The 144,179-nt window shown below is 35.5% G+C and overlaps 22 non-coding genes across 22 annotated transcripts; all 22 read left to right on the forward strand.

Moving 5' to 3' along the window:
* Positions 1–2,613: 2,613 nt before the first annotated feature.
* TRNAF-GAA (transfer RNA phenylalanine (anticodon GAA)) lies at positions 2,614–2,686 on the forward strand. The gene has a single exon. It is a non-coding gene; the product is annotated as a tRNA-Phe (tRNA).
* A 2,915-nt stretch (positions 2,687–5,601) lies between these two features.
* TRNAF-GAA (transfer RNA phenylalanine (anticodon GAA)) lies at positions 5,602–5,674 on the forward strand. The gene has a single exon. It is a non-coding gene; the product is annotated as a tRNA-Phe (tRNA).
* Positions 5,675–15,952: 10,278 nt separating this feature from the next.
* On the forward strand, positions 15,953–16,025 carry TRNAF-GAA (transfer RNA phenylalanine (anticodon GAA)). The gene has a single exon. It is a non-coding gene; the product is annotated as a tRNA-Phe (tRNA).
* A 7,823-nt stretch (positions 16,026–23,848) lies between these two features.
* TRNAF-GAA (transfer RNA phenylalanine (anticodon GAA)) lies at positions 23,849–23,921 on the forward strand. Its single transcript has one exon. It is a non-coding gene; the product is annotated as a tRNA-Phe (tRNA).
* Positions 23,922–24,916: 995 nt separating this feature from the next.
* TRNAL-CAG (transfer RNA leucine (anticodon CAG)) lies at positions 24,917–24,999 on the forward strand. Its single transcript has one exon. It is a non-coding gene; the product is annotated as a tRNA-Leu (tRNA).
* Positions 25,000–29,984: 4,985 nt separating this feature from the next.
* Positions 29,985–30,057, forward strand: TRNAF-GAA (transfer RNA phenylalanine (anticodon GAA)). The gene has a single exon. It is a non-coding gene; the product is annotated as a tRNA-Phe (tRNA).
* Positions 30,058–31,052: 995 nt separating this feature from the next.
* TRNAL-CAG (transfer RNA leucine (anticodon CAG)) lies at positions 31,053–31,135 on the forward strand. Its single transcript has one exon. It is a non-coding gene; the product is annotated as a tRNA-Leu (tRNA).
* A 27,132-nt stretch (positions 31,136–58,267) lies between these two features.
* Positions 58,268–58,350, forward strand: TRNAL-CAG (transfer RNA leucine (anticodon CAG)). The gene has a single exon. It is a non-coding gene; the product is annotated as a tRNA-Leu (tRNA).
* A 16,069-nt stretch (positions 58,351–74,419) lies between these two features.
* On the forward strand, positions 74,420–74,502 carry TRNAL-AAG (transfer RNA leucine (anticodon AAG)). Its single transcript has one exon. It is a non-coding gene; the product is annotated as a tRNA-Leu (tRNA).
* A 3,951-nt stretch (positions 74,503–78,453) lies between these two features.
* TRNAL-AAG (transfer RNA leucine (anticodon AAG)) lies at positions 78,454–78,536 on the forward strand. The gene has a single exon. It is a non-coding gene; the product is annotated as a tRNA-Leu (tRNA).
* A 1,922-nt stretch (positions 78,537–80,458) lies between these two features.
* Positions 80,459–80,541, forward strand: TRNAL-AAG (transfer RNA leucine (anticodon AAG)). The gene has a single exon. It is a non-coding gene; the product is annotated as a tRNA-Leu (tRNA).
* A 7,694-nt stretch (positions 80,542–88,235) lies between these two features.
* On the forward strand, positions 88,236–88,318 carry TRNAL-AAG (transfer RNA leucine (anticodon AAG)). The gene has a single exon. It is a non-coding gene; the product is annotated as a tRNA-Leu (tRNA).
* A 3,951-nt stretch (positions 88,319–92,269) lies between these two features.
* TRNAL-AAG (transfer RNA leucine (anticodon AAG)) lies at positions 92,270–92,352 on the forward strand. The gene has a single exon. It is a non-coding gene; the product is annotated as a tRNA-Leu (tRNA).
* A 19,020-nt stretch (positions 92,353–111,372) lies between these two features.
* On the forward strand, positions 111,373–111,455 carry TRNAL-CAG (transfer RNA leucine (anticodon CAG)). Its single transcript has one exon. It is a non-coding gene; the product is annotated as a tRNA-Leu (tRNA).
* An 867-nt stretch (positions 111,456–112,322) lies between these two features.
* TRNAF-GAA (transfer RNA phenylalanine (anticodon GAA)) lies at positions 112,323–112,395 on the forward strand. The gene has a single exon. It is a non-coding gene; the product is annotated as a tRNA-Phe (tRNA).
* Positions 112,396–113,390: 995 nt separating this feature from the next.
* TRNAL-CAG (transfer RNA leucine (anticodon CAG)) lies at positions 113,391–113,473 on the forward strand. Its single transcript has one exon. It is a non-coding gene; the product is annotated as a tRNA-Leu (tRNA).
* An 867-nt stretch (positions 113,474–114,340) lies between these two features.
* TRNAF-GAA (transfer RNA phenylalanine (anticodon GAA)) lies at positions 114,341–114,413 on the forward strand. Its single transcript has one exon. It is a non-coding gene; the product is annotated as a tRNA-Phe (tRNA).
* Positions 114,414–117,426: 3,013 nt separating this feature from the next.
* On the forward strand, positions 117,427–117,509 carry TRNAL-CAG (transfer RNA leucine (anticodon CAG)). Its single transcript has one exon. It is a non-coding gene; the product is annotated as a tRNA-Leu (tRNA).
* Positions 117,510–120,493: 2,984 nt separating this feature from the next.
* Positions 120,494–120,566, forward strand: TRNAF-GAA (transfer RNA phenylalanine (anticodon GAA)). The gene has a single exon. It is a non-coding gene; the product is annotated as a tRNA-Phe (tRNA).
* A 995-nt stretch (positions 120,567–121,561) lies between these two features.
* TRNAL-CAG (transfer RNA leucine (anticodon CAG)) lies at positions 121,562–121,644 on the forward strand. Its single transcript has one exon. It is a non-coding gene; the product is annotated as a tRNA-Leu (tRNA).
* Positions 121,645–122,510: 866 nt separating this feature from the next.
* Positions 122,511–122,583, forward strand: TRNAF-GAA (transfer RNA phenylalanine (anticodon GAA)). Its single transcript has one exon. It is a non-coding gene; the product is annotated as a tRNA-Phe (tRNA).
* Positions 122,584–129,949: 7,366 nt separating this feature from the next.
* Positions 129,950–130,022, forward strand: TRNAF-GAA (transfer RNA phenylalanine (anticodon GAA)). Its single transcript has one exon. It is a non-coding gene; the product is annotated as a tRNA-Phe (tRNA).
* Positions 130,023–144,179: the final 14,157 nt, after the last annotated feature.

A 144,179-nucleotide genomic window follows, 5' to 3' on the forward strand; every position in this document is an offset into this window, starting at 1 on the left:
AGGGAATCAACCTTCTACAGTGCTGTCATGAAATATATCTAGAAACGGATTTGCTGGTAAGTCTACTTTCATAGTTTTCACCTCATACATCAATAGACCATAACGATACTTAATAAACAAAAACTTAACAAGTAGGTAATCATAGTTTAAAAAATGTGAAATGCCCATGTCATTCTGACATGTTTCAGCACATTTTGGGACAAATGGTCTCACGTTTAACATTAACAATCAATAAAATATTTTCTCTAAATTTTTGTCTCTTTTTTGCTCCAATTGTTTGCATCTCATAAAAAATAAAACTTGATGTAACATTATGCATGCAAATTGTGTTTTATGTGCGACCATGACCTATTCTAGAAGCACAGGGTCAGAATTATACTGGTGCATGGAGACAAACTGAAAATGTAAAAATTCAATGGCAAAATTGCTGTCTTTTTCTACTCATTCACAAATAGTTAATGAATGTTATTAAATATGTACAGCAAAATGGAAGGCGTTTCAAATAGAAATCATGCTTCAAAAAACAGTCAAATGAAAAATTATAATATATCCCTCCAGGTGTGACACTTGACATTTGCAGAGTGTCAAACCCCCCAGAAAATGTATAGATATGGCTGAAATAGCTCGGTTGGGAGAGCGTTAGACTGAAGATCTAAAGGTCCCTGGTCCAATCCTGGGTTTCGGCAAAATGCTTTTTCTTCACCGTTTACATTTTAAGGAGATATTAAACAAAGCACATGGACTGATCATGATCAAAAGGCCTAAAAATCTTAACTATCTACAGAAAACAAAATGTTAAAAATTTGAGAAATGGTAACTTTTTCCTTTTGAACACATGAATGTTTTTTAGTAATTTTTCCTCTATTTTGTTTTATTTCAGATTGACTTAGCTGTAAGAGGATTAAAAGGTAACCTGATAGCTGAAACAGACAGCACTTATCAGACACTAGCTGAATGATTATAGTCAGCTTGTTTGACTTTGAAACACTGAGGCATTACTGAGACAAATGTCCTTAAAAAATATGCTGTGGACAAAGTCAAAAAGGCAAAAAACACAAGCTCCACACAGGTCCGTCATCTTTAATTTGAAATATAGGAGGTTTCTACTTTAATGGTGAGACAAAGCATCTACATATTTGACATTGCTCCAGTGAGTAGAGCCCACTTAAAAATGTATGGGTTGCTTGTCTCTGCAAGCAAAAGCTGGGCACTAAACTGGCATACTTGCAATGCTGGATGGTTCAGAGTGAAAACACCTATAGGCTGACAATAGTAATTGCAGGTGTTGATTAACTCATTGTGCAAAATAATTTCTAAAATGTGGTCACTTTGGGAGGTTTTCTGCTGTTTTGGTACACTGCAAATTTCATCTGCAAGGTATTCCTGCAAAATCTGCATTGCAAAACCCAAATAGGGCTCTTCCTTTCAAAGCCCTGCTGTGTGGCCAAACAGTAGTTTCTGAAGAAATGTGGCGCATCACCGCATTTGTGAGAAATCTAACATTTCTAATATCCAAACAAAATAAATGGAGGTTTAAAAATTAATGCAGACGAAAAGTACGCATATAAAAAATGTTATTTATTGACTTTTTTGGGGTGGTGTGACAAGTTTTTAATCACAAGAAATGGTAACATTTCTGCTGACTAGCATGGAAGGAGTTAAGTTCCAATTGCATATCGAAGTCAGGATGGCCGAGCGGTCTAAGGCGCTGCGTTCAGGTCGCAAACTCCCACTTCTGACATCAACATTTAATTTCAAGAAACTTTATCTTCATTTATTGATTAGATGAGGTCAAACAAAACTTAGTAATGTGGTTTTGAAAAATTTCCTGAGAGTCTTTGGAGTGAATCTGAATTTGTCCTCTCAAAAAAGAACTCTAGGAACATCAAACAGATTTTTTGTGCATATGTCTGTTGTTCTTTTGGCACTAGAAGAATCATTTGGACAGTCAATGAGGAGGGACTATTTCACCTCTTTGTGTTCTCTGTCCCTATTAGGGTAGGGAATCAACCTTCTACAGTGCTGTCATGAAATATATCTAGAAACGGATTTGCTGGTAAGTCTACTTTCATAGTTTTCACCTCATACATCAATAGACCATAACGATACTTAATAAACAAAAACTAAACAAGTAGTTAATCATAGTTTAAAAAATGTGAAATGCCCATGTCATTCTGACATGTTTCAGCACATTTTGGGACAAATGGTCTCACTTTTAACATTAACAATCAATAAAATATTTTCTCTAAATTTTTGTCTCTATTTTGCTCCAATTGTTTGCATCTCATAAAAAATAAATCTTGATGTAACATTATGCATGCAAATTGTGTTTTATGTGCGACCATGACCTATTCTAGAAGCACAGGGTCAGAATTATACTGGTGCATGGAGACAAACTGAAAATGTAAAACTTCAATGGCAAAATTGCTGTCTTTTTCTACTCATTCACAAATAGTTAATGAATGTTATTAAATATGTACAGCAAAATGGAAGGCGTTTCAAATAGAAATCATGCTTCAAAAAACAGTCAAATGAAAAATTATAATATATCCCTCCAGGTGTGACACTTGACATTTGCAGAGTGTCAAACCCCCCAGAAAATGTATCGATATGGCCGAAATAGCTCAGTTGGGAGAGCGTTAGACTGAAGATCTAAAGGTCCCTGGTCCAATCCCGGGTTTCGGCAAAATGCTTTTTCTTCACCGTTTACAAGTGGTTCAAATCCCACCTCTGACATCAACTTTTAATTTCAAGAAACTTTTTTCTTCATTTATTGATTAGATGAGGTCAAACAAAACTTAGTAATGTGGTTTTGAAAAATTTCCTGAGAGTCTTTGGAGTGAATCTGAATTTGTCCTCTCAAAAAAGAACTCTAGGAACATCAAACAGATTTTTTGTGCATATGTCTGTTGTTCTTTTGGCACTAGAAAAATCCTTTGGACAGTCAATGAGGAGGGACTATTTCACCTCTTTGTGTTCTCTGTCCCTATTAGGGTAGGGAATCAACCTTCTACAGTGCTGTCATGAAATATATCTAGAAACGGATTTGCTGGTAAGTCTACTTTCATAGTTTTCACCTCATACATCAATAGACCATAACGATACTTAATAAACAAAAACTTAACAAGTAGGTAATCATAGTTTAAAAAATGTGAAATGCCCATGTCATTCTGACATGTTTCAGCACATTTTGGGACAAATGGTCTCACTTTTAACATTAACAATCAATAAAATATTTTCTCTAAATTTTTGTCTCTATTTTGCTCCAATTGTTTGCATCTCATAAAAAATAAAACTTGATGTAACATTATGCATGCAAATTGTGTTTTATGTGCGACCATGACCTATTCTAGAAGCACAGGGTCAGAATTATACTGGTGCATGGAGACAAACTGAAAATGTAAAACTTCAATGGCAAAATTGCTGTCTTTTTCTACTCATTCACAAATAGTTAATGAATGTTATTAAATATGTACAGCAAAATGGAAGGCGTTTCAAATAGAAATCATGCTTCAAAAAACAGTCAAATGAAAAATTATAATATATCCCTCCAGGTGTCACACTTGACATTTGCAGAGTGTCAAACCCCCCAGAAATTGTATAGATATGGCCGAAATAGCTCAGATAGGAGAGCGTTAGACTGAAGATCTAAAGGTCCCTGGTCCAATCCCGGGTTTCGGCAAAATGCTTTTTCTTCACCGTTTACAAGTGGTTCAAATCCCACCTCTGACATCAACTTTTAATTTCAAGAAACTTTTTTCTTCATTTATTGATTAGATGAGGTCAAACAAAACTTAGTAATGTGGTTTTGAAAAATTTCCTGAGAGTCTTTGGAGTGAATCTGAATTTGTCCTCTCAAAAAAGAACTATAGGAACATCAAACAGATTTTTTGTGCATATGTCTGTTGTTCTTTTGGCACTAGAAAAATCCTTTGGACAGTCAATGAGGAGGGACTATTTCACCTCTTTGTGTTCTCTGTCCCTATTAGGGTAGGGAATCAACCTTCTACAGTGCTGTCATGAAATATATCTAGAAACGGATTTGCTGTTAAGTCTACTTTCATAGTTTTCACCTCATACATCAATAGACCATAACGATACTTAATAAACAAAAACGTAACAAGTAGGTAATCATAGTTTAAAAAATGTGAAATGCCCATGTCATTCTGACATGTTTCAGCACATTTTGGGACAAATGGTCTCACTTTTAACATTAAAAATCAATAAAATATTTTCTCTAAATTTTTGTCTCTTTTTTGCTCCAATTGTTTGCATCTCATAAAAAATAAAACTTGATGTAACATTATGCATGCAAATTGTGTTTTATGTGCGACCATGACCTATTCTAGAAGCACAGGGTCAGAATTATACTGGTGCATGGAGACAAACTGAAAATGTAAAAATTCAATGGCAAAATTGCTGTCTTTTTCTACTCATTCACAAATAGTTAATGAATGTTATTAAATATGTACAGCAAAATGGAAGGTGTTTCAAATAGAAATCATGCTTCAAAAAACAGTCAAATGAAAAATTATAATATATCCCTCCAGGTGTGACACTTGACATTTGCAGAGTGTCAAACCCCCCAGAAAATGTATAGATATGGCCGAAATAGCTCAGTTGGGAGAGCGTTAGACAGAAGATCTAAAGGTCCCTGGTCCAATCCCGGGTTTCGGCAAAATGCTTTTTCTTCACCGTTTACAAGTGGTTCAAATCCCACCTCTGACATCAACTTTTAATTTCAAGAAACTTTTTTCTTCATTTATTGATTAGATGAGGTCAAACAAAACTTAGTAATGTGGTTTTGAAAAATTTCCTGAGAGTCTTTGGAGTGAATGTGAATTTGTCCTCTCAAAAAAGAACTCTAGGAACATCAAACAGATTTTTTGTGCATATGTCTGTTGTTCTTTTGGCAATAGAAAAAGCCTTTGGACAGTCAATAAGGAGGGACTATTTCACCTCTTTGTGTTCTCTGTCCCTATTAGGGTAGGGAATCAACCTTCTACAGTGCTGTCATGAAATATATCTAGAAACGGATTTGCTGGTAAGTCTACTTTCATAGTTTTCACCTCATACATCAATAGACCATAACGATACTTAATAAACAAAAACGTAACAAGTAGCTAATCATAGTTTAAAAAATGTGAAATGCCCATGTCATTCTGACATGTTTCAGCACATTTTGGGACAAATGGTCTCACTTTTAACATTAACAATCAATAAAATATTTTCTCTAAATTTTTGTCTCTTTTTTGCTCCAATTGTTTGCATCTCATAAAAAATAAAACTTGATGTAACATTATGCATGCAAATTGTGTTTTATGTGCGACCATGAAATATTCTAGAAGCACGGGGTCAGAATTATACTGGTGCATAGAGACAAACTGAAAATGTAAAAATTCAATGGCAAAATTGCTGTCTTTTTCTACTCATTCACAAATAGTTAATGAATGTTATTAAATATGTGCAGCAAAATGGAAGGCGTTTCAAATAGAAATCATGCTTCAAAAAACAGTCAAATGAAAAATTATAATATATCCCTCCAGGTGTGACACTTGACATTTGCAGAGTGTCAAACCCACCAGAAAATGTATAGATATGGCCGAAATAGCTCAGTTGGGAGAGCGTTAGACTGAAGATCTAAAGGTCCCTGGTCCAATCCCGGGTTTCGGCAAAATGCTTTTTCTTCACCGTTTACATTTTAAGGAGATATTAAACAAAGCACATGGACTGATCATGATCAAAAGGCCTAAAAATCTTAACTATCTACAGAAAACAAAATGTTAAAAATTTGAGAAACGGTAACTTTTTCCTTTTGAACACATGAATGTTTTTTAGTAATTTTTCCTCTATTTTGTTTTATTTCAGATTGACTTAGCTGTAAGAGGATTAAAAGGTAACCTGATAGCTGAAACAGTCAGCACTTATCAGACACTAGCTGAATGATTATAGTCAGCTTGTTTGACTTTGAAACACTGAGGCATTACTGAGACAAATGTCCTTAAAAAATATGCTGTGGACAAAGTCAAAAAGGCAAAAAACACAAGCTCCACAAAGGTCCGTCATCTTTAATTTGAAATATAGGAGGTTTCTACTTTAATGGTGAGACAAAGCATCTACATATTTGACATTGCTCCAGTGAGTAGAGCCCACTTAAAAATGTATGGGTTGCTTGTCTCTGCAAGCAAAAGCTGGGCACTAAACTGGCATACTTGCAATGCTGGATGGTTCAGAGTGAAAACACCTATAGGCTGACAATAGTAATTGCAGGTGTTGATTAACTCATTGTGCAAAATAATTTCTAAAATGTGGTCACTTTGGGAGGTTTTCTGCTGTTTTGGTACTCTGCAAATTTCATCTGCAAGGTATTCCTGCAAAATCTGCATTGCAAAACCCAAATAGGGCTCTTCCTTTCAAAGCCCTGCTGTGTGGCCAAACAGTAGTTTCTGAAGAAATGTGGCGCATCACCGCATTTGTGAGAACTAACATTTCTAATATCCAAACAAAATAAATGGAGGTTTAAAAATTAATGCAGACGAAAAGTACGCATATAAAAAATGTTATTTATTGACTTTTTTGGGGTGGTGTGACAAGTTTTTAATCACAAGAAATGGTAACATTTCTGCTGACTAGCATGGAAGGAGTTAAGTTCCAATTGCATATCGAAGTCAGGATGGCCGAGCGGTCTAAGGCGCTGCGTTCAGGTCGCAGACTCCCACTTCTGACATCAACATTTAATTTCAAGAAACTTTATCTTCATTTATTGATTAGATGAGGTCAAACAAAACTTAGTAATGTGGTTTTGAAAAATTTCCTGAGAGTCTTTGGAGTGAATCTGAATTTGTCCTCTCAAAAAAGAACTCTAGGAACATCAAACAGATTTTTTGTGCATATGTCTGTTGTTCTTTTGGCAATAGAAAAATCCTTTGGACAGTCAATGAGGAGGGACTATTTCACCTCTTTGTGTTCTCTGTCCCTATTAGGGTAGGGAATCAACCTTCTACAGTGCTGTCATGAAATATATCTAGAAACGGATTTGCTGGTAAGTCTACTTTCATAGTTTTCACCTCATACATCAATAGACCATAACGATACTTAATAAACAAAAACTTAACAAGTAGTTAATCATAGTTTAAAAAATGTGAAATGCCCATGTCATTCTGACATGTTTCAGCACATTTTGGGACAAATGGTCTCACTTTTAACATTAACAATCAATAAAATATTTTCTCTAAATTTTTGTCTCTATTTTGCTCCAATTGTTTGCATCTCATAAAAAATAAATCTTGATGTAACATTATGCATGCAAATTGTGTTTTATGTGCGACCATGACCTATTCTAGAAGCACAGGGTCAGAATTATACTGGTGCATGGAGACAAACTGAAAATGTAAAACTTCAATGGCAAAATTGCTGTCTTTTTCTACTCATTCACAAATAGTTAATGAATGTTATTAAATATGTACAGCAAAATGGAAGGCGTTTCAAATAGAAATCATGCTTCAAAAAACAGTCAAATTAAAAATTATAATATATCCCTCCAGGTGTGACACTTGATATTTGCAGAGTGTCAAACCCCCCCAGAAAATGCATAGATATGGCCAAAATAGCTCAGTTGGGAGAGCGTTAGACTGAAGATCTAAAGGTTCCTGGTCCAATCCCAGGTTTCAGCAAAATGCTTTTTCTTCACCGTTTCCATTTTAAGGAGATATTAAACAAAGCACATGGACTCATTATTTACAGCTAATGTAAAAGGCCTAAAAATCTTAACTATCTACAGAAAACAAAATGTTAAAAATTTGAGAAACGGTAACTTTTTCCTTTTGAACACATGAATGTTTTTTAGTAATTTTTCCTCTATTTTGTTTTATTTCAGATTGACTTAGCTGTAAGAGGATTAAAAGGTAACCTGATAGCTGAAACAGTCAGCACTTATCAGACACTAGCTGAATGATTATAGTCAGCTTGTTTGACTTTGAAACACTGAGGCATTACTGAGACAAATGTCCTTAAAAAATATGCTGTGGACAAAGTCAAAAAGGCAAAAAACACAAGCTCCACAAAGGTCCGTCATCTTTAATTTGAAATATAGGAGGTTTCTACTTTAATGGTGAGACAAAGCATCTACATATTTGACATTGCTCCAGTGAGTAGAGCCCACTTAAAAATGTATGGGTTGCTTGTCTCTGCAAGCAAAAGCTGGGCACTAAACTGGCATACTTGCAATGCTGGATGGTTCAGAGTGAAAACACCTATAGGCTGACAATAGTAATTGCAGGTGTTGATTAACTCATTGTGCAAAATAATTTCTAAAATGTGGTCACTTTGGGAGGTTTTCTGCTGTTTTGGTACTCTGCAAATTTCATCTGCAAGGTATTCCTGCAAAATCTGCATTGCAAAACCCAAATAGGGCTCTTCCTTTCAAAGCCCTGCTGTGTGGCCAAACAGTAGTTTCTGAAGAAATGTGGCGCATCACCGCATTTGTGAGAACTAACATTTCTAATATCCAAACAAAATAAATGGAGGTTTAAAAATTAATGCAGACGAAAAGTACGCATATAAAAAATGTTATTTATTGACTTTTTTGGGGTGGTGTGACAAGTTTTTAATCACAAGAAATGGTAACATTTCTGCTGACTAGCATGGAAGGAGTTAAGTTCCAATTGCATATCGAAGTCAGGATGGCCGAGCGGTCTAAGGCGCTGCGTTCAGGTCGCAGACTCCCACTTCTGACATCAACATTTAATTTCAAGAAACTTTATCTTCATTTATTGATTAGATGAGGTCAAACAAAACTTAGTAATGTGGTTTTGAAAAATTTCCTGAGAGTCTTTGGAATGAATCTGAATTTGTCCTCTCAAAAAAGAACTCTAGGAACATCAAACAGATTTTTTGTGCATATGTCTGTTGTTCTTTTGGCAATAGAAAAATCCTTTGGACAGTCAATGAGGAGGGACTATTTCACCTCTTTGTGTTCTCTGTCCCTATTAGGGTAGGGAATCAACCTTCTACAGTGCTGTCATGAAATATATCTAGAAACGGATTTGCTGGTAAGTCTACTTTCATAGTTTTCACCTCATACATCAATAGACCATAACGATACTTAATAAACAAAAACTTAACAAGTAGTTAATCATAGTTTAAAAAATGTGAAATGCCCATGTCATTCTGACATGTTTCAGCACATTTTGGGACAAATGGTCTCACTTTTAACATTAACAATCAATAAAATATTTTCTCTAAATTTTTGTCTCTATTTTGCTCCAATTGTTTGCATCTCATAAAAAATAAATCTTGATGTAACATTATGCATGCAAATTGTGTTTTATGTGCGACCATGACCTATTCTAGAAGCACAGGGTCAGAATTATACTGGTGCATGGAGACAAACTGAAAATGTAAAACTTCAATGGCAAAATTGCTGTCTTTTTCTACTCATTCACAAATAGTTAATGAATGTTATTAAATATGTACAGCAAAATGGAAGGCGTTTCAAATAGAAATCATGCTTCAAAAAACAGTCAAATTAAAAATTATAATATATCCCTCCAGGTGTGACACTTGACATTTGCAGAGTGTCAAACCCCCCCAGAAAATGCATAGATATGGCCAAAGTAGCTCAGTTGGGAGAGCGTTAGACTGAAGATCTAAAGGTTCCTGGTCCAATCCCAGGTTTCAGCAAAATGCTTTTTCTTCACCGTTTCCATTTTAAGGAGATATTAAACAAAGCACATGGACTCATTATTTACAGCTAATGTAAAAGGCCTAAAAATCTTAACTATCTACAGAAAACAAAATGTTAAAAATTTGAGAAACGGTAACTTTTTCCTTTTGAACACATGAATGTTTTTTAGTAATTTTTCCTCTATTTTGTTTTATTTCAGATTGACTTAGCTGTAAGAGGATTAAAAGGTAACCTGATAGCTGAAACAGACAGCACTTATCAGACACTAGCTGAATGATTATAGTCAGCTTGTTTGACTTTGAAACACTGAGGCGTTACTGAGACAAATGTCCTTAAAAAATATGCTGTGGACAAAGTCAAAAAGGCAAAAAACACAAGCTCCACACAGGTCCGTCATCTTTAATTTGAAATATAGGAGGTTTCTACTTTAATGGTGAGACAAAGCATCTACATATTTGACATTGCTCCAGTGAGTAGAGCCCACTTAAAAATGTATGGGTTGCTTGTCTCTGCAAGCAAAAGCTGGGCACTAAACTGGCATACTTGCAATGCTGGATGGTTCAGAGTGAAAACACCTATAGGCTGACAATAGTAATTGCAGGTGTTGATTAACTCATTGTGCAAAATAATTTCTAAAATGTGGTCACTTTGGGAGGTTTTCTGCTGTTTTGGTACTCTGCAAATTTCATCTGCAAGGTATTCCTGCAAAATCTGCATTGCAAAACCCAAATAGGGCTCTTCCTTTCAAAGCCCTGCTGTGTGGCCAAACAGTAGTTTCTGAAGAAATGTGGTGCATCACCGCATTTGTGAGAAATCTAACATTTCTAATATCCAAACAAAATAAATGGAGGTTTAAAAATTAATGCAGACGAAAAGTACGCATATAAAAAATGTTATTTATTGACTTTTTTGGGGTGGTGTGACAAGTTTTTAATCACAAGGAATGGTAACATTTCTGCTGACTAGCATGGAAGGAGTTAAGTTCCAATTGCATGTCGAAGTCAGGATGGCGGAGCAGTCTAAGGCGCTGCGTACAGGTCGCAGTCTCCCCTGGAGACGTGGGTTCAAATCCCACTTCTGACATCAATATTTAATTTCAAGAAACTTTATCTTCATTTATTGATTAGATGAGGTCAAACAAAACTTAGAATAAATAGAAATCATGCTTCAAAAAACAGTCAAATTAAAAATTATAATATATCCCTCCAGGTGTGACACTTGACATTTGCAGAGTGTCAAACCCCCCAGAAAATGTATAGATATGGCCGAAATAGCTCAGTTGGGAGAGTGTTAGACTGAAGATCTAAAGGTCCCGGGTTTCGGCAAAATGCTTATTCTTCACCGTTTACAAGTGGTTCAAATCCCACCTCTGACATCAACTTTTAATTTCAAGAAACTTTTTTCTTCATTTATTGATTAGATGAGGTCAAACAAAACTTAGTAATGTGGTTTTGAAAAATTTCCTGAGAGTCTTTGGAGTGAATCTGAATTTGTCCTCTCAAAAAAGAACTCTAGGAACATCAAACAGATTTTTTGTGCATATGTCTGTTGTTCTTTTGGCACTAGAAAAATCCTTTGGACAGTCAATGAGGAGGGACTATTTCACCTCTTTGTGTTCTCTGTCCCTATTAGGGTAGGGAATCAACCTTCTACAGTGCTGTCATGAAATATATCTAGAAACGGATTTGCTGGTAAGTCTACTTTCATAGTTTTCACCTCATACATCAATAGACCATAACGATACTTAATAAACAAAAACTTAACAAGTAGGTAATCATAGTTTAAAAAATGTGAAATGCCCATGTCCTTCTGACATGTTTCAGCACATTTTGGGACAAATGGTCTCACTTTTAACAATCAATAAAATATTTTCTCTAAATTTTTGTCTCTTTTTTGCTCCAATTGTTTGCATCTCATAAAAAATAAAACTTGATGTAACATTATGCATGCAAATTGTGTTTTATGTGCGACCATGACCTATTCTAGAAGCACAGGGTCAGAATTATACTGGTGCATGGAGACAAACTGAAAATGTAAAAATTCAATGGCAAAATTGCTGTCTTTTTCTACTCATTCACAAATAGTTAATGAATGTTATTAAATATGTACAGCAAAATGGAAGGCGTTTCAAATAGAAATCATGCTTCAAAAAACAGTCAAATGAAAAATTATAATATATCCCTCCAGGTGTGACACTTGACATTTGCAGAGTGTCAAACCCCCCAGAAAATGTATAGATATGGCCGAAATAGCTCAGTTGGGAGAGAGTTAGACTGAAGATCTAAAGGTCCCGGGTTTCGGCAAAATGCTTTTTCTTCACCGTTTACATTTTAAGGAGATATTAAACAAAGCACATGGACTGATCATGATCAAAAGGCCTAAAAATCTTAACTATCTACAGAAAACAAAATGTTAAAAATTTGAGAAACGGTAACTTTTTCCTTTTGAACACATGAATGTTTTTTAGTAATTTTTCCTCTATTTTGTTTTATTTCAGATTGACTTAGCTGTAAGAGGATTAAAAGGTAACCTGATAGCTGAAACAGACAGCACTTATCAGACACTAGCTGAATGATTATAGTCAGCTTGTTTGACTTTGAAACACTGAGGCATTACTGAGACAAATGTCCTTAAAAAATATGCTGTGGACAAAGTCAAAAAGGCAAAAAACACAAGCTCCACAAAGGTCCGTCATCTTTAATTTGAAATATAGGAGGTTTCTACTTTAATGGTGAGACAAAGCATCTACATATTTGACATTGCTCCAGTGAGTAGAGCCCACTTAAAAATGTATGGGTTGCTTGACTCTGCAAGCAAAAGCTGGGCACTAAACTGGCATACTTGCAATGCTGGATGGTTCAGAGTGAAAACACCTATAGGCTGACAATAGTAATTGCAGGTGTTGATTAACTCATTGTGCAAAATAATTTCTAAAATGTGGTCACTTTGGGAGGTTTTCTGCTGTTTTGGTACTCTGCAAATTTCATCTGCAAGGTATTCCTGCAAAATCTGCATTGCAAAACCCAAATAGGGCTCTTCCTTTCAAAGCCCTGCTGTGTGGCCAAACAGTAGTTTCTGAAGAAATGTGGCGCATCACCGCATTTGTGAGAAATCTAACATTTCTAATATCCAAACAAAATAAATGGAGGTTTAAAAATTAATGCAGACGAAAAGTACGCATATAAAAAATGTTATTTATTGACTTTTTTGGGGTGGTGTGACAAGTTTTTAATCACAAGAAATGGTAACATTTCTGCTGACTAGCATGGAAGGAGTTAAGTTCCAATTGCATATCGAAGTCAGGATGGCCGAGCGGTCTAAGGCGCTGCGTTCAGGTCGCAGACTCCCACTTCTCCCACTTCTGACATCAACATTTAATTTCAAGAAACTTTATCTTCATTTATTGATTAGATGAGGTCAAACAAAACTTAGTAATGTGGTTTTGAAAAATTTCCTGAGAGTCTTTGGAGTGAATCTGAATTTGTCCTCTCAAAAAAGAACTCTAGGAACATCAAACAGATTTTTTGTGCATATGTCTGTTGTTCTTTTGGCACTAGAAAAATCCTTTGGACAGTCAATGAGGAGGGACTATTTCACCCCTTTGTGTTCTCTGTCCCTATTAGGGTAGGGAATCAACCTTCTACAGTGCTGTCATGAAATATATCTAGAAACGGATTTGCTGGTAAGTCTACTTTCATAGTTTTCACCTCATACATCAATAGACCATAACGATACTTAATAAACAAAAACTTAACAAGTAGTTAATCATAGTTTAAAAAATGTGAAATGCCCATGTCATTCTGACATGTTTCAGCACATTTTGGGACAAATGGTCTCACTTTTAACATTAACAATCAATAAAATATTTTCTCTAAATTTTTGTCTCTATTTTGCTCCAATTGTTTGCATCTCATAAAAAATAAATCTTGATGTAACATTATGCATGCAAATTGTGTTTTATGTGCGACCATGACCTATTCTAGAAGCACAGGGTCAGAATTATACTGGTGCATGGAGACAAACTGAAAATGTAAAACTTCAATGGCAAAATTGCTGTCTTTTTCTACTCATTCACAAATAGTTAATGAATGTTATTAAATATGTACAGCAAAATGGAAGGCGTTTCAAATAGAAATCATGCTTCAAAAAACAGTCAAATTAAAAATTATAATATATCCCTCCAGGTGTGACACTTGACATTTGCAGAGTGTCAAACCCCCCAGAAAATGCATAGATATGGCCAAAATAGCTCAGTTGGGAAAGCGTTAGACTGAAGATCTAAAGGTTCCTGGTCCAATCCCAGGTTTCAGCAAAATGCTTTTTCTTCACCGTTTCCATTTTAAGGAGATATTAAACAAAGCACATGGACTCATTATTTACAGCTAATGTAAAAGGCCTAAAAATCTTAACTATCTACAGAAAACAAAATGTTAAAAATTTGAGAAACGGTAACTTTTTCCTTTTGAACACATGAATGTTTTTTAGTAATTTTTCCTCTATTTTGTTTTATTTCAGATTGACTTAGCTGTAAGAGAATTAAAAGGTAACCTGATAGCTGAAACAGACAGCACTTATCAGACACTAGCTGAATGATTATAGTCAGCTTGTTTGACTTTGAAACACTGAGGCGTTACTGAGACAAATGTCCTTAAAAAATATGCTGTGGACAAAGTCAAAAAGGCAAAAAACACAAGCTCCACACAGGTCCGTCATCTTTAATTTGAAATATAGGAGGTTTCTACTTTAATGGTGAGACAAAGCATCTACATATTTGACATTGCTCCAGTGAGTAGAGCCCACTTAAAAATGTATGGGTTGCTTGTCTCTGCAAGCAAAAGCTGGGCACTAAACTGGCATACTTGCAATGCTGGATGGTTCAGAGTGAAAACACCTATAGGCTGACAATAGTAATTGCAGGTGTTGATTAACTCATTGTGCAAAATAATTTCTAAAATGTGGTCACTTTGGGAGGTTTTCTGCTGTTTTGGTACTCTGCAAATTTCATCTGCAAGGTATTCCTGCAAAATCTGCATTGCAAAACCCAAATAGGGCTCTTCCTTTCAAAGCCCTGCTGTGTGGCCAAACAGTAGTTTCTGAAGAAATGTGGTGCATCACCGCATTTGTGAGAAATCTAACATTTCTAATATCCAAACAAAATAAATGGAGGTTTAAAAATTAATGCAGACGAAAAGTACGCATATAAAAAATGTTATTTATTGACTTTTTTGGGGTGGTGTGACAAGTTTTTAATCACAAGGAATGGTAACATTTCTGCTGACTAGCATGGAAGGAGTTAAGTTCCAATTGCATGTCGAAGTCAGGATGGCGGAGCAGTCTAAGGCGCTGCGTACAGGTCGCAGTCTCCCCTGGAGACGTGGGTTCAAATCCCACTTCTGACATCAATATTTAATTTCAAGAAACTTTATCTTCATTTATTGATTAGATGAGGTCAAACAAAACTTAGTAATGTGGTTTTGAAAAATTTCCTGAGAGTCTTTGGAGTGAATCTGAATTTGTCCTCTCAAAAAAGAACTCTAGGAACATCAAACAGATTTTTTGTGCATATGTCTGTTGTTCTTTTGGCACTAGAAAAATCCTTTGGACAGTCAATGAGGACTATTTCACCTCTTTGTGTTCTCTGTCCCTATTAGGGTAGGGAATCAACCTTCTACAGTGCTGTCATGAAATATATCTAGAAACGGATTTGCTGGTAAGTATACTTTCATAGTTTTCACCTCATACATCAATAGACCATAACGATACTTAATAAACAAAAACTTAACAAGTAGGTAATCATAGTTTAAAAAATGTGAAATGCCCATGTCATTCTGACATGTTTCAGCACATTTTGGGACAAATGGTCTCACTTTTAACATTAACAATCAATAAAATATTTTCTCTAAATTTTTGTCTCTATTTTGCTCCAATTGTTTGCATCTCATAAAAAATAAAACTTGATGTAACATTATGCATGCAAATTGTGTTTTATGTGCGACCATGACCTATTCTAGAAGCACAGGGTCAGAATTATACTGGTGCATGGAGACAAACTGAAAATGTAAAACTTCAATGGCAAAATTGCTGTCTTTTTCTACTCATTCACAAATAGTTAATGAATGTTATTAAATATGTACAGCAAAATGGAAGGCGTTTCAAATAGAAATCATGCTTCAAAAAACAGTCAAATGAAAAATTATAATATATCCCTCCAGGTGTGACACTTGACATTTGCAGAGTGTCAAACCCCCCAGAAAATGTATAGATATGGCCGAAATAGCTCAGTTGGGAGAGCGTTAGACTGAAGATCTAAAGGTCCCTAGTCCAATCCTGGGTTTCGGCAAAATGCTTATTCTTCACCGTTTACAAGTGGTTCAAATCCCACCTCTGACATCAACTTTTAATCTCAAGAAACTTTTTTCTTCATTTATTGATTAGATGAGGTCAAACAAAACTTAGTAATGTGGTTTTGAAAAATTTCCTGAGAGTCTTTGGAGTGAATCTGAATTTGTCCTCTCAAAAAAGAACTCTAGGAACATCAAACAGATTTTTTGTGCATATGTCTGTTGTTCTTTTGGCACTAGAAAAATCCTTTGGACAGTCAATGAGGTGGGACTATTTCACCTCTTTGTGTTCTCTGTCCCTATTAGGGTAGGGAATCAACCTTCTACAGTGCTGTCATGAAATATATCTAGAAACGGATTTGCTGGTAAGTCTACTTTCATAGTTTTCACCTCATACATCAATAGACCATAACGATACTTGATAAACAAAAACTTAACAAGTAGGTAATCATAGTTTAAAAAATGTGAAATGCCCATGTCCTTCTGACATGTTTCAGCACATTTTGGGACAAATGGTCTCACTTTTAACAATCAATAAAATATTTTCTCTAAATTTTTGTCTCTTTTTTGCTCCAATTGTTTGCATCTCATAAAAAATAAAACTTGATGTAACATTATGCATGCAAATTGTGTTTTATGTGCGACCATGACCTATTCTAGAAGCACAGGGTCAGAATTATACTGGTGCATGGAGACAAACAGAAAATGTAAAAATTCAATGGCAAAATTGCTGTCTTTTTCTACTCATTCACAAATAGTTAATGAATGTTATTAAATATGTACAGCAAAATGGAAGGCGTTTCAAATAGAAATCATGCTTCAAAAAACAGTCAAATGAAAAATTATAATATATCCCTCCAGGTGTGACACTTGACATTTGCAGAGTGTCAAACCCCCCAGAAAATTTATAGATATGGCCGAAATAGCTCAGTTGGGAGAGCGTTAGACTGAACATCTAAAGGTCCCGGGTTTCGGCAAAATGCTTTTTCTTCACCGTTTACATTTTAAGGAGATATTAAACAAAGCACATGGACTGATCATGATCAAAAGGCCTAAAAATCTTAACTATCTACAGAAAACAAAATGTTAAAAATTTGAGAAACGGTAACTTTTTCCTTTTGAACACATGAATGTTTTTTAGTAATTTTTCCTCTATTTAGCTGAAACAGACAGCACTTATCAGACACTAGCTGAATGATTATTGTCAGCTTGTTTGACTTTGAAACACTGAGGCATTACTGAGACAAATGTCCTTAAAAAATATGCTGTGGACAAAGTCAAAAAGGCAAAAAACACAAGCTCCACACAGGTCCGTCATCTTTAATTTGAAATATAGGAGGTTTCTACTTTAATGGTGAGACAAAGCATCTACATATTTGACATTGCTCCAGTGAGTAGAGCCCACTTAAAAATGTATGGGTTGCTTGTCTCTGCAAGCAAAAGCTGGGCACTAAACTGGCATACTTGCAATGCTGGATGGTTCAGAGTGAAAACACCTATAGGCTGACAATAGTAATTGCAGGTGTTGATTAACTCATTGTGCAAAATAATTTCTAAAATGTGGTCACTTTGGGAGGTTTTCTGCTGTTTTGGTACTCTGCAAATTTCATCTGCAAGGTATTCCTGCAAAATCTGCATTGCAAAACCCAAATAGGGCTCTTCCTTTCAAAGCCCTGCTGTGTGGCCAAACAGTAGTTTCTGAAGAAATGTGGTGCATCACCGCATTTGTGAGAAATCTAACATTTCTAATATCCAAACAAAATAAATGGAGGTTTAAAAATTAATGCAGACGAAAAGTACGCATATAAAAAATGTTATTTATTGACTTTTTTGGGGTGGTGTGACAAGTTTTTAATCACAAGGAATGGTAACATTTCTGCTGACTAGCATGGAAGGAGTTAAGTTCCAATTGCATATCAAAGTCAGGATGGCTGAGCGGTCTAAGGTGCTGCGTTCAGGTCGCAGGCTTCCCTGGAGGCGTGGGTTCAAATCCCACTTCTGACATCAACATTTAATTTCAAGAAACTTTATCTTCATTTATTGATTAGATGAGGTCAAACAAAACTTAGTAATGTGGTTTTGAAAAATTTCCTGAGAGTCTTTGGAGTGAATCTGAATTTGTCCTCTCAAAAAAGAACTCTAGGAACATCAAACAGGTTTTTTTGTGCATATGTCTGTTGTTCTTTTGGCACTAGAAAAATCCTTTGGACAGTCAATGAGGAGGGACTATTTCACCTCTTTGTGTTCTCTGTCCCTATTAGGGTAGGGAATCAACCTTCTAAAGTGCTGTCATGAAATATATCTAGAAACGGATTTGCTGGTAAGTCTACTTTCATAGTTTTCACCTCATACATCAATAGACCATAACGATACTTAATTAACAAAAACTTAACAAGTAGGTAATCATAGTTTAAAAAATGTGAAATGCCCATGTCCTTCTGACATGTTTCAGCACATTTTGGGACAAATGGTCTCACTTTTAACAATCAATAAAATATTTTCTCTAAATTTTTGTCTCTTTTTTGCTCCAATTGTTTGCATCTCATAAAAAATAAAACTTGATGTAACATTATGCATGCAAATTGTGTTTTATGTGTGACCATGACCTATTCTAGAAGCACAGGGTCAGAATTATACTGGTGCATGGAGACAAACTGAAAATGTAAAAATTCAATGGCAAAATTGCTGTCTTTTTCTACTCATTCACAAATAGTTAATGAATGTTATTAAATATGTACAGCAAAATGGAAGGCGTTTCAAATAGAAATCATGCTTCAAAAAACAGTCAAATGAAAAATTATAATATATCCCTCCAGGTGTGACACTTGACATTTGCAGAGTGTCAAACCCCCCAGAAAATGTATAGATATGGCCGAAATAGCTCAGTTGGGAGAGCGTTAGACTGAAGATCTAAAGGTCCCGGGTTTCGGCAAAATGCTTTTTCTTCACCGTTTACATTTTAAGGAGATATTAAACAAAGCACATGGACTGATCATGATCAAAAGGCCTAAAAATCTTAACTATCTACAGAAAACAAAATGTTAAAAATTTGAGAAACGGTAACTTTTTCCTTTTGAACACATGAATGTTTTTAGTAATTTTTCCTCTATTTTGTTTTATTTCAGATTGACTTAGCTGTAAGAGGATTAAAAGGTAACCTGATAGCTGAAACAGACAGCACTTATCAGACACTAGCTGAATGATTATAGTCAGCTTGTTTGACTTTGAAACACTGAGGCATTACTGAGACAAATGTCCTTAAAAAATATGCTGTGGACAAAGTCAAAAAGGCAAAAAACACAAGCTCCACACAGGTCCGTCATCTTTAATTTGAAATATAGGAGGTTTCTACTTTAATGGTGAGACAAAGCATCTACATATTTGACATTGCTCCAGTGAGTAGAGCCCACTTAAAAATGTATGGGTTGCTTGTCTCTGCAAGCAAAAGCTGGGCACTAAACTGGCATACTTGCAATGCTGGATGGTTCAGAGTGAAAACACCTATAGGCTGACAATAGTAATTGCAGGTGTTGATTAACTCATTGTGCAAAATAATTTCTAAAATGTGGTCACTTTGGGAGGTTTTCTGCTGTTTTGGTACTCTGCAAATTTCATCTGCAAGGTATTCCTGCAAAATCTGCATTGCAAAACCCAAATAGGGCTCTTCCTTTCAAAGCCCTGCTGTGTGGCCAAACAGTAGTTTCTGAAGAAATGTGGTGCATCACCGCATTTGTGAGAAATCTAACATTTCTAATATCCAAACAAAATAAATGGAGGTTTAAAAATTAATGCAGACGAAAAGTACGCATATAAAAAATGTTATTTATTGACTTTTTTGGGGTGGTGTGACAAGTTTTTAATCACAAGGAATGGTAACATTTCTGCTGACTAGCATGGAAGGAGTTAAGTTCCAATTGCATGTCGAAGTCAGGATGGCGGAGCAGTCTAAGGCGCTGCGTACAGGTCGCAGTCTCCCCTGGAGACGTGGGTTCAAATCCCACTTCTGACATCAATATTTAATTTCAAGAAACTTTATCTTCATTTATTGATTAGATGAGGTCAAACAAAACTTAGTAATGTGGTTTTGAAAAATTTCCTGAGAGTCTTTGGAGTGAATCTGAATTTGTCCTCTCAAAAAACAACTCTAGGAACATCAAACAGATTTTTTGTGCATATGTCTGTTGTTCTTTTGGCACTAGAAAAATCCTTTGGACAGTCAATGAGGACTATTTCACCTCTTTGTGTTCTCTGTCCCTATTAGGGTAGGGAATCAACCTTCTACAGTGCTGTCATGAAATATATCTAGAAACGGATTTGCTGGTAAGTATACTTTCATAGTTTTCACCTCATACATCAATAGACCATAACGATACTTAATAAACAAAAACTTAACAAGTAGGTAATCATAGTTTAAAAAATGTGAAATGCCCATGTCATTCTGACATGTTTCAGCACATTTTGGGACAAATGGTCTCACTTTTAACATTAACAATCAATAAAATATTTTCTCTAAATTTTTGTCTCTATTTTGCTCCAATTGTTTGCATCTCATAAAAAATAAAACTTGATGTAACATTATGCATGCAAATTGTGTTTTATGTGCGACCATGACCTATTCTAGAAGCACAGGGTCAGAATTATACTGGTGCATGGAGACAAACTGAAAATGTAAAACTTCAATGGCAAAATTGCTGTCTTTTTCTACTCATTCACAAATAGTTAATGAATGTTATTAAATATGTACAGCAAAATGGAAGGCGTTTCAAATAGAAATCATGCTTCAAAAAACAGTCAAATGAAAAATTATAATATATCCCTCCAGGTGTGACACTTGACATTTGCAGAGTGTCAAACCCCCCAGAAAATGTATAGATATGGCCGAAATAGCTCAGTTGGGAGAGCGTTAGACTGAAGATCTAAAGGTCCCTAGTCCAATCCCGGGTTTCGGCAAAATGCTTATTCTTCACCGTTTACAAGTGGTTCAAATCCCACCTCTGACATCAACTTTTAATCTCAAGAAACTTTTTTCTTCATTTATTGATTAGATGAGGTCAAACAAAACTTAGTAATGTGGTTTTGAAAAATTTCCTGAGAGTCTTTGGAGTGAATCTGAATTTGTCATCTCAAAAAAGAACTCTAGGAACATCAAACAGATTTTTTGTGCATATGTCTGTTGTTCTTTTGGCACTAGAAAAATCCTTTGGACAGTCAATGAGGTGGGACTATTTCACCTCTTTGTGTTCTCTGTCCCTATTAGGGTAGGGAATCAACCTTCTACAGTGCTGTCATGAAATATATCTAGAAACGGATTTGCTGGTAAGTCTACTTTCATAGTTTTCACCTCATACATCAATAGACCATAACGATACTTGATAAACAAAAACTTAACAAGTATGTAATCATAGTTTAAAAAATGTGAAATGCCCATGTCCTTCTGACATGTTTCAGCACATTTTGGGACAAATGGTCTCACTTTTAACAATCAATAAAATATTTTCTCTAAATTTTTGTCTCTTTTTTGCTCCAATTGTTTGCATCTCATAAAAAATAAAACTTGATGTAACATTATGCATGCAAATTGTGTTTTATGTGCGACCATGACCTATTCTAGAAGCACAGGGTCAGAATTATACTGGTGCATGGAGACAAACTGAAAATGTAAAAATTCAATGGCAAAATTGCTGTCTTTTTCTACTCATTCACAAATAGTTAATGAATGTTATTAAATATGTACAGCAAAATGGAAGGCGTTTCAAATAGAAATCATGCTTCAAAAAACAGTCAAATGAAAAATTATAATATATCCCTCCAGGTGTGACACTTGACATTTGCAGAGTGTCAAACCCCCCAGAAAATTTATAGATATGGCCGAAATAGCTCAGTTGGGAGAGCGTTAGACTGAACATCTAAAGGTCCCGGGTTTCGGCAAAATGCTTTTTCTTCACCGTTTACATTTTAAGGAGATATTAAACAAAGCACATGGACTGATCATGATCAAAAGGCCTAAAAATCTTAACTATCTACAGAAAACAAAATGTTAAAAATTTGAGAAACGGTAACTTTTTCCTTTTGAACACATGAATGTTTTTTAGTAATTTTTCCTCTATTTAGCTGAAACAGACAGCACTTATCAGACACTAGCTGAATGATTATTGTCAGCTTGTTTGACTTTGAAACACTGAGGCATTACTGAGACAAATGTCCTTAAAAAATATGCTGTGGACAAAGTCAAAAAGGCAAAAAACACAAGCTCCACACAGGTCCGTCATCTTTAATTTGAAATATAGGAGGTTTCTACTTTAATGGTGAGACAAAGCATCTACATATTTGACATTGCTCCAGTGAGTAGAGCCCACTTAAAAATGTATGGGTTGCTTGTCTCTGCAAGCAAAAGCTGGGCACTAAACTGGCATACTTGCAATGCTGGATGGTTCAGAGTGAAAACACCTATAGGCTGACAATAGTAATTGCAGGTGTTGATTAACTCATTGTGCAAAATAATTTCTAAAATGTGGTCACTTTGGGAGGTTTTCTGCTGTTTTGGTACTCTGCAAATTTCATCTGCAAGGTATTCCTGCAAAATCTGCATTGCAAAACCCAAATAGGGCTCTTCCTTTCAAAGCCCTGCTGTGTGGCCAAACAGTAGTTTCTGAAGTAATGTGGTGCATCACCGCATTTGTGAGAAATCTAACATTTCTAATATCCAAACAAAATAAATGGAGGTTTAAAAATTAATGCAGACGAAAAGTACGCATATAAAAAATGTTAATTATTGACTTTTTTGGGGTGGTGTGACAAGTTTTTAATCACAAGGGATGGTAACATTTCTGCTGACTAGCATGGAAGGAGTTAAGTTCCAATTGCATATCAAAGTCAGGATGGCTGAGCGGTCTAAGGTGCTGCGTTCAGGTCGCAGGCTTCCCTGGAGGCGTGGGTTCAAATCCCACTTCTGACATCAACATTTAATTTCAAGAAACTTTATCTTCATTTATTGATTAGATGAGGTCAAACAAAACTTAGTAATGTGGTTTTGAAAAATTTCCTGAGAGTCTTTGGAGTGAATCTGAATTTGTCCTCTCAAAAAAGAACTCTAGGAACATCAAACAGGATTTTTTGTGCATATGTCTGTTGTTCTTTTGGCACTAGAAAAATCCTTTGGACAGTCAATGAGGAGGGACTATTTCACCTCTTTGTGTTCTCTGTCCCTATTAGGGTAGGGAATCAACCTTCTACAGTGCTGTCATGAAATATATCTAGAAACGGATTTGCTGGTAAGTCTACTTTCATAGTTTTCACCTCATACATCAATAGACCATAACGATACTTAATTAACAAAAACTTAACAAGTAGGTAATCATAGTTTAAAAAATGTGAAATGCCCATGTCCTTCTGACATGTTTCAGCACATTTTGGGACAAATGGTCTCACTTTTAACAATCAATAAAATATTTTCTCTAAATTTTTGTCTCTTTTTTGCTCCAATTGTTTGCATCTCATAAAAAATAAAACTTGATGTAACATTATGCATGCAAATTGTGTTTTATGTGCGACCATGACCTATTCTAGAAGCACAGGGTCAGAATTATACTGGTGCATGGAGACAAACTGAAAATGTAAAAATTCAATGGCAAAATTGCTGTCTTTTTCTACTCATTCACAAATAGTTAATGAATGTTATTAAATATGTACAGCAAAATGGAAGGCGTTTCAAATAGAAATCATGCTTCAAAAAACAGTCAAATGAAAAATTATAATATATCCCTCCAGGTGTGACACTTGACATTTGCAGAGTGTCAAACCCCCCAGAAAATGTATAGATATGGCCGAAATAGCTCAGTTGGGAGAGCGTTAGACTGAAGATCTAAAGGTCCCTGGTCCAATCCCGGGTTTCGGCAAAATGCTTTTTCTTCACCGTTTACATTTTAAGGAGATATTAAACAAAGCACATGGACTGATCATGATCAAAAGGCCTAAAAATCTTAACTATCTACAGAAAACAAAATGTTAAAAATTTGAGAAACGGTAACTTTTTCCTTTTGAACACATGAATGTTTTTTAGTAATTTTTCCTCTATTTTGTTTTATTTCAGATTGACTTAGCTGTAAGAGGATTAAAAGGTAACCTGATAGCTGAAACAGACAGCACTTATCAGACACTAACTGAATGATTATAGTCAGCTTGTTTGACTTTGAAACACTGAGGCATTACTGAGACAAATGTCCTTAAAAAATATGCTGTGGACAAAGTCAAAAAGGCAAAAAACACAAGCTCCACACAGGTCCGTCATCTTTAATTTGAAATATAGGAGGTTTCTACTTTAATGGTGAGACAAAGCATCTACATATTTGACATTGCTCCAGTGAGTAGAGCCCACTTAAAAATGTATGGGTTGCTTGTCTCTGCAAGCAAAAGCTGGGCACTAAACTGGCATACTTGCAATGCTGGATGGTTCAGAGTGAAAACACCTATAGGCTGACAATAGTAATTGCAGGTGTTGATTAACTCATTGTGCAAAATAATTTCTAAAATGTGGTCACTTTGGGAGGTTTTCTGCTGTTTTGGTACTCTGCAAATTTCATCTGCAAGGTATTCCTGCAAAATATGCATTGCAAAACCCAAATAGGGCTCTTCCTTTCAAAGCCCTGCTGTGTGGCCAAACAGTAGTTTCTGAAGAAATGTGGTGCATCACCGCATTTGTGAGAAATCTAACATTTCTAATATCCAAACAAAATAAATGGAGGTTTAAAAATTAATGCAGACGAAAAGTACGCATATAAAAAATGTTATTTATTGACTTTTTTGGGGTGGTGTGACAAGTTTTTAATCACAAGGGATGGTAACATTTCTGCTGACTAGCATGGAAGGAGTTAAGTTCCAATTGCATATCGAAGTCAGGATGGCCGAGCGGTCTAAGGCGCTGCGTTCAGGTTGCAGTCTTCCCTGGAGGCGTGGGTTCAAATCCCACTTCTGACATCAACATTTATTTTCAAGAAACTTTATCTTCATTTATTGATTAGATGAGGTCAAACAAAACTTAGTAATGTGGTTTTGAAAAATTTCCTGAGAGTCTTTGGAGTGAATCTGAATTTGTCCTCTCAAAAAAGAACTCTAGGAACATCAAACAGGTTTTTTTGTGCATATGTCTGTTGTTCTTTTGGCACTAGAAAAATCCTTTGGACAGTCAATGAGGAGGGACTATTTCACCTCTTTGTGTTCTCTGTCCCTATTAGGGTAGGGAATCAACCTTCTACAGTGCTGTCATGAAATATATCTAGAAACGGATTTGCTGGTAAGTCTACTTTCATAGTTTTCACCTCATACATCAATAGACCATAACGATACTTAATTAACAAAAACTTAACAAGTAGGTAATCATAGTTTAAAAAATGTGAAATGCCCGTGTCCTTCTGACATGTTTCAGCACATTTTGGGACAAATGGTCTCACTTTTAACAATCAATAAAATATTTTCTCTAAATTTTTGTCTCTTTTTTGCTCCAATTGTTTGCATCTCATAAAAAATAAAACTTGATGTAACATTATGCATGCAAATTGTGTTTTATGTGCGACCATGACCTATTCTAGAAGCACAGGGTCAGAATTATACTGGTGCATGGAGACAAACTGAAAATGTAAAAATTCAATGGCAAAATTGCTGTCTTTTTCTACTCATTCACAAATAGTTAATGAATGTTATTAAATATGTACAGCAAAATGGAAGGCGTTTCAAATAGAAATCATGCTTCAAAAAACAGTCAAATGAAAAATTATAATATATCCCTCCAGGTGTGACACTTGACATTTGCAGAGTGTCAAACCCCCCAGAAAATGTATAGATATGGCCGAAATAGCTCAGTTGGGAGAGCGTTAGACTGAATATCTAAAGGTCCCTGGTCCAATCCCGGGTTTCGGCAAAATGCTTTTTCTTCACCGTTTACATTTTAAGGAGATATTAAACAAAGCACATGGACTGATCATGATCAAAAGGCCTAAAAATCTTAACTATCTACAGAAAACAAAATGTTAAAAATTTGAGAAACGGTAACTTTTTCCTTTTGAACACATGAATGTTTTTTAGTAATTTTTCCTCTATTTTGTTTTATTTCAGATTGACTTAGCTGTAAGAGGATTAAAAGGTAACCTGATAGCTGAAACAGACAGCACTTATCAGACACTAGCTGAATGATTATAGTCAGCTTGTTTGACTTTGAAACACTGAGGCATTACTGAGACAAATGTCCTTAAAAAATATGCTGTGGACAAAGTCAAAAAGGCAAAAAACACAAGCTCCACACAGGTCCGTCATCTTTAATTTGAAATATAGGAGGTTTCTACTTTAATGGTGAGACAAAGCATCTACATATTTGACATTGCTCCAGTGAGTAGAGCCCACTTAAAAATGTATGGGTTGCTTGTCTCTGCAAGCAAAAGCTGGGCACTAAACTGGCATACTTGCAATGCTGGATGGTTCAGAGTGAAAACACCTATAGGCTGACAATAGTAATTGCAGGTGTTGATTAACTCATTGTGCAAAATAATTTCTAAAATGTGGTCACTTTGGGAGGTTTTCTGCTGTTTTGGTACTCTGCAAAGTATTCCTGCAAAATCTGCATTGCAAAACCCAAATAGGGCTCTTCCTTTCAAAGCCCTGCTGTGTGGCCAAACAGTAGTTTCTGAAGAAATGTGGTGCATCACCGCATTTGTGAGAAATCTAACATTTCTAATATCCAAACAAAATAAATGGAGGTTTAAAAATTTATGCAGACGAAAAGTACGCATATAAAAATGTTATTTATTGACTTTTTTGGGGTGGTGTGACAAGTTTTTAATCACAAGGAATGGTAACATTTCTGCTGACTAGCATGGAAGGAGTTAAGTTCCAATTGCATATCGAAGTCAGGATGGCCAAGTGGTCTAAGGCGCTGCGTTCAGGTGGCAGTCTCTGTTAAAAATTTGAGAAACGGTAACTTTTTCCTTTTGAGCACATGAATGTTTTTTAGTAATTTTTCCTCTATTTTGTCGCAGTCGCAGGTCGCAGTCTCCCCTGGAGGCGTGGGTTCAAATCCAACTTCTGACATCAACATTTAATTTCAAGAAACTTTATCTTCATTTATTGATTAGATGAGGTCAAACAAAACTTAGTAATGTGGTTTTGAAAAATTTCCTGAGAGTCTTTGGAGTGAATCTGAATTTGTCCTCTCAAAAAAGAACTCTAGGAACATCAAACAGATTTTTTGTGCATATGTCTGTTGTTCTTTTGGCACTAGAAAAATCCTTTGGACAGTCAATGAGGAGGGACTATTTCACCTCTTTGTGTTCTCTGTCCCTATTAGGGTAGGGAATCAACCTTCTACAGTGCTGTCATGAAATATATCTAGAAACGGATTTGCTGGTAAGTCTACTTTCATAGTTTTCACCTCATACATCAATAGACCATAACGATACTTAATTAACAAAAACTTAACAAGTAGGTAATCATAGTTTAAAAAATGTGAAATGCCCATGTCCTTCTGACATGTTTCAGCACATTTTGGGACAAATGGTCTCACTTTTAACAATCAATAAAATATTTTCTCTAAATTTTTGTCTCTTTTTTGCTCCAATTGTTTGCATCTCATAAAAAATAAAACTTGATGTAACATTATGCATGCAAATTGTGTTTTATGTGCGACCATGACCTATTCTAGAAGCACAGGGTCAGAATTATACTGGTGCATGGAGACAAACTGAAAATGTAAAAATTCAATGGCAAAATTGCTGTCTTTTTCTACTCATTCACAAATAGTTAATGAATGTTATTAAATATGTACAGCAAAATGGAAGGCGTTTCAAATAGAAATCATGCTTCAAAAAACAGTCAAATGAAAAATTATAATATATCCCTCCAGGTGTGACACTTGACATTTGCAGAGTGTCAAACCCCCCAGAAAATGTATAGATATGGCCGAAATATCTCAGTTGGGAGAGCGTTAGACTGAAGATCTAAAGGTCCCTGGTCCAATCCCGGGTTTCAGCAAATTGCTTTTTCTTCACCGTTTACATTTTAAGGAGATATTAAACAAAGCACATGGACTGATCATGATCTAAAGGCCTAAAAATCTTAACTATCTACAGAAAACAAAATGTTAAAAATTTGAGAAACGGTAACTTTTTCCTTTTGAACACATGAATGTTTTTTAGTAATTTTTCCTCTATTTTGTTTTATTTCAGATTGACTTAGCTGTAAGAGGATTAAAAGGTAACCTGATAGCTGAAACAGACAGCACTTATCAGACACTAGCTGAATGATTATAGTCAGCTTGTTTGACTTTGAAACACAGGCATTACTGAGACAAATGTCCTTAAAAAATATGCTGTGGACAAAATCAAAAAGGCAAAAAACACAAGCTCCACACAGGTCCGTCATCTTTAATTTGAAATATAGGAGGTTTCTACTTTAATGGTGAGACAAAGCATCTACATATTTGACATTGCTCCAGTGAGTAGAGCCCACTTAAAAATGTATGGGTTGCTTGTCTCTGCAAGCAAAAGCTGGGCACTAAACTGGCATACTTGCAATGCTGGATGGTTCAGAGTGAAAACACCTATAGGCTGACAATAGTAATTGCAGGTGTTGATTAACTCATTGTGCAAAATAATTTCTAAAATGTGGTCACTTTGGGAGGTTTTCTGCTGTTTTGGTACTCTGCAAATTTCATCTGCAAGGTATTCCTGCAAAATCTGCATTGCAAAACCCAAATAGGGCTCTTCCTTTCAAAGCCCTGCTGTGTGGCCAAACAGTAGTTTCTGAAGAAATGTGGTGCATCACCGCATTTGTGAGAAATCTAACATTTCTAATATCCAAACAAAATAAATGGAGGTTTAAAAATTAATGCAGACGAAAAGTACGCATATAAAAAATGTTATTTATTGACTTTTTTGGGGTGGTGTGACAAGTTTTTAATCACAAGGGATGGTAACATTTCTGCTGACTAGCATGGAAGGAGTTAAGTTCCAATTGCATATTGAAGTCAGGATGGCCGAGCGGTCTAAGGCTCTGAGTTCAGGTCGCAGTCTTCCCTGGAGGCGTGGGTTCAAATCCGAATTCTGACATCAACATTTATTTTCAAGAAACTTTATCTTCATTTATTGATTAGATGAGGTCAAACAAAACTTAGTAATGTGGTTTTGAAAAATTTCCTGAGAGTCTTTGGAGTGAATCTGAATTTGTCCTCTCAAAAAAGAACTCTAGGAACATCAAACAGGATTTTTTGTGCATATGTCTGTTGTTCTTTTGGCACTAGAAAAATCCTTTGGACAGTCAATGAGGAGGGACTATTTCACCTCTTTGTGTTCTCTGTCCCTATTAGGGTAGGGAATCAACCTTCTACAGTGCTGTCATGAAATATATCTAGAAACGGATTTGCTGGTAAGTCTACTTTCATAGTTTTCACCTCATACATCAATAGACCATAACGATACTTAATTAACAAAAACTTAACAAGTAGGTAATCATAGTTTAAAAAATGTGAAATGCCCATGTCCTTCTGACATGTTTCAGCACATTTTGGGACAAATGGTCTCACTTTTAACAATCAATAAAATATTTTCTCTAAATTTTTGTCTCTTTTTTGCTCCAATTGTTTGCATCTCATAAAAAATAAAACTTGATGTAACATTATGCATGCAAATTGTGTTTTATGTGCGACCATGACCTATTCTAGAAGCACAGGGTCAGAATTATACTGGTGCATGGAGACAAACTGAAAATGTAAAAATTCAATGGCAAAATTGCTGTCTTTTTCTACTCATTCACAAATAGTTAATGAATGTTATTAAATATGTACAGCAAAATGGAAGGCGTTTCAAATAGAAATCATGCTTCAAAAAACAGTCAAATGAAAAATTATAATATATCCCTCCAGGTGTGACACTTGACATTTGCAGAGTGTCAAACCCCCCAGAAAATGTATAGATATGGCCGAAATAGCTCAGTTGGGAGAGCGTTAGACTGAAGATCTAAAGGTCCCTGGTCCAATCCCGGGTTTCGGCAAAATGCTTTTTCTTCACCGTTTACATTTTAAGGAGATATTAAACAAAGCACATGGACTGATCATGATCAAAAGGCCTAAAAATCTTAACTATCTACAGAAAACAAAATGTTAAAAATTTGAGAAACGGTAACTTTTTCCTTTTGAACACATGAATGTTTTTTAGTAATTTTTCCTCTATTTTGTTTTATTTCAGATTGACTTAGCTGTAAGAGGATTAAAAGGTAACCTGATAGCTGAAACAGACAGCACTTATCAGACACTAACTGAATGATTATAGTCAGCTTGTTTGACTTTGAAACACTGAGGCATTACTGAGACAAATGTCCTTAAAAAATATGCTGTGGACAAAGTCAAAAAGGCAAAAAACACAAGCTCCACACAGGTCCGTCATCTTTAATTTGAAATATAGGAGGTTTCTACTTTAATGGTGAGACAAAGCATCTACATATTTGACATTGCTCCAGTGAGTAGAGCCCACTTAAAAATGTATGGGTTGCTTGTCTCTGCAAGCAAAAGCTGGGCACTAAACTGGCATACTTGCAATGCTGGATGGTTCAGAGTGAAAACACCTATAGGCTGACAATAGTAATTGCAGGTGTTGATTAACTCATTGTGCAAAATAATTTCTAAAATGTGGTCACTTTGGGAGGTTTTCTGCTGTTTTGGTACTCTGCAAATTTCATCTGCAAGGTATTCCTGCAAAATAAGCATTGCAAAACCCAAATAGGGCTCTTCCTTTCAAAGCCCTGCTGTGTGGCCAAACAGTAGTTTCTGAAGAAATGTGGTGCATCACCGCATTTGTGAGAAATCTAACATTTCTAATATCCAAACAAAATAAATGGAGGTTTAAAAATTAATGCAGACGAAAAGTACGCATATAAAAAATGTTATTTATTGACTTTTTTGGGGTGGTGTGACAAGTTTTTAATCACAAGGGATGGTAACATTTCTGCTGACTAGCATGGAAGGAGTTAAGTTCCAATTGCATATCGAAGTCAGGATGGCCGAGCGGTCTAAGGCGCTGCGTTCAGGTCGCAGTCTTCCCTGGAGGCGTGGGTTCAAATCCCACTTCTGACATCAACATTTATTTTCAAGAAACTTTATCTTCATTTATTGATTAGATGAGGTCAAACAAAACTTAGTAATGTGGTTTTGAAAAATTTCCTGAGAGTCTTTGGAGTGAATCTGAATTTGTCCTCTCAAAAAAGAACTCTAGGAACATCAAACAGGTTTTTTTGTGCATATGTCTGTTGTTCTTTTGGCACTAGAAAAATCCTTTGGACAGTCAATGAGGAGGGACTATTTCACCTCTTTGTGTTCTCTGTCCCTATTAGGGTAGGGAATCAACCTTCTACAGTGCTGTCATGAAATATATCTAGAAACGGATTTGCTGGTAAGTCTACTTTCATAGTTTTCACCTCATACATCAATAGACCATAACGATACTTAATTAACAAAAACTTAACAAGTAGGTAATCATAGTTTAAAAAATGTGAAATGCCCATGTCCTTCTGACATGTTTCAGCACATTTTGGGACAAATGGTCTCACTTTTAACAATCAATAAAATATTTTCTCTAAATTTTTGTCTCTTTTTTGCTCCAATTGTTTGCATCTCATAAAAAATAAAACTTGATGTAACATTATGCATGCAAATTGTGTTTTATGTGCGACCATGACCTATTCTAGAAGCACAGGGTCAGAATTATACTGGTGCATGGAGACAAACTGAAAATGTAAAAATTCAATGGCAAAATTGCTGTCTTTTTCTACTCATTCACAAATAGTTAATGAATGTTATTAAATATGTACAGCAAAATGGAAGGCGTTTCAAATAGAAATCATGCTTCAAAAAACAGTCAAATGAAAAATTATAATATATCCCTCCAGGTGTGACACTTGACATTTGCAGAGTGTCAAACCCCCCAGAAAATGTATAGATATGGCCGAAATAGCTCAGTTGGGAGAGCGTTAGACTGAATATCTAAAGGTCCCTGGTCCAATCCCGGGTTTCGGCAAAATGCTTTTTCTTCACCGTTTACATTTTAAGGAGATATTAAACAAAGCACATGGACTGATCATGATCAAAAGGCCTAAAAATCTTAACTATCTACAGAAAACAAAATGTTAAAAATTTGAGAAACGGTAACTTTTTCCTTTTGAACACATGAATGTTTTTTAGTAATTTTTCCTCTATTTTGTTTTATTTCAGATTGACTTAGCTGTAAGAGGATTAAAAGGTAACCTGATAGCTGAAACAGACAGCACTTATCAGACACTAGCTGAATGATTATAGTCAGCTTGTTTGACTTTGAAACACTGAGGCATTACTGAGACAAATGTCCTTAAAAAATATGCTGTGGACAAAGTCAAAAAGGCAAAAAACACAAGCTCCACACAGGTCCGTCATCTTTAATTTGAAATATAGGAGGTTTCTACTTTAATGGTGAGACAAAGCATCTACATATTTGACATTGCTCCAGTGAGTAGAGCCCACTTAAAAATGTATGGGTTGCTTGTCTCTGCAAGCAAAAGCTGGGCACTAAACTGGCATACTTGCAATGCTGGATGGTTCAGAGTGAAAACACCTATAGGCTGACAATAGTAATTGCAGGTGTTGATTAACTCATTGTGCAAAATAATTTCTAAAATGTGGTCACTTTGGGAGGTTTTCTGCTGTTTTGGTACTCTGCAAAGTATTCCTGCAAAATCTGCATTGCAAAACCCAAATAGGGCTCTTCCTTTCAAAGCCCTGCTGTGTGGCCAAACAGTAGTTTCTGAAGAAATGTGGTGCATCACCGCATTTGTGAGAAATCTAACATTTCTAATATCCAAACAAAATAAATGGAGGTTTAAAAATTTATGCAGACGAAAAGTACGCATATAAAAATGTTATTTATTGACTTTTTTGGGGTGGTGTGACAAGTTTTTAATCACAAGGAATGGTAACATTTCTGCTGACTAGCATGGAAGGAGTTAAGTTCCAATTGCATATCGAAGTCAGGATGGCCAAGTGGTCTAAGGCGCTGCGTTCAGGTGGCAGTCTCTGTTAAAAATTTGAGAAACGGTAACTTTTTCCTTTTGAGCACATGAATGTTTTTTAGTAATTTTTCCTCTATTTTGTCGCAGTCGCAGGTCGCAGTCTCCCCTGGAGGCGTGGGTTCAAATCCAACTTCTGACATCAACATTTAATTTCAAGAAACTTTATCTTCATTTATTGATTAGATGAGGTCAAACAAAACTTAGTAATGTGGTTTTGAAAAATTTCCTGAGAGTCTTTGGAGTGAATCTGAATTTGTCCTCTCAAAAAAGAACTCTAGGAACATCAAACAGATTTTTTGTGCATATGTCTGTTGTTCTTTTGGCACTAGAAAAATCCTTTGGACAGTCAATGAGGAGGGACTATTTCACCTCTTTGTGTTCTCTGTCCCTATTAGGGTAGGGAATCAACCTTCTACAGTGCTGTCATGAAATATATCTAGAAACGGATTTGCTGGTAAGTCTACTTTCATAGTTTTCACCTCATACATCAATAGACCATAACGATACTTAATAAACAAAAACTTAACAAGTAGGTAATCATAGTTTAAAAAATGTGAAATGCCCATGTCCTTCTGACATGTTTCAGCACATTTTGGGACAAATGGTCTCACTTTTAACAATCAATAAAATATTTTCTCTAAATTTTTGTCTCTTTTTTGCTCCAATTGTTTTCATCTCATAAAAAATAAAACTTGATGTAACATTATGCATGCAAATTGTGTTTTATGTGCGACCATGACCTATTCTAGAAGCACAGGGTCAGAATTATACTGGTGCATGGAGACAAACTGAAAATGTAAAAATTCAATGGCAAAATTGCTGTCTTTTTCTACTCATTCACAAATAGTTAATGAATGTTATTAAATATGTACAGCAAAATGGAAGGCGTTTCAAATAGAAATCATGCTTCAAAAAACAGTCAAATGAAAAATTATAATATATCCCTCCAGGTGTGACACTTGACATTTGCAGAGTGTCAAACCCCCCAGAAAATGTATAGATATGGCCGAAATATCTCAGTTGGGAGAGCGTTAGACTGAAGATCTAAAGGTCCCTGGTCCAATCCCGGGTTTCAGCAAATTGCTTTTTCTTCACCGTTTACATTTTAAGGAGATATTAAACAAAGCACATGGACTGATCATGATCAAAAGGCCTAAAAATCTTAACTATCTACAGAAAACAAAATGTTAAAAATTTGAGAAACGGTAACTTTTTCCTTTTGAACACATGAATGTTTTTTAGTAATTTTTCCTCTATTTTGTTTTATTTCAGATTGACTTAGCTGTAAGAGGATTAAAAGGTAACCTGATTGCTGAAACAGACAGCACTTATCAGACACTAGCTGAATGATTATAGTCAGCTTGTTTGACTTTGAAACACTGAGGCATTACTGAGACAAATGTCCTTAAAAAATATGCTGTGGACAAAGTCAAAAAGGCAAAAAACACAAGCTCCACACAGGTCCATCATCTTTAATTTGAAATATAGGAGGTTTCTACTTTAATGGTGAGACAAAGCATCTACATATTTGACATTGCTCCAGTGAGTAGAGCCCACTTAAAAATGTATGGGTTGCTTGTCTCTGCAAGCAAAAGCTGGGCACTAAACTGGCATACTTGCAATGCTGGATGGTTCAGAGTGAAAACACCTATAGGCTGACAATAGTAATTGCAGGTGTTGATTAACTCATTGTGCAAAATAATTTCTAAAATGTGGTCACTTTGGGAGGTTTTCTGCTGTTTTGGTACTCTGCAAATTTCAAATGCAAGGTATTCCTGCAAAATCTGCATTGCAAAACCCAAATAGGGCTCTTCCTTTCAAAGCCCTGCTGTGTGGCCAAACAGTAGTTTCTGAAGAAATGTGGTGCATCACCGCATTTGTGAGAAATCTAACATTTCTAATATCCAAACAAAATAAATGGAGGTTTAAAAATTAATGCAGACGAAAAGTACGCATATAAAAAATGTTATTTATTGACTTTTTTTGGGGTGGTGTGACAAGTTTTTAATCACAAAGAATGGTAACATTTCTGCTGACTAGCATGGAAGGAGTTAAGTTCCAATTGCATATCAAAGTTGGGATGGCCGAGCGGCCTAAGGTGCTGCGTTCAGGTTGCAGTCTTCCCTGGAGACGTGGGTTCAAATCCCACTTCTGACATCAACATTTAATTTCAAGAAACTTTATCTTCATTTATTGATTAGATGAGGTCAAACAAAACTTAGTAATGTGGTTTTGAAAAATTTCCTGAGAGTCTTTGGAGTGAATCTGAATTTGTCCTCTCAAAAAAGAACTCTAGGAACATCAAACAGATTTTTTGTGCATATGTCTGTTGTTCTTTTGGCACTAGAAAAATCCTTTGGACAGTCAATGAGGAGGGACTATTTCACCTCTTTGTGTTCTCTATCCCTATTAGGGTAGGGAATCAACCTTCTACAGTGCTGTCATGAAATATATCTAGAAACGGATTTGCTGGTAAGTCTACTTTCATAGTTTTCACCTCATACATCAATAGACCATAACGATACTTAATAAACAAAAACTTAACAAGTAGGTAATCATAGTTTAAAAAATGTGAAATGCCCATGTCCTTCTGACATGTTTCAGCACATTTTGGGACAAATGGTCTCACTTTTAACAATCAATAAAATATTTTCTCTAAATTTTTGTCTCTTTTTTGCTCCAATTGTTTGCATCTCATAAAAAATAAAACTTGATGTAACATTATGCATGCAAATTGTGTTTTATGTGCGACCATGACCTATTCTAGAAGCACAGGGTCAGAATTATACTGGTGCATGGAGACAAACTGAAAATGTAAAAATTCAATGGCAAAATTGCTGTCTTTTTCTACTCATTCACAAATAGTTAATGAATGTTATTAAATATGTACAGCAAAATGGAAGGCGTTTCAAATAGAAATCATGCTTCAAAAAACAGTCAAATGAAAAATTATAATATATCCCTCCAGGTGTGACACTTGACATTTGCAGAGTGTCAAACCCCCCATAAAATGTTGGGAGAGCGTTAGACTGAAGATCTAAAGGTCCCTGGTCCAATCCCGGGTTTCGGCAAAATGCTTTTTCTTCACCGTTTACATTTTAAGGAGATATTAAACAAAGCACATGGATTGATCATGATCAAAAGGCCTAAAAATCTTAACTATCTACAGAAAACAAAATGTTAAAAATTTGAGAAACGGTAACTTTTTCCTTTTGAACACATGAATGTTTTTTAGTAATTTTTCTTCTATTTTGTCGCAGTCGCAGGTCGCAGTCTCCCCTGGAGGGTGGGTTCAAATCCCACTTTTGACATCAACATTTAATTTCAAGAAACTTTATCTTCATTGATTAGATGAGGTCAAACAAAACTTAGTAATGTGGTTTTGAAAAATTTCCTGAGAGTCTTTGGAGTGAATCTGAATTTGTCCTCTCAAAAAAGAACTCTAGGAACATCAAACAGATTTTTTGTGCATATGTCTGTTGTTCTTTTGGCACTAGAAAAATCCTTTGGACAGTCAATGAGGAGGGACTATTTCACCTCTTTGTGTTCTCTGTCCCTATTAGGGTAGGGAATCAACCTTCTACAGTGCTGTCATGAAATATATCTAGAAACGGATTTGCTGGTAAGTCTACTTTCATAGTTTTCACCTCATACATCAATAGACCATAACGATACTTAATAAACAAAAACTTAACAAGTAGGTAATCATAGTTTAAAAAATGTGAAATGCCCATGTCATTCTGACATGTTTCAGCACATTTTGGGACAAATGGTCTCACTTTTAACAATCAATAAAATATTTTCTCTAAATTTTTGTCTCTTTTTTGCTCCAATTGTTTGCATCTCATAAAAAATAAAACTTGATGTAACATTATGCATGCAAATTGTGTTTTATGTGCGACCATGACCTATTCTAGAAGCACAGGGTCAGAATTATACTGGTGCATGGAGACAAACTGAAAATGTAAAAATTCAATGGCAAAATTGCTGTCTTTTTCTACTCATTCACAAATAGTTAATGAATGTTATTAAATATGTACAGCAAAATGGAAGGCGTTTCAAATAGAAATCATGCTTCAAAAAACAGTCAAATGAAAAATTATAATATATCCCTCCAGGTGTGACACTTGACATTTGCAGAGTGTCAAACCCCCCATAAAATGTTGGGAGAGCGTTAGACTGAAGATCTAAAGGTCCCTGGTCCAATCCCGGGTTTCGGCAAAATGCTTTTTCTTCACCGTTTACATTTTAAGGAGATATTAAACAAAGCACATGGATTGATCATGATCAAAAGGCCTAAAAATCTTAACTATCTACAGAAAACAAAATGTTAAAAATTTGAGAAACGGTAACTTTTTCCTTTTGAACACATGAATGTTTTTTAGTAATTTTTCTTCTATTTTGTCGCAGTCGCAGGTCGCAGTCTCCCCTGGAGGGTGGGTTCAAATCCCACTTTTGACATCAACATTTAATTTCAAGAAACTTTATCTTCATTGATTAGATGAGGTCAAACAAAACTTAGTAATGTGGTTTTGAAAAATTTCCTGAGAGTCTTTGGAGTGAATCTGAATTTGTCCTCTCAAAAAAGAACTCTAGGAACATCAAACAGATTTTTTGTGCATATGTCTGTTGTTCTTTTGGCACTAGAAAAATCCTTTGGACAGTCAATGAGGAGGGACTATTTCACCTCTTTGTGTTCTCTGTCCCTATTAGGGTAGGGAATCAACCTTCTACAGTGCTGTCATGAAATATATCTAGAAACGGATTTGCTGGTAAGTCTACTTTCATAGTTTTCACCTCATACATCAATAGACCATAACGATACTTAATAAACAAAAACTTAACAAGTAGGTAATCATAGTTTAAAAAATGTGAAATGCCCATGTCATTCTGACATGTTTCAGCACATTTTGGGACAAATGGTCTCACTTTTAACAATCAATAAAATATTTTCTCTAAATTTTTGTCTCTTTTTTGCTCCAATTGTTTGCATCTCATAAAAAATAAAACTTGATGTAACATTATGCATGCAAATTGTGTTTTATGTGCGACCATGACCTATTCTAGAAGCACAGGGTCAGAATTATACTGGTGCATGGAGACAAACTGAAAATGTAAAAATTCAATGGCAAAATTGCTGTCTTTTTCTACTCATTCACAAATAGTTAATGAATGTTATTAAATATGTACAGCAAAATGGAAGGCGTTTCAAATAGAAATCATGCTTCAAAAAACAGTCAAATGAAAAATTATAATATATCCCTCCAGGTGTGACACTTGACATTTGCAGAGTGTCAAACCCCCCAGAAAATGTTGGGAGAGCGTTAGACTGAAGATCTAAAGGTCCCTGGTCCAATCCCGGGTTTCGGCAAAATGCTTTTTCTTCACCGTTTACATTTTAAGGAGATATTAAACAAAGCACATGGATTGATCATGATCAAAAGGCCTAAAAATCTTAACTATCTACAGAAAACAAAATGTTAAAAATTTGAGAAACGGTAACTTTTTCCTTTTGAACACATGAATGTTTTTTAGTAATTTTTCCTCTATTTTGTCGCAGTCGCAGGTCGCAGTCTCCCCTGGAGGCGTGGGTTCAAATCCCACTTCTGACATCAACATTTAATTTCAAGAAACTTTATCTTCATTTATTGATTAGATGAGGTCAAACAAAACTTAGTAATGTGGTTTTGAAAAATTTCCTGAGAGTCTTTGGAGTGAATCTGAATTTGTCCTCTCAAAAAAGAACTCTAGGAACATCAAACAGATTTTTTGTGCATATGTCTGTTGTTCTTTTGGCACTAGAAAAATCCTTTGGACAGTCAATGAGGAGGGACTATTTCACCTCTTTGTGTTCTCTGTCCCTATTAGGGTAGGTAATCAACCTTCTACAGTGCTGTCATGAAATATATCTAGAAACGGATTTGCTGGTAAGTCTACTTTCATAGTTTTCACCTCATACATCAATAGACCATAACGATACTTAATAAACAAAAACTTAACAAGTAGGTAATCATAGTTTAAAAAATGTGAAATGCCCATGTCCTTCTGACATGTTTCAGCACATTTTGGGACAAATGGTCTCACTTTTAACAATCAATAAAATATTTTCTCTAAATTTTTGTCTCTTTTTTGCTCCAATTGTTTGCATCTCATAAAAAATAAAACTTGATGTAACATTATGCATGCAAATTGTGTTTTATGTGCGACCATGACCTATTCTAGAAGCACAGGGTCAGAATTATACTGGTGCATGGAGACAAACTGAAAATGTAAAAATTCAATGGCAAAATTGCTGTCTTTTTCTACTCATTCACAAATAGTTAATGAATGTTATTAAATATGTACAGCAAAATGGAAGGCGTTTCAAATAGAAATCATGCTTCAAAAAACAGTCAAATGAAAAATTATAATATATCCCTCCAGGTGTGACACTTGACATTTGCAGAGTGTCAAACCCCCCAGAAAATGTATAGATATGGCCGAAATAGCTCAGTTGGGAGAGCGTTAGACTGAAGATCTAAAGGTCCCGGGTTTCGGCAAAATGCTTTTTCTTCACCGTTTACATTTTAAGGAGATATTAAACAAAGCACATGGGCTGATCATGATCAAAAGGCCTAAAAATCTTAACTATCTACAGAAAACAAAATGTTAAAAATTTGAGAAACGGTAACTTTTTCCTTTTGAACACATGAATGTTTTTTAGTAATTTTTCCTCTATTTTGTTTTATTTCAGATTGACTTAGCTGTAAGAGGATTAAAAGGTAACCTGATAGCTGAAACAGACAGCACTTATCAGACACTAGCTGAATGATTATAGTCAGCTTGTTTGACTTTGAAACACTGAGGCATTACTGAGACAAATGTCCTTAAAAAATATGCTGTGGACAAAGTCAAAAAGGCAAAAAACACAAGCTCCACACAGGTCCGTCATCTTTAATTTGAAATATAGGAGGTTTCTACTTTAATGGTGAGACAAAGCATCTACATATTTGACATTGCTCCAGTGAGTAGAGCCCACTTAAAAATGTATGGGTTGCTTGTCTCTGCAAGCAAAAGCTGGGCACTAAACTGGCACACTTGCAATGCTGGATGGTTCAGAGTGAAAACACCTATAGGCTGACAATAGTAATTGCAGGTGTTGATTAACTCATTGTGCAAAATAATTTCTAAAATGTGGTCACTTTGGGAGGTTTTCTGCTGTTTTGGTACTCTGCAAATTTCATCTGCAAGGTATTCCTGCAAAATCTGCATTGCAAAACCCAAATAGGGCTCTTCCTTTCAAAGCCCTGCTGTGTGGCCAAACAGTAGTTTCTGAAGAAATGTGGTGCATCACCGCATTTGTGAGAAATCTAACATTTCTAATATCCAAACAAAATAAATTGAGGTTTAAAAATTAATGCAGACGAAAAGTACGCATATAAAAAATGTTATTTATTGACTTTTTTGGGGTGGTGTGACAAGTTTTTAATCACAAGGAATGGTAACATTTCTGCTGACTAGCATGGAAGGAGTTAAGTTCCAATTGCATATCGAAGTCAGGATGGCCGAGCGGTCTAAGGCGCTGTGTTCAGGTCGCAGTCTCCCCTGGAGGTGTGGGTGCAAATCCCACTTCTGACATCAACATTTATTTTCAAGAAACTTTATCTTCATTTATTGATTAGATGAGGTCAAACAAAACTTAGTAATGTGGTTTTGAAAAATTTCCTGAGAGTCTTTGGAGTGAATCTGAATTTGTCCTCTCAAAAAAGAACTCTAGGAACATCAAACAGATTTTTTGTGCATATGTCTGTTGTTCTTTTGGCACTAGAAAAATCCTTTGGACAGTCAATGAGGAGGGACTATTTCACCTCTTTGTGTTCTCTGTCCCTATTAGGGTAGGGAATCAACCTTCTACAGTGCTGTCATGAAATATATCTAGAAACGGATTTGCTGGTAAGTCTACTTTCATAGTTTTCACCTCATACATCAATAGACCATAACGATACTTAATAAACAAAAACTTAACAAGTAGGTAATCATAGTTTAAAAAATGTGAAATGCCCATGTCCTTCTGACGTGTTTCAGCACATTTTGGGACAAATGGTCTCACTTTTAACAATCAATAAAATATTTTCTCTAATTTTTTGTCTCTTTTTTGCTCCAATTGTTTGCATCTCATAAAAAATAAAACTTGATGTAACATTATGCATGCAAATTGTGTTTTATGTGCGACCATGACCTATTCTAGAAGCACAGGGTCAGAATTATACTGGTGCATGGAGACAAACTGAAAATGTAAAAATTCAATGGCAAAATTGCTGTCTTTTTCTACTCATTCACAAATAGTTAATGAATGTTATTAAATATGTACAGCAAAATGGAAGGCGTTTCAAATAGAAATCATGCTTCAAAAAACAGTCAAATGAAAAATTATAATATATCCCTCCAGGTGTGACACTTGACATTTGCAGAGTGTCAAACCCCCCAGAAAAAGTATAGATATGGCCGAAATAGCTCAGTTGGGAGAGCGTTAGACTGAAGATCTAATGGTCCCGGGTTTCGGCAAAATGCTTTTTCTTCACCGTTTACATTTTAAGGAGATATTAAACAAAGCACATTGGCTGATCATGATCAAAAGGCCTAAAAATCTTAACTATCTACAGAAAACAAAATGTTAAAAATTTGAGAAACGGTAACTTTTTCCTTTTGAACACATGAATGTTTTTTAGTAATTTTTCCTCTATTTTGTTTTATTTCAGATTGACTTAGCTGTAAGAGGATTAAAAGGTAACCTGATAGCTGAAACAGACAGCACTTATCAGACACTAGCTGAATGATTATAGTCAGCTTGTTTGACTTTGAAACACTGAGGCATTACTGAGACAAATGTCCTTAAAAAATATGCTGTGGACAAAGTCAAAAAGGCAAAAAACACAAGCTCCACACAGGTCCGTCATCTTTAATTTGAAATATAGGAGGTTTCTACTTTAATGGTGAGACAAAGCATCTACATATTTGACATTGCTCCAGTGAGTAGAGCCCACTTAAAAATGTATGGGTTGCTTGTCTCTGCAAGCAAAAGCTGGGCACTAAACTGGCATACTTGCAATGCTGGATGGTTCAGAGTGAAAACACCTATAGGCTGACAATAGTAATTGCAGGTGTTGATTAACTCATTGTGCAAAATAATTTCTAAAATGTGGTCACTTTGGGAGGTTTTCTGCTGTTTTGGTACTATGCAAATTTCATCTGCAAGGTATTCCTGCAAAATCCTGCATAAAATGTTGGGAGAGCGTTAGACTGAAGATCTAAAGGTCCCTGGTCCAATCCCGGGTTTCGGCAAAATGCTTTTTCTTCACCGTTTACATTTTAAGGAGATATTAAACAAAGCACATGGATTGATCATGATCAAAAGGCCTAAAAATCTTAACTATCTACAGAAAACAAAATGTTAAAAATTTGAGAAACGGTAACTTTTTCCTTTTGAACACATGAATGTTTTTTAGTAATTTTTCCTCTATTTTGTCGCAGTCGCAGGTCGCAGTCTCCCCTGGAGGCGTGGGTTCAAATCCCACTTCTGACATCAACATTTAATTTCAAGAAACTTTATCTTCATTTATTGATTAGATGAGGTCAAACAAAACTTAGTAATGTGGTTTTGAAAAATTTCCTGAGAGTCTTTGGAGTGAATCTGAATTTGTCCTCTCAAAAAAGAACTCTAGGAACATCAAATAGATTTTTTGTGCATATGTCTGTTGTTCTTTTGGCACTAGAAAAATCCTTTGGACAGTCAATGAGGAGGGACTATTTCACCTCTTTGTGTTCTCTGTCCCTATTAGGGTAGGGAATCAACCTTCTACAGTGCTGTCATGAAATATATCTAGAAACGGATTTGCTGGTAAGTCTACTTTCATAGTTTTCACCTCATACATCAATAGACCATAACGATACTTAATAAACAAAAACTTAACAAGTAGGTAATCATAGTTTAAAAAATGTGAAATGCCCATGTCATTCTGACATGTTTCAGCACATTTTGGGACAAATGGTCTCACTTTTAACAATCAATAAAATATTTTCTCTAAATTTTTGTCTCTTTTTTGCTCCAATTGTTTGCATCTCATAAAAAATAAAACTTGATGTAACATTATGCATGCAAATTGTGTTTTATGTGCGACCATGACCTATTCTAGAAGCACAGGGTCAGAATTATACTGGTGCATGGAGACAAACTGAAAATGTAAAAATTCAATGGCAAAATTGCTGTCTTTTTCTACTCATTCACAAATAGTTAATGAATGTTATTAAATATGTACAGCAAAATGGAAGGCGTTTCAAATAGAAATCATGCTTCAAAAAACAGTCAAATGAAAAATTATAATATATCCCTCCAGGTGTGACACTTGACATTTGCAGAGTGTCAAACCCCCCAGAAAATGTTGGGAGAGCGTTAGACTGAAGATCTAAAGGTCCCGGGTTTCGGCAAAATGCTTTTTCTTCACCGTTTACATTTTAAGGAGATATTAAACAAAGCATATGGATTGATCATGATCAAAAGGCCTAAAAATCTTAACTATCTACAGAAAACAAAATGTTAAAAATTTGAGAAACGGTAACTTTTTCCTTTTGAACACATGAATGTTTTTTAGTAATTTTTCCTCTATTTTGTCGCAGTCGCAGGTCGCAGTCTCCCCTGGAGGCGTGGGTTCAAATCCCACTTCTGACATCAACATTTAATTTCAAGAAACTTTATCTTCATTTATTGATTAGATGAGGTCAAACAAAACTTAGTAATGTGGGTTTGAAAAATTTCCTGAGAGTCTTTGGAGTGAATCTGAATTTGTCCTCTCAAAAAAGAACTCTAGGAACATCAAACAGATTTTTTGTGCATATGTCTGTTGTTCTTTTGGCACTAGAAAAATCCTTTGGACAGTCAATGAGTAGGGACTATTTCACCTCTTTGTGTTCTCTGTCCCTATTAGGGTAGGGAATCAACCTTCTACAGTGCTGTCATGAAATATATCTAGAAACGGATTTGCTGGTAAGTCTACTTTCATAGTTTTCACCTCATACATCAATAGACCATAACGATACTTAATAAACAAAAACTTAACAAGTAGGTAATCATAGTTTAAAAAATGTGAAATGCCCATGTCATTCTGACATGTATCAGCACATTTTGGGACAAATGGTCTCACTTTTAACAATCAATAAAATATTTTCTCTAAATTTTTGTCTCTTTTTTGCTCCAATTGTTTGCATCTCATAAAAAATAAAACTTGATGTAACATTATGCATGCAAATTGTGTTTTATGTGCGACCATGACCTATTCTAGAAGCACAGGGTCAGAATTATACTGGTGCATGGAGACAAACTGAAAATGTAAAAATTCAATGGCAAAATTGCTGTCTTTTTCTACTCATTCACAAATAGTTAATGAATGTTATTAAATATGTACAGCAAAATGGAAGGTGTTTCAAATAGAAATCATGCTTCAAAAAACAGTCAAATGAAAAATTATAATATATCCCTCCAGGTGTGACACTTGACATTTGCAGAGTGTCAAACCCCCCAGAAAATGTATAGATATGGCCGGAATAGCTCAGTTGGGAGAGCGTTAGACTGAAGATCTAAAGGTCCCTTGTCCAATCCCGGGTTTCGGCAAAATGCTTTTTCTTCACCGTTTACATTTTAAGGAGATATTAAACAAAGCACATGGACTGATCATGATCAAAAGGCGTAAAAATTTTAACTATCTACAGAAAACAAAATGTTAAAAATTTGAGAAACGGTAACTTTTTCCTTTTGAACACATGAATGTTTTTTTAGTAATTTTTCCTCTATTTTGTTTTATTTCAGATTGACTTAGCTGTAAGAGGATTAAAAGGTAACCTGATAGCTGAAACAGACAGCACTTATCAGACACTAGCTGAATGATTATAGTCAGCTTGTTTGACTTTGAAACACTGAGGCATTACTGAGACAAATGTCCTTAAAAGATATGCTGTGGACAAAGTCAAAAAGGCAAAAAACACAAGCTCCACACAGGTCCGTCATCTTTAATTTGAAATATAGGAGGTTTCTACTTTAATGGTGAGACAAAGCATCTACATATTTGACATTGCTCCAGTGAGTAGAGCCCACTTAAAAATGTATGGGTTGCTTGTCTCTGCAAGCAAAAGCTGGGCACTAAACTGGCATACTTGCAATGCTGGATGGTTCAGAGTGAAAACACCTATAGGCTGACAATAGTAATTGCAGGTGTTGATTAACTCATTGTGCAAAATAATTTCTAAAATGTGGTCACTTTGGGAGGTTTTCTGCTGTTTTGGTACTCTGCAAATTTCATCTGCAAGGTATTCCTGCAAAATCTGCATTGCAAAACCCAAATAGGGCTCTTCCTTTCAAAGCCCTGCTGTGTGGCCAAACAGTAGTTTCTGAAGAAATGTGGTGCATCAACGCATTTGTGAGAAATCTAACATTTCTAATATCCAAACAAAATAAATGGAGGTTTAAAAATTAATGCAGACGAAAAGTACGCATATAAAAAATGTTATTTATTGACTTTTTTGGGGTGGTGTGACAAGTTTTTAATCACAAGGAATGGTAACATTTCTGCTGACTAGCATGGAAGGAGTTAAGTTCCAATTGCATATTGAAGTCAGGATGGCCGAGCGGTCTAAGGCGCTGCGTTCAGGTGGCAGTCTCTGTTAAAAATTTGAGAAACGGTAACTTTTTCCTTTTGAACACATGAATGTTTTTTAGTAATTTTTCCTCTATTTTGTCGCAGTCGCAGGTCGCAGTCTCCCCTGGAGGCGTGGGTTCAAATCCCACTTCTGACATCAACATTTAATTTCAAGAAACTTTATCTTCATTTATTGATTAGATGAGGTCAAACAAAACTTAGTAATGTGGGTTTGAAAAATTTCCTGAGAGTCTTTGGAGTGAATCTGAATTTGTCCTCTCAAAAAAGAACTCTAGGAACATCAAACAGATTTTTTGTGCATATGTCTGTTGTTCTTTTGGCACTAGAAAAATCCTTTGGACAGTCAATGAGGAGGGACTATTTCACCTCTTTGTGTTCTCTGTCCCTATTAGGGTAGGGAATCAACCTTCTACAGTGCTGTCATGAAATATATCTAGAAACGGATTTGCTGGTAAGTCTACTTTCATAGTTTTCACCTCATACATCAATAGACCATAACGATACTTAATAAACAAAAACTTAACAAGTAGGTAATCATAGTTTAAAAAATGTGAAATGCCCATGTCATTCTGACATGTATCAGCACATTTTGGGACAAATGGTCTCACTTTTAACAATCAATAAAATATTTTCTCTAAATTTTTGTCTCTTTTTTGCTCCAATTGTTTGCATCTCATAAAAAATAAAACTTGATGTAACATTATGCATGCAAATTGTGTTTTATGTGCGACCATGACCTATTCTAGAAGCACAGGGTCAGAATTATACTGGTGCATGGAGACAAACTGAAAATGTAAAAATTCAATGGCAAAATTGCTGTCTTTTTCTACTCATTCACAAATAGTTAATGAATGTTATTAAATATGTACAGCAAAATGGAAGGCGTTTCAAATAGAAATCATGCTTCAAAAAACAGTCAAATGAAAAATTATAATATATCCCTCCAGGTGTGACACTTGACATTTGCAGAGTGTCAAACCCCCATAAAATGTTGGGAGAGCGTTAGACTGAAGATCTAAAGGTCCCTGGTCCAATCCCGGGTTTCGGCAAATTCTTTTTCTTCACCGTTTACATTTTAAGGAGATATTAAACAAAGCACATGGATTGATCATGATCAAAAGGCCTAAAAATCTTAACTATCTACAGAAAACAAAATGTTAAAAATTTGAGAAACGGTAACTTTTTCCTTTTGAACACATGAATGTTTTTTAGTAATTTTTCCTCTATTTTGTCGCAGTCGCAGGTCGCAGTCTCCCCTGGAGGCGTGGGTTCAAATCCCACTTCTGACATCAACATTTAATTTCAAGAAACTTTATCTTCATTTATTGATTAGATGAGGTCAAACAAAACTTAGTAATGTGGTTTTGAAAAATTTCCTGAGAGTCTTTGGAGTGAATCTGAATTTGTCCTCTCAAAAAAGAACTCTAGGAACATCAAATAGATTTTTTGTGCATATGTCTGTTGTTCTTTTGGCACTAGAAAAATCCTTTGGACAGTCAATGAGGAGGGACTATTTCACCTCTTTGTGTTCTCTGTCCCTATTAGGGTAGGGAATCAACCTTCTACAGTGCTGTCATGAAATATATCTAGAAACGGATTTGCTGGTAAGTCTACTTTCATAGTTTTCACCTCATACATCAATAGACCATAACGATACTTAATAAACAAAAACTTAACAAGTAGGTAATCATAGTTTAAAAAATGTGAAATGCCCATGTCATTCTGACATGTTTCAGCACATTTTGGGACAAATGGTCTCACTTTTAACAATCAATAAAATATTTTCTCTAAATTTTTGTCTCTTTTTTGCTCCAATTGTTTGCATCTCATAAAAAATAAAACTTGATGTAACATTATGCATGCAAATTGTGTTTTATGTGCGACCATGACCTATTCTAGAAGCACAGGGTCAGAATTATACTGGTGCATGGAGACAAACTGAAAATGTAAAAATTCAATGGCAAAATTGCTGTCTTTTTCTACTCATTCACAAATAGTTAATGAATGTTATTAAATATGTACAGCAAAATGGAAGGCGTTTCAAATAGAAATCATGCTTCAAAAAACAGTCAAATGAAAAATTATAATATATCCCTCCAGGTGTGACACTTGACATTTGCAGAGTGTCAAACCCCCCAGAAAATGTTGGGAGAGCGTTAGACTGAAGATCTAAAGGTCCCTGGTCCAATCCCGGGTTTCGGCAAAATGCTTTTTCTTCACCGTTTACATTTTAAGGAGATATTAAACAAAGCATATGGATTGATCATGATCAAAAGGCCTAAAAATCTTAACTATCTACAGAAAACAAAATGTTAAAAATTTGAGAAACGGTAACTTTTTCCTTTTGAACACATGAATGTTTTTTAGTAATTTTTCCTCTATTTTGTCGCAGTCGCAGGTCGCAGTCTCCCCTGGAGGCGTGGGTTCAAATCCCACTTCTGACATCAACATTTAATTTCAAGAAACTTTATCTTCATTTATTGATTAGATGAGGTCAAACAAAACTTAGTAATGTGGGTTTGAAAAATTTCCTGAGAGTCTTTGGAGTGAATCTGAATTTGTCCTCTCAAAAAAGAACTCTAGGAACATCAAACAGATTTTTTGTGCATATGTCTGTTGTTCTTTTGGCACTAGAAAAATCCTTTGGACAGTCAATGAGGAGGGACTATTTCACCTCTTTGTGTTCTCTGTCCCTATTAGGGTAGGGAATCAACCTTCTACAGTGCTGTCATGAAATATATCTAGAAACGGATTTGCTGGTAAGTCTACTTTCATAGTTTTCACCTCATACATCAATAGACCATAACGATACTTAATAAACAAAAACTTAACAAGTAGGTAATCATAGTTTAAAAAATGTGAAATGCCCATGTCATTCTGACATGTATCAGCACATTTTGGGACAAATGGTCTCACTTTTAACAATCAATAAAATATTTTCTCTAAATTTTTGTCTCTTTTTTGCTCCAATTGTTTGCATCTCATAAAAAATAAAACTTGATGTAACATTATGCATGCAAATTGTGTTTTATGTGCGACCATGACCTATTCTAGAAGCACAGGGTCAGAATTATACTGGTGCATGGAGACAAACTGAAAATGTAAAAATTCAATGGCAAAATTGCTGTCTTTTTCTACTCATTCACAAATAGTTAATGAATGTTATTAAATATGTACAGCAAAATGGAAGGTGTTTCAAATAGAAATCATGCTTCAAAAAACAGTCAAATGAAAAATTATAATATATCCCTCCAGGTGTGACACTTGACATTTGCAGAGTGTCAAACCCCCCAGAAAATGTATAGATATGGCCGAAATAGCTCAGTTGGGAGAGCGTTAGACTGAAGATCTAAAGGTCCCTTGTCCAATCCCGGGTTTCGGCAAAATGCTTTTTCTTCACCGTTTACATTTTAAGGAGATATTAAACAAAGCACATGGACTGATCATGATCAAAAGGCGTAAAAATTTTAACTATCTACAGAAAACAAAATGTTAAAAATTTGAGAAACGGTAACTTTTTCCTTTTGAACACATGAATGTTTTTTTAGTAATTTTTCCTCTATTTTGTTTTATTTCAGATTGACTTAGCTGTAAGAGGATTAAAAGGTAACCTGATAGCTGAAACAGACAGCACTTATCAGACACTAGCTGAATGATTATAGTCAGCTTGTTTGACTTTGAAACACTGAGGCATTACTGAGACAAATGTCCTTAAAAAATATGCTGTGGACAAAGTCAAAAAGTCAAAAAACACAAGCTCCACACAGGTCCGTCATCTTTAATTTGAAATATAGGAGGTTTCTACTTTAATGGTGAGACAAAGCATCTACATATTTGACATTGCTCCAGTGAGTAGAGCCCACTTAAAAATGTATGGGTTGCTTGTCTCTGCAAGCAAAAGCTGGGCACTAAACTGGCATACTTGCAATGCTGGATGGTTCAGAGTGAAAACACCTATAGGCTGACAATAGTAATTGCAGGTGTTGTTTAACTCATTGTGCAAAATAATTTCTAAAATGTGGTCACTTTGGGAGGTTTTCTGCTGTTTTGGTACTCTGCAAATTTCATCTGCAAGGTATTCCTGCAAAATCTGCATTGCAAAACCCAAATAGGGCTCTTCCTTTCAAAGCCCTGCTGTGTGGCCAAACAGTAGTTTCTGAAGAAATGTGGTGCATCACCGCATTTGTGAGAAATCTAACATTTCTAATATCCAAACAAAATAAATGGAGGTTTAAAAATTAATGCAGACGAAAAGTACGCATATAAAAAATGTTATTTATTGACTTTTTTGGGGTGGTGTGACAAGTTTTTAATCACAAGGAATGGTAACATTTCTGCTGACTAGCATGGAAGGAGTTAAGTTCCAATTGCATATTGAAGTCAGGATGGCCGAGCGGTCTAAGGCGCTGCGTTCAGGTGGCAGTCTCTGTTAAAAATTTGAGAAACGGTAACTTTTTCCTTTTGAACACATGAATGTTTTTTAGTAATTTTTCCTCTATTTTGTCGCAGTCGCAGGTCGCAGTCTCCCCTGGAGGCGTGGGTTCAAATCCCACTTCTGACATCAACATTTAATTTCAAGAAACTTTATCTTCATTTATTGATTAGATGAGGTCAAACAAAACTTAGTAATGTGGTTTTGAAAAATTTCCTGAGAGTCTTTGGAGTGAATCTGAATTTGTCCTCTCAAAAAAGAACTCTAGGAACATCAAACAGATTTTTTGTGCATATGTCTGTTGTTCTTTTGGCACTAGAAAAATCCTTTGGACAGTCAATGAGGAGGGACTATTTCACCTCTTTGTGTTCTCTGTCCCTATTAGGGTAGGGAATCAACCTTCTACAGTGCTGTCATGAAATATATCTAGAAACGGATTTGCTGGTAAGTCTACTTTCATAGTTTTCACCTCATACATCAATAGACCATAACGATACTTAATAAACAAAAACTTAACAAGTAGGTAATCATAGTTTAAAAAATGTGAAATGCCCATGTCCTTCTGACATGTTTCAGCACATTTTGGGACAAATGGTCTCACTTTTAACAATCAATAAAATATTTTCTCTAAATTTTTGTCTCTTTTTTGCTCCAATTGTTTTCATCTCATAAAAAATAAAACTTGATGTAACATTATGCATGCAAATTGTGTTTTATGTGCGACCATGACCTATTCTAGAAGCACAGGGTCAGAATTATACTGGTGCATGGAGACAAACTGAAAATGTAAAAATTCAATGGCAAAATTGCTGTCTTTTTCTACTCATTCACAAATAGTTAATGAATGTTATTAAATATGTACAGCAAAATGGAAGGCGTTTCAAATAGAAATCATGCTTCAAAAAACAGTCAAATGAAAAATTATAATATATCCCTCCAGGTGTGACACTTGACATTTGCAGAGTGTCAAACCCCCCAGAAAATGTATAGATATGGCCGAAATAGCTCAGTTAGGAGAGCGTTAGACTGAAGATCTAAAGGTCCCTGGTCCAATCCCGGGTTTCGGCAAAATGCTTTTTCTTCACCGTTTACATTTTAAGGAGATATTAAACAAAGCACATGGACTGATCATGATCAAAAGGCCTAAAAATCTTAACTATCTACAGAAAACAAAATGTTAAAAATTTGAGAAACGGTAACTTTTTCCTTTTGAACACATGAATGATTTTTAGTAATTTTTCCTCTATTTTGTTTTATTTCAGATTGACTTAGCTGTAAGAGGATTAAAAGGTAACCTGATAGCTGAAACAGACAGCACTTATCAGACACTAGCTGAATGATTATAGTCAGCTTGTTTGACTTTGAAACACTGAGGCATTACTGAGACAAATGTCCTTAAAAAATATGCTGTGGACAAAGTCAAAAAGGCAAAAAACACAAGCTCCACACAGGTCCGTCATCTTTAATTTGAAATATAGGAGGTTTCTACTTTAATGGTGAGACAAAGCATCTACATATTTGACATTGCTCCAGTGAGTAGAGCCCACTTAAAAATGTATGGGTTGCTTGTCTCTGCAAGCAAAAGCTGGGCACTAAACTGGCATACTTGCAATGCTGGATGGTTCAGAGTGAAAACACCTATAGGCTGACAATAGTAATTGCAGGTGTTGATTAACTCATTGTGCAAAATAATTTCTAAAATGTGGTCACTTTGGGAGGTTTTCTGCTGTTTTGGTACTCTGCAAATTTCATCTGCAAGGTATTCCTGCAAAATCTGCATTGCAAAACCCAAATAGGGCTCTTCCTTTCAAAGCCCTGCTGTGTGGCCAAACAGTAGTTTCTGAAGAAATGTGGTGCATCACCGCATTTGTGAGAAATCTAACATTTCTAATATCCAAACAAAATAAATGGAGGTTTAAAAATTAATGCAGACGAAAAGTACGCATATAAAAAATGTTATTTATTGACTTTTTTGGGGTGGTGTGACAAGTTTTTAATCACAAGGAATGGTAACATTTCTGCTGACTAGCATGGAAGGAGTTAAGTTCCAATTGCATATCGAAGTCAGGATGGCCGAGCGGTCTAAGGCGCTGCGTTCAGGTTGCAGTCTCCCCTGGAGCTGTGGGTTCAAATCCCACTTCTGACATCAACATTTAATTTCAAGAAACTTTATCTTCATTTATTGATGAGATGAGGTCAAACAAAACTTAGTAATGTGGTTTTGAAAAATTTCCTGAGAGTCTTTGGAGTGAATCCGAATTTGTCCTCTCAAAAAAGAACATCAAACAGATTTTTTGTGCATATGTCTGTTGTTCTTTTGGCACTAGAAAAATCCTTTGGACAGTCAATGAGGAGGGACTATTTCACCTCTTTGTGTTCTCTGTCCCTATTAGGGTAGGGAATCAACCTTCTACGGTGCTGTCATGAAATATATCTATAAACGGATTTGCTGGTAAGTCTACTTTCATAGTTTTCACCTCATACATCAATAGACCATAACGATACTTAATAAACAAAAACTTAACAAGTAGGTAATCATAGTTTAAAAAATGTGAAATGCCCATGTCATTCTGACATGTTTCAGCACATTTTGGGACAAATGGTCTCACTTTTAACAATCAATAAAATATTTTCTCTAAATTTTTGTCTCTTTTTTGCTCCAATTGTTTGCATCTCATAAAAAATAAAACTTGATGTAACATTATGCATGCAAATTGTGTTTTATGTGCGACCATGACCTATTCTAGAAGCACAGGGTCAGAATTATACTGGTGCATGGAGACAAACTGAAAATGTAAAAATTCAATGGCAAAATTGCTGTCTTTTTCTACTCATTCACAAATAGTTAATGAATGTTATTAAATATGTACAGCAAAATGGAAGGCGTTTCAAATAGAAATCATGCTTCAAAAAACAGTCAAATGAAAAATTATAATATATCCCTCCAGGTGTGACACTTGACATTTGCAGAGTGTCAAACCCCCCAGAAAATGTATAGATATGGCAGAAATAGCTCAGTTGGGAGAGCGTTAGACTGAAGATCTAAAGGTCCCGGGTTTCGGCAAAATGCTTTTTCTTCACCGTTTACATTTTAAGGAGATATTAAACAAAGCACATGGACTGATCATGATCAAAAGGCCTAAAAATCTTAACTATCTACAGAAAACAAAATGTTAAAAATTTGAGAAACGGTAACTTTTTCCTTTTGAACACATGAATGTTTTTTAGTAATTTTTCCTCTATTTTGTTTTATTTCAGATTTACTTAGCTGTAAGAGGATTAAAAGGTAACCTGATAGCTGAAACAGACAGCACTTATCAGACACTAGCTGAATGATTATAGTCAGCTTGTTTGACTTTGAAACACTGAGGCATTACTGAGACAAATGTCCTTAAAAAATATGCTGTGGACAAAGTCAAAAAGGCAAAAAACACAAGCTCCACACAGGTCCGTCATCTTTAATTTGAAATATAGGAGGTTTCTACTTTAATGGTGAGACAAAGCATCTACATATTTGACATTGCTCCAGTGAGTAGAGCCCACTTAAAAATGTATGGGTTGCTTGTCTTTGCAAGCAAAAGCTGGGCACTAAACTGGCATACTTGCAATGCTGGATGGTTCAGAGTGAAAACACCTATAGGCTGACAATAGTAATTGCAGGTGTTGATTAACTCATTGTGCAAAATAATTTCTAAAATGTGGTCACTTTGGGAGGTTTTCTGCTGTTTTGGTACTCTGCAAATTTCACCTGCAAGGTATTCCTGCAAAATCTGCATTGCAAAACCCAAATAGGGCTCTTCCTTTCAAAGCCCTGCTGTGTGGCCAAACAGTAGTTTCTGAAGAAATGTGGTGCATCACCGCATTTGTGAGAAATCTAACATTTCTAATATCCAAACAAAATAAATGGAGGTTTAAAAATTAATGCAGACGAAAAGTACGCATATAAAAAATGTTATTTATTGACTTTTTTGGGGTGGTGTGACAAGTTTTTAATCACAAGGAATGGTAACATTTCTGCTGACTAGCATGGAAGGAGTTAAGTTCCAATTGCATATTGAAGTCAGGATGGCCGAGCAGTCTAAGGTGCTGCGTTCAGGTCGCAGTCTCCCCTGGAGGTGTGGGTTCAAATCCCACTTCTGACATCAACATTTAATTTCAAGAAACTTTATCTTCATGTAATGTGGTTTTGAAAAATTTCCTGAGAGTCTTTGGAGTGAATCTGAATTTGTCCTCTCAAAAAAGAACTCTAGGAACATCAAACAGATTTTTTGTGCATATGTCTGTTGTTCTTTTGGCACTAGAAAAATCCTTTGGACAGTCAATGAGGAGGGACTATTTCACCTCTTTGTGTTCTCTGTCCCTATTAGGGTAGGGAATCAACCTTCTACGGTGCTGTCATGAAATATATCTATAAACGGATTTGCTGGTAAGTCTACTTTCATAGTTTTCACCTCATACATCAATAGACCATAACGATACTTAATAAACAAAAACTTAACAAGTAGGTAATCATAGTTTAAAAAATGTGAAATGCCCATGTCATTCTGACATGTTTCAGCACATTTTGGGACAAATGGTCTCACTTTTAACAATCAATAAAATATTTTCTCTAAATTTTTGTCTCTTTTTTGCTCCAATTGTTTGCATCTCATAAAAAATAAAACTTGATGTAACATTATGCATGCAAATTGTGTTTTATGTGCGACCATGACCTATTCTAGAAGCACAGGGTCAGAATTATACTGGTGCATGGAGACAAACTGAAAATGTAAAAATTCAATGGCAAAATTGCTGTCTTTTTCTACTCATTCACAAATAGTTAATGAATGTTATTAAATATGTACAGCAAAATGGAAGGCGTTTCAAATAGAAATCATGCTTCAAAAAACAGTCAAATGAAAAATTATAATATATCCCTCCAGGTGTGACACTTGACATTTGCAGAGTGTCAAACCCCCCAGAAAATGTATAGATATGGCCGAAATAGCTCAGTTGGGAGAGCGTTAGACTGAAGATCTAAAGGTCCTGGGTTTCGGCAAAATGCTTTTTCTTCACCGTTTACATTTTAAGGAGATATTAAACAAAGCACATGGACTGATCATGATCAAAAGGCCTAAAAATCTTAACTATCTACAGAAAACAAAATGTTAAAAATTTGAGAAACGGTAACTTTTTCCTTTTGAACACATGAATGTTTTTTAGTAATTTTTCCTCTATTTTGTTTTATTTCAGATTGACTTAGCTGTAAGAGGATTAAAAGGTAACCTGATAGCTGAAACAGACAGCACTTATCAGACACTAGCTGAATGATTATAGTCAGCTTGTTTGACTTTGAAACACTGAGGCATTACTGAGACAAATGTCCTTAAAAAATATGCTGTGGACAAAGTCAAAAAGGCAAAAAACACAAGCTCCACACAGGTCCGTCATCTTTAATTTGAAATATAGGAGGTTTCTACTTTAATGGTGAGACAAAGCATCTACATATTTGACATTGCTCCAGTGAGTAGAGCCCACTTAAAAATGTATGGGTTGCTTGTCTCTGCAAGCAAAAGCTGGGCACTAAACTGGCATACTTGCAATGCTGGATGGTTCAGAGTGAAAACACCTATAGGCTGACAATAGTAATTGCAGGTGTTGATTAACTCATTATGCAAAATAATTTCTAAAATGTGGTCACTTTGGGAGGTTTTCTGCTGTTTTGGTACTCTGCAAATTTCATCTGCAAGGTATTCCTGCAAAATCTGCATTGCAAAACCCAAATAGGGCTCTTCCTTTCAAAGCCCTGCTGTGTGGCCAAACAGTAGTTTCTGAAGAAATGTGGTGCATCACCGCATTTGTGAGAAATCTAACATTTCTAATATCCAAACAAAATAAATGGAGGTTTAAAAATTAATGCAGACGAAAAGTACGCATATAAAAAATGTTATTTATTGACTTTTTTGGGGTGGTGTGACAAGTTTTTAATCACAAGGAATGGTAACATTTCTGCTGACTAGCATGGAAGGAGTTAAGTTCCAATTGCATATCGAAGTCATGATGGCCGAGCGGTCTAAGGCGCTGCGTTCAGGTCGCAGTCTCCCCTGGAGGTGTGGGTTCAAATCCCACTTCTGACATCAACATTTAATTTCAAGAAACTTTATCTTCATTTATTGATGAGATGAGGTCAAACAAAACTTAGTAATGTGGTTTTGAAAAATTTCCTGAGAGTCTTTGGAGTGAATCTGAATTTGTCCTCTCAAAAAAGAACTCTAGGAACATCAAACAGATTTTTTGTGCATATGTCTGTTGTTCTTTTGGCACTAGAAAAATCCTTTGGACAGTCAATGAGGAGGGACTATTTCACCTCTTTGTGTTCTCTGTCCCTATTAGGGTAGGGAATCAACCTTCTACAGCGCTGTCATGAAATATATCTAGAAACGGATTTGCTGGTAAGTCTACTTTCATAGTTTTCACCTCATACATCAATAGACCATAACGATACTTAATAAACAAAAACTTAACAAGTAGGTAATCATAGTTTAAAAAATGTGAAATGCCCATGTCATTCTGACATGTTTCAGCACATTTTGGGACAAATGGTCTCACTTTTAACAATCAATAAAATATTTTCTCTAAATTTTTGTCTCTTTTTTGCTCCAATTGTTTGCATCTCATAAAAAATAAAACTTGATGTAACATTATGCATGCAAATTGTGTTTTATGTGCGACCATTACCTATTCTAGAAGCACAGGGTCAGAATTATACTGGTGCATGGAGACAAACTGAAAATGTAAAAATTCAATGGCAAAATTGCTGTCTTTTTCTACTCATTCACAAATAGTTAATGAATGTTATTAAATATGTACAGCAAAATGGAAGGCGTTTCAAATAGAAATCATACTTCAAAAAACAGTCAAATGAAAAATTATAATATATCCCTCCAGGTGTGACACTTGACATTTGCAGAGTGTCAAAACCCCCAGAAAATGTATAGATATGGCAGAAATAGCTCAGTTGGGAGAGCGTTAGACTGAAGATCTAAAGGTCCCTGGTCCAATCCTGGGTTTCGGCCAAATGCTTTTTCTTCACCGTTTACATTTTAAGGAGATATTAAACAAAGCACATGAACTGATCATGATCAAATGGCCTAAAAATCTTAACTATCTACAGAAAACAAAATGTTAAAAATTTGAGAAACGGTAACTTTTTTCTTTTGAACACATGAATGTTTTTTAGTAATTTTTCCTCTATTTTGTTTTATTTCAGATTGACTTAGCTGTAAGAGGATTAAAAGGTAACCTGATAGCTGAAACAGACAGCACTTATCAGACACTAGCTGAATGATTATAGTCAGCTTGTTTGACTTTGAAACACTGAGGCATTACTGAGACAAATGTCCTTAAAAGATATGCTGTGGACAAAGTCAAAAAGGCAAAAAACACAAGCTCCACACAGGTCCGTCATCTTTAATTTGAAATATAGGAGGTTTCTACTTTAATGGTGAGACAAAGCATCTACATATTTGACATTGCTCCAGTGAGTAGAGCCCACTTAAAAATGTATGGGTTGCTTGTCTCTGCAAGCAAAAGCTGGGCACTAAACTGGCATACTTGCAATGCTGGATGGTTCAGAGTGAAAACACCTATAGGCTGACAATAGTAATTGCAGGTGTTGATTAACTCATTGTGCAAAATAATTTCTAAAATGTGGTCACTTTGGGAGGTTTTCTGCTGTTTTGGTACTCTGCAAATTTCATCTGCAAGGTATTCCTGCAAAATCTGCATTGCAAAACCCAAATAGGGCTCTTCCTTTCAAAGCCCTGCTGTGTGGCCAAACAGTAGTTTCTGAAGAAATGTGGTGCATCACCGCATTTGTGAGAAATCTAACATTTCTAATATCCAAACAAAATAAATGGAGGTTTAAAAATTAATGCAGACGAAAAGTACGCATATAAAAAATGTTATTTATTGACTTTTTTGGGGTGGTGTGACAAGTTTTTAATCACAAGGAATGGTAACATTTCTGCTGACTAGCATGGAAGGAGTTAAGTTCCAATTGCATTTCGAAGTCAGGATGGCCGAGCGGTCTAAGGCGCTGTGTTCAGGTCGCAGTCTCCCCTGGAGGCGTGGGTTCAAATCCCACTTCTGACATCAACATTTAATTTCAAGAAACTTTATCTTCATTTATTGATTAGATGAGGTCAAACAAAACTTAGTAATGTGGTTTTGAAAAATTTCCTGAGAGTCTTTGGAGTGAATCTGAATTTGTCCTCTCAAAAAAGAACTCTAGTAACATCAAACAGATTTTTTGTGCATATGTCTGTTGTTCTTTTGGCACTAGAAAAATCCTTTGGACAGTCAATGAGGAGGGACTATTTCACCTCTTTGTGTTCTCTGTCCCTATTAGGGTAGGGAATCAACCTTCTACAGTGCTGTCATGAAATATATCTAGAAACGGATTTGCTGGTAAGTCTACTTTCATAGTTTTCACCTCATACATCAATAGACCATAACGATACTTAATAAACAAAAACTTAACAAGTAGGTAATCATAGTTTAAAAAATGTGAAATGCCCATGTCCTTCTGACATGTTTCAGCACATTTTGGGACAAATGGTCTCACTTTTAACATTAACAATCAATAAAATATTTTCTCTAAATTTTTGTCTCTTTTTTGCTCCAATTGTTTGCATCTCATAAAAAATAAAACTTGATGTAACATTATGCATGCAAATTGTGTTTTATGTGCGACCATGACCTATTCTAGAAGCACAGGGTCAGGATTATACTGGTGCATGGAGACAAACTGAAAATGTAAAAATTAAATGGCAAAATTGCTGTCTTTTTCTACTCATTCACAAATAGTTAATGAATGTTATTAAATATGTACAGCAAAATGGAAGGCGTTTCAAATAGAAATCATGCTTCAAAAAACAGTCAAATGAAAAATTATAATATATCCCTCCAGGTGTGACACTTGACATTTGCAGAGTGTCAAACCTCCAAGAAAATGTATAGATATGGCCGAAATAGCTCAGTTGGGAGAGCGTTAGACTGAAGATCTAAAGGTCCCGGGTTTCGGCAAAATGCTTTTTCTTCACCGTTTACATTTTAAGGAGATATTAAACAAAGCACATGGACTGATCATGATCAAAAGGCCTAAAAATCTTAACTATCTACAGAAAACAAAATGTTAAAAATTTGAGAAACGGTAACTTTTTCCTTTTGAACACATGAATGTTTTTTAGTAATTTTTCCTCTATTTTGTTTTATTTCAGATTGACTTAGCTGTAAGAGGATTAAAAGGTAACCTGATAGCTGAAACAGACAGCACTTATCAGACACTAGCTGAATGATTATAGTCAGATTGTTTGACTTTGAAACACTGAGGCATTACTGAGACAAATGTCCTTAAAAAATATGCTGTGGACAAAGTCAAAAAGGCAAAAAACACAAGCTCCACACAGGTCCGTCATCTTTATTTTGAAATATAGGAGGTTTCTACTTTAATGGTGAGACAAAGCATCTACATATTTGACATTGCTCCAGTGAGTAGAGCCCACTTAAAAATGTATAGGTTGCTTGTCTCTGCAAGCAAAAGCTGGGCACTAAACTGGCATACTTGCAATGCTGGATGGTTCAGAGTGAAAACACCTATAGGCTGACAATAGTAATTGCAGGTGTTGATTAACTCATTGTGCAAAATAATTTCTAAAATGTGGTCACTTTGGGAGGTTTTCTGCTGTTTTGGTACTCTGCAAATTTCATCTGCAAGGTATTCCTGCAAAATCTGCATTGCAAAACCCAAATAGGGCTCTTCCTTTCAAAGCCCTGCTGTGTGGCCAAACAGTAGTTTCTGAAGAAATGTGGTGCATCACCGCATTTGTGAGAACTCTAACATTTCTAATATCCAAACAAAATAAATGGAGGTTTAAAAATTAATGCAGACGAAAAGTACGCATATAAAAAATGTTATTTATTGACTTTTTTGGGGTGGTGTGACAAGTTTTTAATCACAAGGAATGGTAACATTTCTGCTGACTAGCATGGAAGGAGTTAAGTTCCAATTGCATTTTCAAGTCAGGATGGCCGAGCGGTCTAAGGCCCTGTGTTCAGGTTGTAGTCTCCCCTGGAGGCGTGGGTTCAAATCCCACTTCTGACATCAACATTTAATTTCAAGAAACTTTATCCTCATTTATTGATTAGATGAGGTCAAACAAAACTTAGTAATGTGGTTTTGAAAAATTTCCTGAGAGTCTTTGGAGTGAATCTGAATTTGTCCTCTCAAAAAAGAACTCTAGTAACATCAAACAGATTTTTTGTGCATATGTCTGTTGTTCTTTTGGCACTAGAAAAATCCTTTGGACAGTCAATGAGGAGGGACTATTTCACCTCTTTGTGTTCTCTGTCCCTATTAGGGTAGGGAATCAACCTTCTACAGTGCTGTCATGAAATATATCTAGAAACGGATTTGCTGGTAAGTCTACTTTCATAGTTTTCACCTCATACATCAATAGACCATAACGATACTTAATAAACAAAAACTTAACAAGTAGGTAATCATAGTTTAAAAAATGTGAAATGCCCATGTCCTTCTGACATGTTTCAGCACATTTTGGGACAAATGGTCTCACTTTTAACATTAACAATCAATAAAATATTTTCTCTAAATTTTTGTCTCTTTTTTGCTCCAATTGTTTGCATCTCATAAAAAATAAAACTTGATGTAACATTATGCATGCAAATTGTGTTTTATGTGCGACCATGACCTATTCTAGAAGCACAGGGTCAGGATTATACTGGTGCATGGAGACAAACTGAAAATGTAAAAATTCAATGGCAAAATTGCTGTCTTTTTCTACTCATTCACAAATAGTTAATGAATGTTATTAAATATGTACAGCAAAATGGAAGGCGTTTCAAATAGAAATCATGCTTCAAAAAACAGTCAAATGAAAAATTATAATATATCCCTCCAGGTGTGACACTTGACATTTGCAGAGTGTCAAACCTCCAAGAAAATGTATAGATATGGCCGAAATAGCTCAGTTGGGAGAGCGTTAGACTGAAGATCTAAAGGTCCCGGGTTTCGGCAAAATGCTTTTTCTTCACCGTTTACATTTTAAGGAGATATTAAACAAAGCACATGGACTGATCATGATCAAAAGGCCTAAAAATCTTAACTATCTACAGAAAACAAAATGTTAAAAATTTGAGAAACGGTAACTTTTTCCTTTTGAACACATGAATGTTTTTTAGTAATTTTTCCTCTATTTTGTTTTATTTCAGATTGACTTAGCTGTAAGAGGATTAAAAGGTAACCTGATAGCTGAAACAGACAGCACTTATCAGACACTAGCTGAATGATTATAGTCAGATTGTTTGACTTTGAAACACTGAGGCATTACTGAGACAAATGTCCTTAAAAAATATGCTGTGGACAAAGTCAAAAAGGCAAAAAAATCAAGCTCCACACAGGTCCGTCATCTTTATTTTGAAATATAGGAGGTTTCTACTTTAATGGTGAGACAAAGCATCTACATATTTGACATTGCTCCAGTGAGTAGAGCCCACTTAAAAATGTATAGGTTGCTTGTCTCTGCAAGCAAAAGCTGGGCACTAAACTGGCATACTTGCAATGCTGGATGGTTCAGAGTGAAAACACCTATAGGCTGACAATAGTAATTGCAGGTGTTGATTAACTCATTGTGCAAAATAATTTCTAAAATGTGGTCACTTTGGGAGGTTTTCTGCTGTTTTGGTACTCTGCAAATTTCATCTGCAAGGTATTCCTGCAAAATCTGCATTGCAAAACCCAAATAGGGCTCTTCCTTTCAAAGCCCTGCTGTGTGGCCAAACAGTAGTTTCTGAAGAAATGTGGTGCATCACCGCATTTGTGAGAACTCTAACATTTCTAATATCCAAACAAAATAAATGGAGGTTTAAAAATTAATGCAGACGAAAAGTACGCATATAAAAAATGTTATTTATTGACTTTTTTGGGGTGGTGTGACAAGTTTTTAATCACAAGGAATGGTAACATTTCTGCTGACTAGCATGGAAGGAGTTAAGTTCCAATTGCATTTCGAAGTCAGGATGGCCGAGCGGTCTAAGGCGCTGTGTTCAGGTTGCAGTCTCCCCTGGAGGCATGGGTTCAAATCCCACTTCTGACATCAACATTTAATTTCAAGAAACTTTATCTTCATTTATTGATTAGATGAGGTCAAACAAAACTTAGTAATGTGGTTTTGAAAAATTTCCTTTGGAGTGAATCTGAATTTGTCCTCTCAAAAAAGAACTCTAGTAACATCAAACAGATTTTTTGTGCATATGTCTGTTGTTCTTTTGGCACTAGAAAAATCCTTTGGACAGTCAATGAGGAGGGACTATTTCACCTCTTTGTGTTCTCTGTCCCTATTAGGGTAGGGAATCAACCTTCTACAGTGCTGTCATGAAATATATCTAGAAACGGATTTGCTGGTAAGTCTACTTTCATAGTTTTCACCTCATACATCAATAGACCATAACGATACTTAATAAACAAAAACTTAACAAGTAGGTAATCATAGTTTACAAAATGTGAAAAGCCCATGTCCTTCTGACATGTTTCAGCACATTTTGGGACAAATGGTCTCACTTTTAACATTAACAATCAATAAAATATTTTCTCTAAATTTTTGTCTCTTTTTTGCTCTAATTGTTTGCATCTCATAAAAAATAAAACTTGATGTAACATTATGCATGCAAATTGTATTTTATGTGCGACCATGACCTATTCTAGAAGCACATTGTCAGAATTATACTGGTGCATGGAGACAAACTGAAAATGTAAAAATTCAATGGCAAAATTGCTGTCTTTTTCTACTCATTCACAAATAGTTAATGAATGTTATTAAATATGTACAGCAAAATGGAAGGCGTTTCAAATAGAAATCATGCTTCAAAAAACAGTCAAATGAAAAATTATAATATATCCCTCCAGGTGTGACACTTGACATTTGCAGAGTGTCAAACCCCCCAGAAAATGTATAGATATGGCCGAAATAGCTCAGTTGGGAGAGAGTTAGACTGAAGATCTAAAGGTCCCTGGTCCAATCCCAGGTTTTGGCAAAATGCTTTTTCTTCACCGTTTACATTTTAAGGAGATATTAAACAAAGCACATGGACTGATCATGATCAAAAGGCCTAAAAATCTTAACTATCTACAGAAAACAAAATGTTAAAAATTTGAGAAACGGTAACTTTTTCCTTTTGAACACATGAATGTTTTTTAGTAATTTTTCCTCTATTTTGTTTTATTTCAGATTGACTTAGCTGTAAGAGGATTAAAAGGTAACCTGATAGCTGAAACAGACAGCACTTATCAGACACTAGCTGAATGATTATAGTCAGCTTGTTTGACTTTGAAACACTGAGGCATTACTGAGACAAATGTCCTTAAAAAATATGCTGTGGACAAAGTCAAAAAGGCAAAAAACACAAGCTCCACACAGGTCCGTCATCTTTAATTTGAAATATAGGAGGTTTCTACTTTAATGGTGAGACAAAGCATCTACATATTTGACATTGCTCCAGTGAGTAGAGCCCACTTAAAAATGTATGGGTTGCTTGTCTCTGCAAGCAAAAGCTGGGCACTAAACTGGCATACTTGCAATGCTGGATGGTTCAGAGTGAAAACACCTATAGGCTGACAATAGTAATTGCAGGTGTTGATTAACTCATTGTGCAAAATAATTTCTAAAATGTGGTCACTTTGGGAGGTTTTCTGCTGTTTTGGTACTCTGCAAATTTCATCTGCAAGGTATTCCTGCAAAATCTGCATTGCAAAACCCAAATAGGGCTCTTCCTTTCAAAGCCCTGCTGTGTGGCCAAACAGTAGTTTCTGAAGAAATGTGGTGCATCACCGCATTTGTGAGAAATCTAACATTTCTAATATCCAAACAAAATAAATGGAGGTTTAAAAATTAATGCAGACGAAAAGTACGCATATAAAAAATGTTACTTATTGACTTTTTTGGGGTGGTGTGACAAGTTTGTAATCACAAGGAATGGTAACATTTCTGCTGACTAGCATGGAAGGAGTTAAGTTCCAATTGCATATTGAAGTTAGGATGGCCGAGCGGTCTAAGGCGCTGCGTTTAGGTCGCAGTCTCCCCTGGAGGTGTGGGTTCAAATCCACTTCTCCAGTCTCCCCTGGAGGTGGGTTCAAATCCACTTCTGACATCAACATTTAATTTCAAGAAACTTTATCTTCATTTATTGATGAGATGAGGTCAAACAAAACTTAGTAATGTGGTTTTGAAAAATTTCCTGAGAGTCTTTGGAGTGAATCTGAATTTGTCCTCTCAAAAAAGAACATCAAACAGATTTTTTGTGCATATGTCTGTTGTTCTTTTGGCACTAGAAAAATCCTTTGGACAGTCAATGAGGAGGGACTATTTCACCTCTTTGTGTTCTCTGTCCCTATTAGGGTAGGGAATCAACCTTCTACGGTGCTGTCATGAAATATATCTAGAAACGGATTTGCTGGTAAGTCTACTTTCATAGTTTTCACCTCATACATCAATAGACCATAACGATACTTAATAAACAAAAACTTAACAAGTAGGTAATCATAGTTTAAAAAATGTGAAATGCCCATGTCCTTCTGACATGTTTCAGCACATTTTGGGACAAATGGTCTCACTTTTAACATTAACAATCAATAAAATATTTTCTCTAAATTTTTGTCTCTTTTTTGCTCCAATTGTTTGCATCTCATAAAAAATAAAACTTGATGTAACATTATGCATGCAAATTGTGTTTTATGTGCAACCATGACCTATTCTAGAAGCACAGGGTCAGGATTATACTGGTGCATGGAGACAAACTGAAAATGTAAAAATTCAATGGCAAAATTGCTGTCTTTTTCTACTCATTCACAAATAGTTAATGAATGTTATTAAATATGTACAGCAAAATGGAAGGCGTTTCAAATAGAAATCATGCTTCAAAAAACAGTCAAATGAAAAATTATAATATATCCCTCCAGGTGTGACACTTGACATTTGCAGAGTGTCAAACCTCCAAGAAAATGTATAGATATGGCCGAAATAGCTCAGTTGGGAGAGCGTTAGACTGAAGATCTAAAGGTCCCGGGTTTCGGCAAAATGCTTTTTCTTCACCGTTTACATTTTAAGGAGATATTAAACAAAGCACATGGACTGATCATGATCAAAAGGCCTAAAAATCTTAACTATCTACAGAAAACAAAATGTTAAAAATTTGAGAAACGGTAACTTTTTCCTTTTGAACACATGAATGTTTTTTAGTAATTTTTCCTCTATTTTGTTTTATTTCAGATTGACTTAGCTGTAAGAGGATTAAAAGGTAACCTGATAGCTGAAACAGACAGCACTTATCAGACACTAGCTGAATGATTATAGTCAGATTGTTTGACTTTGAAACACTGAGGCATTACTGAGACAAATGTCCTTAAAAAATATGCTGTGGACAAAGTCAAAAAGGCAAAAAACACAAGCTCCACACAGGTCCGTCATCTTTAATTTGAAATATAGGAGGTTTCTACTTTAATGGTGAGACAAAGCATCTACATATTTGACATTGCTCCAGTGAGTAGAGCCCACTTAAAAATGTATAGGTTGCTTGTCTCTGCAAGCAAAAGCTGGGCACTAAACTGGCATACTTGCAATGCTGGATGGTTCAGAGTGAAAACACCTATAGGCTGACAATAGTAATTGCAGGTGTTGATTAACTCATTGTGCAAAATAATTTCTAAAATGTGGTCACTTTGGGAGGTTTTCTGCTGTTTTGGTACTCTGCAAATTTCATCTGCAAGGTATTCCTGCAAAATCTGCATTGCAAAACCCAAATAGGGCTCTTCCTTTCAAAGCCCTGCTGTGTGGCCAAACAGTAGTTTCTGAAGAAATGTGGTGCATCACCGCATTTGTGAGAACTCTAACATTTCTAATATCCAAACAAAATAAATGGAGGTTTAAAAATTAATGCAGACGAAAAGTACGCATATAAAAAATGTTATTTATTGACTTTTTTGGGGTGGTGTGACAAGTTTTTAATCACAAGGAATGGTAACATTTCTGCTGACTAGCATGGAAGGAGTTAAGTTCCAATTGCATTTCGAAGTCAGGATGGCAGAGCGGTCTAAGGCGCTGTGTTCAGGTCGCAGTCTCCCCTGGAGGTGTGGGTGCAAATGCCACTTCTGACATCAACATTTATTTTCAAGAAACTTTATCTTCATTTATTGATTAGATGAGGTCAAACAAAACTTAGTAATGTGGTTTTGAAAAATTTCCTGAGAGTCTTTGGAGTGAATCTGAATTTGTCCTCTCAAAAAAGAACTCTAGGAACATCAAACAGATTTTTTGTGCATATGTCTGTTGTTCTTTTGGCACTAGAAAAATCCTTTGGACAGTCAATGAGGAGGGACTATTTCACCTCTTTGTGTTCTCTGTCCCTATTAGGGTAGGGAATCAACCTTCTACAGTGCTGTCATGAAATATATCTAGAAACGGATTTGCTGGTAAGTCTACTTTCATAGTTTTCACCTCATACATCAATAGACCATAATGATACTTAATAAACAAAAACTTAACAAGTAGGTAATCATAGTTTAAAAAATGTGAAATGCCCATGTCATTCTGACATGTTTCAGCACATTTTGGGACAAATGGTCTCACTTTTAACAATCAATAAAATATTTTCTCTAAATTTTTGTCTCTTTTTTGCTCCAATTGTTTGCATCTCATAAAAAATAAAACTTGATGTAACATTATGCATGCAAATTGTGTTTTATGTGCGACCATGACCTATTCTAGAAGCACAGGGTCAGAATTATACTGGTGCATGGAGACAAACTGAAAATGTAAAAATTCAATGGCAAAATTGCTGTCTTTTTCTACTCATTCACAAATAGTTAATGAATGTTATTAAATATGTACAGCAAAATGGAAGGCGTTTCAAAGAGAAATCATGCTTCAAAAAACAGTCAAATGAAAAATTATAATATATCCCTCCAGGTGTGACACTTGACATTTGCAGAGTGTCAAACCCCCAAGAAAATGTATAGATATGGCCGAAATAGTTCATTTGGGAGAGCGTTAGACTGAAGATCTAAAGGTCCCTGGTCCAATCCTGGGTTTCGGCAAAATGCTTTTTCTTCACCGTTTACATTTTAAGGAGATATTAAACAAAGCACATGGACTGATCATGATCAAAAGGCCTAAAAATCTTAACTATCTACAGAAAACAAAATGTTAAAAATTTGAGAAACGGTAACTTTTTCCTTTTGAACACATGAATGTTTTTTAGTAATTTTTCCTCTATTTTGTTTTATTTCAGATTGACTTAGCTGTAAGAGGATTAAAAGGTAACCTGATAGCTGAAACAGACAGCACTTATCAGACACTAGCTGAATGATTATAGTCAGATTGTTTGACTTTGAAACACTGAGGCATTACTGAGACAAATGTCCTTAAAAAATATGCTGTGGACAAAGTCAAAAAGGCAAAAAACACAAGCTCCACACAGGTCCGTCATCTTTAATTTGAAATATAGGAGGTTTCTACTTTAATGGTGAGACAAAGCATCTACATATTTGACATTGCTCCAGTGAGTAGAGCCCACTTAAAAATGTATAGGTTGCTTGTCTCTGCAAGCAAAAGCTGGGCACTAAACTGGCATACTTGCAATGCTGGATGGTTCAGAGTGAAAACACCTATAGGCTGACAATAGTAATTGCAGGTGTTGATTAACTCATTGTGCAAAATAATTTCTAAAATGTGGTCACTTTGGGAGGTTTTCTGCTGTTTTGGTACTCTGCAAATTTCATCTGCAAGGTATTCCTGCAAAATCTGCATTGCAAAACCCAAATAGGGCTCTTCCTTTCAAAGCCCTGCTGTGTGGCCAAACAGTAGTTTCTGAAGAAATGTGGTGCATCACCGCATTTGTGAGAAATCTAACATTTCTAATATCCAAACAAAATAAATGGAGGTTTAAAAATTAATGCAGACGAAAAGTACGCATATAAAAAATGTTATTTATTGACTTTTTTGGGGTGGTGTGACAAGTTTTTAATCACAAGGAATGGTAACATTTCTGCTGACTAGCATGGAAGGAGTTAAGTTCCAATTGCATAACGAAGTCAGGATGGCCGAGCAGTCTAAGGCGCTGCGTTCAGGTCGCAGTCTCAGAGGTGTGGGTTCAAATCCCACTTCTGACATCAACATTTAATTTCAAGAAACTTTATCTTCATTTATTGATTAGATGAGGTCAAACAAAACTTAGTAATGTGGTTTTGAAAAATTTCCTGAGAGTCTTTGGAGTGAATCTGAATTTGTCCTCTCAAAAAAGAACTCTAGGAACATCAAACAGATTTTTTGTGCATATGTCTGTTGTTCTTTTGGCACTAGAAAAATCCTGTGGACAGTCAATGAGGAGGGACTATTTCACCTCTTTGTGTTCTCTGTCCCTATTAGGGTAGGGAATCAACCTTCTACAGTGCTGTCATGAAATATATCTAGAAACGGATTTGCTGGTAAGTCTACTTTCATAGTTTTCACCTCATACATCAATAGACCATAATGATACTTAATAAACAAAAACTTAACAAGTAGGTAATCATAGTTTAAAAAATGTGAAATGCCCATGTCCTTCTGACATGTTTCAGCACATTTTGGGACAAATGGTCTCACTTTTAACATTAACAATCAATAAAATATTTTCTCTAAATTTTTGTCTCTTTTTTGCTCCAATTGTTTGCATCTCATAAAAAATAAAACTTGATGTAACATTATGCATGCAAATTGTGTTTTATGTGCGACCATGACCTATTCTAGAAGCACAGGGTCAGAATTATACTGGTGCATGGAGACAAACTGAAAATGTAAAAATTCAATGGCAAAATTGCTGTCTTTTTCTACTCATTCACAAATAGTTAATGAATGTTATTAAATATGTACAGCAAAATGGAAGGCGTTTCAAATAGAAATCATGCTTCAAAAAACAGTCAAATGAAAAATTATAATATATCCCTCCAGGTGTGACACTTGACATTTGCAGAGTGTCAAACCCCCCAGAAAATGTATAGATATGGCTGAAATAGCTCAGTTGGGCGAGCGTTAGACTGAAGATCTAAAGGTCACTGGTCCAATCCCGGGTTTCATCGAAATGCTTTTTCTTCACCGTTTACATTTTAAGGAGATATTAATCAAAGCACATGGACTGATCATGATCAAAAGGCCTAAAAATCTTACCTATCTACAGAAAACAAAATGTTAAAAATTTGAGAAATTGTAACTTTTTCCTTTTGAACACATGAATGTTTTTTAGTAATTTTTCCTCCTCTATTTTGTTTTATTTCAGATTGACTTAGCTGTAAGAGGATTAAAAGGTAACCTGATAGCTGAAACAGACAGCACTTATCAGACACTAGCTGAATGATTATAGTCAGCTTGTTTGACTTTGAAACACTGAGGCATTACTGAGACAAATGTCCTTAAAAAATATGCTGTGGACAAAGTCAAAAAGGCAAAAAACACAAGCTCCACACAGGTCCGTCATCTTTAATTTGAAATATAGGAGGTTTCTACTTTAATGGTGAGACAAAGCATCTACATATTTGACATTGCTCCAGTGAGTAGAGCCCACTTAAAAATGTATGGGTTGCTTGTCTCTGCAAGCAAAAGCTGGGCACTAAACTGGCATACTTGCAATGCTGGATGGTTCAGAGTGAAAACACCTATAGGCTGACAATAGTAATTGCAGGTGTTGATTAACTCATTGTGCAAAATAATTTCTAAAATGTGGTCACTTTGGGAGGTTTTCTGCTGTTTTGGTACTCTGCAAATTTCATCTGCAAGGTATTCCTGCAAAATCTGCATTGCAAAACACAAATAGGGCTCTTCCTTTCAAAGCCCTGCTGTGTGGCCAAACAGTAGTTTCTGAAGAAATGTGGTGCATCACCGCATTTGTGAGAACTCTAACATTTCTAATATCCAAACAAAATAAATGGAGGTTTAAAAATTAATGCAGACGAAAAGTACGCATATAAAAAATGTTATTTATTGACTTTTTTGGGGTGGTGTGACAAGTTTTTAATCACAAGGAATGGTAACATTTCTGCTGACTAGCATGGAAGGAGTTAAGTTCCAATTGCATTTCGAAGTCAGGATGGCAGAGCGGTCTAAGGCGCTGTGTTCAGGTCGCAGTCTCCCCTGGAGGTGTGGGTGCAAATGCCACTTCTGACATCAACATTTATTTTCAAGAAACTTTATCTTCATTTATTGATTAGATGAGGTCAAACAAAACTTAGTAATGTGGTTTTGAAAAATTTCCTGAGAGTCTTTGGAGTGAATCTGAATTTGTCCTCTCAAAAAAGAACTCTAGGAACATCAAACAGATTTTTTGTGCATATGTCTGTTGTTCTTTTGGCACTAGAAAAATCCTTTGGACAGTCAATGAGGAGGGACTATTTCACCTCTTTGTGTTCTCTGTCCCTATTAGGGTAGGGAATCAACCTTCTACAGTGCTGTCATGAAATATATCTAGAAACGGATTTGCTGGTAAGTCTACTTTCATAGTTTTCACCTCATACATCAATAGACCATAATGATACTTAATAAACAAAAACTTAACAAGTAGGTAATCATAGTTTAAAAAATGTGAAATGCCCATGTCATTCTGACATGTTTCAGCACATTTTGGGACAAATGGTCTCACTTTTAACAATCAATAAAATATTTTCTCTAAATTTTTGTCTCTTTTTTGCTCCAATTGTTTGCATCTCATAAAAAATAAAACTTGATGTAACATTATGCATGCAAATTGTGTTTTATGTGCGACCATGACCTATTCTAGAAGCACAGGGTCAGAATTATACTGGTGCATGGAGACAAACTGAAAATGTAAAAATTCAATGGCAAAATTGCTGTCTTTTTCTACTCATTCACAAATAGTTAATGAATGTTATTAAATATGTACAGCAAAATGGAAGGCGTTTCAAATAGAAATCATGCTTCAAAAAACAGTCAAATGAAAAATTATAATATATCCCTCCAGGTGTGACACTTGACATTTGCAGAGTGTCAAACCCCCAAGAAAATGTATAGATATGGCCGAAATAGCTCATTTGGGAGAGCGTTAGACTGAAGATCTAAAGGTCCCTGGTCCAATCCTGGGTTTCGGCAAAATGCTTTTTCTTCACCGTTTACATTTTAAGGAGATATTAAACAAAGCACATGGACTGATCATGATCAAAAGGCCTAAAAATCTTAACTATCTACAGAAAACAAAATGTTAAAAATTTGAGAAACGGTAACTTTTTCCTTTTGAACACATGAATGTTTTTTAGTAATTTTTCCTCTATTTTGTTTTATTTCAGATTGACTTAGCTGTAAGAGGATTAAAAGGTAACCTGATAGCTGAAACAGACAGCACTTATCAGACACTAGCTGAATGATTATAGTCAGATTGTTTGACTTTGAAACACTGAGGCATTACTGAGACAAATGTCCTTAAAAAATATGCTGTGGACAAAGTCAAAAAGGCAAAAAACACAAGCTCCACACAGGTCCGTCATCTTTAATTTGAAATATAGGAGGTTTCTACTTTAATGGTGAGACAAAGCATCTACATATTTGACATTGCTCCAGTGAGTAGAGCCCACTTAAAAATGCATAGGTTGCTTGTCTCTGCAAGCAAAAGCTGGGCACTAAACTGGCATACTTGCAATGCTGGATGGTTCAGAGTGAAAACACCTATAGGCTGACAATAGTAATTGCAGGTGTTGATTAACTCATTGTGCAAAATAATTTCTAAAATGTGGTCACTTTGGGAGGTTTTCTGCTGTTTTGGTACTCTGCAAATTTCATCTGCAAGGTATTCCTGCAAAATCTGCATTGCAAAACCCAAATAGGGCTCTTCCTTTCAAAGCCCTGCTGTGTGGCCAAACAGTAGTTTCTGAAGAAATGTGGTGCATCACCGCATTTGTGAGAAATCTAACATTTCTAATATCCAAACAAAATAAATGGAGGTTTAAAAATTAATGCAGACGAAAAGTACGCATATAAAAAATGTTATTTATTGACTTTTTTGGGGTGGTGTGACAAGTTTTTAATCACAAGGAATGGTAACATTTCTGCTGACTAGCATGGAAGGAGTTAAGTTCCAATTGCATAACGAAGTCAGGATGGCCGAGCAGTCTAAGGCGCTGCGTTCAGGTCGCAGTCTCAGAGGTGTGGGTTCAAATCCCACTTCTGACATCAACATTTAATTTCAAGAAACTTTATCTTCATTTATTGATTAGATGAGGTCAAACAAAACTTAGTAATGTGGTTTTGAAAAATTTCCTGAGAGTCTTTGGAGTGAATCTGAATTTGTCCTCTCAAAAAAGAACTCTAGGAACATCAAACAGATTTTTTGTGCATATGTCTGTTGTTCTTTTGGCACTAGAAAAATCCTTTGGACAGTCAATGAGGAGGGACTATTTCACCTCTTTGTGTTCTCTGTCCCTATTAGGGTAGGGAATCAACCTTCTACAGTGCTGTCATGAAATATATCTAGAAACGGATTTGCTGGTAAGTCTACTTTCATAGTTTTCACCTCATACATCAATAGACCATAATGATACTTAATAAACAAAAACTTAACAAGTAGGTAATCATAGTTTAAAAAATGTGAAATGCCCATGTCCTTCTGACATGTTTCAGCACATTTTGGGACAAATGGTCTCACTTTTAACATTAACAATCAATAAAATATTTTCTCTAAATTTTTGTCTCTTTTTTGCTCCAATTGTTTGCATCTCATAAAAAATAAAACTTGATGTAACATTATGCATGCAAATTGTGTTTTATGTGCGACCATGACCTATTCTAGAAGCACAGGGTCAGAATTATACTGGTGCATGGAGACAAACTGAAAATGTAAAAATTCAATGGCAAAATTGCTGTCTTTTTCTACTCATTCACAAATAGTTAATGAATGTTATTAAATATGTACAGCAAAATGGAAGGCGTTTCAAATAGAAATCATGCTTCAAAAAACAGTCAAATGAAAAATTATAATATATCCCTCCAGGTGTGACACTTGACATTTGCAGAGTGTCAAACCCCCCAGAAAATGTATAGATATGGCTGAAATAGCTCAGTTGGGCGAGCGTTAGACTGAAGATCTAAAGGTCACTGGTCCAATCCCGGGTTTCATCGAAATGCTTTTTCTTCACCGTTTACATTTTAAGGAGATATTAATCAAAGCACATGGACTGATCATGATCAAAAGGCCTAAAAATCTTACCTATCTACAGAAAACAAAATGTTAAAAATTTGAGAAATTGTAACTTTTTCCTTTTGAACACAAGAATGTTTTTTAGTAATTTTTCCTCCTCTATTTTGTTTTATTTCAGATTGACTTAGCTGTAAGAGGATTAAAAGGTAACCTGATAGCTGAAACAGACAGCACTTATCAGACACTAGCTGAATGATTATAGTCAGCTTGTTTGACTTTGAAACACTGAGGCATTACTGAGACAAATGTCCTTAAAAAATATGCTGTGGACAAAGTCAAAAAGGCAAAAAACACAAGCTCCACACAGGTCCGTCATCTTTAATTTGAAATATAGGAGGTTTCTACTTTAATGGTGAGACAAAGCATCTACATATTTGACATTGCTCCAGTGAGTAGAGCCCACTTAAAAATGTATGGGTTGCTTGTCTCTGCAAGCAAAAGCTGGGCACTAAACTGGCATACTTGCAATGCTGGATGGTTCAGAGTGAAAACACCTATAGGCTGACAATAGTAATTGCAGGTGTTGATTAACTCATTGTGCAAAATAATTTCTAAAATGTGGTCACTTTGGGAGGTTTTCTGCTGTTTTGGTACTCTGCAAATTTCATCTGCAAGGTATTCCTGCAAAATCTGCATTGCAAAACCCAAATAGGGCTCTTCCTTTCAAAGCCCTGCTGTGTGGCCAAACAGTAGTTTCTGAAGAAATGTGGTGCATCACCGCATTTGTGAGAAATCTAACATTTCTAATATCCAAACAAAATAAATGGAGGTTTAGAAATTAATGCAGACGAAAAGTACGCATATAAAAAATGTTATTTATTGACTTTTTTGGGGTGGTGTGACAAGTTTTTAATCACAAGGAATGGTAACATTTCTGCTGACTAGCATGGAAGGAGTTAAGTTCCAATTGCATACCGAAGTCAGGATGGCCGAGTGGTCTAAGGCGCTGCGTTAAGGTCGCAGTCTCCCCTGGAGGTGTGGGTTCAAATCCCACTTCTGACATTAACATTTAATTTCATGAAACTTTATCTTCATTTATTGATTAGATGAGGTCAAACAAAACTTAGTAATGTGGTTTTGAAAAATTTCCTGAGAGTCTTTGGAGTGAATCTGAATTTGTCCTCTCAAAAAAGAACTCTAGGAACATCAAACAGATTTTTTGTGCATATGTCTGTTGTTCTTTTGGCACTAGAAAAATCCTTTGGACAGTCAATGAGGAGGGACTATTTCACCTCTTTGTGTTCTCTGTCCCTATTAGGGTAGGGAATCAACCTTCTACAGTGCTGTCATGAAATATATCTAGAAACAGATTTGCTGGTAAGTCTACTTTCATAGTTTTCACCTCATACATCAATAGACCATAACGATACTTAATAAACAAAAACTTAACAAGTAGGTAATCATAGTTTAAAAAATGTGAAATGCCCATGTCCTTCTGACATGTTTCAGCACATTTTGGGACAAATGGTCTCACTTTTAACATTAACAATCAATAAAATATTTTCTCTAAATTTTTGTCTCTTTTTTGCTCCAATTGTTTGCATCTCATAAAAAATAAAACTTGATGTAACATTATGCATGCAAATTGTGTTTTATGTGTGACCATGACCTATTCTAGAAGCACAGGGTCAGAATTATACTGGTGCATGGAGACAAACTGAAAATGTAAAAATTCAATGGCAAAATTGCTGTCTTTTTCTACTCATTCACAAATAGTTAATGAATGTTATTAAATATGTACAGCAAAATGGAAGGCGTTTCAAATAGAAATCATGCTTCAAAAAACAGTCAAATGAAAAATTATAATATATCCCTCCAGGTGTGACACTTGACATTTGCAGAGTGTCAAACCCCCCAGAAAATGTATAGATGTGGCTGAAATAGCTCAGTTGGGAGAGCGTTAGACTGAAGATCTAAAGGTCCCTGGTCCAATCCCGGGTTTCGTCAAAATGCTTTTTCTTCACCGTTTACATTTTAAGGAGATATTAATCAAAGCACATGGACTGATCATGATCAAAAGGCCTAAAAATCTTACCTATCTACAGAAAACAAAATGTTAAAAATTTGAGAAATTGTAACTTTTTCCTTTTGAACACATGAATGTTTTTTAGTAATTTTTCCTCTATTTTGTTTTATTTCAGATTGACTTAGCTGTAAGAGGATTAAAAGGTAACCTGATAGCTGAAACAGACAGCACTTATCAGACACTAGCTGAATGATTATAGTCAGCCTGTTTGACTTTGAAACACTGAGGCATTACTGAGACAAATGTCCTTAAAAAATATGCTGTGGACAAAGTCAAAAAGGCAAAAAACACAAGCTCCACACAGGTCCGTCATATTTAATTTGAAATATAGGAGGTTTCTACTTTAATGGTGAGACAAAGCATCTACATATTTGACATTGCTCCAGTGAGTAGAGCCCACTTAAAAATGTATGGGTTGCTTGTCTCTGCAAGCAAAAGCTGGGCACTAAACTGGCATACTTGCAATGCTGGATGGTTCAGAGTGAAAACACCTATAGGCTGACAATAGTAATTGCAGGTGTTGATTAACTCATTGTGCAAAATAATTTCTAAAATGTGGTCACTTTGGGAGGTTTTCTGCTGTTTTGGTACTCTGCAAATTTCATCTGCAAGGTATTCCTGCAAAATCTGCATTGCAAAACCCAAATAGGGCTCTTCCTTTCAAAGCCCTGCTGTGTGGCCAAACAGTAGTTTCTGAAGAAATGTGGCGCATCACCGCATTTGTGAGAAATCTAACATTTCTAATATCCAAACAAAATAAATGGAGGTTTAAAAATTAATGCAGACGAAAAGTACGCATATAAAAAATGTTATTTATTGACTTTTTTGGGGTGGTGTGACAAGTTTTTAATCACAAGAAATGGTAACATTTCTGCTGACTAGCATGGAAGGAGTTAAGTTCCAATTGCATATCGAAGTCAGGATGGCCGAGCGGTCTAAGGCGCTGCGTTCAGGTCGCAGACTCCCACTTCTCCCACTTCTGACATCAACATTTAATTTCAAGAAACTTTATCTTCATTTATTGATTAGATGAGGTCAAACAAAACTTAGTAATGTGGTTTTGAAAAATTTCCTGAGAGTCTTTGGAGTGAATCTGAATTTGTCCTCTCAAAAAAGAACTCTAGGAACATCAAACAGATTTTTTGTGCATATGTCTGTTGTTCTTTTGGCACTAGAAAAATCCTTTGGACAGTCAATGAGGAGGGACTATTTCACCTCTTTGTGTTCTCTGTCCCTATTAGGGTAGGGAATCAACCTTCTACAGTGCTGTCATGAAATATATCTAGAAACGGATTTGCTGGTAAGTCTACTTTCATAGTTTTCACCTCATACATCAATAGACCATAACGATACTTAATAAACAAAAACTTAACAAGTAGGTAATCATAGTTTAAAAAATGTGAAATGCCCATGTCATTCTGACATGTTTCAGCACATTTTGGGACAAATGGTCTCACTTTTAACATTAACAATCAATAAAATATTTTCTCTAAATTTTTGTCTCTATTTTGCTCCAATTGTTTGCATCTCATAAAAAATAAATCTTGATGTAACATTATGCATGCAAATTGTGTTTTATGTGCGACCATGACCTATTCTAGAAGCACAGGGTCAGAATTATACTGGTGCATGGAGACAAACTGAAAATGTAAAACTTCAATGGCAAAATTGCTGTCTTTTTCTACTCATTCACAAATAGTTAATGAATGTTATTAAATATGTACAGCAAAATGGAAGGCGTTTCAAATAGAAATCATGCTTCAAAAAACAGTCAAATGAAAAATTATAATATATCCCTCCAGGTGTGACACTTGACATTTGCAGAGTGTCAAACCCCCCAGAAAATGTATAGATATGGCCGAAATAGCTCAGTTGGGAGAGCGTTAGACTGAACATCTAAAGGTCCCTGGTCCAATCCCGGGTTTCAGCAAATTCTTTTTCTTCACCGTTTACATTTTAAGGAGATATTAAACAAAGCACATGGATTGATCATGATCAAAAGGCCTAAAAATCTTAACTATCTACAGAAAACAAAATGTTAAAAATTTGAGAAACGGTAACTTTTTCCTTTTGAACACATGAATGTTTTTTAGTAATTTTTCCTCCTCTATTTTGTTTTATTTCAGATTGACTTAGCTGTAAGAGGATTAAAAGGTAACCTGATAGCTGAAACAGACAGCACTTATCAGACACTAGCTGAATGATTATAGTCAGCTTGTTTGACTTTGAAACACTGAGGCATTACTGAGACAAATGTCCTTAAAAAATATGCTGTGGACAAAGTCAAAAAGGCAAAAAACACAAGCTCCACACAGGTCCGTCATCTTTAATTTGAAATATAGGAGGTTTCTACTTTAATGGTGAGACAAAGCATCTACATATTTGACATTGCTCCAGTGAGTAGAGCCCACTTAAAAATGTATGGGTTGCTTGTCTCTGCAAGCAAAAGCTGGGCACTAAACTGGCATACTTGCAATGCTGGATGGTTCAGAGTGAAAACACCTATAGGCTGACAATAGTAATTGCAGGTGTTGATTAACTCATTGTGCAAAATAATTTCTAAAATGTGGTCACTTTGGGAGGTTTTCTGCTGTTTTGGTACTCTGCAAATTTCATCTGCAAGGTATTCCTGCAAAATCTGCATTGCAAAACCCAAATAGGGCTCTTCCTTTCAAAGCCCTGCTGTGTGGCCAAACAGTAGTTTCTGAAGAAATGTGGTGCATCACCGCATTTGTGAGAAATCTAACATTTCTAATATCCAAACAAAATAAATGGAGGTTAAGAAATTAATGCAGACGAAAAGTACGCATATAAAAAATGTTATTTATTGACTTTTTTGGGGTGGTGTGACAAGTTTTTAATCACAAGGAATGGTAACATTTCTGCTGACTAGCATGGAAGGAGTTAAGTTCCAATTGCATACCGAAGTCAGGATGGCCGAGTGGTCTAAGGCGCTGCGTTAAGGTCGCAGTCTCCCCTGGAGGCGTGGGTTCAAATCCCACTTCTGACATTAACATTTAATTTCATGAAACTTTATCTTCATTTATTGATTAGATGAGGTCAAACAAAACTTAGTAATGTGGGTTTGAAAAATTTCCTGAGAGTCTTTTGAGTGAATCTGAATTTGTCCTCTCAAAAAAGAACTCTAGGAACATCAAACAGATTTTTTGTGCATATGTCTGTTGTTCTTTTGGCACTAGAAAAATCCTTTGGACAGTCAATGAGGAGGGACTATTTCACCTCTTTGTGTTCTCTGTCCCTATTAGGGTATGGAATCAACCTTCTACAGTGCTGTCATGAAATATATCTAGAAACGGATTTGCTGGTAAGTCTACTTTCATAGTTTTCACCTCATGCATCAATAGACCATAACGATACTTAATAAACAAAAACTTAACAAGTAGGTAATCATAGTTTAAAAAATGTGAAATGCCCATGTCCTTCTGACATGTTTCAGCACATTTTGGGACAAATGGTCTCACTTTTAACAATCAATAAAATATTTTCTCTAAATTTTTGTCTCTTTTTTGCTCCAATTGTTTGCATCTCATAAAAAATAAAACTTGATGTAACATTATGCATGCAAATTGTGTTTTATGTGCGACCATGACCTATTCTAGAAGCACAGGGTCAGAATTATACTGGTGCATGGAGACAAACTGAAAATGTAAAAATTCAATGGCAAAATTGCTGTCTTTTTCTACTCATTCACAAATAGTTAATGAATGTTATTAAATATGTACAGCAAAATGGAAGGCGTTTCAAATAGAAATCATGCTTCAAAAAACAGTCAAATGAAAAATTATAATATATCCCTCCAGGTGTGACACTTGACATTTGCAGAGTGTCAAACCCCCCAGAAAATGTATAGATATGGCCGAAATAGCTCAGTTGGGAGAGCGTTAGACTGAATATCTAAAGGTCCCGGGTTTCGGCAAAATGCTTTTTCTTCACCGTTTACATTTTAAGGAGATATTAAACAAAGCACATGGGCTGATCATGATCAAAAGGCCTAAAAATCTTAACTATCTACAGAAAACAAAATGTTAAAAATTTGAGAAACGGTAACTTTTTCCTTTTGAACACATGAATGTTTTTTAGTAATTTTTCCTCTATTTTGTTTTATTTCAGATTGACTTAGCTGTAAGAGGATTAAAAGGTAACCTGATAGCTGAAACAGACAGCACTTATCAGACACTAGCTGAATGATTATAGTCAGCTTGTTTGACTTTGAAACACTGAGGTATTACTGAGACAAATGTCCTTAAAAAATATGCTGTGGACAAAGTCAAAAAGGCAAAAAACACAAGCTCCACACAGGTCCGTCATCTTTAATTTGAAATATAGGAGGTTTCTACTTTAATGGTGAGACAAAGCATCTACATATTTGACATTGCTCCAGTGAGTAGAGCCCACTTAAAAATGTATGGGTTGCTTGTCTCTGCAAGCAAAAGCTGGGCACTAAACTGGCATACTTGCAATGCTGGATGGTTCAGAGTGAAAACACCTATAGGCTGACAATAGTAATTGCAGGTGTTGATTAACTCATTGTGCAAAATAATTTCTAAAATGTGGTCACTTTGGGAGGTTTTCTGCTGTTTTGGTACTCTGCAAATTTCATCTGCAAGGTATTCCTGCAAAATCTGCATTGCAAAACCCAAATAGGGCTCTTCCTTTCAAAGCCCTGCTGTGTGGCCAAACAGTAGTTTCTGAAGAAATGTGGTGCATCACCGCATTTGTGAGAAATCTAACATTTCTAATATCCAAACAAAATAAATGGAGGTTTAAAAATTAATGCAGACGAAAAGTACGCATATAAAAAATGTTATGTATTGACTTTTTTGGGGTGGTGTGACAAGTTTTTAATCACAAGAAATGGTAACATTTCTGCTGACTAGCATGGAAGGAGTTAAGTTCCAATTGCATATCAAAGTCAGGATGGCCGAGTGGTCTAAGGCGCTGCGTTAAGGTCGCAGTCTCCCCTGGAGGCGTGGGTTCAAATCCCACTTCTGACATCAACATTTATCTTCATTTATTGATTAGATGAGGTCAAACAAAACTTAGTAATGTGGTTTTGAAAAATTTCCTGAGAGTCTTTGGAGTGAATCTGAATTTGTCCTCTCAAAAAAGAACTCTAGGAACATCAAACAGATTTTTTGTGCATATGTCTGTTGTTCTTTTGGCACTAGAAAAATCCTTTGGACAGTCAATGAGGAGGGACTATTTCACCTCTTTGTGTTCTCTGTCCCTATTAGGGTAGGGAATCAACCTTCTACAGTGCTGTCATGAAATATATCTAGAAACGGATTTGCTGGTAAGTCTACTTTCATAGTTTTCACCTCATACATCAATAGACCATAACGATACTTAATAAACAAAAACTTAACAAGTAGGTAATCATAGTTTAAAAAATGTGAAATGCCCATGTCATTCTGACATGTTTCAGCACATTTTGGGACAAATGGTCTCACTTTTAACAATCAATAAAATATTTTCTCTAAATTTTTGTCTCTTTTTTGCTCCAATTGTTTGCATCTCATAAAAAATAAAACTTGATGTAACATTATGCATGCAAATTGTGTTTTATGTGCGACCATGACCTATTCTAGAAGCACAGGGTCAGAATTATACTGGTGCATGGAGACAAACTGAAAATGTAAAAATTCAATGGCAAAATTGCTGTCTTTTTCTACTCATTCACAAATAGTTAATGAATGTTATTAAATATGTACAGCAAAATGGAAGGCGTTTCAAATAGAAATCATGCTTCAAAAAAGAGTCAAATGAAAAATTATAATATATCCCTCCAGGTGTGACACTTGACATTTGCAGAGTGTCAAACCCCCATAAAATGTTGGGAGAGCGTTAGACTGAAGATCTAAAGGTCCCTGGTCCAATCCCGGGTTTCAGCAAATTCTTTTTCTTCACCGTTTACATTTTAAGGAGATATTAAACAAAGCACATGGATTGATCATGATCAAAAGGCCTAAAAATCTTAACTATCTACAGAAAACAAAATGTTAAAAATTTGAGAAACGGTAACTTTTTCCTTTTGAACACATGAATGTTTTTTAGTAATTTTTCCTCTATTTTGTCGCAGTCGCAGGTCGCAGTCTCCCCTGGAGGCGTGGGTTCAAATCCCACTTCTGACATCAACATTTAATTTCAAGAAACTTTATCTTCATTTATTGATTAGATGAGGTCAAACAAAACTTAGTAATGTGGTTTTGAAAAATTTCCTGAGAGTCTTTGGAGTGAATCTGAATTTGTCCTCTCAAAAAAGAATTCTAGGAACATCAAACAGATTTTTTGTGCATATGTCTGTTGTTCTTTTGGCACTAGAAAAATCCTTTGGACAGTCAATGAGGAGGGACTATTTCACCTCTTTGTGTTCTCTGTCCCTATTAGGGTAGGGAATCAACCTTCTACAGTGCTGTCATGAAATATATCTAGAAACGGATTTGCTGGTAAGTCTACTTTCATAGTTTTCACCTCATGCATCAATAGACCATAACGATACTTAATAAACAAAAACTTAACAAGTAGGTAATCATAGTTTAAAAAATGTGAAATGCCCATGTCATTCTGACATGTTTCAGCACATTTTGGGACAAATGGTCTCACTTTTAACAATCAATAAAATATTTTCTCTAAATTTTTGTCTCTTTTTTGCTCCAATTGTTTGCATCTCATAAAAAATAAAACTTGATGTAACATTATGCATGCAAATTGTGTTTTATGTGCGACCATGACCTATTCTAGAAGCACAGGGTCAGAATTATACTGGTGCATGGAGACAAACTGAAAATGTAAAAATTCAATGGCAAAATTGCTGTCTTTTTCTACTCATTCACAAATAGTTAATGAATGTTATTAAATATGTGAAGCAAAATGGAAGGCGTTTCAAATAGAAATCATGCTTCAAAAAACAGTCAAATGAAAAATTATAATATATCCCTCCAGGTGTGACACTTGACATTTGCAGAGTGTCAAACCCCCCATAAAATGTTGGGAGAGCGTTAGACTGAAGATCTAAAGGTCCCTGGTCCAATCCCGGGTTTCGGCCAAATGCTTTTTCTTCACCGTTTACATTTTAAGGAGATATTAAACAAAGCACATGGATTGATCATGATCAAAAGGCCTAAAAATCTTAACTATCTACAGAAAACAAAATGTTAAAAATTTGAGAAACGGTAACTTTTTCCTTTTGAACACATGAATGTTTTTTAGTAATTTTTCCTCTATTTTGTCGCAGTCGCAGGTCACAGTCTCCCCTGGAGGCGTGGATTCAAATCCCACTTCTGACATCAACATTTAATTTCAAGAAACTTTATCTTCATTTATTGATTAGATGAGGTCAAACAAAACTTAGTAATGTGGTTTTGAAAAATTTCCTGAGAGTCTTTGGAGTGAATCTGAATTTGTAGTCTCAAAAAAGAAGTCTAGGAACATCAAACAGATTTTTTGTGCATATGTCTGTTGTTCTTTTGGCACTAGAAAAATCCTTTGGACAGTCAATGAGGAGGGACTATTTCACCTCTTTGTGTTCTCTGTCCCTATTAGGGTAGGGAATCAACCTTCTACAGTGCTGTCATGAAATATATCTAGAAACGGATTTGCTGGTAAGTCTACTTTCATAGTTTTCACCTCATACATCAATAGACCATAACGATACTTAATAAACAAAAACTTAACAAGTAGGTAATCATAGTTTAAAAAATGTGAAATGCCCATGTCATTCTGACATGTTTCAGCACATTTTGGGACAAATGGTCTCACTTTTAACAATCAATAAAATATTTTCTCTAAATTTTTGTCTCTTTTTTGCTCCAATTGTTTGCATCTCATAAAAAATAAAACTTGATGTAACATTATGCATGCAAATTGTGTTTTATGTGCGACCATGACCTATTCTAGAAGCACAGGGTCAGAATTATACTGGTGCATGGAGACAAACTGAAAATGTAAAAATTCAATGGCAAAATTGCTGTCTTTTTCTACTCATTCACAAATAGTTAATGAATGTTATTAAATATGTACAGCAAAATGAAAGGCGTTTCAAATAGAAATCATGCTTCAAAAAACAGTCAAATGAAAAATTATAATATATCCCTCCAGGTGTGACACTTGACATTTGCAGAGTGTCAAACCCCCCATAAAATGTTGGGAGAGCGTTAGACTGAAGATCTAAAGGTCCCTGGTCCAATCCCGGGTTTTGGCAAAATGCTTTTTCTTCACCGTTTACATTTTAAGGAGATATTAAACAAAGCACATGGATTGATCATGATCAAAAGGCCTAAAAATCTGAACTATCTACAGAAAACAAAATGTTAAAAATTTGAGAAACGGTAACTTTTTCCTTTTGAACATATGAATGTTTTTTAGTAATTTTTCCTCTATTTTGTCGCAGTCGCAGGTCGCAGTCTCCCCTGGAGGCGTGGGTTCAAATCCCACTTCTGACATCAACATTTAATTTCAAGAAACTTTATCTTCATTTATTGATTAGTTGAGGTCAAACAAAACTTAGTAATGTGGTTTTGAAAAATTTCCTGAGAGTCTTTGGAGTGAATCTGAATTTGTCCTCTCAAAAAAGAACTCTAGGAACATCAAACAGATTTTTTGTGCATATGTCTGTTGTTCTTTTGGCACTAGAAAAATCCTTTGGACAGTCAATGACGAGGGACTATTTCACCTCTTTGTGTTCTCTGTCCCTATTAGGGTAGGGAATCAACCTTCTACAGTGCTGTCATGAAATATATCTAGAAACTGATTTGCTGGTAAGTCTACTTTCATAGTTTTCACCTCATACATCAATAGACCATAACGATACTTAATAAACAAAAACTTAACAAGTAGGTAATCATAGTTTAAAAAATGTGAAATGCCCATGTCCTTCTGACATGTTTCAGCACATTTTGGGACAAATGGTCTCACTTTTAACAATCAATAAAATATTTTCTCTAAATTTTTGTCTCTTTTTTGCTCCAATTGTTTGCATCTCATAAAAAATAAAACTTGATGTAACATTATGCATGCAAATTGTGTTTTATGTGCGACCATGACCTATTCTAGAAGCACAGGGTCAGAATTATACTGGTGCATGGAGACAAACTGAAAATGTAAAAATTCAATGGCAAAATTGCTGTCTTTTTCTACTCATTCACAAATAGTTAATGAATGTTATTAAATATGTACAGCAAAATGGAAGGTGTTTCAAATAGAAATCATGCTTCAAAAAACAGTCAAATGAAAAATTATAATATATCCCTCCAGGTGTGACACTTGACATTTGCAGAGTGTCAAACCCACCATAAAATGTTGGGAGAGCGTTAGACTGAAGATCTAAAGGTCCCTGATCCAATCCCGGGTTTCGGCCAAATGCTTTTTCTTCACCGTTTACATTTTAAGGAGATATTAAACAAAGCACATGGATTGATCATGATCAAAAGGCCTAAAAATCTTAACTATCTACAGAAAACAAAATGTTAAAAATTTGAGAAACGGTAACTTTTTCCTTTTGAACACATGAATGTTTTTTAGTAATTTTTCCTCTATTTTGTCGCAGTCGCAGGTCACAGTCTCCCCTGGAGGCGAGGGTTCAAATGCCACTTCTGACATCAACATTTAATTTCAAGAAACTTTATCTTCATTTATTGATTAGATGAGGTCAAACAAAACTTAGTAATGTGGTTTTGAAAAATTTCCTGAGAGTCTTTGGAGTGAATCTGAATTTGTCCTCTCAAAAAAGAACTCTAGGAACATCAAACAGATTTTTTGTGCATATGTCTGTTGTTCTTTTGGCACTAGAAAAATCCTTTGGACAGTCAATGAGGAGGGACTATTTCACCTCTTTGTGTTCTCTGTCCCTATTAGGGTAGGGAATCAACCTTCTACAGTGCTGTCATGAAATATATCTAGAAACGGATTTGCTGGTAAGTCTACTTTCATAGTTTTCACCTCATACATCAATAGACCATAACGATACTTAATAAACAAAAACTTAACAAGTAGGTAATCATAGTTTAAAAAATGTGAAATGCCCATGTCATTCTGACATGTTTCAGCACATTTTGGGACAAATGGTCTCACTTTTAACAATCAATAAAATATTTTCTCTAAATTTTTGTCTCTTTTTTGCTCCAATTGTTTGCATCTCATAAAAAATAAAACTTGATGTAACATTATGTATGCAAATTGTGTTTTATGTGCGACCATGACCTATTCTAGAAGCACAGGGTCAGAATTATACTGGTGCATGGAGACAAACTGAAAATGTAAAAATTCAATGGCAAAATTGCTGTCTTTTTCTACTCATTCACAAATAGTTAATGAATGTTATTAAATATGTACAGCAAAATGGAAGGCGTTTCAAATAGAAATCATGCTTCAAAAAACAGTCAAATGAAAAATTATAATATATCCCTCCAGGTGTGACACTTGACATTTGCAGAGTGTCAAACCCCCCATAAAATGTTGGGAGAGCATTAGACTGAAGATCTAAAGGTCCCTTTTCCAATCCCGGGTTTCGCCAAAATGCTTTTTCTTCACCGTTTACATTTTAAGGAGATATTAAACAAAGCACATGGATTGATCATGATCAAAAGGCCTAAAAATCTTAACTATCTACAGAAAACAAAATGTTAAAAATTTGAGAAACGGTAACTTTTTCCTTTTGAACATATGAATGTTTTTTAGTAATTTTTCCTCTATTTTGTCGCAGTCGCAGGTCGCAGTCTCCCCTGGAGGCGTGGGTTCAAATCCCACTTCTGACATCAACATTTAATTTCAAGAAACTTTATCTTCATTTATTGATTAGATGAGGTCAAACAAAACTTAGTAATGTGGGTTTGAAAAATTTCCTGAGAGTCTTTGGAGTGAATCTGAATTTGTCCTCTCAAAAAAGAACTCTAGGAACATCAAACAGATTTTTTGTGCATATGTCTGTTGTTCTTTTGGCACTAGAAAAATCCTTTGGACAGTCAATGAGGAGGGACTATTTCACCTCTTTGTGTTCTCTGTCCCTATTAGGGTAGGGAATCAACCTTCTACAGTGCTGTCATGAAATATATCTAGAAACGGATTTGCTGGTAAGTCTACTTTCATAGTTTTCACCTCATACATCAATAGACCATAACGATACTTAATAAACAAAAACTTAACAAGTAGGTAATCATAGTTTAAAAAATGTGAAATGCCCATGTCCTTCTGACATGTTTCAGCACATTTTGGGACAAATGGTCTCACTTTTAACAATCAATAAAATATTTTCTCTAAATTTTTGTCTCTTTTTTGCTCCAATTGTTTGCATCTCATAAAAAATAAAACTTGATGTAACATTATGCATGCAAATTGTGTTTTATGTGCGACCATGACCTATTCTAGAAGCACAGGGTCAGAATTATACTGGTGCATGGAGACAAACTGAAAATGTAAAAATTCAATGGCAAAATTGCTGTCTTTTTCTACTCATTCACAAATAGTTAATGAATGTTATTAAATATGTACAGCAAAATGGAAGGCGTTTCAAATAGAAATCATGCTTCAAAAAACAGTCAAATGAAAAATTATAATATATCCCTCCAGGTGTGACACTTGACATTTGCAGAGTGTCAAACCCCCCAGAAAATGTATAGATATGGCTGAAATAGCTCAGTTGGGCGAGCGTTAGACTGAAGATCTAAAGGTCACTGGTCCAATCCCGGGTTTCATCGAAATGCTTTTTCTTCACCGTTTACATTTTAAGGAGATATTAATCAAAGCACATGGACTGATCATGATCAAAAGGCCTAAAAATCTTACCTATCTACAGAAAACAAAATGTTAAAAATTTGAGAAATTGTAACTTTTTCCTTTTGAACACAAGAATGTTTTTTAGTAATTTTTCCTCCTCTATTTTGTTTTATTTCAGATTGACTTAGCTGTAAGAGGATTAAAAGGTAACCTGATAGCTGAAACAGACAGCACTTATCAGACACTAGCTGAATGATTATAGTCAGCTTGTTTGACTTTGAAACACTGAGGCATTACTGAGACAAATGTCCTTAAAAAATATGCTGTGGACAAAGTCAAAAAGGCAAAAAACACAAGCTCCACACAGGTCCGTCATCTTTAATTTGAAATATAGGAGGTTTCTACTTTAATGGTGAGACAAAGCATCTACATATTTGACATTGCTCCAGTGAGTAGAGCCCACTTAAAAATGTATGGGTTGCTTGTCTCTGCAAGCAAAAGCTGGGCACTAAACTGGCATACTTGCAATGCTGGATGGTTCAGAGTGAAAACACCTATAGGCTGACAATAGTAATTGCAGGTGTTGATTAACTCATTGTGCAAAATAATTTCTAAAATGTGGTCACTTTGGGAGGTTTTCTGCTGTTTTGGTACTCTGCAAATTTCATCTGCAAGGTATTCCTGCAAAATCTGCATTGCAAAACCCAAATAGGGCTCTTCCTTTCAAAGCCCTGCTGTGTGGCCAAACAGTAGTTTCTGAAGAAATGTGGTGCATCACCGCATTTGTGAGAAATCTAACATTTCTAATATCCAAACAAAATAAATGGAGGTTTAGAAATTAATGCAGACGAAAAGTACGCATATAAAAAATGTTATTTATTGACTTTTTTGGGGTGGTGTGACAAGTTTTTAATCACAAGGAATGGTAACATTTCTGCTGACTAGCATGGAAGGAGTTAAGTTCCAATTGCATACCGAAGTCAGGATGGCCGAGTGGTCTAAGGCGCTGCGTTAAGGTCGCAGTCTCCCCTGGAGGTGTGGGTTCAAATCTCACTTCTGACATTAACATTTAATTTCATGAAACTTTATCTTCATTTATTGATTAGATGAGGTCAAACAAAACTTAGTAATGTGGTTTTGAAAAATTTCCTGAGAGTCTTTGGAGTGAATCTGAATTTGTCCTCTCAAAAAAGAACTCTAGGAACATCAAACAGATTTTTTGTGCATATGTCTGTTGTTCTTTTGGCACTAGAAAAATCCTTTGGACAGTCAATGAGGAGGGACTATTTCACCTCTTTGTGTTCTCTGTCCCTATTAGGGTAGGGAATCAACCTTCTACAGTGCTGTCATGAAATATATCTAGAAACAGATTTGCTGGTAAGTCTACTTTCATAGTTTTCACCTCATACATCAATAGACCATAACGATACTTAATAAACAAAAACTTAACAAGTAGGTAATCATAGTTTAAAAAATGTGAAATGCCCATGTCCTTCTGACATGTTTCAGCACATTTTGGGACAAATGGTCTCACTTTTAACATTAACAATCAATAAAATATTTTCTCTAAATTTTTGTCTCTTTTTTGCTCCAATTGTTTGCATCTCATAAAAAATAAAACTTGATGTAACATTATGCATGCAAATTGTGTTTTATGTGTGACCATGACCTATTCTAGAAGCACAGGGTCAGAATTATACTGGTGCATGGAGACAAACTGAAAATGTAAAAATTCAATGGCAAAATTGCTGTCTTTTTCTACTCATTCACAAATAGTTAATGAATGTTATTAAATATGTACAGCAAAATGGAAGGCGTTTCAAATAGAAATCATGCTTCAAAAAACAGTCAAATGAAAAATTATAATATATCCCTCCAGGTGTGACACTTGACATTTGCAGAGTGTCAAACCCCCCAGAAAATGTATAGATGTGGCTGAAATAGCTCAGTTGGGAGAGCGTTAGACTGAAGATCTAAAGGTCCCTGGTCCAATCCCGGGTTTCGTCAAAATGCTTTTTCTTCACCGTTTACATTTTAAGGAGATATTAATCAAAGCACATGGACTGATCATGATCAAAAGGCCTAAAAATCTTACCTATCTACAGAAAACAAAATGTTAAAAATTTGAGAAATTGTAACTTTTTCCTTTTGAACACATGAATGTTTTTTAGTAATTTTTCCTCTATTTTGTTTTATTTCAGATTGACTTAGCTGTAAGAGGATTAAAAGGTAACCTGATAGCTGAAACAGACAGCACTTATCAGACACTAGCTGAATGATTATAGTCAGCCTGTTTGACTTTGAAACACTGAGGCATTACTGAGACAAATGTCCTTAAAAAATATGCTGTGGACAAAGTCAAAAAGGCAAAAAACACAAGCTCCACACAGGTCCGTCATATTTAATTTGAAATATAGGAGGTTTCTACTTTAATGGTGAGACAAAGCATCTACATATTTGACATTGCTCCAGTGAGTAGAGCCCACTTAAAAATGTATGGGTTGCTTGTCTCTGCAAGCAAAAGCTGGGCACTAAACTGGCATACTTGCAATGCTGGATGGTTCAGAGTGAAAACACCTATAGGCTGACAATAGTAATTGCAGGTGTTGATTAACTCATTGTGCAAAATAATTTCTAAAATGTGGTCACTTTGGGAGGTTTTCTGCTGTTTTGGTACTCTGCAAATTTCATCTGCAAGGTATTCCTGCAAAATCTGCATTGCAAAACCCAAATAGGGCTCTTCCTTTCAAAGCCCTGCTGTGTGGCCAAACAGTAGTTTCTGAAGAAATGTGGCGCATCACCGCATTTGTGAGAAATCTAACATTTCTAATATCCAAACAAAATAAATGGAGGTTTAAAAATTAATGCAGACGAAAAGTACGCATATAAAAAATGTTATTTATTGACTTTTTTGGGGTGGTGTGACAAGTTTTTAATCACAAGAAATGGTAACATTTCTGCTGACTAGCATGGAAGGAGTTAAGTTCCAATTGCATATCGAAGTCAGGATGGCCGAGCGGTCTAAGGCGCTGCGTTCAGGTCGCAGACTCCCACTTCTCCCACTTCTGACATCAACATTTAATTTCAAGAAACTTTATCTTCATTTATTGATTAGATGAGGTCAAACAAAACTTAGTAATGTGGTTTTGAAAAATTTCCTGAGAGTCTTTGGAGTGAATCTGAATTTGTCCTCTCAAAAAAGAACTCTAGGAACATCAAACAGATTTTTTGTGCATATGTCTGTTGTTCTTTTGGCACTAGAAAAATCCTTTGGACAGTCAATGAGGAGGGACTATTTCACCTCTTTGTGTTCTCTGTCCCTATTAGGGTAGGGAATCAACCTTCTACAGTGCTGTCATGAAATATATCTAGAAACGGATTTGCTGGTAAGTCTACTTTCATAGTTTTCACCTCATACATCAATAGACCATAACGATACTTAATAAACAAAAACTTAACAAGTAGGTAATCATAGTTTAAAAAATGTGAAATGCCCATGTCCTTCTGACATGTTTCAGCACATTTTGGGACAAATGGTCTCACTTTTAACATTAACAATCAATAAAATATTTTCTCTAAATTTTTGTCTCTATTTTGCTCCAATTGTTTGCATCTCATAAAAAATAAATCTTGATGTAACATTATGCATGCAAATTGTGTTTTATGTGCGACCATGACCTATTCTAGAAGCACAGGGTCAGAATTATACTGGTGCATGGAGACAAACTGAAAATGTAAAACTTCAATGGCAAAATTGCTGTCTTTTTCTACTCATTCACAAATAGTTAATGAATGTTATTAAATATGTACAGCAAAATGGAAGGCGTTTCAAATAGAAATCATGCTTCAAAAAACAGTCAAATGAAAAATTATAATATATCCCTCCAGGTGTGACACTTGACATTTGCAGAGTGTCAAACCCCCCAGAAAATGTATAGATATGGCCGAAATAGCTCAGTTGGGAGAGCGTTAGACTGAACATCTAAAGGTCCCTGGTCCAATCCCGGGTTTCAGCAAATTCTTTTTCTTCACCGTTTACATTTTAAGGAGATATTAAACAAAGCACATGGATTGATCATGATCAAAAGGCCTAAAAATCTTAACTATCTACAGAAAACAAAATGTTAAAAATTTGAGAAACGGTAACTTTTTCCTTTTGAACACATGAATGTTTTTTAGTAATTTTTCCTCCTCTATTTTGTTTTATTTCAGATTGACTTAGCTGTAAGAGGATTAAAAGGTAACCTGATAGCTGAAACAGACAGCACTTATCAGACACTAGCTGAATGATTATAGTCAGCTTGTTTGACTTTGAAACACTGAGGCATTACTGAGACAAATGTCCTTAAAAAATATGCTGTGGACAAAGTCAAAAAGGCAAAAAACACAAGCTCCACACAGGTCCGTCATCTTTAATTTGAAATATAGGAGGTTTCTACTTTAATGGTGAGACAAAGCATCTACATATTTGACATTGCTCCAGTGAGTAGAGCCCACTTAAAAATGTATGGGTTGCTTGTCTCTGCAAGCAAAAGCTGGGCACTAAACTGGCATACTTGCAATGCTGGATGGTTCAGAGTGAAAACACCTATAGGCTGACAATAGTAATTGCAGGTGTTGATTAACTCATTGTGCAAAATAATTTCTAAAATGTGGTCACTTTGGGAGGTTTTCTGCTGTTTTGGTACTCTGCAAATTTCATCTGCAAGGTATTCCTGCAAAATCTGCATTGCAAAACCCAAATAGGGCTCTTCCTTTCAAAGCCCTGCTGTGTGGCCAAACAGTAGTTTCTGAAGAAATGTGGTGCATCACCGCATTTGTGAGAAATCTAACATTTCTAATATCCAAACAAAATAAATGGAGGTTAAGAAATTAATGCAGACGAAAAGTACGCATATAAAAAATGTTATTTATTGACTTTTTTGGGGTGGTGTGACAAGTTTTTAATCACAAGGAATGGTAACATTTCTGCTGACTAGCATGGAAGGAGTTAAGTTCCAATTGCATACCGAAGTCAGGATGGCCGAGTGGTCTAAGGCGCTGCGTTAAGGTCGCAGTCTCCCCTGGAGGCGTGGGTTCAAATCCCACTTCTGACATTAACATTTAATTTCATGAAACTTTATCTTCATTTATTGATTAGATGAGGTCAAACAAAACTTAGTAATGTGGGTTTGAAAAATTTCTTGAGAGTCTTTTGAGTGAATCTGAATTTGTCCTCTCAAAAAAGAACTCTAGGAACATCAAACAGATTTTTTGTGCATATGTCTGTTGTTCTTTTGGCACTAGAAAAATCCTTTGGACAGTCAATGAGGAGGGACTATTTCACCTCTTTGTGTTCTCTGTCCCTATTAGGGTATGGAATCAACCTTCTACAGTGCTGTCATGAAATATATCTAGAAACGGATTTGCTGGTAAGTCTACTTTCATAGTTTTCACCTCATGCATCAATAGACCATAACGATACTTAATAAACAAAAACTTAACAAGTAGGTAATCATAGTTTAAAAAATGTGAAATGCCCATGTATTTCTGACATGTTTCAGCACATTTTGGGACAAATGGTCTCACTTTTAACAATCAATAAAATATTTTCTCTAAATTTTTGTCTCTTTTTTGCTCCAATTGTTTGCATCTCATAAAAAATAAAACTTGATGTAACATTATGCATGCAAATTGTGTTTTATGTGCGACCATGACCTATTCTAGAAGCACAGGGTCAGAATTATACTGGTGCATGGAGACAAACTGAAAATGTAAAAATTCAATGGCAAAATTGCTGTCTTTTTCTACTCATTCACAAATAGTTAATGAATGTTATTAAATATGTACAGCAAAATGGAAGGCGTTTCAAATAGAAATCATGCTTCAAAAAACAGTCAAATGAAAAATTATAATATATCCCTCCAGGTGTGACACTTGACATTTGCAGAGTGTCAAACCCCCCAGAAAATGTATAGATATGGCCGAAATAGCTCAGTTGGGAGAGCGTTAGACTGAATATCTAAAGGTCCCGGGTTTCGGCAAAATGCTTTTTCTTCACCGTTTACATTTTAAGGAGATATTAAACAAAGCACATGGGCTGATCATGATCAAAAGGCCTAAAAATCTTAACTATCTACAGAAAACAAAATGTTAAAAATTTGAGAAACGGTAACTTTTTCCTTTTGAACACATGAATGTTTTTTAGTAATTTTTCCTCTATTTTGTTTTATTTCAGATTGACTTAGCTGTAAGAGGATTAAAAGGTAACCTGATAGCTGAAACAGACAGCACTTATCAGACACTAGCTGAATGATTATAGTCAGCTTGTTTGACTTTGAAACACTGAGGTATTACTGAGACAAATGTCCTTAAAAAATATGCTGTGGACAAAGTCAAAAAGGCAAAAAACACAAGCTCCACACAGGTCCGTCATCTTTAATTTGAAATATAGGAGGTTTCTACTTTAATGGTGAGACAAAGCATCTACATATTTGACATTGCTCCAGTGAGTAGAGCCCACTTAAAAATGTATGGGTTGCTTGTCTCTGCAAGCAAAAGCTGGGCACTAAACTGGCATACTTGCAATGCTGGATGGTTCAGAGTGAAAACACCTATAGGCTGACAATAGTAATTGCAGGTGTTGATTAACTCATTGTGCAAAATAATTTCTAAAATGTGGTCACTTTGGGAGGTTTTCTGCTGTTTTGGTACTCTGCAAATTTCATCTGCAAGGTATTCCTGCAAAATCTGCATTGCAAAACCCAAATAGGGCTCTTCCTTTCAAAGCCCTGCTGTGTGGCCAAACAGTAGTTTCTGAAGAAATGTGGTGCATCACCGCATTTGTGAGAAATCTAACATTTCTAATATCCAAACAAAATAAATGGAGGTTTAAAAATTAATGCAGACGAAAAGTACGCATATAAAAAATGTTATGTATTGACTTTTTTGGGGTGGTGTGACAAGTTTTTAATCACAAGAAATGGTAACATTTCTGCTGACTAGCATGGAAGGAGTTAAGTTCCAATTGCATATCAAAGTCAGGATGGCTTTCTAAGGCGCTGCGTTAAGGTCGCAGTCTCCCCTGGAGGCGTGGGTTCAAATCCCACTTCTGACATCAACATTTATCTTCATTTATTGATTAGATGAGGTCAAACAAAACTTAGTAATGTGGGTTTGAAAAATTTCCTGAGAGTCTTTGGAGTGAATCTGAATTTGTCCTCTCAAAAAAGAACTCTAGGAACATCAAACAGATTTTTTGTGCATATGTCTGTTGTTCTTTTGGCACTAGAAAAATCCTTTGGACAGTCAATGAGGAGGGACTATTTCACCTCTTTGTGTTCTCTGTCCCTATTAGGGTAGGGAATCAACCTTCTACAGTGCTGTCATGAAATCTATCTAGAAACGGATTTGCTGGTAAGTCTACTTTCATAGTTTTCACCTCATGCATCAATAGACCATAACGATACTTAATAAACAAAAACTTAACAAGTAGGTAATCATAGTTTAAAAAATGTGAAATGCCCATGTCCTTCTGACATGTTTCAGCACATTTTGGGACAAATGGTCTCACTTTTAACAATCAATAAAATATTTTCTCTAAATTTTTGTCTCTTTTTTGCTCCAATTGTTTGCATCTCATAAAAAATAAAACTTGATGTAACATTATGCATGCAAATTGTGTTTTATGTGCGACCATGACCTATTCTAGAACCACAGGGTCAGAATTATACTGGTGCATGGAGACAAACTGAAAATGTAAAAATTCAATGGCAAAATTGCTCTCTTTTTCTACTCATTCACAAATAGTTAATGAATGTTATTAAATATGTACAGCAAAATGGAAGGCGTTTCAAATAGAAATCATGCTTCAAAAAACAGTCAAATGAAAAATTATAATATATCCCTCCAGGTGTGACACTTGACATTTGCAGAGTGTCAAACCCCCCATAAAATGTTGGGAGAGCGTTAGACTGAAGATCTAAAGGTCCCTGGTCCAATCCCGGGTTTCGGCAAAATGCTTTTTCTTCACCGTTTACATTTTAAGGAGATATTAAACAAAGCACATGGATTGATCATGATCAAAAGGCCTAAAAATCTTAACTATCTACAGAAAACAAAATGTTAAAAATTTGAGAAACGGTAACTTTTTCCTTTTGAACACATGAATGTTTTTTAGTAATTTTTCCTCTATTTTGTCGCAGTCGCAGGTCGCAGTCTCCCCTGGAGGCGTGGGTTCAAATCCCACTTCTGACATCAACATTTAATTTCAAGAAACTTTATCTTCATTTATTGATTAGATGAGGTCAAACAAAACTTAGTAATGTGGTTTTGAAAAATTTCCTGAGAGTCTTTGGAGTGAATCTGAATTTGTCCTCTCAAAAAAGAACTCTAGGAACATCAAACAGATTTTTTGTGCATATGTCTGTTGTTCTTTTGGCACTAGAAAAATCCTTTGGACAGTCAATGAGGAGGGACTATTTCACCTCTTTGTGTTCTCTGTCCCTATTAGGGTAGGGAATCAACCTTCTACAGTGCTGTCATGAAATATATCTAGAAACGGATTTGCTGGTAAGTCTACTTTCATAGTTTTCACCTCATACATCAATAGACCATAACGATACTTAATAAACAAAAACTTAACAAGTAGGTAATCATAGTTTAAAAAATGTGAAATGCCCATGTCATTCTGACATGTTTCAGCACATTTTGGGACAAATGGTCTCACTTTTAACAATCAATAAAATATTTTCTCTAAATTTTTGTCTCTTTTTTGCTCCAATTGTTTGCATCTCATAAAAAATAAAACTTGATGTAACATTATGCATGCAAATTGTGTTTTATGTGCGACCATGACCTATTCTAGAAGCACAGGGTCAGAATTATACTGGTGCATGGAGACAAACTGAAAATGTAAAAATTCAATGGCAAAATTGCTGTCTTTTTCTACTCATTCACAAATAGTTAATGAATGTTATTAAATATGTACAGCAAAATGGAAGGCGTTTCAAATAGAAATCATGCTTCAAAAAAGAGTCAAATGAAAAATTATAATATATCCCTCCAGGTGTGACACTTGACATTTGCAGAGTGTCAAACCCCCATAAAATGTTGGGAGAGCGTTAGACTGAAGATCTAAAGGTCCCTGGTCCAATCCCGGGTTTCAGCAAATTCTTTTTCTTCACCGTTTACATTTTAAGGAGATATTAAACAAAGCACATGGATTGATCATGATCAAAAGGCCTAAAAATCTTAACTATCTACAGAAAACAAAATGTTAAAAATTTGAGAAACGGTAACTTTTTCCTTTTGAACACATGAATGTTTTTTAGTAATTTTTCCTCTATTTTGTCGCAGTCGCAGGTCGCAGTCTCCCCTGGAGGCGTGGGTTCAAATCCCACTTCTGACATCAACATTTAATTTCAAGAAACTTTATCTTCATTTATTGATTAGATGAGGTCAAACAAAACTTAGTAATGTGGTTTTGAAAAATTTCCTGAGAGTCTTTGGAGTGAATCTGAATTTGTCCTCTCAAAAAAGAATTCTAGGAACATCAAACAGATTTTTTGTGCATATGTCTGTTGTTCTTTTGGCACTAGAAAAATCCTTTGGACAGTCAATGAGGAGGGACTATTTCACCTCTTTGTGTTCTCTGTCCCTATTAGGGTAGGGAATCAACCTTCTACAGTGCTGTCATGAAATATATCTAGAAACGGATTTGCTGGTAAGTCTACTTTCATAGTTTTCACCTCATGCATCAATAGACCATAACGATACTTAATAAACAAAAACTTAACAAGTAGGTAATCATAGTTTAAAAAATGTGAAATGCCCATGTCATTCTGACATGTTTCAGCACATTTTGGGACAAATGGTCTCACTTTTAACAATCAATAAAATATTTTCTCTAAATTTTTGTCTCTTTTTTGCTCCAATTGTTTGCATCTCATAAAAAATAAAACTTGATGTAACATTATGCATGCAAATTGTGTTTTATGTGCGACCATGACCTATTCTAGAAGCACAGGGTCAGAATTATACTGGTGCATGGAGACAAACTGAAAATGTAAAAATTCAATGGCAAAATTGCTGTCTTTTTCTACTCATTCACAAATAGTTAATGAATGTTATTAAATATGTGAAGCAAAATGGAAGGCGTTTCAAATAGAAATCATGCTTCAAAAAACAGTCAAATGAAAAATTATAATATATCCCTCCAGGTGTGACACTTGACATTTGCAGAGTGTCAAACCCCCCATAAAATGTTGGGAGAGCGTTAGACTGAAGATCTAAAGGTCCCTGGTCCAATCCCGGGTTTCGGCCAAATGCTTTTTCTTCACCGTTTACATTTTAAGGAGATATTAAACAAAGCACATGGATTGATCATGATCAAAAGGCCTAAAAATCTTAACTATCTACAGAAAACAAAATGTTAAAAATTTGAGAAACGGTAACTTTTTCCTTTTGAACACATGAATGTTTTTTAGTAATTTTTCCTCTATTTTGTCGCAGTCGCAGGTCACAGTCTCCCCTGGAGGCGTGGATTCAAATCCCACTTCTGACATCAACATTTAATTTCAAGAAACTTTATCTTCATTTATTGATTAGATGAGGTCAAACAAAACTTAGTAATGTGGTTTTGAAAAATTTCCTGAGAGTCTTTGGAGTGAATCTGAATTTGTAGTCTCAAAAAAGAAGTCTAGGAACATCAAACAGATTTTTTGTGCATATGTCTGTTGTTCTTTTGGCACTAGAAAAATCCTTTGGACAGTCAATGAGGAGGGACTATTTCACCTCTTTGTGTTCTCTGTCCCTATTAGGGTAGGGAATCAACCTTCTACAGTGCTGTCATGAAATATATCTAGAAACGGATTTGCTGGTAAGTCTACTTTCATAGTTTTCACCTCATACATCAATAGACCATAACGATACTTAATAAACAAAAACTTAACAAGTAGGTAATCATAGTTTAAAAAATGTGAAATGCCCATGTCATTCTGACATGTTTCAGCACATTTTGGGACAAATGGTCTCACTTTTAACAATCAATAAAATATTTTCTCTAAATTTTTGTCTCTTTTTTGCTCCAATTGTTTGCATCTCATAAAAAATAAAACTTGATGTAACATTATGCATGCAAATTGTGTTTTATGTGCGACCATGACCTATTCTAGAAGCACAGGGTCAGAATTATACTGGTGCATGGAGACAAACTGAAAATGTAAAAATTCAATGGCAAAATTGCTGTCTTTTTCTACTCATTCACAAATAGTTAATGAATGTTATTAAATATGTACAGCAAAATGAAAGGCGTTTCAAATAGAAATCATGCTTCAAAAAACAGTCAAATGAAAAATTATAATATATCCCTCCAGGTGTGACACTTGACATTTGCAGAGTGTCAAACCCCCCATAAAATGTTGGGAGAGCGTTAGACTGAAGATCTAAAGGTCCCTGGTCCAATCCCGGGTTTTGGCAAAATGCTTTTTCTTCACCGTTTACATTTTAAGGAGATATTAAACAAAGCACATGGATTGATCATGATCAAAAGGCCTAAAAATCTGAACTATCTACAGAAAACAAAATGTTAAAAATTTGAGAAACGGTAACTTTTTCCTTTTGAACATATGAATGTTTTTTAGTAATTTTTCCTCTATTTTGTCGCAGTCGCAGGTCGCAGTCTCCCCTGGAGGCGTGGGTTCAAATCCCACTTCTGACATCAACATTTAATTTCAAGAAACTTTATCTTCATTTATTGATTAGTTGAGGTCAAACAAAACTTAGTAATGTGGTTTTGAAAAATTTCCTGAGAGTCTTTGGAGTGAATCTGAATTTGTCCTCTCAAAAAAGAACTCTAGGAACATCAAACAGATTTTTTGTGCATATGTCTGTTGTTCTTTTGGCACTAGAAAAATCCTTTGGACAGTCAAAGACGAGGGACTATTTCACCTCTTTGTGTTCTCTGTCCCTATTAGGGTAGGGAATCAACCTTCTACAGTGCTGTCATGAAATATATCTAGAAACTGATTTGCTGGTAAGTCTACTTTCATAGTTTTCACCTCATACATCAATAGACCATAACGATACTTAATAAACAAAAACTTAACAAGTAGGTAATCATAGTTTAAAAAATGTGAAATGCCCATGTCCTTCTGACATGTTTCAGCACATTTTGGGACAAATGGTCTCACTTTTAACAATCAATAAAATATTTTCTCTAAATTTTTGTCTCTTTTTTGCTCCAATTGTTTGCATCTCATAAAAAATAAAACTTGATGTAACATTATGCATGCAAATTGTGTTTTATGTGCGACCATGACCTATTCTAGAAGCACAGGGTCAGAATTATACTGGTGCATGGAGACAAACTGAAAATGTAAAAATTCAATGGCAAAATTGCTGTCTTTTTCTACTCATTCACAAATAGTTAATGAATGTTATTAAATATGTACAGCAAAATGGAAGGTGTTTCAAATAGAAATCATGCTTCAAAAAACAGTCAAATGAAAAATTATAATATATCCCTCCAGGTGTGACACTTGACATTTGCAGAGTGTCAAACCCACCATAAAATGTTGGGAGAGCGTTAGACTGAAGATCTAAAGGTCCCTGATCCAATCCCGGGTTTCGGCCAAATGCTTTTTCTTCACCGTTTACATTTTAAGGAGATATTAAACAAAGCACATGGATTGATCATGATCAAAAGGCCTAAAAATCTTAACTATCTACAGAAAACAAAATGTTAAAAATTTGAGAAACGGTAACTTTTTCCTTTTGAACACATGAATGTTTTTTAGTAATTTTTCCTCTATTTTGTCGCAGTCGCAGGTCACAGTCTCCCCTGGAGGCGAGGGTTCAAATGCCACTTCTGACATCAACATTTAATTTCAAGAAACTTTATCTTCATTTATTGATTAGATGAGGTCAAACAAAACTTAGTAATGTGGTTTTGAAAAATTTCCTGAGAGTCTTTGGAGTGAATCTGAATTTGTCCTCTCAAAAAAGAACTCTAGGAACATCAAACAGATTTTTTGTGCATATGTCTGTTGTTCTTTTGGCACTAGAAAAATCCTTTGGACAGTCAATGAGGAGGGACTATTTCACCTCTTTGTGTTCTCTGTCCCTATTAGGGTAGGGAATCAACCTTCTACAGTGCTGTCATGAAATATATCTAGAAACGGATTTGCTGGTAAGTCTACTTTCATAGTTTTCACCTCATACATCAATAGACCATAACGATACTTAATAAACAAAAACTTAACAAGTAGGTAATCATAGTTTAAAAAATGTGAAATGCCCATGTCATTCTGACATGTTTCAGCACATTTTGGGACAAATGGTCTCACTTTTAACAATCAATAAAATATTTTCTCTAAATTTTTGTCTCTTTTTTGCTCCAATTGTTTGCATCTCATAAAAAATAAAACTTGATGTAACATTATGTATGCAAATTGTGTTTTATGTGCGACCATGACCTATTCTAGAAGCACAGGGTCAGAATTATACTGGTGCATGGAGACAAACTGAAAATGTAAAAATTCAATGGCAAAATTGCTGTCTTTTTCTACTCATTCACAAATAGTTAATGAATGTTATTAAATATGTACAGCAAAATGGAAGGCGTTTCAAATAGAAATCATGCTTCAAAAAACAGTCAAATGAAAAATTATAATATATCCCTCCAGGTGTGACACTTGACATTTGCAGAGTGTCAAACCCCCCATAAAATGTTGGGAGAGCATTAGACTGAAGATCTAAAGGTCCCTTTTCCAATCCCGGGTTTCGCCAAAATGCTTTTTCTTCACCGTTTACATTTTAAGGAGATATTAAACAAAGCACATGGATTGATCATGATCAAAAGGCCTAAAAATCTTAACTATCTACAGAAAACAAAATGTTAAAAATTTGAGAAACGGTAACTTTTTCCTTTTGAACATATGAATGTTTTTTAGTAATTTTTCCTCTATTTTGTCGCAGTCGCAGGTCGCAGTCTCCCCTGGAGGCGTGGGTTCAAATCCCACTTCTGACATCAACATTTAATTTCAAGAAACTTTATCTTCATTTATTGATTAGATGAGGTCAAACAAAACTTAGTAATGTGGGTTTGAAAAATTTCCTGAGAGTCTTTGGAGTGAATCTGAATTTGTCCTCTCAAAAAAGAACTCTAGGAACATCAAACAGATTTTTTGTGCATATGTCTGTTGTTCTTTTGGCACTAGAAAAATCCTTTGGACAGTCAATGAGGAGGGACTATTTCACCTCTTTGTGTTCTCTGTCCCTATTAGGGTAGGGAATCAACCTTCTACAGTGCTGTCATGAAATATATCTAGAAACGGATTTGCTGGTAAGTCTACTTTCATAGTTTTCACCTCATACATCAATAGACCATAACGATACTTAATAAACAAAAACTTAACAAGTAGGTAATCATAGTTTAAAAAATGTGAAATGCCCATGTCCTTCTGACATGTTTCAGCACATTTTGGGACAAATGGTCTCACTTTTAACAATCAATAAAATATTTTCTCTAAATTTTTGTCTCTTTTTTGCTCCAATTGTTTGCATCTCATAAAAAATAAAACTTGATGTAACATTATGCATGCAAATTGTGTTTTATGTGCGACCATGACCTATTCTAGAAGCACAGGGTCAGAATTATACTGGTGCATGGAGACAAACTGAAAATGTAAAAATTCAATGGCAAAATTGCTGTCTTTTTCTACTCATTCACAAATAGTTAATGAATGTTATTAAATATGTACAGCAAAATGGAAGGTGTTTCAAATAGAAATCATGCTTCAAAAAACAGTCAAATGAAAAATTATAATATATCCCTCCAGGTGTGACACTTGACATTTGCAGAGTGTCAAACCCCCCAGAAAATGTATAGATATGGCCGGAATAGCTCAGTTGGGAGAGCGTTAGACTGAAGATCTAAAGGTCCCTGGTCCAATCCCGGGTTTCTGCAAAATGCTTTTTCTTCACCGTTTACATTTTAAGGAGATATTAAACAAAGCACATGGGCTGATCATGATCAAAAGGCCTAAAAATCTTAACTATCTACAGAAAACAAAATGTTAAAAATTTGAGAAACGGTAACTTTTTCCTTTTGAACACATGAATGTTTTTTAGTAATTTTTCCTCTATTTTGTTTTATTTCAGATTGACTTAGCTGTAAGAGGATTAAAAGGTAACCTGATAGCTGAAACAGACAGCACTTATCAGACACTAGCTGAATGATTATAGTCAGCTTGTTTGACTTTGAAACACTGAGGCATTACTGAGACAAATGTCCTTAAAAAATATGCTGTGGACAAAGTCAAAAAGGCAAAAAACACAAGCTCCACACAGGTCCGTCATCTTTAATTTGAAATATAGGAGGTTTCTACTTTAATGGTGAGACAAAGCATCTACATATTTGACATTGCTCCAGTGAGTAGAGCCCACTTAAAAATGTATGGGTTGCTTGTCTCTGCAAGCAAAAGCTGGGCACTAAACTGGCATACTTGCAATGCTGGATGGTTCAGAGTGAAAACACCTATAGGCTGACAATAGTAATTGCAGGTGTTGATTAACTCATTGTGCAAAATAATTTCTAAAATGTGGTCACTTTGGGAGGTTTTCTGCTGTTTTGGTACTCTGCAAATTTCATCTGCAAGGTATTCCTGCAAAATCTGCATTGCAAAACCCAAATAGGGCTCTTCCTTTCAAAGCCCTGCTGTGTGGCCAAACAGTAGTTTCTGAAGAAATGTGGCGCATCACCGCATTTGTGAGAAATCTAACATTTCTAATATCCAAACAAAATAAATGGAGGTTTAGAAATTAATGCAGACGAAAAGTACGCATATAAAAAATGTTATTTATTGACTTTTTTGGGGTGGTGTGACAAGTTTTTAATCACAAAGAATGGTAACATTTCTGCTGACTAGCATGGAAGGAGTTAAGTTCCAATTGCATATCAAAGTCGGGATGGGCGAGCGGTCTAAGGCGCTGGGTTCAGGTGGCAGTCTCTGTTAAAAATTTGAGAAACGGTAACTTTTTCCTTTTGAACACATGAATGTTTTTTAGTAATTTTTCCTCTATTTTGTCGAAGTCGCAGGTCGCAGTCTTCCCTGGAGGCGTGGGTTCAAATCCCACTTCTGACATCAACATTTAATTTCAAGAAACTTTATCTTCATTTATTGATTAGATGAGGTCAAACAAAACTTAGTAATGTGGTTTTGAAAAATTTCCTGAGAGTCTTTGGAGTGAATCTGAATTTGTCCTCTCAAAAAAGAACTCTAGGAACATCAAACAGGTTTTTTTGTGCATATGTCTGTTGTTCTTTTGGCACTAGAAAAATCCTTTGGACAGTCAATGAGGAGGGACTATTTCACCTCTTTGTGTTCTCTGTCCCTATTAGGGTAGGGAATCAACCTTCTAAAGTGCTGTCATGAAATATATCTAGAAACGGATTTGCTGGTAAGTCTACTTTCATAGTTTTCACCTCATACATCAATAGACCATAACGATACTTAATTAACAAAAACTTAACAAGTAGGTAATCATAGTTTAAAAAATGTGAAATGCCCATGTCCTTCTGACATGTTTCAGCACATTTTGGGACAAATGGTCTCACTTTTAACAATCAATAAAATATTTTCTCTAAATTTTTGTCTCTTTTTTGCTCCAATTGTTTGCATCTCATAAAAAATAAAACTTGATGTAACATTATGCATGCAAATTGTGTTTTATGTGCGACCATGACCTATTCTAGAAGCACAGGGTCAGAATTATACTGGTGCATGGAGACAAACTGAAAATGTAAAAATTCAATGGCAAAATTGCTGTCTTTTTCTACTCATTCACAAATAGTTATTGAATGTTATTAAATATGTACAGCAAAATGGAAGTCGTTTCAAATAGAAATCATGCTTCAAAAAACAGTCAAATGAAAAATTATAATATATCCCTCCAGGTGTGACACTTGACATTTGCAGAGTGTCAAACCCCCCAGAAAATGTATAGATATGGCCGAAATAGCTCAGTTGGGAGAGCGTTAGACTGAAGATCTAAAGGTGCCTGGTCCAATCCCGGGTTTCGGCAAAATGCTTTTTCTTCACCGTTTACATTTTAAGGAGATATTAAACAAAGCACATGGACTGATCATGATCAAAAGGCCTAAAAATCTTAACTATCTACAGAAAACAAAATGTTAAAAATTTGAGAAACGGTAACTTTTTCCTTTTGAACACATGAATGTTTTTTTAGTAATTTTTCCTCTATTTTGTTTTATTTCAGATTGACTTAGCTGTAAGAGGATTAAAAGGTAACCCGATAGCTGAAACAGACAGCACTTATCAGACACTAGCTGAATGATTATAGTCAGCTTGTTTGACTTTGAAACACTGAGGCATTACTGAGACAAATGTCCTTAAAAAATATGCTGTGGACAAAGTCAAAAAGGCAAAAAACACAAGCTCCACACAGGTCCGTCATCTTTAATTTGAAATATAGGAGGTTTCTACTTTAATGGTGAGACAAAGCATCTACATATTTGACATTGCTCCAGTGAGTAGAGCCCACTTAAAAATGTATGGGTTGCTTGTCTCTGCAAGCAAAAGCTGGGCACTAAACTGGCATACTTGCAATGCTGGATGGTTCAGAGTGAAAACACCTATAGGCTGACAATAGTAATTGCAGGTGTTGATTAACTCATTGTGCAAAATAATTTCTAAAATGTGGTCACTTTGGGAGGTTTTCTGCTGTTTTGGTACTCTGCAAATTTCATCTGCAAGGTATTCCTGCAAAATCTGCATTGCAAAACCCAAATAGGGCTCTTCCTTTCAAAGCCCTGCTGTGTGGCCAAACAGTAGTTTCTGAAGAAATGTGGTGCATCACCGCATTTGTGAGAAATCTAACATTTCTAATATCCAAACAAAATAAATGGAGGTTTAAAAATTAATGCAGACGAAAAGTACGCATATAAAAAATGTTATTTATTGACTTTTTTGGGGTGGTGTGACAAGTTTTTAATCACAAGGGATGGTAACATTTCTGCTGACTAGCATGGAAGGAGTTAAGGTCCAATCGCATATCGAAGTCAGGATGGCCGAGCGGTCTAAGGCGCTGCGTTCAGGTCGCAGTCTTCCCTGGAGGCGTGGGTTCAAATCTAACTTCTGACATCAACATTTAATTTCAAGAAACTTTATCTTCATTTATTGATTAGATGAGGTCAAACAAAACTTAGTAATGTGGTTTTGAAAAATTTCCTGAGAGTCTTTGGAGTGAATCTGAATTTGTCCTCTCAAAAAAGAACTCTAGGAACATCAAACAGGTTTTTTTGTGCATATGTCTGTTGTTCTTTTGGCACTAGAAAAATCCTTTGGACAGTCAATGAGGAGGGACTATTTCACCTCTTTGTGTTCTCTGTCCCTATTAGGGTAGGGAATCAACCTTCTAAAGTGCTGTCATGAAATATATCTAGAAACGGATTTGCTGGTAAGTCTACTTTCATAGTTTTCACCTCATACATCAATAGACCATAACGATACTTAATTAACAAAAACTTAACAAGTAGGTAATCATAGTTTAAAAAATGTGAAATGCCCATGTCCTTCTGACATGTTTCAGCACATTTTGGGACAAATGGTCTCACTTTTAACAATCAATAAAATATTTTCTCTAAATTTTTGTCTCTTTTTTGCTCCAATTGTTTGCATCTCATAAAAAATAAAACTTGATGTAACATTATGCATGCAAATTGTGTTTTATGTGCGACCATGACCTATTCTAGAAGCACAGGGTCAGAATTATACTGGTGCATGGAGACAAACTGAAAATGTAAAAATTCAATGGCAAAATTGCTGTCTTTTTCTACTCATTCACAAATAGTTAATGAATGTTATTAAATATGTACAGCAAAATGGAAGGCGTTTCAAATAGAAATCATGCTTCAAAAAACAGTCAAATGAAAAATTATAATATATCCCTCCAGGTGTGACACTTGACATTTGCAGAGTGTCAAACCCCCCAGAAAATGTATAGATATGGCCGAAATAGCTCAGTTGGGAGAGTGTTAGACTGAAGATCAAAAGGTCCCTGGTCCAATCCCGGGTTTCGGCAAAATGCTTTTTCTTCACCGTTTACATTTTAAGGAGATATTAAACAAAGCACATGGACTGATCATGATCAAAAGGCCTAAAAATCTTAACTATCTACAGAAAACAAAATGTTAAAAATTTGAGAAACGGTAACTTTTTCCTTTTGAACACATGAATGTTTTTTTAGTAATTTTTCCTCTATTTTGTTTTATTTCAGATTGACTTAGCTGTAAGAGGATTAAAAGGTAACCCGATAGCTGAAACAGACAGCACTTATCAGACACTAGCTGAATGATTATAGTCAGCTTGTTTGACTTTGAAACACTGAGGCATTACTGAGACAAATGTCCTTAAAAAATATGCTGTGGACAAAGTCAAAAAGGCAAAAAACACAAGCTCCACACAGGTCCGTCATCTTTAATTTGAAATATAGGAGGTTTCTACTTTAATGGTGAGACAAAGCATCTACATATTTGACATTGCTCCAGTGAGTAGAGCCCACTTAAAAATGTATGGGTTGCTTGTCTCTGCAAGCAAAAGCTGGGCACTAAACTGGCATACTTGCAATGCTGGATGGTTCAGAGTGAAAACACCTATAGGCTGACAATAGTAATTGCAGGTGTTGATTAACTCATTGTGCAAAATAATTTCTAAAATGTGGTCACTTTGGGAGGTTTTCTGCTGTTTTGGTACTCTGCAAATTTCATCTGCAAGGTATTCCTGCAAAATCTGCATTGCAAAACCCAAATAGGGCTCTTCCTTTCAAAGCCCTGCTGTGTGGCCAAACAGTAGTTTCTGAAGAAATGTGGTGCATCACCGCATTTGTGAGAAATCTAACATTTCTAATATCCAAACAAAATAAATGGAGGTTTAAAAATTAATGCAGACGAAAAGTACGCATATAAAAAATGTTATTTATTGACTTTTTTGGGGTGGTGTGACAAGTTTTTAATCACAAGGGATGGTAACATTTCTGCTGACTAGCATGGAAGGAGTTAAGGTCCAATCGCATATCGAAGTCAGGATGGCCGAGCGGTCTAAGGCGCTGCGTTCAGGTCGCAGTCTTCCCTGGAGGCGTGGGTTCAAATCTAACTTCTGACATCAACATTTAATTTCAAGAAACTTTATCTTCATTTATTGATTAGATGAGGTCAAACAAAACTTAGTAATGTGGTTTTGAAAAATTTCCTGAGAGTCTTTGGAGTGAATCTGAATTTGTCCTCTCAAAAAAGAACTCTAGGAACATCAAACAGGTTTTTTTGTGCATATGTCTGTTGTTCTTTTGGCACTAGAAAAATCCTTTGGACAGTCAATGAGGAGGGACTATTTCACCTCTTTGTGTTCTCTGTCCCTATTAGGGTAGGGAATCAACCTTCTAAAGTGCTGTCATGAAATATATCTAGAAACGGATTTGCTGGTAAGTCTACTTTCATAGTTTTCACCTCATACATCAATAGACCATAACGATACTTAATTAACAAAAACTTAACAAGTAGGTAATCATAGTTTAAAAAATGTGAAATGCCCATGTCCTTCTGACATGTTTCAGCACATTTTGGGACAAATGGTCTCACTTTTAACAATCAATAAAATATTTTCTCTAAATTTTTGTCTCTTTTTTGCTCCAATTGTTTGCATCTCATAAAAAATAAAACTTGATGTAACATTATGCATGCAAATTGTGTTTTATGTGCGACCATGACCTATTCTAGAAGCACAGGGTCAGAATTATACTGGTGCATGGAGACAAACTGAAAATGTAAAAATTCAATGGCAAAATTGCTGTCTTTTTCTACTCATTCACAAATAGTTAATGAATGTTATTAAATATGTACAGCAAAATGGAAGGCGTTTCAAATAGAAATCATGCTTCAAAAAACAGTCAAATGAAAAATTATAATATATCCCTCCAGGTGTGACACTTGACATTTGCAGAGTGTCAAACCCCCCAGAAAATGTATAGATATGGCCGAAATAGCTCAGTTGGGAGAGTGTTAGACTGAAGATCAAAAGGTCCCTGGTCCAATCCCGGGTTTCGGCAAAATGCTTTTTCTTCACCGTTTACATTTTAAGGAGATATTAAACAAAGCACATGGACTGATCATGATCAAAAGGCCTAAAAATCTTAACTATCTACAGAAAACAAAATGTTAAAAATTTGAGAAACGGTAACTTTTTCCTTTTGAACACATGAATGTTTTTTTAGTAATTTTTCCTCTATTTTGTTTTATTTCAGATTGACTTAGCTGTAAGAGGATTAAAAGGTAACCCGATAGCTGAAACAGACAGCACTTATCAGACACTAGCTGAATGATTATAGTCAGCTTGTTTGACTTTGAAACACTGAGGCATTACTGAGACAAATGTCCTTAAAAAATATGCTGTGGACAAAGTCAAAAAGGCAAAAAACACAAGCTCCACACAGGTCCGTCATCTTTAATTTGAAATATAGGAGGTTTCTACTTTAATGGTGAGACAAAGCATCTACATATTTGACATTGCTCCAGTGAGTAGAGCCCACTTAAAAATGTATGGGTTGCTTGTCTCTGCAAGCAAAAGCTGGGCACTAAACTGGCATACTTGCAATGCTGGATGGTTCAGAGTGAAAACACCTATAGGCTGACAATAGTAATTGCAGGTGTTGATTAACTCATTGTGCAAAATAATTTCTAAAATGTGGTCACTTTGGGAGGTTTTCTGCTGTTTTGGTACTCTGCAAATTTCATCTGCAAGGTATTCCTGCAAAATCTGCATTGCAAAACCCAAATAGGGCTCTTCCTTTCAAAGCCCTGCTGTGTGGCCAAACAGTAGTTTCTGAAGAAATGTGGTGCATCACCGCATTTGTGAGAAATCTAACATTTCTAATATCCAAACAAAATAAATGGAGGTTTAAAAATTAATGCAGACGAAAAGTACGCATATAAAAAATGTTATTTATTGACTTTTTTGGGGTGGTGTGACAAGTTTTTAATCACAAGGAATGGTAACATTTCTGCTGACTAGCATGGAAGGAGTTAAGGTCCAATTGCATATCGAAGTCAGGATGGCCGAGCGGTCTAAGGCGCTGCGTTCAGGTCGCAGTCTTCCCTGGAGGCGTGGGTTCAAATCCAACTTCTGACATCAACATTTAATTTCAAGAAACTTTATCTTCATTTATTGATTAGATGAGGTCAAACAAAACTTAGTAATGTGGTTTTGAAAAATTTCCTGAGAGTCTTTGGAGTGAATCTGAATTTGTCCTCTCAAAAAAGAACTCTAGGAACATCAAACAGGTTTTTTTGTGCATATGTCTGTTGTTCTTTTGGCACTAGAAAAATCCTTTGGACAGTCAATGAGGAGGGACTATTTCACCTCTTTGTGTTCTCTGTCCCTATTAGGGTAGGGAATCAACCTTCTAAAGTGCTGTCATGAAATATATCTAGAAACGGATTTGCTGGTAAGTCTACTTTCATAGTTTTCACCTCATACATCAATAGACCATAACGATACTTAATTAACAAAAACTTAACAAGTAGGTAATCATAGTTTAAAAAATGTGAAATGCCCATGTCCTTCTGACATGTTTCAGCACATTTTGGGACAAATGGTCTCACTTTTAACAATCAATAAAATATTTTCTCTAAATTTTTGTCTCTTTTTTGCTCCAATTGTTTGCATCTCATAAAAAATAAAACTTGATGTAACATTATGCATGCAAATTGTGTTTTATGTGCGACCATGACCTATTCTAGAAGCACAGGGTCAGAATTATACTGGTGCATGGAGACAAACTGAAAATGTAAAAATTCAATGGCAAAATTGCTGTCTTTTTCTACTCATTCACAAATAGTCAATGAATGTTATTAAATATGTACAGCAAAATGGAAGTCGTTTCAAATAGAAATCATGCTTCAAAAAACAGTCAAATGAAAAATTATAATATATCCCTCCAGGTGTGACACTTGACATTTGCAGAGTGTCAAACCCCCCAGAAAATGTATAGATATGGCCGAAATAGCTCAGTTGGGAGATCGTTAGACTGAAGATCTAAAGGTCCCTGGTCCAATCCCGGGTTTCGGCAAAATGCTTTTTCTTCACCGTTTACATTTTAAGGAGATATTAAACAAAGCACATGGACTGATCATGATCAAAAGGCCTAAAAATCTTAACTATCTACAGAAAACAAAATGTTAAAAATTTGAGAAACGGTAACTTTTTCCTTTTGAACACATGAATGTTTTTTAGTAATTTTTCCTCTATTTTGTTTTATTTCAGATTGACTTAGCTGTAAGAGGATTAAAAGGTAACCTGATAGCTGAAACAGACAGCACTTATCAGACACTAGCTGAATGATTATAGTCAGCTTGTTTGACTTTGAAACACTGAGGCATTACTGAGACAAATGTCCTTAAAAAATATGCTGTGGACAAAGTCAAAAAGGCAAAAAACACAAGCTCCACACAGGTCCGTCATCTTTAATTTGAAATATAGGAGGTTTCTACTTTAATGGTGAGACAAAGCATCTACATATTTGACATTGCTCCAGTGAGTAGAGCCCACTTAAAAATGTATGGGTTGCTTGTCTCTGCAAGCAAAAGCTGGGCACTAAACTGGCATACTTGCAATGCTGGATGGTTCAGAGTGAAAACACCTATAGGCTGACAATAGTAATTGCAGGTGTTGATTAACTCATTGTGCAAAATAATTTCTAAAATGTGGTCACTTTGGGAGGTTTTCTGCTGTTTTGGTACTCTGCAAATTTCATCTGCAAGGTATTCCTGCAAAATCTGCATTGCAAAACCCAAATAGGGCTCTTCCTTTCAAAGCCCTGCTGTGTGGCCAAACAGTAGTTTCTGAAGAAATGTGGTGCATCACCGCATTTGTGAGAAATCTAACATTTCTAATATCCAAACAAAATAAATGGAGGTTTAAAAATTAATGCAGACGAAAAGTACGCATATAAAAAATGTTATTTATTGACTTTTTTGGGGTGGTGTGACAAGTTTTTAATCACAAGGGATGGTAACATTTCTGCTGACTAGCATGGAAGGAGTTAAGTTCCAATTGCATATCGAAGTCAGGATGGCCGAGTGGTCTAAGGCGCTGCGTTCAGGTCGCAGTCTTCCCTGGAGGCGTGGGTTCAAATCCCACTTCTGACATCAACATTTAATTTCAAGAAACTTTATCTTCATTTATTGATTAGATGAGGTCAAACAAAACTTAGTAATGTGGTTTTGAAAAATTTCCTGAGAGTCTTTGGAGTGAATCTGAATTTGTCCTCTCAAAAAAGAACTCTAGGAACATCAAACAGGTTTTTTTGTGCATATGTCTGTTGTTCATTTGGCACTAGAAAAATCCTTTGGACAGTCAATGAGGAGGGACTATTTCACCTCTTTGTGTTCTCTGTCCCTATTAGGGTAGGGAATCAACCTTCTACAGTGCTGTCATGAAATATATCTAGAAACGGATTTGCTGGTAAGTCTACTTTCATAGTTTTCACCTCATACATCAATAGACCATAACGATACTTAATTAACAAAAACTTAACAAGTAGGTAATCATAGTTTAAAAAATGTGAAATGCCCATGTCCTTCTGACATGTTTCAGCACATTTTGGGACAAATGGTCTCACTTTTAACAATCAATAAAATATTTTCTCTAAATTTTTGTCTCTTTTTTGCTCCAATTGTTTGCATCTCATAAAAAATAAAACTTGATGTAACATTATGCATGCAAATTGTGTTTTATGTGCGACCATGACCTATTCTAGAAGCACAGGGTCAGAATTATACTGGTGCATGGAGACAAACTGAAAATGTAAAAATTCAATGGCAAAATTGCTGTCTTTTTCTACTCATTCACAAATAGTTAATGAATGTTATTAAATATGTACAGCAAAATGGAAGGCGTTTCAAATAGAAATCATGCTTCAAAAAACAGTCAAATGAAAAATTATAATATATCCCTCCAGGTGTGACACTTGACATTTGCAGAGTGTCAAACCCCCCAGAAAATGTATAGATATGGCCGAAATAGCTCAGTTGGGAGAGCGTTAGACTGAAGATCTAAAGGTCCCTGGTCCAATCCCGGGTTTCGGCAAAATGCATTTTCTTCACCGTTTACATTTTAAGGAGATATTAAACAAAGCACATGGACTGATCATGATCAAAAGGCCTAAAAATCTTAACTATCTACAGAAAACAAAATGTTAAAAATTTGAGAAACGGTAACTTTTTCCTTTTGAACACATGAATGTTTTTTAGTAATTTTTCCTCTATTTTGTTTTATTTCAGATTGACTTAGCTGTAAGAGGATTAAAAGGTAACCTGATAGCTGAAACAGACAGCACTTATCAGACACTAGCTGAATGATTATAGTCAGCTTGTTTGACTTTGAAACACTGAGGCATTACTGAGACAAATGTCCTTAAAAAATATGCTGTGGACAAAGTCAAAAAGGCAAAAAACACAAGCTCCACACAGGTCCGTCATCTTTAATTTGAAATATAGGAGGTTTCTACTTTAATGGTGAGACAAAGCATCTACATATTTGACATTGCTCCAGTGAGTAGAGCCCACTTAAAAATGTATGGGTTGCTTGTCTCTGCAAGCAAAAGCTGGGCACTAAACTGGCATACTTGCAATGCTGGATGGTTCAGAGTGAAAACACCTATAGGCTGACAATAGTAATTGCAGGTGTTGATTAACTCATTGTGCAAAATAATTTCTAAAATGTGGTCACTTTGGGAGGTTTTCTGCTGTTTTGGTACTCTGCAAATTTCATCTGCAAGGTATTCCTGCAAAATCTGCATTGCAAAACCCAAATAGGGCTCTTCCTTTCAAAGCCCTGCTGTGTGGCCAAACAGTAGTTTCTGAAGAAATGTGGTGCATCACCGCATTTGTGAGAAATCTAACATTTCTAATATCCAAACAAAATAAATGGAGGTGTAAAAATTAATGCAGACGAAAAGTACGCATATAAAAAATGTTATTTATTGACTTTTTTGGGGTGGTGTGACAAGTTTTTAATCACAAGGGATGGTAACATTTCTGCTGACTAGCATGGAAGGAGTTAAGGTCCAATTGCATATCGAAGTCAGGATGGCCGAGCGGTCTAAGGCGCTGCGTTCAGGTCGCAGTCTTCCCTGGAGGTGTGGGTTCAAATCCCACTTCTGACATGAACATTTAATTTCAAGAAACTTTATCTTCATTTATTGATTAGATGAGGTCAAACAAAACTTAGTAATGTGGTTTTGAAAAATTTCCTGAGAGTCTTTGGAGTGAATCTGAATTTGTCCTCTCAAAAAAGAACTCTAGGAACATCAAACAGGTTTTTTTGTGCATATGTCTGTTGTTCTTTTGGCACTAGAAAAATCCTTTGGACAGTCAATGAGGAGGGACTATTTCACCTCTTTGTGTTCTCTGTCCCTATTAGGGTAGGGAATCAACCTTCTAAAGTGCTGTCATGAAATATATCTAGAAACGGATTTGCTGGTAAGTCTACTTTCATAGTTTTCACCTCATACATCAATAGACCATAACGATACTTAATTAACAAAAACTTAACAAGTAGGTAATCATAGTTTAAAAAATGTGAAATGCCCATGTCCTTCTGACATGTTTCAGCACATTTTGGGACAAATGGTCTCACTTTTAACAATCAATAAAATATTTTCTCTAAATTTTTGTCTCTTTTTTGCTCCAATTGTTTGCATCTCATAAAAAATAAAACTTGATGTAACATTATGCATGCAAATTGTGTTTTATGTGCGACCATGACCTATTCTAGAAGCACAGGGTCAGAATTATACTGGTGCATGGAGACAAACTGAAAATGTAAAAATTCAATGGCAAAATTGCTGTCTTTTTCTACTCATTCACAAATAGTTAATGAATGTTATGAAATATGTACAGCAAAATGGAAGGCGTTTCAAATAGAAATCATGCTTCAAAAAACAGTCAAATGAAAAATTATAATATATCCCTCCAGGTGTGACACTTGACATTTGCAGAGTGTCAAACCCCCCAGAAAATGTATAGATATGGCCGAAATAGCTCAGTTGGGAGAGCGTTAGACTGAAGATCTAAAGGTCCCTGGTCCAATCCCGGGTTTCGGCAAAATGCATTTTCTTCACCGTTTACATTTTAAGGAGATATTAAACAAAGCACATGGACTGATCATGATCAAAAGGCCTAAAAATCTTAACTATCTACAGAAAACAAAATGTTAAAAATTTGAGAAACGGTAACTTTTTCCTTTTGAACACATGAATGTTTTTTAGTAATTTTTCCTCTATTTTGTTTTATTTCAGATTGACTTAGCTGTAAGAGGATTAAAAGGTAACCTGATAGCTGAAACAGACAGCACTTATCAGACACTAGCTGAATGATTATAGTCAGCTTGTTTGACTTTGAAACACTGAGGCATTACTGAGACAAATGTCCTTAAAAAATATGCTGTGGACAAAGTCAAAAAGGCAAAAAACACAAGCTCCACACAGGTCCGTCATCTTTAATTTGAAATATAGGAGGTTTCTACTTTAATGGTGAGACAAAGCATCTACATATTTGACATTGCTCCAGTGAGTAGAGCCCACTTAAAAATGTATGGGTTGCTTGTCTCTGCAAGCAAAAGCTGGGCACTAAACTGGCATACTTGCAATGCTGGATGGTTCAGAGTGAAAACACCTATAGGCTGACAATAGTAATTGCAGGTGTTGATTAACTCATTGTGCAAAATAATTTCTAAAATGTGGTCACTTTGGGAGGTTTTCTGCTGTTTTGGTACTCTGCAAATTTCATCTGCAAGGTATTCCTGCAAAATCTGCATTGCAAAACCCAAATAGGGCTCTTCCTTTCAAAGCCCTGCTGTGTGGCCAAACAGTAGTTTCTGAAGAAATGTGGTGCATCACCGCATTTGTGAGAAATCTAACATTTCTAATATCCAAACAAAATAAATGGAGGTTTAAAAATTAATGCAGACGAAAAGTACGCATATAAAAAATGTTGTTTATTGACTTTTTTGGGGTGGTGTGACAAGTTTTTAATCACAAGGAATGGTAACATTTCTGCTGACTAGCATGGAAGGAGTTAAGGTCCAATTGCATATCGAAGTCAGGATGGCCGAGTGGTCTAAGGCGCTGCGTTCAGGTCGCAGTCTTCCCTGGAGGAGTGGGTTCAAATCCAACTTCTGACATCAACATTTAATTTCAAGAAACTTTATCTTCATTTATTGATTAGATGAGGTCAAACAAAACTTAGTAATGTGGTTTTGAAAAATTTCCTGAGAGTCTTTGGAGTGAATCTGAATTTGTCCTCTCAAAAAAGAACTCTAGGAACATCAAACAGGTTTTTTTGTGCATATGTCTGTTGTTCTTTTGGCACTAGAAAAATCCTTTGGACAGTCAATGAGGAGGGACTATTTCACCTCTTTGTGTTCTCTGTCCCTATTAGGGTAGGGAATCAACCTTCTAAAGTGCTGTCATGAAATATATCTAGAAACGGATTTGCTGGTAAGTCTACTTTCATAGTTTTCACCTCATACATCAATAGACCATAAAGATACTTAATTAACAAAAACTTAACAAGTAGGTAATCATAGTTTAAAAAATGTGAAATGCCCATGTCCTTCTGACATGTTTCAGCACATTTTGGGACAAATGGTCTCACTTTTAACAATCAATAAAATATTTTCTCTAAATTTTTGTCTCTTTTTTGCTCCAATTGTTTGCATCTCATAAAAAATAAAACTTGATGTAACATTATGCATGCAAATTGTGTTTTATGTGCGACCATGACCTATTCTAGAAGCACAGGGTCAGAATTATACTGGTGCATGGAGACAAACTGAAAATGTAAAAATTCAATGGCAAAATTGCTGTCTTTTTCTACTCATTCACAAATAGTTAATGAATGTTATTAAATATGTACAGCAAAATGGAAGTCGTTTCAAATAGAAATCATGCTTCAAAAAACAGTCAAATGAAAAATTATAATATATCCCTCCAGGTGTGACACTTGACATTTGCAGAGTGTCAAACCCCCCAGAAAATGTATAGATATGGCCGAAATATCTCAGTTGGGAGAGCGTTAGACTGAAGATCTAAAGGTCCCTGGTCCAATCCCGGGTTTCGGCAAAATGCTTTTTCTTCACCGTTTACATTTTAACGAGATATTAAACAAAGCACATGGACTGATCATGATCAAAAGGCCTAAAAATCTTAACTATCTACAGAAAACAAAATGTTAAAAATTTGAGAAACGGTAACTTTTTCCTTTTGAACACATGAATGTTTTTTAGTAATTTTTCCTCTATTTTGTTTTATTTCAGATTGACTTAGCTGTAAGAGGATTAAAAGGTAACCTGATAGCTGAAACAGACAGCACTTATCAGACACTAGCTGAATGATTATAGTCAGCTTGTTTGACTTTGAAACACTGAGGCATTACTGAGACAAATGTCCTTAAAAAATATGCTGTGGACAAAGTCAAAAAGGCAAAAAACACAAGCTCCACACAGGTCCGTCATCTTTAATTTGAAATATAGGAGGTTTCTACTTTAATGGTGAGACAAAGCATCTACATATTTGACATTGCTCCAGTGAGTAGAGCCCACTTAAAAATGTATGGGTTGCTTGTCTCTGCAAGCAAAAGCTGGGCACTAAACTGGCATACTTGCAATGCTGGATGGTTCAGAGTGAAAACACCTATAGGCTGACAATAGTAATTGCAGGTGTTGATTAACTCATTGTGCAAAATAATTTCTAAAATGTGGTCACTTTGGGAGGTTTTCTGCTGTTTTGGTACTCTGCAAATTTCATCTGCAAGGTATTCCTGCAAAATCTGCATTGCAAAACCCAAATAGGGCTCTTCCTTTCAAAGCCCTGCTGTGTGGCCAAACAGTAGTTTCTGAAGAAATGTGGTGCATCACCGCATTTGTGAGAAATCTAACATTTCTAATATCCAAACAAAATAAATGGAGGTTTAAAAATTAATGCAGACGAAAAGTACGCATATAAAAAATGTTATTTATTGACTTTTTTGGGGTGGTGTGACAAGTTTTTAATCACAAGGGATGGTAACATTTCTGCTGACTAGCATGGAAGGAGTTAAGTTCCAATTGTATAGCGAAGTCAGGATGGCCGAGTGGTCTAAGGCGCTGCGTTCAGGTCGCAGTCTTCCCTGGAGGCGTGGGTTCAAATCCCACTTCTGACATCAACATTTAATTTCAAGAAACTTTATCTTCATTTATTGATTAGATGAGGTCAAACAAAACTTAGTAATGTGGTTTTGAAAAATTTCCTGAGAGTCTTTGGAGTGAATCTGAATTTGTCCTCTCAAAAAAGAACTCTAGGAACATCAAACAGGTTTTTTTGTGCATATGTCTGTTGTTCATTTGGCACTAGAAAAATCCTTTGGACAGTCAATGAGGAGGGACTATTTCACCTCTTTGTGTTCTCTGTCCCTATTAGGGTAGGGAATCAACCTTCTACAGTGCTGTCATGAAATATATCTAGAAACGGATTTGCTGGTAAGTCTACTTTCATAGTTTTCACCTCATACATCAATAGACCATAACGATACTTAATTAACAAAAACTTAACAAGTAGGTAATCATAGTTTAAAAAATGTGAAATGCCCATGTCCTTCTGACATGTTTCAGCACATTTTGGGACAAATGGTCTCACTTTTAACAATCAATAAAATATTTTCTCTAAATTTTTGTCTCTTTTTTGCTCCAATTGTTTGCATCTCATAAAAAATAAAACTTGATGTAACATTATGCATGCAAATTGTGTTTTATGTGCGACCATGACCTATTCTAGAAGCACAGGGTCAGAATTATACTGGTGCATGGAGACAAACTGAAAATGTAAAAATTCAATGGCAAAATTGCTGTCTTTTTCTACTCATTCACAAATAGTTAATGAATGTTATTAAATATGTACAGCAAAATGGAAGGCGTTTCAAATAGAAATCATGCTTCAAAAAACAGTCAAATGAAAAATTATAATATATCCCTCCAGGTGTGACACTTGACATTTGCAGAGTGTCAAACCCCACAGAAAATGTATAGATATGGCTGAAATAGCTCAGTTGGGAGAGCGTTAGACTGAAGATCTAAAGGTCCCTGGTCCAATCCCGGGTTTCGGCAAAATGCTTTTTCTTCACCGTTTACATTTTAAGGAGATATTAAACAAAGCACATGGACTGATCATGATCAAAAGGCCTAAAAATCTTAACTATCTACAGAAAACAAAATGTTAAAAATTTGAGAAACGGTAACTTTTTCCTTTTGAACACATGAATGTTTTTTAGTAATTTTTCCTCTATTTTGTTTTATTTCAGATTGACTTAGCTGTAAGAGGATTAAAAGGTAACCTGATAGCTGAAACAGACAGCACTTATCAGACACTAGCTGAATGATTATAGTCAGCTTGTTTGACTTTGAAACACTGAGGCATTACTGAGACAAATGTCCTTAAAAAATATGCTGTTTACAAAGTCAAAAAGGCAAAAAACACAAGCTCCACACAGGTCCGTCATCTTTAATTTGAAATATAGGAGGTTTCTACTTTAATGGTGAGACAAAGCATCTACATATTTGACATTGCTCCAGTGAGTAGAGCCCACTTAAAAATGTATGGGTTGCTTGTCTCTGCAAGCAAAAGCTGGGCACTAAACTGGCATACTTGCAATGCTGGATGGTTCAGAGTGAAAACACCTATAGGCTGACAATAGTAATTGCAGGTGTTGATTAACTCATTGTGCAAAATAATTTCTAAAATGTGGTCACTTTGGGAGGTTTTCTGCTGTTTTGGTACTCTGCAAATTTCATCTGCAAGGTATTCCTGCAAAATCTGCATTGCAAAACCCAAATAGGGCTCTTCCTTTCAAAGCCCTGCTGTGTGGCCAAACAGTAGTTTCTGAAGAAATGTGGTGCATCACCGCATTTGTGAGAAATCTAGCATTTCTAATATCCAAACAAAATAAATGGAGGTTTAAAAATTAATGCAGACGAAAAGTACGCATATAAAAAATGTTATTTATTGACTTTTTTGGGGTGGTGTGACAAGTTTTTAATCACAAGGGATGGTAACATTTCTGCTGACTAGCATGGAAGGAGTTAAGTTCCAATTGCATATAGAAGTCATGATGGCCGAGCGGTCTAAGGCGCTGCGTTCAGTTGGCAGTCTCTGTTAAAAATTTGAGAAACGGTAACTTTTTCCTTTTGAACACATGAATGTTTTTTAGTAATTTTTCCTCTATTTTGTCGCAGTCGCAGGTCGCAGTCTTCCCTGGAGGCGTGGGTTCAAATCCCACTTCTGACATCAACATTTAATTTCAAGAAACTTTATCTTCATTTATTGATTAGATGAGGTCAAACAAAACTTAGTAATGTGGTTTTGAAAAATTTCCTGAGAGTCTTTGGAGTGAATCTGAATTTGTCCTCTCAAAAAAGAACTCTAGGAACATCAAACAGGTTTTTTTGTGCATATGTCTGTTGTTCTTTTGGCACTAGAAAAATCCTTTGGACAGTCAATGAGGAGGGACTATTTCACCTCTTTGTGTTCTCTGTCCCTATTAGGGTAGGGAATCAACCTTCTAAAGTGCTGTCATGAAATATATCTAGAAACGGATTTGCTGGTAAGTCTACTTTCATAGTTTTCACCTCATACATCAATAGACCATAAAGATACTTAATTAACAAAAACTTAACAAGTAGGTAATCATAGTTTAAAAAATGTGAAATGCCCATGTCCTTCTGACATGTTTCAGCACATTTTGGGACAAATGGTCTCACTTTTAACAATCAATAAAATATTTTCTCTAAATTTTTGTCTCTTTTTTGCTCCAATTGTTTGCATCTCATAAAAAATAAAACTTGATGTAACATTATGCATGCAAATTGTGTTTTATGTGCGACCATGACCTATTCTAGAAGCACAGGGTCAGAATTATACTGGTGCATGGAGACAAACTGAAAATGTAAAAATTCAATGGCAAAATTGCTGTCTTTTTCTACTCATTCACAAATAGTTAATGAATGTTATTAAATATGTACAGCAAAATGGAAGTCGTTTCAAATAGAAATCATGCTTCAAAAAACAGTCAAATGAAAAATTATAATATATCCCTCCAGGTGTGACACTTGACATTTGCAGAGTGTCAAACCCCCCAGAAAATGTATAGATATGGCCGAAATAGCTCAGTTGGGAGAGCGTTAGACTGAAGATCTAAAGGTCCCTGGTCCAATCCCGGGTTTCGGCAAAATGCTTTTTCTTCACCGTTTACATTTTAACGAGATATTAAACAAAGCACATGGACTGATCATGATCAAAAGGCCTAAAAATCTTAACTATCTACAGAAAACAAAATGTTAAAAATTTGAGAAACGGTAACTTTTTCCTTTTGAACACATGAATGTTTTTTAGTAATTTTTCCTCTATTTTGTTTTATTTCAGATTGACTTAGCTGTAAGAGGATTAAAAGGTAACCTGATAGCTGAAACAGACAGCACTTATCAGACACTAGCTGAATGATTATAGTCAGCTTGTTTGACTTTGAAACACTGAGGCATTACTGAGACAAATGTCCTTAAAAAATATGCTGTGGACAAAGTCAAAAAGGCAAAAAACACAAGCTCCACACAGGTCCGTCATCTTTAATTTGAAATATAGGAGGTTTCTACTTTAATGGTGAGACAAAGCATCTACATATTTGACATTGCTCCAGTGAGTAGAGCCCACTTAAAAATGTATGGGTTGCTTGTCTCTGCAAGCAAAAGCTGGGCACTAAACTGGCATACTTGCAATGCTGGATGGTTCAGAGTGAAAACACCTATAGGCTGACAATAGTAATTGCAGGTGTTGATTAACTCATTGTGCAAAATAATTTCTAAAATGTGGTCACTTTGGGAGGTTTTCTGCTGTTTTGGTACTCTGCAAATTTCATCTGCAAGGTATTCCTGCAAAATCTGCATTGCAAAACCCAAATAGGGCTCTTCCTTTCAAAGCCCTGCTGTGTGGCCAAACAGTAGTTTCTGAAGAAATGTGGTGCATCACCGCATTTGTGAGAAATCTAACATTTCTAATATCCAAACAAAATAAATGGAGGTTTAAAAATTAATGCAGACGAAAAGTACGCATATAAAAAATGTTATTTATTGACTTTTTTGGGGTGGTGTGACAAGTTTTTAATCACAAGGGATGGTAACATTTCTGCTGACTAGCATGGAAGGAGTTAAGTTCCAATTGTATAGCGAAGTCAGGATGGCCGAGTGGTCTAAGGCGCTGCGTTCAGGTCGCAGTCTTCCCTGGAGGCGTGGGTTCAAATCCCACTTCTGACATCAACATTTAATTTCAAGAAACTTTATCTTCATTTATTGATTAGATGAGGTCAAACAAAACTTAGTAATGTGGTTTTGAAAAATTTCCTGAGAGTCTTTGGAGTGAATCTGAATTTGTCCTCTCAAAAAAGAACTCTAGGAACATCAAACAGATTTTTTGTGCATATGTCTGTTGTTCTTTTGGCACTAGAAAAATCCTTTGGACAGTCAATGAGGAGGGACTATTTCACCTCTTTGTGTTCTCTGTCCCTATTAGGGTAGGGAATCAACCTTCTACAGTGCTGTCATGAAATATATCTAGAAACGGATTTGCTGGTAAGTCTACTTTCATAGTTTTCACCTCATACATCAATAGACCATAACGATACTTAATTAACAAAAACTTAACAAGTAGGTAATCATAGTTTAAAAAATGTGAAATGCCCATGTCCTTCTGACATGTTTCAGCACATTTTGGGACAAATGGTCTCACTTTTAACAATCAATAAAATATTTTCTCTAAATTTTTGTCTCTTTTTTGCTCCAATTGTTTGCATCTCATAAAAAATAAAACTTGATGTAACATTATGCATGCAAATTGTGTTTTATGTGCGACCATGACCTATTCTAGAAGCACAGGGTCAGAATTATACTGGTGCATGGAGACAAACTGAAAATGTAAAAATTCAATGGCAAAATTGCTGTCTTTTTCTACTCATTCACAAATAGTTAATGAATGTTATTAAATATGTACAGCAAAATGGAAGGCGTTTCAAATAGAAATCATGCTTCAAAAAACAGTCAAATGAAAAATTATAATATATCCCTCCAGGTGTGACACTTGACATTTGCAGAGTGTCAAACCCCCCAGAAAATGTATAGATATGGCCGAAATAGCTCAGTTGGGAGAGCGTTAGACTGAAGATCTAAAGGTCCCTGGTCCAATCCCGGGTTTCGGCAAAATGCTTTTTCTTCACCGTTTCCATTTTAAGGAGATATTAAACAAAGCACATGGACTGATCATGATCAAAAGGCCTAAAAATCTTAACTATCTACAGAAAACAAAATGTTAAAAATTTGAGAAACGGTAACTTTTTCCTTTTGAACACATGAATGTTTTTTAGTTATTTTTCCTCTATTTTGTTTTATTTCAGATTGACTTAGGGTACCGTTACACCTAGCGACTCACCAGCGATCCCGACCAGCGATATGACGCGGTCAGGATCGCTGGTGAATCGCTAGGTGGTCGCTAGTGAGCTGCTACTCAGGCAGATCTCACCAGCGACATCGCTGGGGACAGGGATCACTACTTACCTGTCAGACGCGGCGATCCTGCGTCCTCCCGCCCGGCTCCACGCGTCACTTGTCGGCACCACAGGAAGCGCCGCAAGAAGTGACGGGCGAGGAATGGTCCAGGAGCTTCTCGCGCGATCAGCGATTACCAACGGGGGAGCCGGTCGGAGGTAAGTATCACATGCAGCGATATCGCTAGTAATATCGCTGTAACGTCACCAAATCGGTGACTTTTCAGCGATATTGCTCGTGATATCGCAGTGTGTAACGGGGGCTTTAGCTGTAAGAGGATTAAAAGGTAACCTGATAGCTGAAACAGACAGCACTTATCAGACACTAGCTGAATGATTATAGTCAGCTTGTTTGACTTTGAAACACTGAGGCATTACTGAGACAAATGTCCTTAAAAAATATGCTGGGGACAAAGTCAAAAAGGCAAAAAACACAAGCTCCACACAGGTCCGTCATCTTTAATTTGAAATATAGGAGGTTTCTACTTTAATGGTAAGACAAAGCATCTACATATTTGACATTGCTCCAGTGAGTAGAGCCCACATAAAAATGTATGGGTTGCTTGTCTCTGCAAGCAAAAGCTGGGCACTAAACTGGCATACTTGCAATGCTGGATGGTTCAGAGTAAAAACACCTATAGGCTGACAATAGTAATTGCAGGTGTTGATTAGCTCATTGTGCAAAATAATTTCTAAAATGTGGTCACTTTGGGAGGTTTTCTGCTGTTTTGGTACTCTGCAAAGTTCATCTGCAAAGTATTCCTGCAAAATCTGCATTGCAAAACCCAAATAGGGCTCTTCCTTTCAAAGCCCTGCTGTGTGGCCAAACAGTAGTTTCTGAAGAAATGTGGTGCATCACCGTATTTGTGAGAAATCTAATATTTCTAATATCCAAACAAAATAAATGGAGGTTTAAAAATTAATGCAGACGAAAAGTACGCATATAAAAAATGTTATTTATTGACTTTTTTGGGGTGGTGTGACAAGTTTTTAATCACAAGAAATGGTAACTTTTCTGCTGACTAGCATGGAAGGAGTTAAGTTCCAATTGCATATCGATGTCAGGATGGCCGAGCGGTCTGAGGCGCTGCGTTCAGGTCGCAGTCTCCCCTGAAGGCGTGACATCAACTTTTCATTTCAAGAAACTTTATCTTCATTTATTGATTAGATGAGGTCAAACAAAACTTAGTAATGTGGTTTTGAAAAATGTATTCCTGTGAGTCTTTGGAGTGAATCTGAATTTGTCCTCTCAAAAAAGAACTCTAGGAACATAAAACAGATTTTTTGTGCATATGTCTGTTGTTCTTTTGGCATTAGAAAAATCCTTTGGACAGTCAATGAGGATAGACTATTTCACCTCTTTGTGTTCTCTGTCCCTATTAGGGTAGGGAATCAACCTTCTACAGTGCTGTCATGAAATATATCTAGAAACGGATTTGCTGGTAAGTCTACTTTCATAGTTTTCACCTCATACATCAATAGACCATAACGATACTTAATAAACAAAAACTTAAAAAGTAGATAATCATAGTTTAAAAAGTGTGAAATGCGCATGTCATTCTGACATGTTTCAGCACGTTTTGGGACAAATGTTATCACTTTTAACATTAACAATCAATAAAATATTTTCTCTAAATTTTTGTCTCTTTTTTGCTCCAATTGTTTGCATCTCATAAAAAATAAAACTTGATGTAACATTATGCATGCAAATTGTGTTTTATGTGCGACCATGACCTATCCTAGAAGCACAGGGTCAGAATTATTCTGGTGCATGGAGACAAACTGAAAATGTAAAAATTCAATGGCAAAATTGCTGTCTTTTTCTACTCATTCACAAATAGTTAATGAATGTTAATAAATATGTACAGCAAAATGGAAGGCGTTTCAAATAGAAATCATGCTTCAAAAAACAGTCAAATTAAAAATTATAATATATCCCTCCAGGTGTGACACTTGACATTTGCAGAGTGTCAAACCCCCCAGAAAATGCATAGATATGGCCAAAATAGCTCAGTTGGGAGAGCGTTAGACTGAAGATCTAAAGGTTCCTGGTCCAATCCCGGGTTTCAGCAAAATGCTTTTTCTTCACCGTTTCCATTTTAAGGAGATATTAAACAAAGCACATGGACTCATTATTTACAGCTAATGTAAAAGGCCTAAAAATCTTAACTATCTACAGAAAACAAAATGTTAAAGATTTGAGAAACGGTAACTTTTTCCTTTTGAACACATGAATGTTTTTTAGTAATTTGTCCTCTATTTTGTTTTATTTCAGATTGACTTAGCTGTAAGAGGATTAAAAGGTAACCTGATAGCTGAAACAGACAGCACTTATCAGACACTAGCTGAATGATTATAGTCAGCTTGTTTGACTTTGAAACACTGAGGCGTTACTGAGACAAATGTCCTTAAAAAATATGCTGTGGACAAAGTCAAAAAGGCAAAAAACACAAGCTCCACACAGGTCCGTCATCTTTAATTTGAAATATAGGAGGTTTCTACTTTAATGGTGAGACAAAGCATCTACATATTTGACATTGCTCCAGTGAGTAGAGCCCACTTAAAAATGTATGGGTTGCTTGTCTCTGCAAGCAAAAGCTGGGCACTAAACTGGCATACTTGCAATGCTGGATGGTTCAGAGTGAAAACACCTATAGGCTGACAATAGTAATTGCAGGTGTTGATTAACTCATTGTGCAAAATAATTTCTAAAATGTGGTCACTTTGGGAGGTTTTCTGCTGTTTTGGTACTCTGCAAATTTCATCTGCAAGGTATTCCTGCAAAATCTGCATTGCAAAACCCAAATAGGGCTCTTCCTTTCAAAGCCCTGCTGTGTGGCCAAACAGTAGTTTCTGAAGAAATGTGGTGCATCACCGCATTTGTGAGAAATCTAACATTTCTAATATCCAAACAAAATAAATGGAGGTTTAAAAATTAATGCAGACGAAAAGTACGCATATAAAAAATGTTATTTATTGACTTTTTTGGGGTGGTGTGACAAGTTTTTAATCACAAGGAATGGTAACATTTCTGCTGACTAGCATGGAAGGAGTTAAGTTCCAATTGCATGTCGAAGTCAGGATGGCGGAGCAGTCTAAGGCGCTGCGTACAGGTCGCAGTCTCCCCTGGAGATGTGGGTTCAAATCCCACTTCTGACATCAATATTTAATTTCAAGAAACTTTATCTTCATTTATTGATTAGATGAGGTCAAACAAAACTTAGTAATGTGGTTTCGAAAAATTTCCTGAGAGTCTTTGGAGTGAATCTGAATTTGTCCTCTCAAAAAAGAACTCTAGGAACATCAAACAGATTTTTTGTGCATATGTCTGTTGTTCTTTTGGCACTAGAAAAATCCTTTGGACAGTCAATGAGGACTATTTCACCTCTTTGTGTTCTCTGTCCCTATTAGGGTAGGGAATCAACCTTCTACAGTGCTGTCATGAAATATATCTAGAAACGGATTTGCTGGTAAGTCTACTTTCATAGTTTTCACCTCATACATCAATAGACCATAACGATACTTAATAAACAAAAACTTAACAAGTAGGTAATCATAGTTTAAAAAATGTGAAATGCCCATGTCATTCTGACATGTTTCAGCACATTTTGGGACAAATGGTCTCACTTTTAACATTAACAATCAATAAAATATTTTCTCTAAATTTTTGTCTCTATTTTGCTCCAATTGTTTGCATCTCATAAAAAATAAAACTTGATGTAACATTATGCATGCAAATTGTGTTTTATGTGCGACCATGACCTATTCTAGAAGCACAGGGTCAGAATTATACTGGTGCATGGAGACAAACTGAAAATGTAAAACTTCAATGGCAAAATTGCTGTCTTTTTCTACTCATTCACAAATAGTTAATGAATGTTATTAAATATGTACAGCAAAATGGAAGGCGTTTCAAATAGAAATCATGCTTCAAAAAACAGTCAAATGAAAAATTATAATATATCCCTCCAGGTGTGACACTTGACATTTGCAGGGTGTCAAACCCCCAGAAAATGTATAGATATGGCCTAAATAGCTCAGTTGGGAGAGCGTTAGACTGAATATCTAAAGGTCCCTGGTTCAATCCCGGGTTTCGGCAAAATGCTTTTTCTTCACCGTTTACAAGTGGTTCAAATCCCACCTCTGACATCAACTTTTAATTTCAAGAAACTTTTTTCTTCATTTATTGATTAGATGAGGTCAAACAAAACTTAGTAATGTGGTTTTGAAAAATTTCCTGAGAGTCTTTGGAGTGAATCTGAATTTGTCCTCTCAAAAAAGAACTCTAGGAACATCAAACAGATTTTTTGTGCATATGTCTGTTGTTCTTTTGGCACTAGAAAAATCCTTTGGACAGTTAATGAGGAGGGACTATTTCACCTCTTTGTGTTCTCTGTCCCTATTAGGGTAGGGAATCAACCTTCTACAGTGCTGTCATGAAATATATCTAGAAACGGATTTGCTGGTAAGTCTACTTTCATAGTTTTCACCTCATACATCAATAGACCATAACGATACTTAATAAACAAAAACTTAACAAGTAGGTAATCATAGTTTAAAAAATGTGAAATGCCCATGTCATTCTGACATGTTTCAGCACATTTTGGGACAAATGGTCTCACGTTTAACATTAACAATCAATAAAATATTTTCTCTAAATTTTTGTCTCTTTTTTGCTCCAATTGTTTGCATCTCATAAAAAATAAAACTTGATGTAACATTATGCATGCAAATTGTGTTTTATGTGCGACCATGACCTATTCTAGAAGCACAGGGTCAGAATTATACTGGTGCATGGAGACAAACTGAAAATGTAAAAATTCAATGGCAAAATTGCTGTCTTTTTCTACTCATTCACAAATAGTTAATGAATGTTATTAAATATGTACAGCAAAATGGAAGGCGTTTCAAATAGAAATCATGCTTCAAAAAACAGTCAAATGAAAAATTATAATATATCCCTCCAGGTGTGACACTTGACATTTGCAGAGTGTCAAACCCCCCAGAAAATGTATAGATAAGGCTGAAATAGCTCGGTTGGGAGAGCGTTAGACTGAAGATCTAAAGGTCCCTGGTCCAATCCTGGGTTTCGGCAAAATGCTTTTTCTTCACCGTTTACATTTTAAGGAGATATTAAACAAAGCACATGGACTGATCATGATCAAAAGGCCTAAAAATCTTAACTATCTACAGAAAACAAAATGTTAAAAATTTGAGAAATGGTAACTTTTTCCTTTTGAACACATGAATGTTTTTTAGTAATTTTTCCTCTATTTTGTTTTATTTCAGATTGACTTAGCTGTAAGAGGATTAAAAGGTAACCTGATAGCTGAAACAGACAGCACTTATCAGACACTAGCTGAATGATTATAGTCAGCTTGTTTGACTTTGAAACACTGAGGCATTACTGAGACAAATGTCCTTAAAAAATATGCTGTGGACAAAGTCAAAAAGGCAAAAAACACAAGCTCCACACAGGTCCGTCATCTTTAATTTGAAATATAGGAGGTTTCTACTTTAATGGTGAGACAAAGCATCTACATATTTGACATTGCTCCAGTGAGTAGAGCCCACTTAAAAATGTATGGGTTGCTTGTCTCTGCAAGCAAAAGCTGGGCACTAAACTGGCATACTTGCAATGCTGGATGGTTCAGAGTGAAAACACCTATAGGCTGACAATAGTAATTGCAGGTGTTGATTAACTCATTGTGCAAAATAATTTCTAAAATGTGGTCACTTTGGGAGGTTTTCTGCTGTTTTGGTACTCTGCAAATTTCATCTGCAAGGTATTCCTGCAAAATCTGCATTGCAAAACCCAAATAGGGCTCTTCCTTTCAAAGCCCTGCTGTGTGGCCAAACAGTAGTTTCTGAAGAAATGTGGCGCATCACCGCATTTGTGAGAAATCTAACATTTCTAATATCCAAACAAAATAAATGGAGGTTTAAAAATTAATGCAGACGAAAAGTACGCATATAAAAAATGTTATTTATTGACTTTTTTGGGGTGGTGTGACAAGTTTTTAATCACAAGAAATGGTAACATTTCTGCTGACTAGCATGGAAGGAGTTAAGTTCCAATTGCATATCGAAGTCAGGATGGCCGAGCGGTCTAAGGCGCTGCGTTCAGGTCGCAGACTCCCACTTCTGACATCAACATTTAATTTCAAGAAACTTTATCTTCATTTATTGATTAGATGAGGTCAAACAAAACTTAGTAATGTGGTTTTGAAAAATTTCCTGAGAGTCTTTGGAGTGAATCTGAATTTGTCCTCTCAAAAAAGAACTCTAGGAACATCAAACAGATTTTTTGTGCATATGTCTGTTGTTCTTTTGGCACTAGAAAAATCCTTTGGACAGTCAATGAGGAGGGACTATTTCACCTCTTTGTGTTCTCTGTCCCTATTAGGGTAGGGAATCAACCTTCTACAGTGCTGTCATGAAATATATCTAGAAACGGATTTGCTGGTAAGTCTACTTTCATAGTTTTCACCTCATACATCAATAGACCATAACGATACTTAATAAACAAAAACTAAACAAGTAGTTAATCATAGTTTAAAAAATGTGAAATGCCCATGTCATTCTGACATGTTTCAGCACATTTTGGGACAAATGGTCTCACTTTTAACATTAACAATCAATAAAATATTTTCTCTAAATTTTTGTCTCTATTTTGCTCCAATTGTTTGCATCTCATAAAAAATAAATCTTGATGTAACATTATGCATGCAAATTGTGTTTTATGTGCGACCATGACCTATTCTAGAAGCACAGGGTCAGAATTATACTGGTGCATGGAGACAAACTGAAAATGTAAAACTTCAATGGCAAAATTGCTGTCTTTTTCTACTCATTCACAAATAGTTAATGAATGTTATTAAATATGTACAGCAAAATGGAAGGCGTTTCAAATAGAAATCATGCTTCAAAAAACAGTCAAATGAAAAATTATAATATATCCCTCCAGGTGTGACACTTGACATTTGCAGAGTGTCAAACCCCCCAGAAAATGTATTGATATGGCCGAAATAGCTCAGTTGGGAGAGCGTTAGACTGAAGATCTAAAGGTCCCTGGTCCAATCCCGGGTTTCGGCAAAATGCTTTTTCTTCACCGTTTACAAGTGGTTCAAATCCCACCTCTGACATCAACTTTTAATTTCAAGAAACTTTTTTCTTCATTTATTGATTAGATGAGGTCAAACAAAACTTAGTAATGTGGTTTTGAAAAATTTCCTGAGAGTCTTTGGAGTGAATCTGAATTTGTCCTCTCAAAAAAGAACTCTAGGAACATCAAACAGATTTTTTGTGCATATGTCTGTTGTTCTTTTGGCACTAGAAAAATCCTTTGGACAGTCAATGAGGAGGGACTATTTCACCTCTTTGTGTTCTCTGTCCCTATTAGGGTAGGGAATCAACCTTCTACAGTGCTGTCATGAAATATATCTAGAAACGGATTTGCTGGTAAGTCTACTTTCATAGTTTTCACCTCATACATCAATAGACCATAACGATACTTAATAAACAAAAACTTAACAAGTAGGTAATCATAGTTTAAAAAATGTGAAATGCCCATGTCATTCTGACATGTTTCAGCACATTTTGGGACAAATGGTCTCACTTTTAACATTAACAATCAATAAAATATTTTCTCTAAATTTTTGTCTCTATTTTGCTCCAATTGTTTGCATCTCATAAAAAATAAAACTTGATGTAACATTATGCATGCAAATTGTGTTTTATGTGCGACCATGACCTATTCTAGAAGCACAGGGTCAGAATTATACTGGTGCATGGAGACAAACTGAAAATGTAAAACTTCAATGGCAAAATTGCTGTCTTTTTCTACTCATTCACAAATAGTTAATGAATGTTATTAAATATGTACAGCAAAATGGAAGGCGTTTCAAATAGAAATCATGCTTCAAAAAACAGTCAAATGAAAAATTATAATATATCCCTCCAGGTGTGACACTTGACATTTGCAGGGTGTAAAACCCCCAGAAAATGTATAGATATGGCCTAAATAGCTCAGTTGGGAGAGCGTTAGACTGAATATCTAAAGGTCCCTGGTTCAATCCCGGGTTTCGGCAAAATGCTTTTTCTTCACCGTTTACAAGTGGTTCAAATCCCACCTCTGACATCAACTTTTAATTTCAAGAAACTTTTTTCTTCATTTATTGATTAGATGAGGTCAAACAAAACTTAGTAATGTGGTTTTGAAAAATTTCCTGAGAGTCTTTGGAGTGAATCTGAATTTGTCCTCTCAAAAAAGAACTCTAGGAACATCAAACAGATTTTTTGTGCATATGTCTGTTGTTCTTTTGGCACTAGAAAAATCCTTTGGACAGTTAATGAGGAGGGACTATTTCACCTCTTTGTGTTCTCTGTCCCTATTAGGGTAGGGAATCAACCTTCTACAGTGCTGTCATGAAATATATCTAGAAACGGATTTGCTGGTAAGTCTACTTTCATAGTTTTCACCTCATACATCAATAGACCATAACGATACTTAATAAACAAAAACTTAACAAGTAGGTAATCATAGTTTAAAAAATGTGAAATGCCCATGTCATTCTGACATGTTTCAGCACATTTTGGGACAAATGGTCTCACGTTTAGCATTAACAATCAATAAAATATTTTCTCTAAATTTTTGTCTCTTTTTTGCTCCAATTGTTTGCATCTCATAAAAAATAAAACTTGATGTAACATTATGCATGCAAATTGTGTTTTATGTGCGACCATGACCTATTCTAGAAGCACAGGGTCAGAATTATACTGGTGCATGGAGACAAACTGAAAATGTAAAAATTCAATGGCAAAATTGCTGTCTTTTTCTACTCATTCACAAATAGTTAATGAATGTTATTAAATATGTACAGCAAAATGGAAGGCGTTTCAAATAGAAATCATGCTTCAAAAAACAGTCAAATGAAAAATTATAATATATCCCTCCAGGTGTGACACTTGACATTTGCAGAGTGTCAAACCCCCCAGAAAATGTATAGATATGGCTGAAATAGCTCGGTTGGGAGAGCGTTAGACTGAAGATCTAAAGGTCCCTGGTCCAATCCTGGGTTTCGGCAAAATGCTTTTTCTTCACCGTTTACATTTTAAGGAGATATTAAACAAAGCACATGGACTGATCATGATCAAAAGGCCTAAAAATCTTAACTATCTACAGAAAACAAAATGTTAAAAATTTGAGAAATGGTAACTTTTTCCTTTTGAACACATGAATGTTTTTTAGTAATTTTTCCTCTATTTTGTTTTATTTCAGATTGACTTAGCTGTAAGAGGATTAAAAGGTAACCTGATAGCTGAAACAGACAGCACTTATCAGACACTAGCTGAATGATTATAGTCAGCTTGTTTGACTTTGAAACACTGAGGCATTACTGAGACAAATGTCCTTAAAAAATATGCTGTGGACAAAGTCAAAAAGGCAAAAAACACAAGCTCCACACAGGTCCGTCATCTTTAATTTGAAATATAGGAGGTTTCTACTTTAATGGTGAGACAAAGCATCTACATATTTGACATTGCTCCAGTGAGTAGAGCCCACTTAAAAATGTATGGGTTGCTTGTCTCTGCAAGCAAAAGCTGGGCACTAAACTGGCATACTTGCAATGCTGGATGGTTCAGAGTGAAAACACCTATAGGCTGACAATAGTAATTGCAGGTGTTGATTAACTCATTGTGCAAAATAATTTCTAAAATGTGGTCACTTTGGGAGGTTTTCTGCTGTTTTGGTACTCTGCAAATTTCATCTGCAAGGTATTCCTGCAAAATCTGCATTGCAAAACCCAAATAGGGCTCTTCCTTTCAAAGCCCTGCTGTGTGGCCAAACAGTAGTTTCTGAAGAAATGTGGCGCATCACCGCATTTGTGAGAAATCTAACATTTCTAATATCCAAACAAAATAAATGGAGGTTTAAAAATTAATGCAGACGAAAAGTACGCATATAAAAAATGTTATTTATTGACTTTTTTGGGGTGGTGTGACAAGTTTTTAATCACAAGAAATGGTAACATTTCTGCTGACTAGCATGGAAGGAGTTAAGTTCCAATTGCATATCGAAGTCAGGATGGCCGAGCGGTCTAAGGCGCTGCGTTCAGGTCGCAGACTCCCACTTCTGACATCAACATTTAATTTCAAGAAACTTTATCTTCATTTATTGATTAGATGAGGTCAAACAAAACTTAGTAATGTGGTTTTGAAAAATTTCCTGAGAGTCTTTGGAGTGAATCTGAATTTGTCCTCTCAAAAAAGAACTCTAGGAACATCAAACAGATTTTTTGTGCATATGTCTGTTGTTCTTTTGGCACTAGAAAAATCCTTTGGACAGTCAATGAGGAGGGACTATTTCACCTCTTTGTGTTCTCTGTCCCTATTAGGGTAGGGAATCAATCTTCTACAGTGCTGTCATGAAATATATCTAGAAACGGATTTGCTGGTAAGTCTACTTTCATAGTTTTCACCTCATACATCAATAGACCATAACGATACTTAATAAACAAAAACTAAACAAGTAGTTAATCATAGTTTAAAAAATGTGAAATGCCCATGTCATTCTGACATGTTTCAGCACATTTTGGGACAAATGGTCTCACTTTTAACATTAACAATCAATAAAATATTTTCTCTAAATTTTTGTCTCTATTTTGCTCCAATTGTTTGCATCTCATAAAAAATAAATCTTGATGTAACATTATGCATGCAAATTGTGTTTTATGTGCGACCATGACCTATTCTAGAAGCACAGGGTCAGAATTATACTGGTGCATGGAGACAAACTGAAAATGTAAAACTTCAATGGCAAAATTGCTGTCTTTTTCTACTCATTCACAAATAGTTAATGAATGTTATTAAATATGTACAGCAAAATGGAAGGCGTTTCAAATAGAAATCATGCTTCAAAAAACAGTCAAATGAAAAATTATAATATATCCCTCCAGGTGTGACACTTGACATTTGCAGAGTGTCAAACCCCCCAGAAAATGTATCGATATGGCCGAAATAGCTCAGTTGGGAGAGCGTTAGACTGAACATCTAAAGGTCCCTGGTCCAATCCCGGGTTTCGGCAAAATGCTTTTTCTTCACCGTTTACAAGTGGTTCAAATCCCACCTCTGACATCAACTTTTAATTTCAAGAAACTTTTTTCTTCATTTATTGATTAGATGAGGTCAAACAAAACTTAGTAATGTGGTTTTGAAAAATTTCCTGAGAGTCTTTGGAGTGAATCTGAATTTGTCCTCTCAAAAAAGAACTCTAGGAACATCAAACAGATTTTTTGTGCATATGTCTGTTGTTCTTTTGGCACTAGAAAAATCCTTTGGACAGTCAATGAGGAGGGACTATTTCACCTCTTTGTGTTCTCTGTCCCTATTAGGGTAGGGAATCAACCTTCTACAGTGCTGTCATGAAATATATCTAGAAACGGATTTGCTGGTAAGTCTACTTTCATAGTTTTCACCTCATACATCAATAGACCATAACGATACTTAATAAACAAAAACTTAACAAGTAGGTAATCATAGTTTAAAAAATGTGAAATGCCCATGTCATTCTGACATGTTTCAGCACATTTTGGGACAAATGGTCTCACTTTTAACATTAACAATCAATAAAATATTTTCTCTAAATTTTTGTCTCTATTTTGCTCCAATTGTTTGCATCTCATAAAAAATAAAACTTGATGTAACATTATGCATGCAAATTGTGTTTTATGTGCGACCATGACCTATTCTAGAAGCACAGGGTCAGAATTATACTGGTGCATGGAGACAAACTGAAAATGTAAAACTTCAATGGCAAAATTGCTGTCTTTTTCTACTCATTCACAAATAGTTAATGAATGTTATTAAATATGTACAGCAAAATGGAAGGCGTTTCAAATAGAAATCATGCTTCAAAAAACAGTCAAATGAAAAATTATAATATATCCCTCCAGGTGTCACACTTGACATTTGCAGAGTGTCAAACCCCCCAGAAATTGTATAGATATGGCCGAAATAGCTCAGATAGGAGAGCGTTAGACTGAAGATCTAAAGGTCCCTGGTCCAATCCCGGGTTTCGGCAAAATGCTTTTTCTTCACCGTTTACAAGTGGTTCAAATCCCACCTCTGACATCAACTTTTAATTTCAAGAAACTTTTTTCTTCATTTATTGATTAGATGAGGCCAAACAAAACTTAGTAATGTGGTTTTGAAAAATTTCCTGAGAGTCTTTGGAGTGAATCTGAATTTGTCCTCTCAAAAAAGAACTCTAGGAACATCAAACAGATTTTTTGTGCATATGTCTGTTGTTCTTTTGGCACTAGAAAAATCCTTTGGACAGTCAATGAGGAGGGACTATTTCACCTCTTTGTGTTCTCTGTCCCTATTAGGGTAGGGAATCAACCTTCTAAAGTGCTGTCATGAAATATATCTAGAAACGGATTTGCTGGTAAGTCTACTTTCATAGTTTTCACCTCATACATCAATAGACCATAACGATACTTAATAAACAAAAACTTAACAAGTAGGTAATCATAGTTTAAAAAATGTGAAATGCCCATGTCCTTCTGACATGTTTCAGCACATTTTGGGACAAATGGTCTCACTTTTAACAATCAATAAAATATTTTCTCTAAATTTTTGTCTCTTTTTTGCTCCAATTGTTTGCATCTCATAAAAAATAAAACTTGATGTAACATTATGCATGCAAATTGTGTTTTATGTGCGACCATGACCTATTCTAGAAGCACAGGGTCAGAATTATACTGGTGCATGGAGACAAACTGAAAATGTAAAAATTCAATGGCAAAATTGCTGTCTTTTTCTACTCATTCACAAATAGTTAATGAATGTTATTAAATATGTACAGCAAAATGGAAGGCGTTTCAAATAGAAATCATGCTTCAAAAAACAGTCAAATGAAAAATTATAATATATCCCTCCAGGTGTGACACTTGACATTTGCAGAGTGTCAAACCCCCCAGAAAATGTATAGATATGGCCGAAATAGCTCAGTTGGGAGAGAGTTAGACTGAAGATCTAAAGGTCCCGGGTTTCGGCAAAATGCTTTTTCTTCACCGTTTACATTTTAAGGAGATATTAAACAAAGCACATGGACTGATCATGATCAAAAGGCCTAAAAATCTTAACTATCTACAGAAAACAAAATGTTAAAAATTTGAGAAACGGTAACTTTTTCCTTTTGAACACATGAATGTTTTTTAGTAATTTTTCCTCTATTTTGTTTTATTTCAGATTGACTTAGCTGTAAGAGGATTAAAAGGTAACCTGATAGCTGAAACAGACAGCACTTATCAGACACTAGCTGAATGATTATAGTCAGCTTGTTTGACTTTGAAACACTGAGGCATTACTGAGACAAATGTCCTTAAAAAATATGCTGTGGACAAAGTCAAAAAGGCAAAAAACACAAGCTCCACAAAGGTCCGTCATCTTTAATTTGAAATATAGGAGGTTTCTACTTTAATGGTGAGACAAAGCATCTACATATTTGACATTGCTCCAGTGAGTAGAGCCCACTTAAAAATGTATGGGTTGCTTGTCTCTGCAAGCAAAAGCTGGGCACTAAACTGGCATACTTGCAATGCTGGATGGTTCAGAGTGAAAACACCTATAGGCTGACAATAGTAATTGCAGGTGTTGATTAACTCATTGTGCAAAATAATTTCTAAAATGTGGTCACTTTGGGAGGTTTTCTGCTGTTTTGGTACTCTGCAAATTTCATCTGCAAGGTATTCCTGCAAAATCTGCATTGCAAAACCCAAATAGGGCTCTTCCTTTCAAATCCCTGCTGTGTGGCCAAACAGTAGTTTCTGAAGAAATGTGGCGCATCACCGCATTTGTGAGAAATCTAACATTTCTAATATCCAAACAAAATAAATGGAGGTTTAAAAATTAATGCAGACGAAAAGTACGCATATAAAAAATGTTATTTATTGACTTTTTTGGGGTGGTGTGACAAGTTTTTAATCACAAGAAATGGTAACATTTCTGCTGACTAGCATGGAAGGAGTTAAGTTCCAATTGCATATCGAAGTCAGGATGGCCGAGCGGTCTAAGGCGCTGCGTTCAGGTCGCAGACTCCCACTTCTCCCACTTCTGACATCAACATTTAATTTCAAGAAACTTTATCTTCATTTATTGATTAGATGAGGTCAAACAAAACTTAGTAATGTGGTTTTGAAAAATTTCCTGAGAGTCTTTGGAGTGAATCTGAATTTGTCCTCTCAAAAAAGAACTCTAGGAACATCAAACAGATTTTTTGTGCATATGTCTGTTGTTCTTTTGGCACTAGAAAAATCCTTTGGACAGTCAATGAGGAGGGACTATTTCACCCCTTTGTGTTCTCTGTCCCTATTAGGGTAGGGAATCAACCTTCTACAGTGCTGTCATGAAATATATCTAGAAACGGATTTGCTGGTAAGTCTACTTTCATAGTTTTCACCTCATACATCAATAGACCATAACGATACTTAATAAACAAAAACTTAACAAGTAGTTAATCATAGTTTAAAAAATGTGAAATGCCCATGTCATTCTGACATGTTTCAGCACATTTTGGGACAAATGGTCTCACTTTTAACATTAACAATCAATAAAATATTTTCTCTAAATTTTTGTCTCTATTTTGCTCCAATTGTTTGCATCTCATAAAAAATAAATCTTGATGTAACATTATGCATGCAAATTGTGTTTTATGTGCGACCATGACCTATTCTAGAAGCACAGGGTCAGAATTATACTGGTGCATGGAGACAAACTGAAAATGTAAAACTTCAATGGCAAAATTGCTGTCTTTTTCTACTCATTCACAAATAGTTAATGAATGTTATTAAATATGTACAGCAAAATGGAAGGCGTTTCAAATAGAAATCATGCTTCAAAAAACAGTCAAATTAAAAATTATAATATATCCCTCCAGGTGTGACACTTGACATTTGCAGAGTGTCAAACCCCCCAGAAAATGCATAGATATGGCCAAAATAGCTCAGTTGGGAAAGCGTTAGACTGAAGATCTAAAGGTTCCTGGTCCAATCCCAGGTTTCAGCAAAATGCTTTTTCTTCACCGTTTCCATTTTAAGGAGATATTAAACAAAGCACATGGACTCATTATTTACAGCTAATGTAAAAGGCCTAAAAATCTTAACTATCTACAGAAAACAAAATGTTAAAAATTTGAGAAACGGTAACTTTTTCCTTTTGAACACATGAATGTTTTTTAGTAATTTTTCCTCTATTTTGTTTTATTTCAGATTGACTTAGCTGTAAGAGAATTAAAAGGTAACCTGATAGCTGAAACAGACAGCACTTATCAGACACTAGCTGAATGATTATAGTCAGCTTGTTTGACTTTGAAACACTGAGGCGTTACTGAGACAAATGTCCTTAAAAAATATGCTGTGGACAAAGTCAAAAAGGCAAAAAACACAAGCTCCACACAGGTCCGTCATCTTTAATTTGAAATATAGGAGGTTTCTACTTTAATGGTGAGACAAAGCATCTACATATTTGACATTGCTCCAGTGAGTAGAGCCCACTTAAAAATGTATGGGTTGCTTGTCTCTGCAAGCAAAAGCTGGGCACTAAACTGGCATACTTGCAATGCTGGATGGTTCAGAGTGAAAACACCTATAGGCTGACAATAGTAATTGCAGGTGTTGATTAACTCATTGTGCAAAATAATTTCTAAAATGTGGTCACTTTGGGAGGTTTTCTGCTGTTTTGGTACTCTGCAAATTTCATCTGCAAGGTATTCCTGCAAAATCTGCATTGCAAAACCCAAATAGGGCTCTTCCTTTCAAAGCCCTGCTGTGTGGCCAAACAGTAGTTTCTGAAGAAATGTGGTGCATCACCGCATTTGTGAGAAATCTAACATTTCTAATATCCAAACAAAATAAATGGAGGTTTAAAAATTAATGCAGACGAAAAGTACGCATATAAAAAATGTTATTTATTGACTTTTTTGGGGTGGTGTGACAAGTTTTTAATCACAAGGAATGGTAACATTTCTGCTGACTAGCATGGAAGGAGTTAAGTTCCAATTGCATGTCGAAGTCAGGATGGCGGAGCAGTCTAAGGCGCTGCGTACAGGTCGCAGTCTCCCCTGGAGATGTGGGTTCAAATCCCGCTTCTGACATCAATATTTAATTTCAAGAAACTTTATCTTCATTTATTGATTAGATGAGGTCAAACAAAACTTAGTAATGTGGTTTTGAAAAATTTCCTGAGAGTCTTTGGAGTGAATCTGAATTTGTCCTCTCAAAAAAGAACTCTAGGAACATCAAACAGATTTTTTGTGCATATGTCTGTTGTTCTTTTGGCACTAGAAAAATCCTTTGGACAGTCAATGAGGACTATTTCACCTCTTTGTGTTCTCTGTCCCTATTAGGGTAGGGAATCAACCTTCTACAGTGCTGTCATGAAATATATCTAGAAACGGATTTGCTGGTAAGTATACTTTCATAGTTTTCACCTCATACATCAATAGACCATAACGATACTTAATAAACAAAAACTTAACAAGTAGGTAATCATAGTTTAAAAAATGTGAAATGCCCATGTCATTCTGACATGTTTCAGCACATTTTGGGACAAATGGTCTCACTTTTAACATTAACAATCAATAAAATATTTTCTCTAAATTTTTGTCTCTATTTTGCTCCAATTGTTTGCATCTCATAAAAAATAAAACTTGATGTAACATTATGCATGCAAATTGTGTTTTATGTGCGACCATGACCTATTCTAGAAGCACAGGGTCAGAATTATACTGGTGCATGGAGACAAACTGAAAATGTAAAACTTCAATGGCAAAATTGCTGTCTTTTTCTACTCATTCACAAATAGTTAATGAATGTTATTAAATATGTACAGCAAAATGGAAGGCGTTTCAAATAGAAATCATGCTTCAAAAAACAGTCAAATGAAAAATTATAATATATCCCTCCAGGTGTGACACTTGACATTTGCAGAGTGTCAAACCCCCCAGAAAATGTATAGATATGGCCGAAATAGCTCAGTTGGGAGAGCGTTAGACTGAATATCTAAAGGTCCCTAGTCCAATCCCGGGTTTCGGCAAAATGCTTATTCTTCACCGTTTACAAGTGGTTCAAATCCCACCTCTGACATCAACTTTTAATCTCAAGAAACTTTTTTCTTCATTTATTGATTAGATGAGGTCAAACAAAACTTAGTAATGTGGTTTTGAAAAATTTCCTTAGAGTCTTTGGAGTGAATCTGAATTTGTCCTCTCAAAAAAGAACTCTAGGAACATCAAACAGATTTTTTGTGCATATGTCTGTTGTTCTTTTGGCACTAGAAAAATCCTTTGGACAGTCAATGAGGTGGGACTATTTCACCTCTTTGTGTTCTCTGTCCCTATTAGGGTAGGGAATCAACCTTCTACAGTGCTGTCATGAAATATATCTAGAAACGGATTTGCTGGTAAGTCTACTTTCATAGTTTTCACCTCATACATCAATAGACCATAACGATACTTGATAAACAAAAACTTAACAAGTAGGTAATCATAGTTTAAAAAATGTGAAATGCCCATGTCCTTCTGACATGTTTCAGCACATTTTGGGACAAATGGTCTCACTTTTAACAATCAATAAAATATTTTCTCTAAATTTTTGTCTCTTTTTTGCTCCAATTGTTTGCATCTCATAAAAAATAAAACTTGATGTAACATTATGCATGCAAATTGTGTTTTATGTGCGACCATGACCTATTCTAGAAGCACAGGGTCAGAATTATACTGGTGCATGGAGACAAACTGAAAATGTAAAAATTCAATGGCAAAATTGCTGTCTTTTTCTACTCATTCACAAATAGTTAATGAATGTTATTAAATATGTACAGCAAAATGGAAGGCGTTTCAAATAGAAATCATGCTTCAAAAAACAGTCAAATGAAAAATTATAATATATCCCTCCAGGTGTGACACTTGACATTTGCAGAGTGTCAAACCCCCCAGAAAATTTATAGATATGGCCGAAATAGCTCAGTTGGGAGAGCGTTATACTGAACATCTAAAGGTCCCGGGTTTCGGCAAAATGCTTTTTCTTCACCGTTTACATTTTAAGGAGATATTAAACAAAGCACATGGACTGATCATGATCAAAAGGCCTAAAAATCTTAACTATCTACAGAAAACAAAATGTTAATAATTTGAGAAACGGTAACTTTTTCCTTTTGAACACATGAATGTTTTTTAGTAATTTTTCCTCTATTTAGCTGAAACAGACAGCACTTATCAGACACTAGCTGAATGATTATTGTCAGCTTGTTTGACTTTGAAACACTGAGGCATTACTGAGACAAATGTCCTTAAAAAATATGCTGTGGACAAAGTCAAAAAGGCAAAAAACACAAGCTCCACACAGGTCCGTCATCTTTAATTTGAAATATAGGAGGTTTCTACTTTAATGGTGAGACAAAGCATCTACATATTTGACATTGCTCCAGTGAGTAGAGCCCACTTAAAAATGTATGGGTTGCTTGTCTCTGCAAGCAAAAGCTGGGCACTAAACTGGCATACTTGCAATGCTGGATGGTTCAGAGTGAAAACACCTATAGGCTGACAATAGTAATTGCAGGTGTTGCTTAACTCATTGTGCAAAATAATTTCTAAAATGTGGTCACTTTGGGAGGTTTTCTGCTGTTTTGGTACTCTGCAAATTTCATCTGCAAGGTATTCCTGCAAAATCTGCATTGCAAAACCCAAATAGGGCTCTTCCTTTCAAAGCCCTGCTGTGTGGCCAAACAGTAGTTTCTGAAGAAATGTGGTGCATCACCGCATTTGTGAGAAATCTAACATTTCTAATATCCAAACAAAATAAATGGAGGTTTAAAAATTAATGCAGACGAAAAGTACGCATATAAAAAATGTTATTTATTGACTTTTTTGGGGTGGTGTGACAAGTTTTTAATCACAAGGAATGGTAACATTTCTGCTGACGAGCATGGAAGGAGTTAAGTTCCAATTGCATGTCGAAGTCAGGATGGCGGAGCAGTCCAAGGCGCTGCGTACAGGTCGCAGTCTCCCCTGGAGACGTGGGTTCAAATCCCACTTCTGACATCAATATTTAATTTCAAGAAACTTTATCTTCATTTATTGATTAGATGAGGTCAAACAAAACTTAGTAATGTGGTTTTGAAAAATTTCCTGAGAGTCTTTGGAGTGAATCTGAATTTGTCCTCTCAAAAAAGAACTCTAGGAACATCAAACAGATTTTTTGTGCATATGTCTGTTGTTCTTTTGGCACTAGAAAAATCCTTTGGACAGTCAATGAGGACTATTTCACCTCTTTGTGTTCTCTGTCCCTATTAGGGTAGGGAATCAACCTTCTACAGTGCTGTCATGAAATATATCTAGAAACGGATTTGCTGGTAAGTATACTTTCATAGTTTTCACCTCATACATCAATAGACCATAACGATACTTAATAAACAAAAACTTAACAAGTAGGTAATAATAGTTTAAAAAATGTGAAATGCCCATGTCATTCTGACATGTTTCAGCACATTTTGGGACAAATGGTCTCACTTTTAACATTAACAATCAATAAAATATTTTCTCTAAATTTTTGTCTCTATTTTGCTCCAATTGTTTGCATCTCATAAAAAATAAAACTTGATGTAACATTATGCATGCAAATTGTGTTTTATGTGCGACCATGACCTATTCTAGAAGCACAGGGTCAGAATTATACTGGTGCATGGAGACAAACTGAAAATGTAAAACTTCAATGGCAAAATTGCTGTCTTTTTCTACTCATTCACAAATAGTTAATGAATGTTATTAAATATGTACAGCAAAATGGAAGGCGTTTCAAATAGAAATCATGCTTCAAAAAACAGTCAAATGAAAAATTATAATATATCCCTCCAGGTGTGACACTTGACATTTGCAGAGTGTCAAACCCCCCAGAAAATGTATAGATATGGCCGAAATAGCTCAGTTGGGAGAGCGTTAGACTGAACATCTAAAGGTCCCGGGTTTCGGCAAAATGTTTTTTCTTCACCGTTTACATTTTAAGGAGATATTAAACAAAGCACATGGACTGATCATGATCAAAAGGCCTAAAAATCTTAACTATCTACAGAAAACAAAATGTTAAAAATTTGAGAAACGGTAACTTTTTCCTTTTGAACACATGAATGTTTTTTAGTATTTTTTCCTCTATTTAGCTGAAACAGACAGCACTTATCAGACACTAGCTGAATGATTATTGTCAGCTTGTTTGACTTTGAAACACTGAGGCATTACTGAGACAAATGTCCTTAAAAAATATGCTGTGGACAAAGTCAAAAAGGCAAAAAACACAAGCTCCACACAGGTCCGTCATCTTTAATTTGAAATATAGGAGGTTTCTACTTTAATGGTGAGACAAAGCATCTACATATTTGACATTGCTCCAGTGAGTAGAGCCCACTTAAAAATGTATGGGTTGCTTGTCTCTGCAAGCAAAAGCTGGGCACTAAACTGGCATACTTGCAATGCTGGATGGTTCAGAGTGAAAACACCTATAGGCTGACAATAGTAATTGCAGGTGTTGATTAACTCATTGTGCAAAATAATTTCTAAAATGTGGTCACTTTGGGAGGTTTTCTGCTGTTTTGGTACTCTGCAAATTTCATCTGCAAGGTATTCCTGCAAAATCTGCATTGCAAAACCCAAATAGGGCTCTTCCTTTCAAAGCCCTGCTGTGTGGCCAAACAGTAGTTTCTGAAGTAATGTGGTGCATCACCGCATTTGTGAGAAATCTAACATTTCTAATATCCAAACAAAATAAATGGAGGTTTAAAAATTAATGCAGACGAAAAGTACGCATATAAAAAATGTTAATTATTGACTTTTTTGGGGTGGTGTGACAAGTTTTTAATCACAAGGGATGGTAACATTTCTGCTGACTAGCATGGAAGGAGTTAAGTTCCAATTGCATATCAAAGTCAGGATGGCTGAGCGGTCTAAGGTGCTGCGTTCAGGTCGCAGGCTTCCCTGGAGGCGTGGGTTCAAATCCCACTTCTGACATCAACATTTAATTTCAAGAAACTTTATCTTCATTTATTGATTAGATGAGGTCAAACAAAACTTAGTAATGTGGTTTTGAAAAATTTCCTGAGAGTCTTTGGAGTGAATCTGAATTTGTCCTCTCAAAAAAGAACTCTAGGAACATCAAACAGGTTTTTTTGTGCATATGTCTGTTGTTCTTTTGGCACTAGAAA

The sequence above is a fragment of the Dendrobates tinctorius genome, unplaced genomic scaffold, assembly GCF_039654945.1.
Source record: "Dendrobates tinctorius isolate UK_male_01 unplaced genomic scaffold, ASM3965494v1 ptg000350l, whole genome shotgun sequence".
Taxonomy (NCBI): Eukaryota; Metazoa; Chordata; class Amphibia; order Anura; family Dendrobatidae; genus Dendrobates; species Dendrobates tinctorius.